At 37.1% G+C, this 144179-nt stretch overlaps 5 protein-coding genes across 10 annotated transcripts in view; all 5 read left to right on the top strand.

Moving 5' to 3' along the window:
- Positions 1–13947: 13947 nt before the first annotated feature.
- On the top strand, positions 13948–20179 carry wu:fc23c09. The gene is made up of 4 exons (NM_001423131.1): positions 13948–14115; positions 14377–14458; positions 14730–15609; positions 16209–20179. Exons 2-4 carry the CDS (start codon positions 14392–14394, stop codon positions 17296–17298), a joined length of 2037 nt encoding a protein of 678 aa, NP_001410060.1. The 5' UTR covers positions 13948–14115; positions 14377–14391; the 3' UTR covers positions 17299–20179.
- Positions 20180–58344: 38165 nt separating this feature from the next.
- On the top strand, positions 58345–96803 carry dcn (decorin). Of its 2 annotated transcripts, none has more exons than XM_087247538.1 (8): positions 58345–58442; positions 70911–71172; positions 78653–78765; positions 82065–82278; positions 84612–84725; positions 84817–84910; positions 88627–88765; positions 95056–96803. In XM_087247538.1, exons 2-8 carry the CDS (start codon positions 70926–70928, stop codon positions 95254–95256), a joined length of 1122 nt encoding a protein of 373 aa, XP_087103664.1. In that variant the 5' UTR covers positions 58345–58442; positions 70911–70925; the 3' UTR covers positions 95257–96803.
- A 14108-nt stretch (positions 96804–110911) lies between these two features.
- lum (lumican) lies at positions 110912–113792 on the top strand. Its single transcript, NM_001002059.1, is given in 3 exon segments — positions 110912–110947; positions 111746–112647; positions 112730–113792. Coding segments are annotated over 2 exon segments (1035 nt in total). The 5' UTR covers positions 110912–110947; positions 111746–111767; the 3' UTR covers positions 112885–113792.
- Positions 113793–120120: 6328 nt separating this feature from the next.
- kera (keratocan) lies at positions 120121–128024 on the top strand. Of its 2 annotated transcripts, none has more exons than NM_001025548.2 (3): positions 120121–120245; positions 125181–126055; positions 126284–126537. In NM_001025548.2, the coding sequence occupies exons 1-3, from the start codon at positions 120238–120240 to the stop codon at positions 126445–126447; spliced, it is 1047 nt and encodes a 348-aa protein (NP_001020719.1). In that variant the 5' UTR covers positions 120121–120237; the 3' UTR covers positions 126448–126537. The 2 variants fall into 2 exon arrangements, with proteins under 2 accessions (NP_001020719.1, XP_087103464.1); XM_087247338.1 differs by lacking the exon at positions 120121–120245 and adding an exon at positions 123366–123420 and having other exon boundaries at positions 126284–128024.
- A 3214-nt stretch (positions 128025–131238) lies between these two features.
- The window catches only part of epyc (epiphycan), a 14150-nt gene continuing 1209 nt past the window's right edge, over positions 131239–144179 (top strand). The window contains exons 1-9 of one of the 4 annotated variants that reach the window (NM_001017903.5): positions 131239–131440; positions 134916–135099; positions 139377–139533; positions 139786–140022; positions 140529–141356; positions 141712–141819; positions 142298–142456; positions 142901–143103; positions 144008–144103. In NM_001017903.5, the coding sequence (NP_001017903.3) occupies positions 134920–135099; positions 139377–139533; positions 139786–140022; positions 140529–141356; positions 141712–141819; positions 142298–142456; positions 142901–143103; positions 144008–144103 (1968 nt within the window). In that variant the 5' untranslated portion in view covers positions 131239–131440; positions 134916–134919. Of the gene's footprint in view, positions 131441–134912; positions 135100–139376; positions 139534–139785; positions 140023–140528; positions 141357–141711; positions 141820–142297; positions 142457–142900; positions 143104–144007; positions 144104–144179 lie in introns of all 4 variants that reach the window. The other 3 variants (NM_001442227.1, NM_001442226.1, NM_001348483.2) reach the window with 3 other exon arrangements.

The raw sequence follows: 144179 nt of genomic DNA, 5'->3' as shown, positions 1-144179 counted from the left end.
GCGTTAAGCCCAGATCTCAGCAGTAGACAAATCAGCAGTGTTTCTGCAAGTCTGTCTCATGTCTGTCCCCTAATGCGCTCATGGGTGGCCATTCACCCTCCTTCACTGGATAAGCACACAATTTGGGGGAGGAGAAGTATTTGGAATTTGGAGTAGGATTTGTTATATTGAACTTTGTACTTGCTAACTTTTTGATGACACTTAGGTTTTTGATATGATCAAGGTACGCTTTAAAAAAAACATGCGTAAATTAAGAGATTTCTGTATTTTGGGATTCATATTTCTCTTTTTTAAGCTTTTAGTTCGCAGTATGGGACATTGATCTTTTCTCTAACAACTTTTGATGTTGAAACGTTTGAAAAGTGACTTATTTATGTTTTAAGTCTTTCTTAACTTTACCTAACTTTTTAAGTTAAGTCTTTTGTTTTAAATTTCTGTCTTTCTTGTCTTTTTCATTTATTTAAAACCTGAAAAAAATAACAAATTTTATTCTGTTTTACCTGTTTTTAAACATTTTTATTCTTTTTTGTTTTCATTTTTTTTTAAACATGTCTCTTTTAATCCTGTTCATGTGAAGCACTGACTACATTTACATGGACACAAATCATTCGATTTTAATGTGATTAAGACAATACTCTGATTAAGAGTTAACCATGTAAACAGCCATTTTTTATTAATTTAATTAAGGTCATAATCGAACTAAAGAGAAATCGAGTCACATTATTGAAGTGCAGTACAGACATGTAAACACCTTAATCGAAATATTACCGTCATGTAGGACGTGTTTTGCAACAGGATAGTCCACACACACACACACACACACACACACACACACACACACACACACACACACACACACACACACACACACACACACACACACTCGGCTGTTTGACACTCTTTGCACCTACCCAGTCAGTGCAGACACCTGAAATCATGTTTTTACATCACAGTATAGTAGTACAGGGGTTCCCAAACTTTTCAGCCCGCGACCCCCAAGATAACAATGTCAGTGACTCGCGACCCCCATTTTTCAAGGTGGTTATACTGTAAATATATAAACTTTGTAGACACAACTATAGGCATGTATAACATAAGCACATTGACAACACATAAATGCAACAGTCTAATAACCATATATATTTTTTATATTCATTTATTAATTTATAATATAAAAAGTAAAGGCTGATGACTGATTTTTATTTATTTATAATAGATAATAATAATATAATAATAATTTTGTTTTATTTATTTGTATGTTGTTGTTTATTTAGCACAAATATTAACCTCTGTGGGTTTTGAGTAAAATATGGTCATTCAAATAATTCAATAAAACTTATTTGAGTTTTGGAGATCACCAAGCGACCCCTTGTCATTGTTACGCGACCCCCCAGGGTTGAGAACCACTGTAGTGGTATATAGTAGTATAACTCTGTATGGAATACTCTAGAAAATTCTCTTAATTTGCCATATATATCTGTGTTTGAGTAAACAGGTTTTTTTTGTTATCCTCTTTTAGATATTGTTTTTATTAGATAATAAAAAAATAGCACATTTCAGACATGTGTATATTCAGACAACACAATTCACCAGAAATCAATATTTGATTGGAATAAACTTATGTATATATATTTAAGAATATATTTATTTTTCTTCACTGTCCATTTCAAATTATATTGTACTGTCAACTTTTGTATAGTAATGCTAGTCACCATTTTAACACCAGGCATGCATTTAAAGTAATTTTTTGCTTCTTATTTAAAAACTAATGCAAACCAACTGTATGAATAGAGGAATGAAAATGTATTTTTGTGTATGATGGACCCTATAGGAAGAATAGCCACTACCTTAGTAGAGGCTAATGGGGATTCTGATAAATAAAATAAATATAAAAAATATATATTTTAAAATTTTTATTTGAAAAACTTAGAGAAAGGTGATATTTAAATGTAAAATATTGACTTTTAAAGGCTGTCTCTCTTAAATCAAATATGGAACATTTTAAAATTGCTAAGTTATAGTTTGCTGATAAAATGCTGGGACATTGATTTTGAAAAGTTTGAAAAAGTGACTTATTGACACTTATTTAAAGTGATATGTTGCCTAAGTTTGTGTTTTAAGTTAAGGTACAACAACCTGGTAATAAATCCAGTTGGTTTTCTGTTATTTTATAAACTTACTTCTTTACAACATTCCTTATACAGTATTCAAACTTCTAAAATGTCAGTAAAGTCACTTTGTTTATCTGCAAAGTTGAATTTTCAACATTAAAAGTCAGCGGAGTATAGATCAATGTCCCAAAATGCTAATCATAACCACAAATAAGCGCATGGAAACTGTTTATGAACTGATTTTTATTTTACATTTTTACAGTGAATAACTTTCAGCTATAGTTAAAATGTCAAGGCAGATGTTCAAGGACCTAATTTTTTGAATGTATTTAACTACTATTTACATATCAGTATCAGTAAATCTAAATACTTATATATCAGTAGACCTTATAAAAGACAGATATGTTTATTTGCAAAAAGCAGATACCCGCTTTCAGATATCACTTTTTTAGGGTGTGCATGGAACAGTGCAATTACCAGAAATATGATTGCAGAAATTGCATTTTTACATTATGGTATAGTAGCATAGAGTATATACCTTTAAGGAAAACTAATTGCAAACTCTAAAAAATTATCTTATTCACTGAATTTGCGATATAATTGTGTTCGGGTCATGTTTCAGACATGTTTACATTAATTTTTAGACAACAGAGTGGTCCAGTAATCAATAATTTATATATATATTACATGATATATATTATATATACTGTATATATATATCTTGCTCATTTTAAGTTACTTTAAAAAATCTTTATTTGAAGATTATTTGAAGAATTTGAAATAAATGTCTTTTAAATGCTGTCTCCCTTAAATCAAATATGGCATATTTTAAAATTACAGATAAAACTATCTGAATTTTAAATGTTTTATCTAAAATATTTATATTTCTAATCTGTTTTGGGTGCAGTTTTTGTATTCTTAGTCTCTTATTCTCGTATTCTCAGACTGCACGTGTTTGATTGATTGGAAAACGCAGCATTGATACAAGCGTCATGAAGCATATGGTGTTCTGCCTTCAGCTGAGGCTAAATACACACGTGCGCACACACACACACACACACGCTCTGTACATATGGTCATCTGAATATTCATGCTGCAGGTTTCAGCAGAACTTAAAATCTCAGTCTAACTTGACAGGGCTTTCAAGCAGCTCTCTGCAAATCGGTGCGTATCTCTCTGCCTTTGTATTTTGCATTATCTTCTGAAGATCGGCAGCTGTGTCTTGGTCTCTGGCGTCCCACATATGAGCACAGATCAATACAATGCCTATATGCATCCGTCTGTGTTCATGCTTTTAATAATCCTCTCAGATACAGAAAGCTCCATTATATAGATTGCTCTGTCTTTTACATCAGTCCCATTCTTCTATGGTAAAAGGGGAGTCAAGCGTGCCACTTCTCGTCATTGACACAAACTTACTCAGCTCTGACCTTAATGCTCGGCTGATTTGATTTGGGGTCAGATATATTTCTGTAGTCTATAGACAAATAATTCAGATGCTTTATTTTGCTGCTTCAGGAAATGTGAAGCTCAAAAGTCTCAAAAGCTCAAAAATTGATTGAATTTGTAAAAATAGATTTGCTTTTACACTATAAAAAACATTATGCCTTTTTTCATAAAAGAAAAGTAAACTAATGGCTGTTAAATTACAGAAATTTACAGTAAAATAACATGTTAAGTTACTGAAATTTACCGTAAAATAACGGCCATTACATTACAGAAATTTACTGTTAAATAACAGATGTTAAGTTACAGAAATTTACCAAAAAATAATGGCTGTTAAATTGCAGAAATTTACAGTAAAATAACAGAAGTTAAGTTACAGAAATTTACAGTAAAATATTAGATGTTAAGTTAGAGAAATTTACCATAAAATAACAGACGTTAAGTTACAGAAATTTACAGTAAAATAATAGATGTTAAGTTACAGAAATTTACCGTAAAGTAACGGCCATTACATTACAGAAATTTACAGTAGAATAACTGACGTTAAGTGACAGAAATTTACAGTAAAATAACAGACGTTAAGTTACAGAAATTTACAGTAGAATAACTGACGTTAAGTCACAGATATTTACAGTAAAATAATAGATGATAAGTTATAGAAATTTGCCGTAAAATACGGCTGTTAAATTACAGAAATTTACCGTAAAATAACAGACGTTAAGTTACTGAAATTTACCATAAAATAATGGCCGTTAAATTACAGAAATTTACAGTTAAATAATAGATGTTAAGTTACAGAAATTTATCGTAAAAAAAAAAGATAAGTTATAGAAATTTACTTAAAAATATCATTAATTTCTGTAAATGTCTGCAATTTAACGTCCGTTATATTTACGTTAACAGATTTTTTTGACAGTATAGATAAAGCCATTTTTATATTTTAATATAGGCTAAACTACTTCTCTGTGTGGTATGGCTATATAGAATGTGTACATATAGAATATAATATTGTCTATATGTGTAGTATTTACTGTGATCAATTACACTGTAAAAAATAAGTTGAGTTAACTTCAAATTTTAAAGCAACCAGATGCAAAGAAATTTTGAGTTTATTAAGCTTCAGTGGTTAAAGTTGGCTGGTTTAAGTCAAGTATATTTTACAGAATAATTTGGCACAACTTCAAACACTGAAGCTTAATAAACTCAGCCAGTTGCTTTAAAATTGTTAGTTACCTCAACTTTTTAGTTTTTTTACAGTAAGGCTCAAGTGAAGAAATTAAAATTCAAAGTCTCCTCAACTGTTTTTTTTTTTTTTTTTTTTTACTTTCATTGAACAAGCAGTTACAAGCAATCAGTAAAATCACTTTTATAAGTAAATTCAACTCAAAAATATTTTTTTCCAGCTCAAAAATATGTCCACCTAACTTAAAAATAATTTGATTGAGTTACCAATTTGTACGTTGGATCTTTTTACAGTGACAAACATAAAACAAAAACATGTATTATATAATCATATAAACAGAAACTCACAGAATTTAAGAATTTGTACAATATTCGATTAAATTCAAGTTTATTTGTATAGCATCTTTCACAATAGTTATTATTTCAAAGCAGCTTTACAAAAGGTGCACATTATTGTATTGCCATTAAAATCAGAAAGGTTAAGGGTATTAGTTACTATAACTGTATTAGTTACTAATAACTTTATTGAATTAACTAGCAACTATAGCTTTTCACAGTTAAAGTTATTATATATACGTTAACCTGCAGTTATACAGTAAATAGGTGAGGCCATTATGTACATATTCAATTAACTGTATTTTAAGTGTATATATTTATTGTATTTATATATAAATATATATATTTAAAACATTTTATATTTGTATAAATACTAGTATTTTAACAAAATCTTTGTGCTTATGTATTCAGTTATATCTAAACTTTACATTTTCGTCGCACAACTGAATACAAATATAGGAAGAATAAGCCAAGTATGAGTAAAGTCAGAACTGCACGTTTATTTTCAGATTCTGCATTCAGCTATATAAATAAGCTATGTGTTTGTGCCCAAGCTAAATTATACTTTGAGTTTATGATTTTATTGTTTTTAAAAATATAATGTTCAGTGACCCTGCAGTTGGTAGGACCAGCGTTATAAATGTCTCTTTCGTCAACAACATGACGCATGTATCTCATTTTCTCTGTCAACACATCTTGTATGTTTTTTCATTGCTCTCAGTGCTTTCCAAAGACTTTCAGTTCCTCTTCGCACATCGACTGATCCACATGTCCAATGAAAACATGAATAGGGCAGTAATATGCTGGGATATTCTAGACAAGGTTAAGACAACAGAGCAGGGGCCCCGTCGGAGGCCTCACTTCAGGCCTCATAGATCTCATGAAAGAAGGACGGATCTGTGAAAATATTTGGATGTTCTAGGCTAGCAAAGTGCCTGAAAGTGTACTTTTGTGTGTTTGTTAGTTGTGAACAAAATACAAAAATATCAAGTACTTGAGTAAAAGTGGATAGAATTACTAGATTTTTAAAGTATTCGATTGTTAAAATGAAAACATATTTATTAATGAATAATTATTTATTTACCAAGAAAACAAGTACAAACCTATTTTTATGTGCTTAGTAAAAGTGTATTTTAAGTAATGCAACACAATGCTTGGTCACACTTTATTTTTAATTTTTAGGTACAATTCTCGCTATTAAACGAATCATTAACTAAGGCTTTTTGCTCAAACTACTAGTTAGCTGCTTCTTAATAGTTAGTAAGGTAGTAGTTGGATGTAGGTATTGGGTATTATTAGAGAAGTAAATTAAGATCATACTTTATAAGTACTAATAAACCGTGTTGGGGAAAGTTACTTTTGAAAGTAATGCATTGCAATTTTGAGTTACTCCCCAAAAAAAGTAACTAATTGCATTACTTAGTTACTTTTTATAGAAAGTAATGCGTTTCAATACTTTTGAGTTACTTTTGAGTTACTTTTTAATACCTGGCTGATGCTTGATCTCTTTCAGAACTTGTTTTTTTTCCCTTTCTTTTTTAATAAAGGAGCTCTACAATTAACAATGCACCGTATAACCCTCATTTACCTTTAAAAAAAAACCAGAAGTAATATTTTAGGATAATGTTGTCTTAGAACTTTCTGACCCCAGAGCTATACGTTGCGCATATACAGATTATTGAAAGTTTAAAGCAATGTGTTTACTACTTTTGTACTATATGTCTAAAGTAAAACCACTGTCTATTGACACAATCCTCTTTTCTTTTTCTTTGATGCGTTCAAAATAATAGACACATTCTCTCATTGACTGCGTGATTCATTGTGACTACTTTAGTTTTAATTCAACAATTAATTTTTTTAAGCATATTAATTAAACTTAAAAGTAACTTGCTTAGATTTTCAAAAAAGTAACGTTAAATATTATTACCTAATTTTTAAAAGTAATGCGCTACTTTACTCATTACTAATATTATTACCTTACTTGTAATGCGTTAACCCCAACACTGCTAATAAACAATCAATACCTTAATAATAGGCAGATAATAAATCAGTATAGTGAATTGTTCGGTTTAGGGATAATTAAAAATTAATTAAAGATTGGAATTGGTACTTAAAGGGTTACCAAATGTTTCATTATCAAAATTTCATGCACTGATAACAATAATACATGATTATTCATTAAAAATCAAGTGTGAGAAAAACAAAATAGTCCATACAGCCTAGTATATAACAAAAATGCTCAAACACAAAATGTGCGCTGACAAATACAAACATATAATAGAAAAAAAGACTTAACATAAATTGCATGTTTAGTAGATATACATTTTTAAATCTACTTTTACTGTTGCTATACATAATCGGGTAAAATGCATGAGCATTAACGTGCGTTATTTTAATGAATATGCTTAGTTTTTTTTAAATAAACCTACACCATTAATGCAGTAATTCACAAATATGGACATGTCCACATTCAAGCCTTTTACACAGTAGGCTTAAACAGCTCAACCTTTAACACCAGATTTAGTTCACAAACAACTTACAGTCGTGACCTAAATATGATTTTTCATATACAATAATAAATCCCGGCACTCATAAAATAAATTTGACATTCGTAACTTACTATCAGTCAAAAGCATTGACTCTGGAATCTCCTTTTCGACTCGTTTGATTTTGAATCAGTTTGTGAATTGTTTACTAGAGAATCCATTTGATTCAGTGATTAATTGCAGACATTTTAAAAACACACTCAAGTACACTATAATGAAGTGAAATATACTTAGTTCCTGTCCACCACTGGCATTGGAGTCATTGTGCGGTCAGTGTCTGTTCATCCAGGAATAAGGAGATATTAAAGTGCTGCTTTAGATTTCTTGGTGATCGGCTCTGAGTTTTGAGAGTGAGCCAGAATTAGCGGTGAGCTGTGATTAAACATTTACACAGGCTTTTCTCTCAGAGACTTAAGCAGCAGACAGATTGTCCCGTTGTTAGAGGCATCAGATGCTCAGAGACCCGATAAGGTTTTATGTGCATATAAAGATAAGAGTTCATTCGCTTTACTGTATGAGCTTGACACAAACAAATTGATTGCTGTCTGTGACCTGTGACCTTTCAAGCCCGACCCCCAGCAGACAGACAGAGAGAAGGGCAGATGGGGGTTTGTTCGAGGGGAATGGGGGCAGCGGCGGTGTCCTATTCTCAGTCAATGTCATTGTGTTCTCCTTTTCTTTTCTGTTTCCAGTAGAAATATCTCTAGTTTCAGCAGAAAGTGTTGGTTTTTCTATTGAAAGTGATACCGTAGTTCAATTGGGCTGCACATGAAACCGGAAAGCACGTCCTTGGTGGTTGGATTACTCTATGAGAGACCCAGGTGTGTGTGAGTGTAAGGTCAATACCACTTAGCTTTGATATGCCCAAGGTGGACAGGATCCACAATGGAAATCAGGGGGCCTTTATGGGCTTTCCGACCACCGGTTTTGGCCATTCATCAATTTATGTTTAATAAGCAGCTGTGATATGTTTGTTCTGGGTGCTTTAGCACAAAAAACACACATCTCATTCATCCAGTTTAGTTTAACAACACTCAAAAAATTGATTCACTGGATTTACTTATTTTTTCAACATAGACTCATTATGAAAACGCAGCCCTATATACATTTCTGGAGAGTGCAAATTATGTATCCAGGGCTACGTATGGCTGCATTTCATCTTTAAAATGAACGCTATGGGGCGGTATGATGCCATTCCTTTTCTCGCTTACCAGCTGACCACTTGCTTTTGTATGGGTGGCTTTAACTCTGTTACTAGTTTGTCTGATAGCTCGTAACATACATTGACGGACTTGAGATGCAGAGAGGAGTTGACCACGACAACGAGGTTCAAGTCCGGTAAAGAATGGTTTCAGAAAGCTAGTAAGACAAAAACAAAAGCTAAAAAAAAAAAAAAAGTAAATAACATGGTGAGAATGTGGTAAAATCTGAAAGCGTGGTAAAAAATCAGGGGCCTTTTCTTTTTCTGGATTGCTTTTTAAAATACTAAGGTTGGGTTTAGGAAAGGGGGTGGGCAGGTCAATCTTTGCTTTTTTAAATGCTTTTGTTTTGGTTTAGAGAAGGGGGATCGGTTGGTTTGTCAGTCAGAAAATCAGTTGACAGCGGCCTCTGGTGGATTTACGTGCAAACAGCAGGCGCGAATTGCACTCGCGTTTGAGATCTGAAATTTGAGATCTGAAAAAGCGTACACAGCGGCCTCTGGTGGATTCGCGAAAACAAAAACTGCAGCAAAAAAATGTAGCATTTGCTGTCTCTAGAAATGTGTGTAATCAGAATGAGCCTGGGGGGAATTTTTTTAAAGTAAGTGGTTGAAAACAATTTATATGGGTGGACTTTAAACAAACAAATAAAATTTAGTAATGTTAACTCAATTTGTTTGTTTGAATTCAGCCCATATGAATAGTTTAAAACCAATTACCCTAAAAGAATTTAGTATATGCAATAATTCTTTGTTTTCAGTGAAGCACTGTATACATGAATGTCATTTTTTTTTGATGCAGTCGCAGGTTTTAGGGGTCATTCACACAGAATGCATATTTGTGTCTAAAAATGTAAGACTCCGCATTTAGTAATGTCAGGAATTGTATTTAGCATCTAGGTACCATTCCAACTTGCTACTGTAAACAGATGCTCACAAGGCTTGCCCCGCCTCTGAGTTCTTCTGATTGGTCCAAAAAACGTACCCTACCTGCCACATAACAAACAGAATTTTGATTCAAAGCTTTAAATCAGCCACTCTTCATAAATGTAGCTTGATGCATCTTCATGCTCACTAAAGCAGAACAGAATACCGTATGAAATGTAAAGTTTGAGTTAACCTTCAAGGTTCACATTTAATAGCAAGCTATCGTAGAAACCAGTGGTTTTGTTATCGAGTAGATTGATGGATCACTGTTTATGCCCTCACACACTCAAACACACATTGTTCTGTCCATTTGAACGCTTAAACATTTGCTTTAGTTTCAAATCTGCATTGCCAAATTAGAAATTCAACTATGAGGTTTCTGTTAACCGTCTTTGACCATCTCTGCTGGGTTTAAAGTACAGCCTGTCAGCTTTAATTTCAGGATATTTGCAGTCATAAACAACAAGCCGTGTTGAAATGACAGTCTTTTGAGCAGTTGTAATTGGACAGCTGGCCGTTCAGCTGTCTCCTGACCAGGTGTGTGTCATTACGGCATTAGCACATGCACAAAGGACAGCTCACAAAAGGTTTAATGCAAGTCAAGGTGTGCCATTCAGCCAACATCAAGTCAAGTGTTTGGGCTAGCACTGACACCATCTTGCATTCGAAGCTATTATAAGCTCATCTTATAATTGATTTTTTTCCAAAATGTTGATGCAGCTTTACCCAAACTGGTAGTCTGTTTGGGACAGGCTGTTCTAGTTATCCTGGTAGATAATCGTAAGACAAACACTGTCTTTTCTTTTCAGAGCTCTACTTCAGGAGCTGTTGACACTAAAGAAGGAACATTTTTCTGTGTCCTATTGTTTTCTATTTTTATGTGTGCTGCTGACGACTTCATAAACAGGTAGCTGGAAAAGTTTGCTGAAGATACAATCCACTTGTTCAGTATATACACTTCTGGCCTGAATTCTTATGTAGCACAACAGAATGGACCATCTGAGCGAACGATTGAAAGTTAAACTGTCCTTTAGCGTCCCCTAGTGGTTAATTGTGAGAGTTCAATTCATGTTTTTTTTTGGGTGTCAAAACAGCTTAACATAGAAGTTCTAGTCAATTGAAAGGGTGTCAGTCCAGTTTTTAGAGTTGAAGTTCAGTTTAGTTTAGTTCAGTTCAGTGTGGTCAAAGTCCAATCCCTGAAAAGCAAATCCATTGATTCGCAGCTCCACAAGTGCCAGACCAAGCAAGCCTGTGGTGAGAAATTAACATCATTAATGTCAGTATGTTGACTACAACTGTGTTGACTAAAAAATGGTTCACACTTTTTTTAATACAAAATTCACGGTATTAAAAACATTAAGAGTTTTAGCCTTACAAACTCCCAGATGCTTATTATTAATTGGGCTTATGTATTGGGTAGGATTATGGATGTAAAAAAGATCATAGTGTTAATAAACATTTCATATCTTAATAATAAGCAGATAAAAAAACAGTAGTAAATTGTATAAAGTGTTGCCAAAAATGTCGTTTTTAATGTATATAACTTACTAATCTAAATAAATGACAGCTCCCTGTACCACGTAGTTGTATTCACTGTAAAAAGCAATTAGTCGCCTTAATGTCTTTGTGGTTGATTTTAAATGAATAAGTCCAGAGACAGGCTTGGCTGCAAACATTTAACTCACTAAAGCAAATGGCAAGACGTACAGTAGGATGGATTTAAAACAGAGAAAGACATTTAGCCACAGACATTTTTATAGGGCAAAATACATTTTTCAGGGGGGCCACAAGAGGGTGCTAAGGTGACCCTGGAGAGAAAATGAAGAATCTGTATAGTGCAAAAACAATATTGATATATAAAATGTCAAAACCTTCCCAGTGTTGAGTTGCAGTTAGAAGGACATCCGCTGTGTAAAGCATATGAAGTTGGCGGTTCATTTCGCTGTGGCGACCCCTGATTAATAAAGGGACTAAGCCAAAGAGAAAATTAATGAATGAATATGTCAAACCCATTTTTAAAAACCTTTTTGTTTCATGATTTGCAGAAGATGCTCACTGAAATGTCATTCAGTGCTACAATAGTTTATCATATATAGAGCAAGAATTACTTGTTGACAAACTAGAAGACTTTAAGGATGCCAGTTCAACCCCAACATACTTAATTAACCGTTATTTTGAATCTTTATGCTTTGCCAATGGTCTTTTAAATAACAAATTTTTACTTGTCAGCAATGACTTGAAATATAACAGTATAAAAATGTTGTTATATTACAGATAGGCATGGGATAAAACCAGTATCAGGGTTTACCGCAGTTTGGAAAGTCAAGGTTTTTACACTTCCTACAATATATGTAGTTTTTTTTTTTTTTTTTTTTGCGTGTTTTTTTTTTTTTTTGCTACAATTTTATTTAGTTTTTTAGGACAGCAGTAAACACAATTAGTTTTTTTTGTAAACACAATAAGTGTCCAAAGTGACTTTAGCTGCGGTCACACTAGAGCTTGTGCTTGCAAATTTCTGTCGTACTGTGCCGCGAAAAATGGGTGGGGTTAAACAATATGATTAGACATTAATAAAAGTGAGCCATTGCTCCATATTTTAAATTCCGTATTTTAAATTATCTTCTATTGGTCATATGCAATCACCTGATGTGATTTCACAGGTAAGAATTCACCAAGCTTTCGAATGCAGTGAAATGCGAAACACGTGCTTGCGTTTCTGGTCTGCCGCATTCGCATGCCTATGAATGGAAATCGATGGAGTGAAAAGTGCAGTGTGATCGCAGCTTTGTAATAGAAGTAGTTTGACCTATTATTACTAGTTTAACTAACTATTAAGATGTCCAAAATTAGTTTGACAAATACCTGTATATTGTAATGTAGGTTAGTTGTTTATACTACTTTTTTTTTCTTGGCTAAAAACATGGTCTTACATTATTAGCGCTGCGTAAGCATCATCTATTTTACATACTGTAGATATAAAAATAAATTGAAACTATTGTGTGTTTTATGATATGCTGTAATAAATTTTAACATTTCTTATGATTTACCACATATATGTAGACATTACATGAAACATTAGGTCATGAAAATTGACTAAAAGTGTGTATGAACCCTGGATATTTATATCCAATGTTATCTTACCGTCGCAATCTTAAACCAGCCCATGCCTAGTACAGATTTTACATACAATAAATGATAGTAGAATCGCAGATAGTGGATTCAGTCAATATTTTGTCATTTGTTATTTTATTTTATTAATATCAAAATTGACACTATAATATATCCTCTATAGGTAAATACAGTAAGATTGAATTTGCAAATGCAGCGACAAAATAAACGTTTTTTTTAAGTACCATGTGTTAAAAACTTCAACTTAGGAAGCAAGCTTAAAATCAGACAATTCTGAAAATATTTGAATAAAAATAAACCGGTGATGTGCTGTGCTGGCCTGTAAAAACAATTTGTGTAAATCTGTCAGATGTTCTGGCACAGTTAACGGAAGGCCTGACGTACAGTGTATGACAAAGTTGCAAACGCATCGCGAAACTATCCAAAACTCTGCATTTTCCTGCCAGCTCACGCTCTCCTCTCCTGCTGTTTGGTGGTGACAGCAAGCATCTTATTTTAATCATCTTTTTTGTTTTCCCACACTCTGGATAAAGCTGCATCTGCTAAAGCTCTGCTGGGAGACACAGTAGGAGTCAGAATTAGACATCGGCTTGCTCAAATGCCTCAGAAAAGCGAAGAATCTCTGTAGACAAAGGTTTTGAATAATTTGTTTGTTTGGTTTAACATCTGTTACGATGAAATACCAAATAGAGGTTGAACAAAAGGTTTCTTTTTTACAGTTAAACTTTTACAGTTGAATTTCAGTCTAGAATATTTTGCTATGCCTCACCTCACACAGCTCTATGCACCTCACACAATCTTATCGAAAGGTCAAAGGTCACATAAGAAAATACTTGTCATTGTAGTGCAAGTGTACCCGTGTCTGTGAAATGAAGGCAAATAGTATCAATCCTGACCTTTGACCTTCCAATTTAGTATGTCTATCTTCATTCCTCTGAATTGATCCGCTAGATTGTTTTCGGATCTAGTGTGTAAGTGAGAAAATTCCCGTAATGATAAGCATCTTTGAAGAGAGCTATATAACTCACGAGTCATTTTCCTGAGTGTGTATGTGGAATTTGCATTAAGGAGACGGGAGAGTCTTTAAATGGGTCCATTAGTCCGTATGCGCATCTATTTGTTTGTGTTGAGTCAGTCATGCTGTGAAGACGGTGAAGCAGAAAGCCAGCATGTCTGCAGAGCAGAAGAACTTCTACATATGAAGGACGGATGCCACATACTCACCTTGAACACACTCCAGGTAAGCCGTGCCTGCTGGGCCGACCTCATTACAAAATCTTCAGGGTCTGGATTTATGCTCAAATGATCAGTTACAGCTTGTAAATGGAAGCTTTCTGGAAACTTTAATGTGGTTGCCTGCCATTTTTAAAATCGTAGGTGTTTACATTTTTTATTTCAGTCTCCTGGAGCTTGGTTGATGGCCACAGATTTTTTCTTATACTGCAGATGGTTTTATTCTAACTTTTCATTGTTAGTTAGATGATTGTTTTCTTCTCCTTAGCCTTTTTAGGTAAAAATGAAGCCCCTTGTGCTGCTGTTTTGGATTTTTGTTGTGACCGTACACACTTTTGTGCTTCAGCCAAGTAAGTACTCCTAAATTGAACTAATTTAAATACGTTTTAATCCATGTTTTAATGTTGAATATTCAGAATGTTTCAGTGATGCATGTCGGATTACAAAAAAACATGCAGTATTCTAAGGAAATATGACTGTAATCTGCTTATATCATGACTCTTATTTCTAAGGTATTACAGTATATTTGGCAAATGTCCCATAACAACTGAGCCAGTATTTATTTTAAAAATGTATTGTGTTTGTAAAGGTCCTAAAGATGAGTTACCTTTTATTCTGTAGGTGTAAATGTGACCGTTTTGCAGAATGCATCTGCAGAAGGTGACCTTTGGGGAAAGCAGAGACTTACTCGGGTAATGGAAGCTCTAAACGCTGAAGAAGAGAAAAGAAGTGAGGAAGAGGTCAAAATCCGTGGGGCAGAAAAAGAAACTAACAATAGTAATGAAGAACATGGTATGAAAGAAACAGAAATGGGACAAACAATGATACGCACAGAGGATGCAGAGGAAAAAGAGAACCAGCAAGGACAGAGTCCGGATGAACCTGACACATTGGATTTCACCCGGCCAACTCTGAAGCAATACAACACTCCTAGCATATCTATCACATCCCATCCAGTTCTGCTCACAGAATCAGCTACTCCACCTCCATCATTCTCCTCCACACCACAGAGACCAGCATCAGCTCCAGAGACCTTGTATGTCATCACCAATACAAACCTTTCATCTGAAACCACAGTTGAAACCCCAAAATTTCACACTCCAGATGCAATGGGAACCACATTACTAAATGAAAGCAGAACAAATGATGACCTTAAAGTGGAACTCCATGTGATGAACGTCTCTGAGCTCCACCTAAAGGAGGAAGTGAGTGTTGAAGTCACTGCATTGTCAGCGAGAGCGGGACCCACTGCAAAGGCCCTTCCCAGTACCTTTACGGACAAAGCAAAAAGCAAAGTGGCCAAACATAAAGACAATAAAACACTGAAAGGGAAGAAAAAAAAGGCTGTAAAGGGGAAGCCAAGGAAGACAACCAAAGTTTCGAAAAAAGCAAAGAAAGTTAAAAAGTTAAATCATGAGCAGAAACTGAAGCCAACAACTCCGTCGCATTTTCCTTATTTTGAAGATAACTACTGCCCATCAGAGTGTTCCTGCTATGGGAGGTATGTGTCAACTACATCTTAACCCAGGGGTGTCCTTTAGGGTTATTGTGTTTTATAGTTTAACAGTAATTAGACATGCTAAAACCTGCTCACTGAGATCTTCATACTCACTTGAAACCTACAGGCAGGTGTGATGGAGCGGTTTCGACCTCCAACCCTTATTAAACTTACTTGCCTGTTGTTGTTTTTATCACTCCTGAAGACATTAAAAGAATAGTTTACCCAAAAAATTTTATTTCCTCACACAAAGTGCCTTTAAACTTGATTTTTTTTCTTTTGTTGAACACAACGCATTATACATTGAAGAATCTTGGGAGTAAAACAGCCATCGAATTTCATAGTATGGTATGTTGTTCCTAATATAAATCACAGAAACTCAGACATGCTAGCAACTTTTGGACAATGAGCAAATTATGGCAATTTTTCATTTTTGGTTGAACTGTGCCAGATGAAATTAGCTTTTTTCGTGTCTACTGGATTATGGTTGCAGCTAAACTCTACAAAAAAGTGTTTTAGAATTGTCTTAACCAAGCATGAAATAACTGACCTTAACTTTTTACACTGTAATTTGTCCGTCAAATCAATCTCTTGTTTTACAGGGTTGTGCAGTGTTCTGACAAACACTTGGTCAAAATACCTTATGGAATTCCTTACAACTCCAGGTACATTCTCTTAATGAACAACAAAATTGATAGCATTCAGTTAAACTTGCTCTCCCAGTACGACTCCATGGAGTTCCTGGTGTTAAGGAACAACCGTTTAACAGATTCCGCAGTCAAGAAAGCATTTGAAGGGATTCAGCGTCTAAAGAGATTATATGTGGAGCGGAACCTTCTCCGAAGCATCCCCACAGACCTGCCTGCTACTCTTGAGGAGCTACGTCTGGACTGGAACCAGATAAGTGCAATGTCCAATGCAGCTTTTGAACGCTGTCCGAGTTTGCAAATTCTTAGCCTGAGCAACAACACCCTGTTGACTATCCCTCCAGGTGTGCTTCTTCCTTTGGGCAGCCTTCGGACCCTCACTCTGTCCTACAACCAGCTCGCCTCTGTTCCAATGCAGCTGCCCCTCAGTCTTCGAGAACTGTATCTCAGAGGCAATCGCATTCAACGTCTACAAGGTGACATGTTCTGGGGAGAGTCAGAGTTGCAGATTCTGGATTTAAGTTTGAACAGATTGACCGATAAAGGGCTTGGGAAGGCAGCACTATTGAATGCCACTGGCCTCGAGAGTTTGAATCTAGAAGGCAACTTACTGAAGCGAGTTCCTCGCCATCTACCCCACACCATAAAGACCCTCAACTTGGAAGGAAACTTCATCTTGAGCATTACCAAGGATGCCTTTGTTTCTATGCCTCAACTGGAGCATCTAGGTTTAGCAAGAAACAAAATCGCCAAAGTGGCTCTTGGTGCCTTCAGAGTTCTCCCACTTCTGCATCAGCTAGATATGAGTTACAATGCCTTAGAACAGGTACCACGGCAGCTCCCATTGTGGCTGCACTCTGCAACATTTATGCACAACAACATCCGTTCGATTCCTCGTGATGCATTCTGTTGGGGTCGAGACAATGTGTCCCCACTGAGCCGCTTGGTGAAGGTGCAACTGGAATATAACATGATAGATCTAGGTCATCTGGACACGCTGGCCTTCAGATGCCTCAGAGGCTTTCAAGTGGTGGAACTTTACTGAATGAATCAATTGGGAAGCCCTAGATAAAAGGGGCAGGCTATGGTTGGAGTTGGCATCTGCGACGATGATGAGTTTGACAAACTTACTTTCAATAGGATGAAAAGTCAGAAATTGCAGTTAGTGATAAACTATATAAACTGCAAAAATGCTCAGCTCTGTAGACGATAGTTTTGATGGGCATGAGGTGTCGTGCATTACTTGACACATATTGAGTACTTTTCTGATGCTGCTTCTCTGATTTGATCAAGTGTGTCTGCCTGCGGACTGCAAAACAGGGGCGTAAGATGAAGGGACGTAACCTGTAGTAAGTCAAAGGCGTAACTTGCAGTTGTCATATTGAACCATGTGAGATGTCACAATGAAATGTAGTTGGCAAGATGGCTTACCAGAAAATTTTTTTAAGAGTTTTCTCCAAATTTATCTACAACAAATTCTTTGATATATTATTATATTCATACGATTAGCAACTCCACCATGCAACTTTATTCGTTGACTTCTACTCGATGTCGCCCCCTGTGGTTGCAAATAACCTAAACATTCTTAAACATCGCTGATTTGCCATTGTTTTCACATGCTCAACAAAAATGACTGTGAGTGGCCGTAGAGGTCATCGGTTCACCGAACTTACCGCTGTTTACTGCATGTAACCACAGATACAGGGACATTGGAGCCTTTTAAAGCCACAATTCATCGTATATCGTAAATCAGCTTTTAAAGAAACCAGCTGATCGACGTGACCTTAAAACGCTTCAGTGTCCCTGTATCTGTGTTTAGGCTCAATTTGGTGAACCGATGACTTTTAAGGCCAATCACAGTCATTTCTGGTGAACAGGTGAACACAATGGCAAATCAGCGATGTTTAAGAATATGCTCCACAGCGCTTAAATGTTTGCGGGACATTTCAGTACCGATTGGTATCGAATTCCAGTATCATAACAACCCTAGTTAGGTAGAGACGTTAATAATTGTGACGGTTGGCTTTAGGTGTGGAGTAGGTGTAGACGTTAATAACTGATGTACAGCGCCATGTTGAGGACAACATACTTTTGACATGCCTCCATAACTTCAAGTTATGCCTCTAATGTACTAGAAGTTACGCCCCTAAGACACCTTCAAATTACGCCCCTATCTTGCAGTCCGCAGACAGACCCTACTCGATCTGATCAAATATAGCCAAAAACAGAATTTAAGTGTATGCGGCCTGGGTTATTTGTTGTGATGAAATTTGACTAGATGTTGAATAAGACTGAGATCAGAGTTGTTTTGTTTGGATGAATCCCAGTCCCACTTGTTTTTGAGATTGTGTATTGATTCAATGTGACACAACATGTCTTACATTAGAAAATAAATCACTCGCTTTTGTAACTTGGCAGTCATCTTATCTCTGTCTTCTCCAGCTAATGTTATATCAGTGGTTCTTCACTCCAAATATGTACTGTTTAAGATTCAACAGGGGACATACTTCACGTCGAGTTGATACGATATTTTCACTGTTTCTCATTATCTGTAGTGTTTTTCTAAAAATTGCTTGTTTTATTTTTCTTGGTAAGTGCTTGGCTGGGTTTGCTGATTGGCTGTGGTTATTTGTGCCAGATTTGAAGCGAAGAAAAGCGCATTATTCAGAATTTGGCCGAGATGATCTTGGCTGTTTCTTTCTCTCACACAAGGGACTTAACCAGTCCATCTATGCCATTGGCTGGAGTTCCAGTGTGGGTGTGTGTGTTTAGGAAAGAAATCTCCTGCAAATAAACATGTTTGGTTGAACATATTTGAGTACTTTAAGGTTATGCTTTTAGGATGAGTCCAAAATACAACCTTGCAAGACACTTGCACATGGTTGTATTCACCAATAGGTGGCAGAAGAGTATATTTTAACAAACCTTTGCATACATTTTAATATTTCTCCCTGGTTCAAGAATTACAAAGTTAATATGCTCCATTAGAAAAGTTGATCATCATTGATCATTGAACTCTCTTTATTCACATTATTGTGAGTTTTTAATGGCCGTTCTTAAAAAGATGTCTCAAATGTATATTTTCATTTCAAAGCATATGCGTGTTGCTGCTCTTGCATATGAACAAAGTTGACAGGGTCTTGCCAATCTCTTGCGGTCTTTAGTTTCAATTCAGTGAGACTGTTTAAGCAAACCATATGAGTGTGTGTAAGAGTTAGGGAATACAGGGAAGGAGAGGTGAAGAGGGGGGAAAGGGGTGACAAAGTGAGAGAGAAATGAGATGGAAAGAAAGCAAATCGCAGCTTCATGTGTAGGGTTGGTGAATTCCATCTGTCTAATAATGCAGGGAAGCTACGTGGCACTGGGAGACAGCTGGAGAGAGAGTAAGAGAGAGAGAGAGTCTGAGGAAAAGACGAGAGGAAGACTGAGGGGAAAAAAAGAGAGGACTTTAGTAAGGTGAAGGAGATTCTTCCAGAACATCCCTACAGTCCAGCAGGACCCTGACCCCTGATATTTATCTGTTTGAAAACTCTTTTTCTTATTACTTGTTGAGTTTATTTGATTTTAACCCAAGCAGATTTGTTTTTAATATTGGCAAATGGGAGAGACGGTGAGCTGGCACGCATATTTTCATAAGTTGTCTGTGCACATACACTAAGAATGGATAAATAGTATTGTGTTAAAGACGATACTTTATAATTATTTGATCTGAAATTTCTATAACAAAGGGACAAACTGTACACTATAAAAATGGAAATGAATAAGAATCTGTTTTGGGAGAATATGTTAGAAGAATACTATTTCAGTCATATAACTTCAAAATGTTACATTTCGCTGCATGTGTTTGGGGTATCTTTGTAATTAATTGTGAAATTTTCAATTTACTGTCCATTTAAAAATGTAATTAAATAAAAAAAATCTTAAAATGTTGTTCTATAACTAATGTTTTTTCAGCAATAATATTGCAAAACCAATGTGAAAGATATATATTAGTATTTAATAATTATATGACAGTATTTTTATTGACTCCTCGGTGGGGGGGGGGGGTTGATATCCAGAATGGGGAAGTCCCAGAGTAAAGTGAGAAAATATGATACACCGGTGTTTTTGGAAAAACTGTATCTGATCGGGCAGTTAAAAGATTTAACTTGGGCCATCTCCACACTGGTAGATCTGTCTCTTTGGGATAGCAGCGTAATTACAATAAGTGAGATCCGAGACATGACTCGACACAGATAATCTGTTGCGAGGGGGTAAAGTCCCTGGCGTCTGGCTAAGATCAATACCTTTTATTACGTTTGGCTTGCTAAAGTGATCTACTCTCGTGAGGGGGTAGAAATTAGTGGCCGTGCGATTTACTTCCAGAAGGAAGTTGAAATTGTGGGGCACGTAATTAGAGCTGTAAAGCTTAACTTATCGACTTAACGTGAACAAATTGAATCTGTTTGAGACGTCCAATAGATGAATACGTACCAAAAAAGTTCACAACGGGGGGTTGATCAGTAGAGTGGGTAGGTTCCTGAGTAAAATGACAAAATATGATACACCGGTGTTTTAGAATATGGGAAAACATGTCTTTATGCTGTTTTTATCTGTTTTTAAATTAATTTGGTTCTATTTTATTTATACTTTTCTCTTTTATTCCTGTATATGTAAAGCACTTTAAATTGCCACTGTGTATAAAATGTGCTATATAAATAAACTAGCCTTGACTCGACTCTTTTTAACTGACAAGTGTTAAAAATATGGAGATCTGAAACAAATAATTCTCAGTTTAGCAGATCAAGGTTGCACAATTTACCACTTCTCATTATATCAGCTTTGTTCACTTAAGAATCTATAACAGGGGTGTCCAAACTCGAATCTGGAGGGCCGTTGTCCTGCATATTTTAGTTTCAGACCCATTTAAACACCCCTGAACCAACTAATCAAGCTTTTTCTAGGTATACAAGAAATTTCCAGGGAGGTGTGTTGAAGGAAATTGGAGTTAAACTATGCAGGGCACCGGCCCTCCAGGACCGAGTTTGGACACCCCAAATATAACTTAAAAATAAAGTGTTATGAATTATTTTTTTAAGTAACAATTTTAACTATTACTAGTGTTAATTGCTTGCCTAAATGAAGACATTGGCAGTTTATTGCTACTTCTAAAGTACATAATCTGCATGATCTTATTCTACATCCATACCCAACACCTAACAGTTTATAACTAATAATAAGCAGCAAATGAAGAGTTTATTAAGGCAGAAGTCATAGTTAAAGTTTTTCTCAATTGCTAGTACACTAAAACCCATTGGCTGAACCAAGTTCTCTGCCTCATTTAGCTAATTGTGCAATCTGTTGTCAATACAGATAAAACAAAGCCATTGACATGGTAAAACACATTGTGCAGATTGACTTTTCAGCAAAACTGCAAACACGTTCTCATTCTCAAAACAAATTCTGCACTTCTGCCATCAAATTCTGTCATCCATACTGGTAAACACAAGTACCAACAATCAAATACAAATTGGGATAAGATGTCATTGATTTAATACAACCACTCAAAATTGATTTCACGTAAGAAAATAGAGCAAGGGTTCAGAAATTAGTTCAGAAATAGCAAGAAGTGTACCCAATTGTATGACCCAAACTTTTATTTACCCCTTGCTTTCTGTTTCTCCAGGTTGCCTTTTGGATGGTTAAAGTTTATAACTGAATCTAATAACTCACAATGCATGTACTACAGTAGGTGTGTGCAGTTGATCAGTCCTAAGCTAAAGGCATAAGAACAAACAAATTGCAGACATCTTCAACCCATAAACCGAACCCAGGATAGGTCACAGACTGTTACATTGCCTGAGGTTAGATAATTGCTTCATATTGATAAAAGAAGTAAACTTAGTGTGCAAAATCTGTGAGCATGCACTTGTAATGCTAATGCTAACATCTGTGATTTTATTAGGATTCAGTCTAGCCTGTGGCATTTAATGAACAGAAGGCCTGAACTTATTTACCAGTCAAGAATGTCTGCAAACACAAAGCCAGGAAATGAAACCCCACCCTGGAAATAGGAAGAGGAATAAATGGATAGATACAAAGCGCCTGTCCAGGTCAATAAACAGAAAACCAGGTCAACACTGGTCTACGGGACCTGAAAGTCATTTCAATGGTGAGTCTGGGATTCCTGAATGAATGAAATTGCTTAGTTTGAAATTATTTTTGGCTAAAACTTTAACACTTATTTGGTATTGCATATTGGTGACCTGCACATTTGTTTTTATTTGGTGAGACAATAAAGGCAACACAATGGTTATTTCATGCACTAATCTAGTTTTTAGATTTTGGCTTTCATAACATTTTATCCACAATAGTTCAAAGAAAACATCTAAAATAGACATTAAGTGTTAGTTTTAGTTTTTACTTTTATTACCCTTTAGTCATGTGTCAGTACATTTCAATTCAAATTCATAAGCTGTTTTCAAAAAATGATTTAAACAAAAATGTCCAGCTTTATTTTGCAATATTCCACCCATTTCTTCGAAACTATTATAAGTATTATTAATATTATTAATTATCATTGTTATAGTTATATTATTATTGTTATTATTATTACTGTTCATTCGTTTGTTTTGTTTCGTTCGTTCATTTTGTTTCGTTCGTTCATTATGTTTTATTAGTTTTGTTTTGTTCGTTTGTTTGTTCGTTTTGTTTTGCTTCATTTGGTTTAGTTTGTTTTGGTTTCGTTATGTTTCGTTCATTCATTAATTTTCCTGCAGCTTAGCCCTTATTTATTAGAGACTGCCACAGCAGAATGTACAGGCAACTATTCCAGTATAGGTTTTACACAGCGGATGACCTTCTAGCCACAACCTAGTACTGGAGAATTATTATTATTAAAGATGAAAAATTACACTTTGCTGGCATCTAATATGCTTCCTATGTATTTAAATAGGTTGATGCAGACACAATAATGGGATAACCTGTCTTTGAACAATATACGGTGCTATTTATTCCAAGGAATATGCCATTTATGTTATTGGTCACACTATAATATTTTGATGGTCCGTTTGTTGAATTTAATTTACATTGCATCTACATGCCAGCTAATTCACATTAGATTATAAGTAGACTGTTAGGTTGGGGTTAGGGTTAGTGCAAGTTCATATGTACTTGCAAAGTTTCTTATAGTCAGTTAAATGTCTGTTAAAGGAGCAGTATCAGCAGATATTAAGCAGACATATTATACACATATGTAAATATACATATAATGTCACATGCATATTTAAGCAAATTTCACAAAACAGTTGCCTTAATGTGACTAATCAACCAATTAATCATTAATAAACTTGGAAAAGTCGTGACATTATTATTAATCTTAATAATTAATCATATTTATAATTATAATAATAATAATTATTATTATCTTATAGATTTTTGCTTTATTTAAACTAATTATTATTATTATTATTATTATTATTATTATAAAGCCATTGTGCCTTATTTAAACGAATTATTGTTTTTTAAATAGCTATTGTGACTTATTTAAACTAATATTATTAATAATAATAATAATAATAATTATTATTATTATTATTATTATCATTATATAGTTTTTTTTGCCTTATTTAAGCTAATTATTATTATTATTATATAGCTATTGTACCTTATTAAATTTAATTATTATTATTATTATTATTATTATGTAGCTATTGTACCTTATTTAAACTAATTATTTTTTTATTATTATATAGCTATTGTGCTTATGTAAATTAATTATTAATATATAGCTATTGTGCCTTGTTTTAAGTAGCTTGGATAAAAAACAAATCTTACATTAATACATGTGACTATTAAATCATGTTTAGATGTATCTTGTATCTTTATACGACTGATCTGGATAAAACTCTTTACTGCTAATTCATATTTATTAATATCATTATTAATATAATACACATATTAATTCACGTTTAAACAGCTAAAGACAACTGTACCTTGATATCAAATGACGAAAACTAATCATGACGTTTTTAGAGACACCTGAGCTCTCCACATACGAGTCTCTGCTGTTACTGCAGCTGAAGTGAGGTGGCGCTTGAGTCAATGCAGACGAGAAGCAGAAACACGGGCAGAAAAGCAGGAGGTGGAGCGAACGAGAGAGTAATCGAGTCAAAGACAGAACCATGGGAGCCAGACGGACCTCTATACACTCACACCCACACTAATATATGGACACATGTATGCATTTACACTTATAGTTCTCAATCCCTCACACCATCACTCTTTCACCCTCTTCCCTCAGTTTCATTTAACCCTTATAGGGACAAACCAGCTAATACAAAGCCCTTCATTTACACACATGCAGACTCCACAAGAGGGCTGCTGTGTTATTGTTTTTCACTTCGGCTGATTCACTTCATTACCATATGCATGCAAATATATACATATGCATATAAAATGAAGGTTTTTCTGTCCCGGGAAGCTAGTAGTAAAGCCACTCCTTTCATTAGCACAGAGTCTATGAGTGTTTATATAAATCGTGATGCTATTGATTATTGCAGATTAATTAAAGATCATGTTTCACTGTCATGAATCTGTGATTATACCTAATCTATCCCTCTTGTCTATTTTCAGATTAAGGAAAAGCATGCAAGTAACTTTAGCTCCATGAAGTTAACAAGGTTATGGCCCATAACTGTAGACCTTTCAGGGTCGTAGGACTGCCGGTGGTAAAGCTGAAAGGTCAAAGGTCAGTATACTTATTTTACACCCTGCCTGTTTTTATCCCTAAATGTGATCTGCAAGGAGGGATTATGAGACCCCCTGAGCATTCAGGTGTCCTTTTTAGAGTCTTTATACGAATTCCATGTTTCTACAAAGCTTTATTATGTTGTTTTCGAAAGGATTGTGAAAAAGAAAAACTGAAAAAGTCCTTTTTGGTATCGAATTTGGTATTAAAAAAACTTTTTTTTCTTTCTGTTTTGCTGTAAAAAGGACTCAAGAGACTTTAAAATTGTTTAATGTTGGTAAGAATTGTTAAATATTAAACTCTCAAGTTTTATCCTAATTTACACCTAGTGTTAAGATTTGTTTTTGTCAATCTGATCAAGTGTCTGACCTTAAATACAGATGCAAATTGTCTAAAATGTGTTGAGCTGGTTCACTTTCAACCACTTCCAGAGGTAGAAGAAAACACACCTGATTGGTTTTCATCAGTGTAAATGCTCATATGTTTAGTGTTTGAAAAAAATTTGAAATAATTATTGATGAATATATGATGAACATGCTATGGGACACTTAAACAAGGTACTATTTTATTGTGTAGTACCAAAAAGCACAGATACATTCAGAAACGTAGGTGACATCTATTCATGTTTACTCGCTTGCCGTCTCTCTTGCTTATAATCCGCATAAATTGATTTTATTAATTAGAGAATATGTGTGCATCACTGTGAGCAATACTATAAAAACTGAGCACAAGTGGTCACATTAAAACCAGGTCTTGACTGACCACCTGTGATAAAACACTAAAAATATGTTGATAATCATTGGAAACAATGCCATAAGTCAAAAATACTGTCCATATAGAGGTAGGAGTGCAACAAAGCACATCTGAATTCAATTATCGCGACATATTCTGTCACAAAAGCTCATACAAACAAAACATGTCATGAAATAAACAAACAAAAAAAAGGTTAAAAGTCAACAAAAGAATTGTGAATGAGAATGTACCTTGTCTACTTATGATCCAATTGACCATAATACATCTTAATGTATATTTTTATCTTTATTTTGCACTAAAAGTCAAATAAAAAAAGCCCTGAAACTAGTTTTGTGTGGTACATTTATATCCATAATTAACCTGCAAAATGATGGTGCGTCTGAATCCGGGAATTAATAATTGAATTCATTGTTTCAATAATATAATATAATATAATATAATATAATATAATATAATATAATATAATATAATATAATATAATATAATATAATATAATATAATAATTTGTAAGAATTGTTAATTATTAAACTGTCAAGCTTTAGCCTCATTTGCACATAGTGTTAAGATTTGTTTTTGTCAAGCTGATCACAAGTGTCTGACCTTAAATACAGATGCAAATGGTCTAAAATGTGTTCAGCTGGTTCACTTTCAACCACTTTCAGAGGTAGAAGAAAACACACCATCAGCGTAAATAGGGTCATATGGTTAAATCAGCCTGATCTCACGAGGAAACGTAAGTATCTTTCGTTTTGTCAGTTTAGTGGCTAATTCGTATGAATTCATACAAGTTTTGTCGTACGAAAATGTACGATTTTAAAAAGGAGGAGTTGCACCCAACCCAACCCCTAACCCCAACCATCATTGGGTGATGAGCAAGTCATTCTAAATTGTATGAATTAGATACGAATACGAATTAGCCACTAAATCAAAAAGTTACGATTTGCCGTTAGATTGCGTTGGGTTAAATATGTTCGAACAGCAACAACAATTTTTTTTTTAATAAAATAGAAATGACTAAAAAAACTATGCTCTGGGACATGTTGTTAGAAAGTGCACTAAAACAAGGTACTATTGCATTGTGTTGTACCAAAAAAACGCCAATAAAATCAGTTATGTAGTTTCCATCTATTCATGTTCATTTACTTGCTGTTCCTCTTACTTATAATCCACCTGCTTCGAATGTTTTCACTCAATTAAATAGGCGAAATTAGCTGATAGATATATGCCAGTAGGGGCCTAGAAGGCTTGTAAGACTGTTATCATCTGTTCCCATGGTCAATCAGCTATACTAATGGAGAAGACTCCAAATCCAGATCTGTTTTAACATTTTTCTGATTGTTTAGGGTTGGGGTAAACGTTAATAAAATACAATTAATGGGAAATTTAATAAAGAATAATTTTTGTTAGCTTCCGCCCGCAGCCATGTATGGTCTTGTGTATCATGTGTATGGATGAACAGCCTTCTGAGCTTATTGTAGGTGCAGAAGGCCCCTACTGGCCCATATCTATCAGCTGATAACCACTGATAACACGCATTCAATCAAGTGATACTGAGCACGAGTGGTCAAATGTTAATAGTAATGAGCCTTGACTGACCACCTGTGATAAGAGACTGAATTAATGTTGGAAACGGGGTCAAAAGTGGAAAAATACTGTACATTTAGAAGTAGGAATGCAACAAGGTGCTTTTGAATCCAATTATAGCAACATATTCGGTCACAAACAGCTCATACAAACACTCCATAAGGAGTAAATAGTTGAAAGTGGACAAAAGAGATATGAACCGGAAGGGAATTACCTACTTGTGATACAATTGACCATAATGCATCTTAATGTACGTCAATTTTACACCAAAAGTCAAGTAAAAAAGCCCTGAAATCAGTTTTGTGTGATATAGTCATATGCAAACTCTGCCTGCTGCATCTAAATCTTGAAATTAATAATTTAATTATTTGTTTTTATAATGAATCTTTATATTTAGTGTGAATGTCACAGTTCCAGCGTTACACAATGGTTGATCCAGTGAATAACGGCCTAAAACATCATAGCGGGAGCTTAGCAATGCGCTAACAACCACTCTGCAGGTTTTAGCAGCCAATTAGCATAACCTTTACGTTGTGGCAGAGTTTTCCACAGGCAAGCACTACTCAGATTTTCTTCAGGAAATGTAAAAATCGACTTTTCCCTTCCCTCTCCTCCATTTTTTTCTCTATTTGATCCCTGACTGGACAAAAAATATGTTGTAGAACACAGTGTTTCCTCTTTGAGCAGACATTACCTAAGCACTCTAAAGCTGACACACATCCTCCCATTTTTGGTCTTTTTTTTTTTGCTTTTAATCTGTCTTGCGTTCATGTCAATGAGAACTGGGACAGTTGCTTCATTAGACGTGGTGGAAATGCTTATGAAAACACTTTTGCCGTTTGCCACTAGGAATAGAGCGTTCATGACGCAGCTCTTTTAAGGCCTGCAGACGCTCAGTAATGTGATCTCCAGCTGTGGCAGACCAGTTTGTAAACTTCATTGTGTTGCTTTCCTTCGCCGAGGTTTACCGCACGGCACATATAGAGATTTATATCTCTCCTTATAACTTTCGATTTGTGATGAAGCCAAGAAATCAGGGAGCTTATAAACACGCGGCGATGAGTTTGCAGCACTTTTTAATGGTTTGTTATGACCCCTAATGAAGTTTCAATTGCTGCCCAAGTGTCTGTTTGGGCAAGTCCGAGGCCTTCAGAGGAAAGCAGGATGTGTTTCAGAGGATAATTATTGTTTTAATGTGTTTCCTGCATCACATCCATGCAGCCTGAGGGCTCTTAGGTGATTGTCTGTGTGTGTAGACTCGTGTTATGCTTTGATAAACCATCTGGCATTTAAAGGTGATTTTTAGCAGACTCATCATTTTTCATTCAGCTCTCAAATCTCCCTGCGTGATCCATCTTGAGTCTTTGACTCTTCTCTTTTAAGTGCTCCTTTGTTTTATTAACGGTTTAGCAGTAGAGTCTACACTGCATTCTAAACACTGTAAAAATGCTGAGTTGCAGACAATTCCTTCATGCTGTCCAAACACAAGTTAAATTAAAGCTGCAAGCAGCGATGATAGGGACCTCGCACCCGGGCTCACCGCCGCCCGGTGGCCTCAGGATGACAGAGAACAGTGAACAACCTTAATTTAAGCCGATATATATAAAGAATCTGAGAAAATCACAGATTTACGCCGAACTTCCTCCTGTCAGCAGGTGGCGCTATAACTGTGACTCAAGATTTTTATGTAGATGCCTTCAGTAAAGGAATCTTATTAACCATGTAAATTTTCAGTCAGATTGAATATTGTTTGGCTAAGTTATAAGCCAAACTTCTGGTTGCCAGCAGGTGGCGCTATGACTGTGACTCAATATTATTTTGTAGATGTCTTCAGGAGAGGAATTTAATCAACCACGTGTAGTTTCATGCAGATCAGACATTGTGGGGTTAAGTTACAAGCCAAAATTCCTTTTGTCAGCAGGTGGCGCTATGACTGTCAATCAATATTGGCATGTAGATGTCTTCAGGAGTGGATTTTAATTAACTATGTGAAGTTTCAAGCTGTTCAGACACTGTCTGGCTGAGTTATAAGCCAAACTACCTGTTGCAAGCAGGTGGCGCTATGACTGTGACTCAATATTGGCATGTAGATGTCTTCAGGAGAGGAATTTAATAAACCATGTTAAGTTTCAGGCTGATTGGACATTGTATGGCTGAGTTATAAGCAAAACTACCTTCTGTCACTAGGTGGCGCTATGACTGACTCAATATTGTTGAGTGGATGTGTTCAGGAGAGGACTTTTATCAATCATGTGAAGTTTCAGGCAGATCAGACATTGTGTGGTTGAGTTATAAGGACTTTCTGTTCCATGGCGAAGCGTTGAGGTTTGTCATGCCGCCACGGACATGCCCCTTTGCAAAAACTCTAGATCTTCACAATATATCATCGATAGAGCTTTCAGATGACACCACTCAAATTTGGTGCTGATACGATAAAATTTGTGAGAGGAGTTCGTTACAGTGTAAAACATGTAATTTCCTGTGGCCAGCAGGTGGCGCTATAACTGTAACTGGATATCGGCATGTAAACGTGTTCAGGTCAGGACTCTTATCAAACGTGTGACTTTTGAGGCAGATCGGGTAATGCATGCCTGAGTTATACCGACTTCCTGTTTTGTGGCGAATCGTCAAAGTTTGCGAGGCCGCCACAGACACGCCCATCGACGAAAACTCTAAAGCTTCGCAATTTAACATCGCCAAGGCCTTTAGATGACAAAACCCAATTTTGGTGTTGATCGGATAAAATCCCTAGGAGGAGTTCGTTAAAATACAACGCCTGGAAATGGCAAAAACGCCACTTTTTCGCTGCAGGAAGTTAAAAATATCCGACTTCCTGTTGGGTTTGAGATATGGCTCCATGAGACTTTTTCGTATGTTTTGGTGTGTTTGAGGTGTGTGCCAATTTTCATGCATGTGCGTGATTCGTGGATCGGGGGCTCGTCAATTTAATTTTTCTAGGTGGCGCTGTCGAGTCATTTTGCCACGCCCACTTCCGAAGCCCATAACAAACGTAAATTTTCGCCACTTCTGAGGCGTGTGCAAAGTTTCGTGAGTTTTCGGGCATGTTTAGCCCCTCAAAACTGCGATTCATTCCGCGGAAGAAGTCGGAAGAATAATAATAATTAAAGCTGCAAGCAGCGATGATAGGGACCTCGCACCCGGGCTCACCGCCGCCCGTTGGCCTCAGGATGACAAGAGAACAGTGAACGATATTAATTTAAGCCGATTTATATAAAGAACCTGAGAAAATCACACATTCATGCCAAACTTTCTCTTGTCAGCATGTGGCGCTATGACTGTGACTCAAGATTTGCATGTAGATGCCTTCAGTAGAGGAATCTTATTAACCATGTTAATTTTCAGGCTGGTCAGACTTTGTGTGGCTGAGTTATAAGCCAAACTATCTTCTGCCAGCAGGTGGCGCTATGACTGTGACTCAATATTGGCATGTAGATGTCTTCAGGAGAGGATTTTAATCAACCATGTGAATTTTCAGGCTGGTCAGACTTTGTGTGGCTGAGTTATAAGCCAAACTATCTTCTGCCAGCAGGTGGCGCTATAACTGTGACTCAATATTGCAATGTAGATGTCTTCAGGAGAGGAATTTAATCAACCATGTGAAGTTTCAGGCAGATCAGAGATTGTGTGGCTGAGTTATAAGCCAAACTACCTTCTGCCAGCAGGTGGCGCTATGACAGACTCAATATTGTTATGTGGATGTGTTCAGGAGAGGAATATGATCAACCGTGTGAAGTTTCAGGCAGATCGGACATTGTGTGGTTGAGTTATAAGCCTTTCCTGTTCCATGGCGAAGCGTTGAGGTTTGTCATGCCGCCACGGACACGCCCCTCTACGAAAACTCTAGATTTTTACAATATATCATCGCTAGAGCTTTCAAATAACATCACTCAAATTTGGTGCTGATATAATAAAGTTTGCGGAAGGAGTATATTACATTGTAAAACATGTCATTTCCTGTGGCCAGCAGGTGGCGCTATAACTCTATCTGGATATCAGCATATAAACGTATTCAGGTCAGGACTGTTATCAAATGTGTGAATTTTGAGGCAGATCGGATAATGCATGCCTGAGTTATAACGACTTCCTGTTTTGTTGCGATTCGTCAAAGTTTGCAAGGCCGCCACGGACACACCCATCGATGAAAACTCTAAAGCTTCGCAATTTAACATCACCAAGGCTTTTAGATGACAAAACTAAATTTTGGTGTTGATCAGATAAAATCCCTAGGAGGAGTTCGTTAAAATACAACGCCTGGAAATGGCAAAAATGCCACTTTTTCGCCGCAGGAAGTTAAAAATAACCGACTTTCTGTTGGGTTTAAGATATGGCTCCAAGAGACTTTTTCGTATGTTTTGGCATGTTTGAGGTGTGTGCCAATTTTCGTGCATGTTCGTGATTCGTATATCGGGGGCTCGTCCGATTAATTTTTGTAGGTGGCGCTGTAGAGTCATTTTGCCACGCCCACTTCAATATTGTTATGAAGATGTGTTCAGGAGAGGACTTTTATCAACCTTGTGAAGTTTCAGGCAGATCACACATTGTGTGGTTGAGTTATAAGGACTTCCTGTTCCATGGCGAAGCGTTGAGGTTTGTCATGCCGCCACGGACACGCCCCTCTGTGAAAACTCTAGATCTTCACAATATATCATCGCTAGAGCTTTCAGATAACACCACTCCAATTTGGTGCTGATACGATAAAATTTGTGGGAGGAGTTTGTGACACTGTAAAACATGTCATTTCCTGTGGCCAGCAGGTGGCGCTAAAACTGTATCTGGATATCGGCATGTAAACTTGTTCAGGTCAGGACTCTTATCAAGCGTGTGCATTTTGAGGCAGATCGGATAATGCATGTCTGAGTTATAACGACTTCCTCTTTTGTGGTGAATCGTCAAAGTTTACGAGGCCGCCACGGACACGCCCATCGACGAAAACTCTAAAGCTTCGCAATTTAACATCGCCAAGGCCTTTAGATGACAAAACCCAATTTTGGTGTCGATCGGATAAAATCCCTAGGAGGAGTTCGTTAAGATACAACGCCTGGAAATGGCAAAAATGCCACTTTTTTGCAGCAGGAAGTTAAAAATATCCGACTTCCTGTTGGGTTTGAGATATGGCTCCAAGAGACTTTTTCGTATGTTTTGGCATGTTTGAGGTGTGTGCCAATTTTCGTGCATGTGCGTGATTCGTGGATCGGGGGCTCGTATGTTTAAATTTTCTAGGTGGCGCTGTCGAGTCATTTTGCCACACCCCTTTCAGAGACCCATAATAAACGTAAATTTTCGCCACTTCTGAGGCGTGTGCAAAGTTCCGTGAGTTTTCGGGCATGTTTAGCCCCTCAAAACCGCGATTCATTCCGCGGAAGAAGAAGAAGAAGAAGAAGAAGAATAATAAGAAACGGAGCAATTCCAATAGGGCCTTGCACCGTTCGGTGCTCGGTCCCTAATTAAAGCTGCAAGCAGCGATGATAGGGACCTCGCACCCGGGCTCACCGCCGCCCAGTGGCCTCAAGATGACAGAGAAGAGTGAACAACAATAATTTAAGCCAACATAAATAAAGAACCTGGGAAAATCACAGATTTATGCCAAACTTCCTCCTGTCAGCAGGTGGCGCTATAAATGTGACTCAAGATTGGCATGTAGATGTCTTCAGGAGAGGAATCTTATCAACCATGTGAATTTTCAGGCAGGTCAGACATTGTGTGGCTGAGTTATAAGGCAAACTTCCTTCTGCCAGCAGATGGCGCTATGCCAGACTTATTATTGTTATGCAGATGTGTTCAGGAGAGGACTTTTATCAACCATATGAAGTTTCAGGCAGATCGGACTTTGTGTGGTTGAGTTATAATGCAAACTACCATCTGCCAGCAGGTGGCGCTGTAACTGTGACTTAAGATTGGCATGTAGATGCCTTTAGTAATGGAATTTAATCAACCATGTGAAGTTTCAGGCAGATCAGACATTGTGTGGCTGAAATATAAGCCAAACTACCTTCTGCCAGCAGGTGGCGCAATGACTGACTCAATATTGTTATGTAGATGTGTTCAGGAGAAGACTTTTATCAACCATGTAAAGTTTCAGGCAGATCGGACATTGTGTGGCTGAGTTATAAGCCAAACTACCTGTTGCAAGCAGGTGGCGCTATGACTGTGACTCAATATTGGCATGTAGATGTCTTCAGGAGAGAAATTTAATGAACCATGTTAAGTTTCAGGCTGATTGGACATTGTGTGGCTGAGTTATAAGCAAAACTACCTTCTGTCACTAGGTGGCGCTATGACTGACTCAATATTGGCACGTATATGTGTTCAGGAGAGGACTTTTATCAACCCTTTGAAGTTTCAGGCAGATCAGACATTGTGTGGTTGAGTTATAAGGACTTCCTGTTCCATGGCGAAGCGTTGAGGTTTGTCATGCCGCCACGGACACGCCCCTCTGCAAAAACTCTAGATCTTCACAATATATCATCGCTAGAGCTTTCAGATGACACCACTCAAATTTGGTGCTGATACAATAAAATTTGTGAGAGGAGTTCGTTACAGTGTAAATCATGTCATTTCCTGTGGCCAGTAGGTGTCGCTATAACTATTTCTGGATATTGGCATGTAAACGTGTTCAGGTCAGGACTCTTATCAAACGTGTGAATTTTGAGGCAGATCGGATAATACATGCCTGAGTTATAGTGACTTCCTGTTTTGTGGCGAATCGTCAAAGTTTGCGAGGCCGCCACGGACACGCCCATCGACGAAAACTCTAAAGCTTCGCAATTTAACATCGCCAAGGCCTTTAGATGACAAAACCCAATCTTGGTGTCGATCCGATAAAATCCCTAGGAGGAGTTCGTTAAAATACAATGCCTGGAAATGGCAAAAACGCCACTTTTTCGCCGCAGGAAGTTAAAAATATCCGACTTCCTGTTGGGTTTGAGATATGGCTCCAAGAGACTTTTTCGTATGTTTTGGCATGTTTGAGGTGTGTGCCAATTTTCGTGCATGTGCGTGATTCGTGGATCGGGGGCTCGTCTGTTTAATTTTTCTAGGTGGCGCTGTCGAGTCATTTTGCCACGCCCACTTCCGAAGCCCATAACAAACGTAAATTTTCGCCACTTCTGAGGTGTGTGCAAAGTTTCGTGAGTTTTCGGGCATGTTTAGCCCCTCAAAACTGCGATTCATTCCGCGGAAGAAGTCGGAAGAATAATAATAATTAAAGCTGCAAGCAGCGATGATAGGGACCTCGCACCCGGGCTCACCCCCGCCCGTGGCCTCCGGATGACAAAGAACAGCGAACAATAATAACTTAAGCCGATATATAAAAAGAACCAGAGAAAATCACAGATTTATGCCTAACTTTCTCCAGTCAGCAGGTGGCGCTATGACTGTGTCTCAATATTGGCATGTAGATGTGTTCAGGAGAGGATTTTACTAAACCATGTGAAGTTTCAGGCTGATCAGACATTGTGGGGCTGAGTTGTAAGCCAAACTACCTTCTGCCAGCAGGCGGCGCTATGACAGACTTATTATTGGCATGTAAATGTGTTCAGGAGAGGAATTTAATCAACCATGTGAAGTTTCAAGCAGTTCAGACATTGTGTGGCTGAGTTATAAGCCAAACTTTCTGTTGCCAGCAGGTGGCGCTATGACAGACTCAATATTATTATGTACATGTGTTCAGGAGAGGATTTTAAACAACCATGTAAAGTTTCAGGCAGATCAGACATTGTGGGGCTAATTTGTAAGCCAAACTACTATCTGCCAGCAGGTGACGCTATGACAGACTCAATATTATTATGTAGATGTGTTCAGGAGAGGACTTTTATCAACCATGTGAAGTTTCAGGCAGGTCGGACATTGTGTGGTTGAGTTATAAGGACTTTCTGTTCCATGGCGAAGCGTTGAGGTTTGTCATGCCGCCACAGACACGCCCCTCGGTGAAAACTCTAGATCTTTACAATATATCATCGCTAGAGCTTTCAGATAACACCACCCCAGTTTTGGTGCTGATACGAAAAAATTTGTGGGAGGAGTTTGTTACTCCGTAAATCATGTAATTTCCTGTGGCCAGCAGGTGGCGCTATAACTGTATCTGGATATTGGCATGTAAACGTGTTCTGGTATGGACTCTTATTAAACATGTGAATTTTGAGGCAGATCGGATAATGCATGCCTGAGTTATAATGACTTCCGGTTTTGTGGCGAATCATCAAAGTTTGCGAGGCCGCCACAGACACGCCCATCGACAAAAACTCTAAAGCTTCGCAATTTAACATCGCCAAGGCCTTTTGATGACCAAACCCAATTTTGGTGTCGATCGGATAAAATCCCTAGGAGGAGTTCGTTAAGATACAACGCCTGGAAATGGCAAAAATGCCACTTATTTGCCGCAGGAAGTTAAAAATATCCGACTTCCTGTTGGGTTTGAGATATGGCTCCAAGAGACTTTTTTGTATGTTTTGGCATGTTTGAGGTGTGTGTCAATTTTCGTGCATGTGTGTGATTCGTAGATCAGGGGCTCGTCCGTTTAATTATTATAGGTGGCGCTGTCAAGTCATTTTGCCACGCCCACTTCAATATTGTTATGGGGATGTGTTCAGGAGAGGACTTTTATCAACTATGTTAAGTTTCAGGCAGATCGGACTTTGTGTGGTTGAGTTATAAGGACTTCCTGTTACATGGCGAACCGTTGAGGTTTGTCATGCCGCCATGGACACGCCCCTCTCCGAAAACTCTAGATCTTCACAATATATCATCGCTAGAGCTTTCAGATGACACCACCCAAATTTGGTGCTGATACGAAAAAATTTGTAGGAGGAGTTTGTTACGATGTAAAACATGTCATTTCCTGTGGCCAGTAGGTGGCGCTATAACTGTATCTGGATATCGGCATGTAAACGTGTTCAGGTCAGGACTCTTATCAAACGTGCGAATTTTGAGGCAGATCGGATAATGCATGCCTGAGTTATAACGACTTCCTGTTTTGTGGCGAATCATCAAAGTTTGCGAGGCCGCCATGGACACGCCCATCGACGAAAACTCTAAAGCTTCGCAATTTAACATCGCCAAGGCCTTTAGATGACAAAACCCAATTTTGGTGTTGATCGGATACAATCCCTAGGAGGAGTTCGTTAAAATATAACGCCTGGAAATGGCAAAAACGCCACTTTTTCGCCGCAGGAAGTTAAAAATATCCGACTTCCTGTTGGGTTTGAGATATGGCTCCAAGAGACTTTTTCGTATGTTTTGGCATGTTTGAGGTGTGTGCCGATTTTCTTGCATGTGCGTGATTCGTGGATCGGGGGCTTGTCCGGTTAATTTTTCTAGGTGGCGCTGTCGAGTCATTTTGCCACGCCCATTACCAAAACCCGTAACAAACGTAAATTTTCGCCACTTCTGAGGTGTGTGCAAAGTTTCGTGAGTTTTCGGGCATGGTAAGGCCCTCAAAATCGCGATTCATTCCGGAAAAGAATAATAATAATAAACGGAGCAATTCCAATAGGGCCTTGCACCGTTCGGTGCTCGGTCCCTAATTAAAGCTGCAAGCAGCGATGATAGGGACCTCGCACTCGGGCTCACCGCCGCCCGGTGGCCTCAGGATGACAGAGAACAGCGAACAGTAATAATTTAAGCCGATATAATAAAAAAATCTGAGAAAATAACAGATTTATGCCAAATTTCCTCCTGTCAGCAGGTGGCGCTATAACTGTGACTCACGATTGGCATGTAGATGTCTTCAGGAGAGGAAACTTATCAACCATGTGAAGTTTCAGGCAGATCGGACATTGTTTTGCTGAGTTATAAGCCAAACTGCCTTTTGTCAGCAGGTGGCGCTATGACAGACTCAATGTTGTTATGTAGATGTGTTCAGGAGAGGACTTTTATCAAACTTGTGAAGTTTCAGCCAGATCGGACTTTGTGTGGTTGAGTTATACTGCAAACTACCATCTGTCAGCAGGTGGCGCTATAACTGTGACTTAAGATTGGCATGTAGATGTCTTCCGGAGAGGAATCTTATCAACCATGTAAAATTTCAGGCACATGGGACATTGTGTGGCTGAGTTATAAGCCAAACTACCTTCTGCCAGCAGGTGGCGTTATGATTGACTCAATATTATTATGTAGATGTGTTTTGGAGAGGACTTTTATCAACCATGTGACATTTTAGGCAGATCTGACATTGTGTGGCCGAGTTACAAGCCAAACTACCTTCTGCCAGCAGGTGGCGCTATGACTGACTCAATATTGTTATGTGGATGTGTTCAGGAGAGGACTTTTATCAATCATGTGAAGTTTCAGGCAGATCAGACATTGTGTGGTTGAGTTATAAGAAATTCCTGTTCCATGGCGAAGCGTTGAGGTTTGTCATGCCACCACAGACACGCCCCTCTGCAAAAACTCTAGATCTTCACAATATATCATCGCTAGAGCTTTCAGATGACTTCACTCTATTTTGGTGCTGATACGGGAAAGTTTGTGGGAGGAGTTTGTTAGAGTGTCAAACATGTCATTTCCTGTGGCCAGCAGGTGGCGCTATAGCTGTAACTGGATATCGGCACGTAAACCTGATCAGGTCAGGACTGTTATTAAATGTGTGAATTTTGAGGCAGATCGAATATTGCATGCCAGAGTTATAAAGACTTCCTGTTTTGTGGCGAATCATCAAAGTTTGCGAGGCCGCCACGGACACGCCCATCGATGAAAACTCTAAAGCTTCGCAATCTAACATCACCAAGGCTTTAAGATGACAAAACCCAATTTTGGTGTTTATCAGATAAAATCCCTAGGAGGAGTTCGTTAAAATACAACGCCTGGAAATGGCAAAAGCGCCACTTTTTCGCCACAGGAAGTTAAAAATATCCGACTTCCTGTTGGGTTTGAGATATGGCTCCAAGAGACTTTTTCGTATGTTTTTCCATGTTTGAGGTGTGTGCCAATTTTTGTGCATGTGCGTGATTCGTAGATCGGGGGCTCGTCCATTTAATTTTTCTAGGTGGCGCTGTCGAGTCATTTTGCCACGCCCACTTCAATATTGTTATGTGGATGTGTTCAAGAGATGACGTTTATCAACCATGTGAAGTTTCAGGCAGATCGGACATTGTGTGGTTGAGTTATAAGGACTTCCTGTTCCATGGCGAAGCGTTGAGGTTTGTCATACCGCCACGGACACACCCCTCTGCGAAAACTCTAGATCTTCACAATATATCATCGCTAGAGCTTTCAGATAACACCACTCTATTTTGGTGTTGATACGATAAAATTTGTGGGAGGAGTTTATAATTCCGTAAATCATGTCATTTCCTGTGGCCAGCAGGTGGCGCTGTAACTGTATCTGGATATTGGCATGTAAACGTGTTCAGGTCAGGACGCTTATCAAGCGTATGAATTTTGAGGCAGATCGGATAATGCATGCCTGAGTTATAACGACTTCCTGTTTTGTGGCGAATCGTCAAAGTTTGCGAGGCCGCCACGGACACGCCCATCGATGAAAACTCTAAAGCTTCGCAATTTAACATCGCCAAGGCCTTTAGATATCAAAACCCAATTTTGGTGTCGATCGGATAAAATCCCTAGGAGGAGTTCGTTAAAGTACAACGCCTGGAAATGGCAAAAACGCCACTTTTTCGCTGCAGGAAGTAAAAAATATCCGACTTCCTGTTGGGTTTGAGATATGGCTCCAAGAGACTTTTTCGTATGTTTTGGTGTGTTTGAGGTGTGTGCCAATTTTCATGCATGTGCGTGATTCGTGGATCGGGGGCTCGTCCGTTTAATTTTTCTAGGTGGCGCTGTCGAGTCATTTTGCCACGCCCACTTCCGAAGCCCTTAACAAACGTAAATTTTCGCCACTTCTGAGGCGTGTGCAAAGTTGCGTGAGTTTTCGGGCATGTTTAGCCCCTCAAAACCGCGATTCATTCCGCGGAAGAAGAAGAAGAAGAAGAATAATAATAAACAGAGCAATTCCAATAGGGCCTACGCACCGTTTCGGTGCTCGGTCCCTAAAAATCTGTTAACTTCATTGTTTTTAACAAACTGAAGTGGACTGAACATTAAACAATTACATTGTCCCCCCAAAAAACCTTAAAAACCCTTCAACTCATTTTGAATAAGTAGTTTAAACAGAAAAGTTCCTTTTTTGAGTGAAGGACAATGTTGTTAAATATGCATTTTTATACATTATAAATATATAAATGAGCAATGTATTTCGGCACTGGGAGGCGTGCGTTGACGGCATAATCGTGTGTATAAAAACGAAAATCAAACATGAAGAGTCTCAAAACCTTTAGTAATAGGAACTATTTTTATCCACCATTCATTCACATCTGCAGCTGACGTCAGATCAGCAGAAACCGTTGCTACTTTACCAGCATCACTTTAGAGCTAGAATAATTCTCTAGCATAATGTCTAAAGTGATGACAAAACAGGTGATTTTGCTCACATTTTAAGATTATAAGGCTGAACAGCATGAAATGCCATCAGTCTACAGAGATACCTCCCAGTATTTATCTGTTGCAATCATGATATCACAATAATTATCCCTGAAAAAAGCAGCGCAATCACTACAAGATTGCTGTTGCTGTTCTTAGAGGAGTACAATGCAAGTATTAGTTAAGTATACAGTACATACAGCCAGGGGCGTTGCTAGACTTAAAGCTCTACTGGGGCACAGCTCCCCTCGAAAACATTATAATAAAAAGAATAAATAAATAAATAAACAAATAAAAAATATATGTATATAAATATAAATAAACTGTATTATTGGTATTATGCAATTATTATTCTAAATAAATAACAGAAATTATTCATAAATGTAACTGGAAAACAATCTAAAGAGAAAACTAGAGGGATGCTAAGATAATTTAAGAAATCTTTTGCATGAATATTAATTTTATTAGAATGAAATGCTCTAGACAATTCAATTGAACACAAAAAAAATATGTTTTTTAGAGTAATCTGTTGTTTGTTGTCTTAGACCTGACTCATGGCTGAAAATTTGGTTTATCAAGTCTAACCTCCCTGACTTCATCCTTCCTTTCTGCTTCATACAAAAAAATAAATAAAATAAAATTCTATCAGGAGCCATGCTTAGTATAAATAAGATCACTGTTACAGTATATTAAATAAACTTTGTTTTTGTTGACTTGAAAAACATGTGCTGACACCTCAGCATAAAAGAGTATTACACTGGTGCTTGAATGGTGCGGCTATTTTTCCGCTGTGCATGTTAACAACCGGGAGCAGAGCAGCACGTCAGCATCAAGCAGGAGCGATGTGTGCTACATGCGGGTATGTTTTTTTTTTTTCTGTGCGCATGCTCAGTTTGCTTTTTGAATAAACTACATTACTTTCATCAGTGTTGGTTCAGTTGCATATAGAGAATAACGACTTTATTCTGGGATTACCACTCTTAATAAATAAACTTGCATATAAAGTAAATCTAATCTTAAAGCATTTACTGGGGCACTGGCAATTTTTACTGGGGCACATGCTCCAGTAAATGGGGTCTAGCGACGCCCCTGCATACAGCACTGCAAAATCTTTTGAATAGTAAACGTGTTTTCAATCTCACTTTTTATGCATTGCTGAAATTCCTTGCTGAATTGATACATTGGTTTAATTATTTAAAAAATACTCATAAAATCTGGCTTGCATAGATGCTATGCGGTATGAAACTGTGCTTGAGCTCCTCTGTTGTGGACAGGAAGCCACATCTGTTTACTGTTATCACTCATTAGAATCATATAAACATGTGAACTCATGAAGCTGAAGTTTTTGTGAACACTGAAGTGTCTGTATTAAAACGTGAGCCAAACCTTGTGTTGATTGTTAACTCTCTTTGTGATGCTTTGAAAGCAGAAATTCAGAAAGTTAGTTTAATCACTAAATTATCAAATCCCCACAATGTAATAAAAATCATGAATTATTATGACATTTCAGTGAATTATGCGTAAATATTTGAGTGAAATCAAGAATATGATCAATTCTCTTTTGTAAAACAGGCACACTCTTCAGATGGAGAAATGAACAGAAGCAGATGTGTCGATATGAGATCAGTCAATGGAAACAGAGCCAAGCGGAGATGAGAAGAGAGCCAGAAGCACACTTAGGTAAGAAGGCACTTTTTACGCCAGACACACCGCTGGAGTCATAGTGGGTAAGGGCAGGGTTCACACAATAATCTGTCAAGATGTGTGTTACATGGCCAGCATAAAAATTTTTAATACTCTCACATACACTGATTGAAACTGATAAATGGTTATGTAACAGCGGAACAGAAACAGCAGTTCTCTGATCACCTTTGAGCACAGCCAAATGTAGCCTACTGTGATCCAAAGTGTCAAGAATACAGTACGTAAACGTGTACCCTTATGAAAATTAACCTTGCTTTTATTAAATTTCAAATCTTTTTTGTATTGATTAACAATTGTATAACAGTAAATAATAAAAATAATAAAAAAAAACAATAAATGATTTTACCGAAAATATGATTTTAGTTAGTGATTTTCTGTTTTGTCTAGCAATATATGGCTAATTTGTGGTTACGGCTACAAAAAAAGTTTCCGAGTCAGAACTAGCTAGAAAATGTTTCTTTGGAAGGACTGTAGGACTAAAAACATATTCCAGTAATTGTAATCCTTATAACAACTTACTTTACCCCCCCACCCCCCCATTGTAGTTATTTTAGATGTTGTGAATCTCGAAAATTGAGTAGTATTGCAGTTATGTTGCACAGATTTCTGGTTGTCGTCGATTGTTTGCCATTATCATGTTGCTAACCGGTTTATTGATTTTCCATGCTGAAAAATCCAGCTTAAACCAGCCTAGGCTGGTTGGCTGGTTTTAGCTGGTCGACCAGGCTGGTTTTAGAGGGGTTTTGGCCATATCCAGGCTGGTTTCCAGCCATTTCCAGCCTGGTCTTAGCTGGTCAGGCTGGGAGATGACCAGCTAAAACCAGCTTGACCAGCCTAGCCAGGCTGGGAGCCCAGCCAAAACCAGCTATGTCCAGCTTAAACCAGCTGGCCAAGCTGGTTTTAGCTGGTCATTTTCCAGCCTGACCAGCTAAGACCAGGCTGGAAATGGCTGGAAACCAGCCTGGAAATGGCCAAAACCCCTCTAAAACCAGCCTGGTTGACCAGCTAAAACCAGCCAACCAGCCTAGGCTGGTTTAAGCTGGATTTTTCAGCAGGGAGGAGATGTAAGTTAGCATATTGCTAAGCTAAAACCCAGTTGCCTACTCTAATAAAAAATATTATTATTTTTTTTTTATTAGAGGGTCCTTAGCATCATGATAAATGAAACTAACAATAAGTTTGAGAGGACTTTGACATTAAGCTAATAAGCTAATGTTGATAAACTAATAGCTACTCAATTTTTCACCTTCTCACCTGCCATTTTGTGTCAGCTTTTCACTTCAGAATGACTTTGAGTTGTATTGCAATCGTGTTGCACAGATATAATCTAATGGTTAACGTTGATTGTTTGCCATTAGCATGTTGCTAACAGATGAGTACGGTAATTGATTATTAGAGGTGTACATTAGCATATGGCTAAGCTAACAACCTAGTAGCCTATAGTAAAAATATTTATTCATATTTATTAGAGGGTCCCCAGCATCATGATAAATGAAACTAACAATAAGTTTAGCATTAAGCTAATAAGCTAATGGTGCTAAACTAATAGCTTCTCAACATTTTTTTTACTTTCTCACCTGCCATTTTGAGTTGGCTTTTCACTTCAGAATGACTTTATTTTAAATGAATTAACTAATTTGTCCAAAACAATCTTATCTAAATCTAAATAATCGTAGCTTTATTTACAATCTACAAAAATACGTTTTACAGTGTAGTCAAAAATGGATGCTGTTGATACTGTTTACTGGAATTCACTGAGGCTAATTTGCTAATTATTTGGTTCGAGGATTTTGAATCGGTAGTGATTTTTAATGATAGAAACTAAAATAAATCTAATTCCATAACCGTTTGATCTCTGCTTCCCATGCAGGTTCTCTCCTTCTTTCAGTCTCTCTCTCCCTTTCTCTCTCCCATATTTTTTTTCATTCAGTTTGAGTATGGCTAACTCATTCGCTGCAAAACGTTTTAGCGGTAGCAGTAAAGCAAGCCACAGGCACTTGATCTCAGTTATGAGAATGTGAATCCTTTTGCGCAGAATATATGCAAACTGTAGAGCAAACACACGTACGTCCAAGAGAAACAGACTGGGCTGCTATTATATTCTCTGGAGCATGATGGGAAGTCAGCACCACTGGGCACAATGGGGAGCCACGTGAGACGATTCACAGTGACATCAGGATTTCATTCATCCCAGACAGACTTCATTCACCCACAGCAGATTTATGGGTGACAGTAATGTGAAAGCAGCTACTTTTAGAGTTAAGTCGGTCCTATTCTTCACATACTGCGGTAAAAATGCCTTGTGACTGTAACAACATGATTATCAGTTAAATTTAATGTTGCTGTCATTGGAAGGTAAAGACACTGTAGGATTGTGATGCACCACAAAATTTGATGGACAAAGTTACATAAACACACATATGTGTACCATTCATCATCAAAATTCTTCAAAGCATCCTAACCATTGACAGTGACATTTAATATTGTGAGAAACAAATTCAAAAGAGTTAAAGTATGTTTCTAAAGTGGCAGCACAATACTGATATCCTTACAAAGGCATAACATGCAAGAACTCCATGGAAAATGTGGCTTGCAGTATATTTGGAAGTTACCATTTTGTTGAATGCTCAATACAATGTTGCTAACAAATTGTTTTTTACAATATACATAAAATGTGTATCACAACTTGACATGTTGCTAATCTAGCAGCATGACACTCTGATTTGGGTTATAGTGCTGAATATTACTCATAAACCTTGTCAATAGTTTGATGTTTATCATGCTGCTAAGCTAAATATTCTTTAAGTTTACTACACAAACAGTTGCTTCTTGTGTCATGAAACATGTGGCTAAATGTTTTCAAAAATACCACTTCAAAATATTTCAACATTAGCACGTTGAAGTATCTTCTCTTGTCATAAAAATATTACTCACAATTGATTTTAGAAATTGTTTTGCTGAATGTTTTTTTGCTTAATGCCAAATCTTTACTAACAGTTAGCTGCATCATGCATGAACTGCATATTATATGTGTATTACGGTCTTCTCTAGCTGTCCATTAGCATGTTTCTAAGTTACCAACATGGTAACAACTACACTACAACAACAACACAAAGGGTAGTTGATTGCCATGATAGGAAACTTGAATTGCAGCTATTGTGATTGTTTGAGCTATTATAATAAGCTATAGCCTAGATCTTTAAGTTATAATAAAATACAAACTAACCCATAATCTGTGTCTTCAGTTGGACGTTAGCATGTTGCTATGCTAATGATTCAATAATCAATGCATTTCACATACAGTAACTCATTTAAACATGTAACATGTCGCTCACAATTAATAACAATCTGCTACTCTATACACAAAATTCACATATAGCCCCTAATAAAAATGTGACTCATAATTGATTTGGAGTGCTTGACTTAGCATTTTGCTGAACATTCACTATGCTACTGCTAACAGCTACACTGTGCCTGGACTGCACATTAAATGTGTCTTGCAGTCAATTGTAGTAGCATGTTGCTAAGCTAACAACATTGTAACAACTACACTAGTTTGGGTAAAATGCTTAGCGCACAGAATAGTTCCCATGGCATCTTTGAAGAATTGACTTGCAGTCATTGTTTGAGCAATCATTAATAGCTATAGCCTATAAAGTTATAATAAAATATACATTAATTCAGCAGCTCTCAGCCATGAAAGCTATCCCCACAGAAAAAAAAACGACTATTAGGCTGGTTTTAGCTGATTGACCAGCCTGGTTGTAGAGGGGTTTTGGCCATTTGCAGGTTGGTTTCCAGCCATTTACAGCCTGGTCTTAGGTAGTCAGGCTGGGATATGACCAGTTATGTCCATCTTAAACCAGGCTGGTCAAGCTGGTTTTAGCTGATAATTTTCCAGCCTGACCAGCTAAGACCAGGCTTGAAATGGCTGGGAATCAGCCTAGAAATGGCCAAAACCCCTCTGAAACCAGGCTGGTCGACCAGCTAAAATCAGCCAACCAACTTAGGCTGGTTTAAACTGTTTTTTTTTCAGCAGGGATGACTCATATTCGATGTCTCTAGTTTGACATTAGCATGTTGCTAAGCTAATTGATTATTGCGTTTTAAATACAGCAACTCATTATGAAACATTTAGCTCAGAGATTTTGCTGAATGCTTGCTACCCGTTTGAGAACAGTCTGCTACTTTATACATGAAAACCCACATAGAAGCTTTTCATGTCATAATAATGAGACTCACAATTGATATCAAGAGTTTGACTTAGCAATTTGCTAAACGTTCACTTCACTTTTGCTAACAGTTAGCTACACTATGCACAAACTGCAAATGTTCATTAGCATGTTGCTGAGCTAACTGCATGGTAACATCTACACTAATATGGATAAAATGCATAGCACACAGAGTAGCTCCATGGCATCCTGGGAAACTTGACTTGTCATTTTGAGTGTTTGAGTCACAATAAATATTTATAGCTTATATCTTAAAGTTGTAATCAAAAGCTATTTCACCTTATTTGCCATCTTTGATTAACCTTTCCTTTCAGAATCGCTTCGTCCTCAAAAACATTTAATATTTGAAACATGTCTAAAAAGACCCAATCTACGTATCGACTTGCAAGATTTTCAAAGAAAACAGTATTCAAATATCGGAGTGTCTTTATAGTTTTATACGGAAGCTGGCATCCATAATGGTGAAAAACAAGTAGCCGTCTCTTTATATTCTCTCAAACGCAAACAAGGAGATAAAAACAGGCGCAGCGATGGCCAGGCGCCGAGGCCGGACATATACAAAGGAAGTGTTTCGTCTGATAGTCAGTGTTACCAGGCAGTCTGGGCGACGGTCACAGAGAAGGGCTGAAAGCTCCACATTGCTCCATTCAGACGAGAGTTGAAGAAAGATGGCTGACCTTCTATTCAGCCAAACTTTCCGTCAGTCTTTCGGCTGGATAACTATGGCATCCGACATGGTGGAGGGTGAAGAAATACTCCCATAATCTTGCTGGAGCTGTTTTTCTCTGTACAAGTCAGATATTGCTTGTTTGCTTGGCGAAGCTGCTAAGGTTAGATTCTTTGTGCTTCAAAGCGGCGTGATAAGGCAGACCAGAGAAGGATAAGAAAAAAAACTGAAAAGACGAGTGATTCAAGATGTCTGGGGGGTTTTGACCGTTTATTCAAACTTAAGACAGGAGAGCTGAGCCAAGGCCTCGATAAAATCAACAGGATCGCAGAGGTCTGGCAACAATAAGCCGATGGGAAGGTTCATTCGCGGCAGACACAAAGACAAAAAAGCAATAACATGATTTTTAAAGACAGTATTTGGAGAAACATAGTTACATAAAGGAAATATTTACTTGTGCTTTCTAGCGAATTGATTAACTTCGCTTCAAGCCAGAAGGAGCATCATGTTTTCTTCGCTTTTTCCGCACACATTTTCTTTCACTTTTTTTGGTGAGGGCTCAATCTTTTCCCCCTTCCACTGGCCCTTTCCTGACCAGCCAGACTCCAAATCTCCTCTGAATTTGTACATTCCTCTTGTATTGCCTAATACATTTTCTTGTCAGGGTGTGTGTGTAGGGTATTGTAGAATAGAGTGCGTGTATATTGGATGTTGTTTGGGGTGGGGGTGTGTTTTTGTGTCATTTGTGCGCATTCGTGGTGGAAGCATCTGTTTATGTTGTTATCGTTGACATTTTTCAGTGATGCGCTGCAGACGTTTGGCTCTCTGGGGTTTTTTAAAACTTCCATCGTTCAGCTGTGGAGGAGAAAAGGATGTTTTTACTGTAACTTGCGGATTCAAAATGTGAAACGATTAGATGGTGCTAATCAGTTAAATAAGTCCAAAAAATGTCACCATGGTATAAAATCATCGTTCAACGTTAATAATATAAAGATAATTGTAGTTTGTTTCACAAGAAAGTTTGGGTCTTTCTATCTCAAAGCTTCTTTATACAATGTTTACTTGCATTTTATGCAATTCATTTAAAAATGCTAGTGAAAAATGGATTTTAATCTTGTTTTCATCCTTAAAACAAGATGTATTTTCATGATAAGCAACATTATGTAAGATATTATCTTGTTTTCAGATAATATATCTCCTTAAGTGCTTTTTAGCCTGCTTTAATCATTAACCTCAACAACATTAGCTAGATTTATGTTAAAAAAAAAGCAAAATAATTTTCCAAAAAATGTGAGAACAATGATAATTCAAGAACTAATCTGTGAAAACAAGTCTTAATATCTTTTCAATTGAATTGGTCTTGTTTTTGGAATTTTTAGATATTTGTTCTGGGAAAAAAGACAAGAAATATTCTTTTTATTTTAATTCTACTGTTTGATTTTATTACTTTATTTTATCACTTTAATAATGTGCTTTTTTTTCGCACACACATACACACTACTGCAGACATTCCAAACTATGCTTTCAGCTTGACAGGACTGGTAAAGAGATCACATATTTTACAGTCTGTCTGGATTTTTCCATAGAAACTTTTTCTCACAAATGCAAACTCACACTTATGAGTTCTTCAGATAACATGTTGGAACCTATTAGTTTGGGTCTTTAGATATTTCTTGTACACTTAAAATATTTAGATGCAATGCTGGAAAATTTCCTCCAGCATTTTCTTCCGTGGGTCCTACTTTGGGCATCTTTTGCATCACTCTGCAATACTGGTTAATATTATTCACTATGCACACAACATACATTATATACATAAAACACTGGCTGCCTGGCATCAACAACATTGTAAATGATATATATTATTATGTATTTGTGTGTATACCTGATGCTGTTGTTAACTAATACCTAATATATCATGTTGTAGGGACCAAATGTCCCCTCAAGTATAGCAGAAGCAGTACATTTTAACCTAATGGGGCCTTTTTTGATTCCATGCATGAGGATGGTATTTTAAAAATGTAAAACTGCAGAATGTTTTCTGTGTTAAGGGTTTGGGGGATAAAATAATCAGTCTGTACAGTATAAATAACAAAGTTTAATTAAAAAGCATTATTATTATTATTATTATACTATTATTATACTATTATTATTATTATTATTATTAGTATTATTAGTATTATTTTATTATTATTATTATTATTATTATTATTATTATTATTATTATTATTATTATTATTATTATTATTATTAATAATAATAATAATAATAATAATAATAATAATAATAATAATAATAATAATATGCTTTTGCAATCATGCCTTCATGGCCACTTTTAATCCTAGAATCCAACTTGTATAACTGACCACAAATAAATTAGGTTAAATTACTTTACAGATCACTTTAGTTAATCCAGATGAGAAGGAAAATCATATAAAATAAAATAATTTAATGGAATAAAACCATAATTACATAAAATAAAAAAATAAACACTTTGGAATAAAATTAAAATAAATACTTTATGATAAAAGGTCTTTAAACAACCATGTAAAACCAAATGTCTATTCATAGAATGTTCTGGAACAGGAGGATGGAGGTTTATCACTGTGTATTGTGTTAATATTCATATACACCCTCCATTTAGAGTGATTGTTCGCTCTTTATCTCGTGGGGCTTCTGTCAAGCAATTTAGCATTTCATTAGCTTAGCTTGGCCAAATGAGGCCAGAAGCATTGTGAATGAGAATTATTTTGATCACTCCTGACAAGTGTAATGGTACGTTATTAAATCCATTTAAACATCTAAAATCCTATCAGTCCTTAAAAGAACCATTAGAGCCTTTACGAAGAACCATTTGTGCAAAATATAAAGTTCTATGAATGCTAAGGTTTTTCATGGAATCTTTGATGCTAATAAAGAACCTTTATTTTTGAGGGTTCCTTTGGTTTTTGGCGGGTTTGAGGCTCATTTTATGGCTGTGTTGGGCTCTGGTGGTCTTGAGACTGAGTTGCCAGCAGTAAAAGGTGTGTGATGGAAGCTATAAATCAAAACCAGACTAAACTGTTCTGATGCTGGATCAGCCAACCAGATGAAAAATCAGTCCAACTCTAACTCGACCACCAACATGCCAGACATTAAGAAATTAATTGCATATAATTGTAGTCTAATAACTGAGGATATGGTTTGGCAGTTGGCTAAATTGGCTTAAATAGCAAGGCGGTCTGTCATCTTTCACATCTCTTGAGTTTCAGAATAACAAATATACACTCACACAGATGCCAAGCAGATTACACACATCCTGAACACCCAGTCTTAGTATGGTTGTAAAAGCTTTGCTTATATATGCACAACTAGGTATGCTTGTCAAGTGTTTTTGCTGTACGTATAGGTGTAGATATAAAATCGGTGATGATCCAACTAATAATATCAACACAAATGTTAAAGAAAGTGTGTAGACAGGAGGTGAGAGGACATTCCTCACCGCCCACACTCTTACAGCTGTGTTTTCTCTTAAGGTCTTCATTTCAGATGTGTGTGTGGGTTTTTCTTCAGTCATTGTGGTTGGTGATACACGGATTAGATCAGAGCTGATTTTAACGGCAGCCTTCGTTAAAATCAGGCCTACTCAAAAACACAACCTTGTACAATGTAAAAAAATAATTTGACAAAAACAAAAACAGTTTTTATGTTATTTTTTTAATCAAGTTTTAATTAATGTTTTGAATGGTATACAATGTTTAACTTAATGTTTTTAATCAGTTTGAAGATTTGGGATGAGATTGAAGTTGAGATGACTAGAAAAGTTCAGTTGATTTAACTAAAAACAATGAAGGCAATTCAGAGATAATAATTTACAGTGTGGGAATTCACAGTTACAGCTATTTTACAAAATTTTGGCCAAATTGGTGGCTAATTTTATGCATTTGCAACATTTTGTGTGACCTTTATATGAGTAACCACCAATTTGCCAAGTAATTGTTATGCTTATAAGAGGGCGACACAACTTTTAGTTCTCCCCTCCCGCCCAAAATAATGCAAATTCATGTTCATATCAAAATCAGCTAAATCAAAATCAGCAAAAACGTTTGCTAGGAAAGTCTTCCTGTGTATCAAAATGTGTAGCGTCTTTATTCCTTGGCGTTTTTAAGGCCAAAAAAAGAGCTCCGTTTGGGAAAACTTAACTTAACAGTAATACAAAACACACACACGCACACACAGATGATATCATAAAATAGGATTATATTTATTTGTATATTTCTCATTGTTTTACTTGAATTACGTATCATTTGATTTATTCAAATAATATATATTTACATTTTTATTTTTATTTTAATCATAATAATTATTACTAGGGCTGTCCATGACTAAAGATTTATGTAACTGCCACTAGGGCTAAGCATGAGCCTTCAAATCTAATGAAAAATACGTTTTAGTTTTAATAAGATGCCAAAAAAAGCCTAGACATTAAATAAAACTGCTAAATAAAATACAGGCTAATGACACACACCAAAACATTACAAAAATATGGCCAGTTATAACTGACTGTCTCTATTGTCATTTCCTTTCGTTCTCATTTCTTTTTCACAATATAAGAATACAACACAAGTTTGCCTGTATGTTGTTGGGAAAAAGTGAGCTTCGTCTCTTATTCACAATTAAACCAGCCTTAAAGGAAATGGACTCCGATGGAGTAGATGTGGAAGGGGATGGATAGATAATGGGAAGGGATGGATGGTTTCACATTTTCCATTTATTAACAAGTGGATTTTTTAGATCCGCTTAAAGATGGTGCGTGTTTTTGCGCTGCTAAGCTGCAATGGACCCTTTTCACATTTCTGGGTTTCATAGTTGTCATAGTTGGCAATAATAACTTAGAGCGCAGTGAATGGGAGAATACAATAAAGATATTTTATACAATCATATTTGCTGAAATAATAAAAAAGAAAAAACACAAGAGTTATCAAGACTTTAAGAAAAATTTTATGAAAAAAATTCTGTAAGACTGATAATGGTAACCAGAAGAGAGAGATACATAAAATTTTCTGTCCTGCCCCATAGACGTTGCATTTACGCCTCAAACAGTAATTTCATATGTTTAAAAAAAAATCTAAATAATAAAATCTTTCAAGGATTTAAGATGCAGATGACTGTTGCATGCATCATAACAGTCTTGTGAAAAGGGTCCATAGTTTTTCCAACTGCCGACTTTTAAAACACGCAGAACGTAAATGCATGGTCAGCATTCGGCTACATACATATACACTTTGGTGGACATACGCACTTACTGTGCCACTTGTTGTGTATTTATTTCCTGCAACTGACTGACTAAGAAAAACTTGCTTGACCAAGCCAGTTCTGGTCAACTGTTGATTAGTCGACTATATGGGGCATAAAGTAAATAGATAGATAGATAGATAGATAGATAGATAGATAGATAGATAGATAGATAGATAGATAGATAGATAGATAGATAGATAGATAGATAGATGGATGGATGGATGGATGGATGGATGGATGGATGGATGGATGGATGGATGGATGGATGGATGGATGGATGGATGGATGGATGGATGGATGGAAGGATGGATGGATGGATGATAGAAAGAAATTAAGATGGATGGATGGATGGATGGATGGATGGATGGATGGATGGATAGATACTGTAGACAGATAGATGATTGATAGATAGATAAATAGACAGACAGACAGACAGACAGACAGATAGATAGATAGATAGATAGATAGATAGATAGATAGATAGATAGATAGATAGATAGATAGATAGATAGATAGATAGATAGATAGATAGATAGATAGATAGATAGATAGAAGTATGGATGGATGGATGGATGGATGGATGGATGGATGGATGGATGGATGGATGGATGGATGGATGATAGAAAGAAATTGAGATGGGATGGATGGATAGATAGATACTGTAGACAGACAGACAGATAGATAGATGATTAATAGATAGACAGACAGACAGACAGACAGACAGACAGACAGACAGACAGACAGATAGATAGATAGATAGATAGATAGATAGATAGATAGATAGATAGATAGATAGATGGATGGATGGATGGATGGATGGATGGATGGATGGATGGATGGATGGATGGATGGATGGATGGATGGATGGATGGATGGATGGATGATAGAAAGAAATTGAGATGGATGGATGGATAGATAGATACTGTAGACAGACAGATTGATAGATAGATAGATAGACAGACAGACAGACAGACAGACAGACAGACAGACAGAAAGACAGATAGACAGATAGACAGATAGATAGATAGATAGATAGATAGATAGATAGATAGATAGATAGATAGATAGATAGATAGATAGATAGATAGATAGATAGATTACAATAAGGAATTAAAATAACATACAAAAATCCTGTGTCACAAGTGCGGCTGAAGTATAAAACCTCGCCTTTCCACTGAGTGCTTTTAACTGGTTTATTTTGCTATAGTGGTTTATTAAATGATTGGAGTGTGTTTGGTGTGTCAGTGACTAACACTGATGGGAAACGGCTGGATCTGAGCAGATACGACCACACACACAAGCCGCACAAGATACTTGTAAATAATCTTTTGCGCCATTTTCATTGCAGTTCAACCCTCTTGTAAATATCTTTAACCTCACAAAGTGTAGCTTGTAGCTTGACGTCATCTTTTGTCTTTTTGTTTTTCTCCAGCTGTTCAGCGGTTGCAGAGGCAGAAGAGCTTTGGCGTTGGTTTGGCCTGCAGGACTTGATGATTCGAGCAGTCTCTGAAATCTCCGTATGTATGTATGCATGCCAAGCATAAGGCAGACAGAGCTGCTTCAGTCTTGCCACTTTTGACTTGAAGCAGTTCTGAGATTGAATCCAGATTGTTCACAGAAGTTGAGTCATTGGTCCGATTCCCCTTTTGCATTGTGTAACTAAACCGCTGAATGGCGTGAGATCTCTGAAACAATGATTCAAAGTCTGTCAGGTCAGGATGTCTACAGGAAATTTGAATGTGTGGTTTTCACATGTCTAATTTATGGCTCGCTGACATTAAATACCATTTGGGAAGATCACATCCTGCAGTGTGACATGCTAAATGGCACAATAAAAAAGGTGTAAATATATTATTTAAAAGTGTGGTTATAGTTTACAAAAAATCTCATTTGTTCATGTTAGTCTGACACGTTCACATGATGACAATTTTAACCAACAATGAGCGACATTTATGATATAGTAAAAAAAATACTCATTAATCATTCGTAACCATGTAAATATTAGAAAATATTGAATTGTACATAATTTTTGTTAGTTGGGAGTGCCTTATTTAATGTTAACAAAGGTCAATTTTAATTTAAAACATGAAAAATAATAATTAAAACATGTAAATATATTAACAGAAAGATAACCAAACAATTATTATTAATTAAATCATAAGTCCAAGGCACTTAAAAAAAAGTAAGTGAACAACCTAGGCACAGTAGTGTTGTTTTTAAAAAGGTTAATAAAGGCTTTTTAATAGTTTTGTTCACTTATTTTTGAATGCCTTGGACTTATGATCTATATCTAAAGAGTACCGACACATTAATTACCCCTGAAGCACATTTAGTTTGATCTTGGATTTGTGTATTATCAATCGTTTAAATTTCCATTGACTAACATTAATAATTACTGTTTGTTCATGAAAAATAATATATTTAACTAATAAATTACTACACATTATTGGTGTTACTAATATTATTCACAATTATATCATGCGTTTAGCTTTGTGAATCTCAATTATCAGATATGAAAGAGCAGTTCTGCTTCTATTATCATACATTTCTTAGTAATTTTCAAAATATTTGTTTATAAAGCATTCATTTATTCATTCATTGATTTTCTTTTCAGCTTAGTGCCTTTGTTAATCCGGGGTCACCACAGTGCAATGAACAGCTAACTCATCCAGCACATGTTTTACGCAGAGAATGCCATTCCATCTGCAACCCATCTCTGGGAAACATCCAAACACGCTCATTCACACTCATACACTACAGACAATTTAGCGTACCCAATTTACCTCTACCGCATGTCTTTGGACTGTGGGGGGAAACCCGAGCACCTGGAGGAAACCCACGCGAACGTGGGGAGAACATGCAAACTCCAGACAGAATTGCCAACCGACCCAGCCGAGGCTTAAACCAGCGGCCTTCTTGCTGTGAGGTGACAGCACTACCTACTGCGCCACCGCATCGCCACATTTTAATATAAATTAATATAATTTATCTGTGGGAATTGCGGTGGCACAGTGGGTAGCACAATCGCCATGCAGCAAGAAGGTCACTGGTTCAAGCATCAGCTGGGTCAGTTGGCATTTCTGTGTGGAGTTTGAGTTTGCGTGGGTTTCCTCCGGGTGCTCCAAGACATGTGCTATTGGTGAATTGGGTAAGCTAAATACTGTCAGTGGGCACCATCTTTCGGATGAGACGTTAAACTGAGGTCCTGACTCTCTGTGGTCATTAAAAATCCCATGGCACTTTTCATAAAGAGTAGGGGAGTACCCCTGATGTCCTGGTCAAACTTCCTCCATGCATCAGCCCTACTGATCATTGCTTCCCAATCATCCCCATCTACCGTATTGGCTATATTACTGTCTCTCCACTTCACCTATAGCTGGTGTGTGGTGTGCACTGGCGCCGTTGGCTTTTCCTGTGGCTGCCGTCACATCATCCAAGTGGATGGTGCACACTGGTGGTGGTGTGGAGAGACCCCTTCTCATGTTTGAGAAGTGATTTGGGTGTATAACCATACATGATATATGCGCTATATAAATACACATTACTTGCTTACTTTAACAGAAGAAGATTCTTCTAACACATTGTTTTAATAGATAATCGTTTTAGTAAATAATTACTAATATCTAATTTGTTTTATCTTAGCCATGATGGCAGTACATAATATTTTACTAGATATTTTTGCAGGATACTAGTATGAAGCTTAAAGTGGCGTTTAAAGGCTTAATAAGGTAAATTAGGCAAATTAGAGTAATTAGGCAAATCATTGTATAATGGTGATTTGTTCTGCAGACAATCGAACAAAATATTGCTTAAGAGGGTTAATAATATTTATCTTAAAATGTTTTTTTTTTTTTTTTTAAGTAAAAACTGCTTTATTCTAGCCAAAATTAGACAGATAAGAATTTCACCTGAGGAAAATATTAAAGGAAATACTATGAAAAATTCATTGCTATGTTAAACATCATTTGGGAAATATTTTAATAATTTTGACTTTAACTGTATATAACAAAAATCTTATTGGTAAAAGAAACAAATAAATTACAAGACCAGCGATAATGAAATGAAAGAGATTAAATTACCTATATGTTTTAAAGTCGACCAAAACAACCACTCAAAGGGCATCCAATCAATATTTGTGCGTTAACTTCCCATCAGTCGGTTGAAGGCCCCCAAAACTTGATTTTATATAAAAAAGAAAACAGAAAAATGACAAGACCAGCAATGATAAAATGCATCTAACCATTTTGAATGGAAGATAATACATTTCCCATATCATTTAAAGTCGACCTCGAACACGCCAAAGTGCATCCAGTCAAATTTGTGGCACAAATGCATGTGTCACTAGCTTGAAGGCACTTAAATTAAGAAAATGCATTATTATCATCCTGTGTGATGTGTCTTCATTCCTGGAAAACTGTGAACAAACCTGCTCAAGGTGAAAGAAAAAAAAAGCCAGACTGTGCTGGATACAGATTAATGTGATGAGCGAGAGGAAAAGAAGGACAGAATGTGAAGCGGGTGAAGGAGGGTGTGGGTCACACAAGAGTGTCTGAGTTTTATGTGGACATTTGGCCGTGGCCTGAGGTTTACTGGCCAGATCTTTTGACTCTGAGCTCAGTCCGGGGCAGATGTTGAACAGGTCATCATCTGCATCCTCTGCTGATCTCACTCGCCAGCTTTCCACCTGTCCTTACAGATGATACTCAGATCAAGGGTCACGGAGAGGAAATCTAAGTGCTTTTATACATTTTCAGTGTTGATAAACTGCAAAAGAATCTCGCTCAAACGCGTAGGCAACATCCATCAAAATGTCTTTTGCTGCTTGTTCAAACTACATATTTAAAATGAGTTCACACTCAATTATTTTTTTTTTTTGAGGACACCTTAATTGTTTTATGTTCAGTTCACTTACATTTGTAAAAAATATTTAGTTGACTTAATCGATTTGTGTTGTGGCAACATAAAGGAACTGTTTGGAACCCACCACTAGTCCCAACCTGTAAACCCTGAACACCCACAACCAAACCCCAGTCCCAACCCTTAAACAATAAACCCTTAGGGTTTTGGACTGGGGTTTGGGTGTGGGGTTAGGGGTTGGGATTGGGGTTTGTGTGTGGGAGTTTAGGGTGTGAGATTTAGGGGTCAGGAAACTTTAAGTTTGTTACTGGGAATGATTTGATTGTATATATAACATACACAATGTTATTGAATGTATTCAAGTAAAATTGGGTTCTGTTTATTTGCATAAAAGGTGATATGTGCATTAATAATATAACAACACATCTAAAATATAAGCATATATTAATTTTAATATATGAGATTATAATATAAGGTTAAGGCAGAGACATTTGTTTCTAATTACTTAAAATATATAAATATCGGTAAAATTATATTCCATTGTCATTCTACATTATGTAAAAATAATAACAACACACTTATTCTATTAAAACACATTTTATATATTACACATTTTTACTAAAGATTCATAATTTTACTTACAGAAAAAAAATGTCAAACCTACACATTAATAATGTACATGGAAACATTTGCACTATTACACTTTTAAAATTGCATTTTTAAACTTCAGATCTTGCCTAAATTGTTGACATTTGAGTGAGTTTTTCATTGATAATTGTCCATATTAATGAGGTAATAATTAAACACGATACTGAGAGTGATAAACTGATGCACTTGACAAATTCCCCTCCAACATTTGCTTATTCAGCTTTAAAAATCCTTTATTGTCATGGTTCAACGATATGTTATTTTTTCTTGAATTCTATCTTTGCGATTAAATTTTTCAAAGGCTTTTGAAAGCTTTTCAGATGGCCAGTAATGCAGGGCATCCAGCGGTGCGATAAAATCACTGTCAGTATGAACAAGGCTTAAGACACATCCTAATCCCAATCACCCCTGTCCAAATGTACAGCTTATCTTTCCTGTTTCCTGAAAGTGTGCCAGAAAATCCCAAAAGCTCGATCTGATTTAGGATGATTGAATCGTACCAGTCTTTCAATTTAGAGAGAAAGAGAGAGAAAGTCAATCAAATGTTGAAGAAGCGAAAGATAGAGAAGGAAAAAGAAAAACTGGGTCTTGATTTCAGTTACTAGCTGAACTCAAGCCAGATCCTCCCTCCCCATTCTGGGGACCTCCATTTGCACATTCAATGCTCTTCCATGCCTGTTAGTCAGTACAAATAAACAAGCCTAATACGGATTTGGAAGTGCTGTACGTGTGTGTGCGGTTGAGGTTACGGGTCACCAAAAAGTTTCTTGTTTCAAAGGAAACAAAAGTATGGTGGGTGGAAAGGAGGGGAATGTTTCCACCATGCAAAAAAAAAAGCAGCATGAAGTCCACCGAAAGAGTAAGCGAACGGGAGGGAGACGCTTTTGTTGTATCCAGAGTTCCCTATCTTTACCAGATGACACAGTATGGGAGCCGGCCAATGCCTGTATAGTCCCAGCCTCTCGTCTCCCTACTTTTTTCCCCCTCATTTTTCTTGTTCCAACTGCTTTTGGACCGCTCCAGACCGGGGGAAGTTCTTCTCCAATTGTCTCATTTGAAAAGGACGAAGAAATCAACCCCTCCCTCTCTCCTTTTCTTCCCTCCCTCCCTTCGTTCACTCGTCCTCTCTCTCTCCCTCTCTGTCCTTCTCTCCATCCCCTCCCCCCGTGACAGAGCACACCTGCCTGATCTTGGCTGCAGGCGTCCACACAGCGATCAGCCCTCGGCCTGCCCCGCTGCACATCGGCTCCAGCCCTCTCTGGACTTGCGGATCTTCGTCTGCCGCTCTACGTGCTCCTGAACGTGCAGGTAAGACCAGCTAATCAAGAGCTTTTTCTGAGTGATGAAAAGTAGAGATTTTGATTGAGAGAACAGACTGACCATCTCAGAGAGAAGTAGATGGCTTGCACTGATGAAATGTGGGTATCAACCCTCGGGAATCTGCGGTTTGGTGGTTTCTGCAGTTCATTAAAGCTTGGTGCAGAATTGAGGAATTTGCAATGGTTTGGCTGTTTGCTTGATGCTTTATATGAGGTTTTCTCAGAATTTTCCTCATTCTGTCTCATCCTAATTTAACTGCAAATGAAAGGATATATGAGTTTCTGCCTTTTTGTGCCTTGTTAATTGCTGGTGGGATATGGGTGCTTTGATTACTCATGCTTGCATTCTGATGAGAAAACCGTCAACTGTATTTCAAGCCAGGGAGGTGCATGTTCATGCAAATTGATTGCCTGTGTGATTTATTAATTGTTCAGTTTTAGAAGATAGGACATTCTGTGACTTTTTTCCAAACTGTGACAATTTTCCCTGCTCTTTAAAACCCCTTCTTTTGTGAAAAAGCCATTAACTTTTTCGAGTGCCCTTATTTTCTCTCCTCCGACTTTTCCATCCCTGCTTTTCTTCTTTTTGTGCACCACTTGGCATTTAGAAAGAGTTCATGTGAGGCCTGGAAACACTAGAGGGTTTCTAACAGTGCTCTCCTCGGATAGATCTGTCTGGGGAGACGTTTTGTCCTCTGGCCTCGCTCTGCATCTGCTTGCCTCCACTCGCTCAAAGTCGCATCCTAAACTCTTTATCCATGGCATGGAAGCCAAAGTGCCTTCAGCCATATCGGCTGAAGGATGAAAGTGCTCTGAAGGAGAAAATGGAGAGATGGAGAGAGTAAGAGTGTGGGACTGGTGTCTCATTAATCCTTTAATGATATAGCTTCCTTCCAATCATAGGCAAGTCTGACAAGGCACTTCCTGGTAATCCCACCACAAAATTCCCAGCTAACTCAAAACATTCATTGGAGAGAAGAGAGGAAGAGCTGAGGGATTCAATGCATTTAACAATCAACTTTTTAAATGTAGGATAATCTTGCTGCTTTTTGATAAAGCAATACTGACATTTATATATATTTTAATGCTATTTTGGGTGTCAGGAACAAGGCTCAGAGGTTGTGGTAGTAGTTTGGGTGTGGGGGTTTAGAGGTTGGAATTGGTGTTTAGTGTGGGACTTAGGGTATAAGGGTGGGGACTGGGGTTTGGTTGTGGGTGTTTAGGTTTTACAGGTTGGGACTGAGGATTGGTTGTGGCTGTTTATGTCTTGAGTTTAGGGTTTTTGACTGGGGTTTGGGTGTGGGAGTTTAAGGTGTGGGGTTCATAGGTTGGTATTGAGATTAGGATTGGTTGTGAGTGTTTAGGGTCTTGAGTGTGGGAGTTTAGGGTGTGGGGTTTGGGGTTTTGGACTGGGGTTTGGGTGTGGGAGTTCAGGGTGTGAGATGTAGTGGTTGGGGTTTTGGTATGGGAGTTTAGGGTTTAAGGGTTGGGACTTGGGTTTATTTGTGGGCATTTCGGTTTTACAAGTCGGGACTAGTGTTTAATTGTGGGTGTTTAGGATTTACAAGTTGGGACTGATTATTGGTTGTGGGTGTTTAGTGTCTTGAGTTTAGGGTTTTTGATGACTGAGGTTTGGGTGTGGGAGTTTAAGGTGTGGGGTACATAGGTTGGTATTGAGATTTGGGTGTGGGAGTTTGGGGTGTGAGGTTTAGGGATTGGGACTGAGGTTTGGGTATGGAAGTTTATGGTGTGGGGTTTAGGGGTTGGGATTGGGGTTTGGGTGTTTTGAGTTTCGAGTTTGATACTTTAATAGTGGAGATTTTTTTTGTTTGTTTTCTTGCTAGGGATTGGGGTTTGGTAGTTTAGGGTGCGAGGTTTAGGGTTTGGGTGGTTGAGGTTTGAGTTTGATATTAAGAGTTGGAATTGGGTTTTTGGCTTGAGATTGGGGTTCAGTTGTGGGAGTATAAGGCCTGGGCTTTAGAGTTTAGGACTGAGGTTTGGGTGTGAGAGTTTAGGATGTGAGGTTTAGGGATTTGATTGGGCTTTGGTTTTGGGAGTATAGGGACTGGGGTTTATGGTTTGGGACTGGGGCTTGGGTGTGGGAGTATAGGGGTTTTGATTGGGGTTTGGGTAAGGGAGTTTGTGGTTTGAGAGTCAGGTTAGTATTGATGTTTAAACTTACAGGGTTTGGAGTTTACATGAGGTTAGGATTGGGATTTAAGTGTTCAGGATTAAGGTTTAATGTTTTAGGTTTAATGGTTGGAATTTGCTATGTTTATTTCACATTGTTAGTCTTGAGGTGAACAATTTATCTGTGCAAGTTAATTAATTGAAAAATCTTTCTGCTTTTCTTAATCTTCAATCAAAATTGGACCATTTGCTTGTGCATTTGGAGAAGTGGTTCTTTGTTTGTGTCAGTTTGACAGCTTCTGCCACAGTATTCTTAACCACGGCCCTCTACAAGCGAATGAAATGCAAAAGGAAAACCCCGCCGCCTGCTCAATATTCTGTTTCAGTTGGACATACATGAACATCCTGAATAAAAATCTCTTCTGGTGCAGACTATAAAGTTTGGGGTTTACATGTTGGGTGTGGATTAAAAATTGGGATTGAGGTTCACAATTTATCATTTAAAGTTTAGAATCAGGCTTTTAGGGTTAGTGGTAAAAAAAAAAAAGTTCATATTTGTATGACTTACAACACTCATTAATTTTAAACAAAGTACACACAGTTTGACCCATGACAGGAAAATTTGCCCCTTTCTTCCGCCCTTCAAAGACAGCATCCTCAGGCCATGCAATAAGTATACATTAGAAGCCAAAGGTCTCTATTTGACTCCAACTGTGCAAAGTTAGAAAGAGAAAGTCATTAAATGGGGGTCTTGTTGTCCACTGCCTGTTGTCCATCTTAATTTGTCTTTAACTCTATGAAGAAAAGATACTGGGGCAGTTGCTTATGACAGATGGGGAGTTTATTTGAAAACGGAAGTGAGAGGATGAGCAAAAGAGTTTCTGTATGTTGAATGTGAGCGAGTGGAGTTGACCTAAATTAAGGCCATTGCAGTCATGGCCATGTGCTAACAAGTTTAAAAAGTTTCTCAAGTGCCAAAATAATCAGCTGGCTTTCAGCATATAATTGCTTATTAAACATACAAACAACTTTTTGTGGCTTTTGGGGTAGGTTCTATTGAAGCACACCGTTTTCTGTTGGCTTTAATGATGGTTTTGATCTGTGAAAGTCTAATTGTGCTCTGGCTGTTGCTTTGGAGTTTGGTTTAGTGGTCTGGAACCAGTATAACCACTGAGGGCAGAGTGGTCAAAACCCTTGTATGCTGGTGTAGTCCAGGAGTACAGTTTTGCTGAGCTGAATATTAAGTCCACATTTAGTATGATATCCTTTTGTGCTTTTCTTTTGATACATTACTCATTGGAATGATAAAATAATTACATTTCTGAAACATTTTCTCAGAGTTTGGGAAATTTGGGTATTTCAGCTTTCAGTAGAGGATTGCTTTCATAAATAAGAGGCCATTTCTGAGGCACAATGTTAAGATTGGCCGTTGTTTTGTAAGTTTTAAAATAAAGGGAGCACATATGTTTCAAATGTCCTGTAGCCTGTAAATACCTCTCTGTGAGTCATTGCTGAAAGGAGCAACAGGTCAACGAATGTGTGTATGCACGAAGAGAAAATAAAGTAGAGCTGTATTCCATTTTCCATAATCAACTTACACTATATTAATGAGTGCTAAAAACAGCATGTTATACAGTTTACAAGATACACTGCAAAGTGTTTGTAGTGCTCATTATTCAATATGGTTCATACGTATGTTTAACTTTTTAAAATGAAAACACACACAAGAAGTAAAATGGCATGATACATTGGATTTTTGGTTTTGCTTAAATGAGAAGTCTTGTTTTCTATTATGGATTTATGTGGTTGTTCTTTGTAAACAATGGAAGATGTTTTTTGGAAGTAACTGTGTCAAGATTTAAGCTTAAACTCTCTTATTTTTATATATATATGTTGAGAAAACAAGGCGTTTATAATTTGCTTCATTTTAAAAGTAAAAATAATCGTGATTTACCGATTGTTCACTCTAATGTCGTTCATAACATGACACATATGAACAAATATATTTTAGGCTTTTATTCACTATATATATATATATATATATATATATATATATATATATATATATATATATATATATATATATATATATATATATATATATATATATATTTACAGTATATTTATATATAATATTTTTAATTTGACCGTAAAACACACACAGAGCAATACAAAAAGCAACAACAACTATAAAGACAGAAAAGAAACAGCATACAAATGTATGTTTTACACATATTTCTAGGCCAGTGGGCACAGGCTATATGGTGATCTTGCAAACAATGACAGGGTCATACCTTTAAACTGTTATCCTTGGCATTTGACAGATAATTAAAAAAGGGTTTCCAGGTGTCTTTGAAACCAGCAATTCTAGCAGAAAAATTGTATCAAAGTCTCTCTGAATGTAAAGTGCTAGAGAATTCTGAGCCAGGATTTAAATAGTGCTTTATTTACAAATAATCTTTGATCAGCAAACAAGTTTTCAACCATGTCTGCTTCACACAACAGAATAAATGCCAATGTATCTTATTGAAGCTCGAACACTCCATTTGACATGCAAGATTAACCCTTATTGGTTCTTGTGTGTCCATTTCAAAGATATCTTCTGATCATTGTTTATATTTGAATAAAATACCAAATTAAATCTGTTCATCATATAAGCTGATTGTATTTCAGAGGACTTGGATTACCTGCTCAAATTATATGGATTTATTTTTTTTTACTTTATAAATATTTTAAAGCATTTTAAAGCTTTGGGTGATGAGATGACTTCGGTAATACAGATTGAAAGACTGAGATTTTTGAGGACTCATTCTATCGAAAAATTTTTCAGTGTTTGGGGTTTATTTCTAAACTATCTAGATGAGCAGCCACTCAAACTCTGATGATACTTCAGAGACTTAATTTACTTATTATACATATTTAATTATTTAATTTTACTTCTTTATTCTATTTTCTGTTGTCACTTGCTAAACTGTGATGTCATTGTTATTTGTTCATTGACTCATTGTATGGGATTTGTCCGAGACAGTGCCTAGTGTTGTGTGTGTTTGTGTATGTGTGTATATATGTATGTGTGTCTTTGTGGTTGTTCTTGAAAAATCCAATAAAATACAATTATTAAAAAAAGGACAGAAATCTTTCAGATTTTATTACAAATATTTTCATTAGTAAACAAATGAACACATTCCTTATAGGTTTGGAATGACATGATGGGGATCAAATTAAATGTTTATTAATAGGCTAAGACTAATAATCAAAGCCACTTTTCTTCTCGTGTAAATCTATGTTGATTTTGGAGTTTTTAAAAGTTTTTTACTTGTAAACAAGGTTTCTATTCACAGTATAGAATATTAAATGCCAATTCAGTTTGCATATAATGTCCACTTGCAAGTTATGTTGGGTGCATGTTTCTCTACTACTTAAAAAAAAGTTGCAACATCTGTGCTTGATCACATGACCTTAAATCCTACCACACTACCTCATAAATCACATGTAGTGTTTTGAATAAGTGGAACATTCCCAGACAAAAAGTGGTCTGAATAACGCAGCACAAAAGCATAAGTACTGAACAGACTAATGTCAAACTTCTTAAACATAACACACCTGTAGTGAGGCAGTTTTGACTATGAATATGCATACTCTATATATAAGTTATTTATGATAGCTGTGGGGTCAGTTTACACTGCATTTGTTGTTTAATATTGTAAGATCTATCTTGTTTTAAGTATGATTATAGATTTTGTTGTTTGAGGCAGAGAAAGTTGAAGTGTCAGCACTGCACTTTTTTTCTCTGCAGAGACTAATCAGACTTGCTGTGACAAACCCCAGAGCTCAAGATCCCGAAAGGCAAGAAGGTAGAGCAAAAAAAAAGGAGAAAGTGAGACTGAGAATGTGGAAGTTTCCCTTTCTTCTCTTGATTATTAAAAGCCCACTATTATAAGGCTGATTCTGGGTTCTGTGAAACACCTCAGTTGGATGAGTTTGTTGTCTGAGCCGCAGACAAAAAGAAGTCAAAGCTGAGGGTGTGTAACGTCCTGGCAGGAGCTGATAGTTGGACACAGAAGGACTGTGTCTGTGAAAAATCACTTCTCAAGTTGATTTAAGCTCAGTCCTGATAATGGTTGTCACTATGAGCCATCTGACACTGGTCCACTGGTTCTGCTGATAGGATACAGACTGAACATCCTTCCTGTTCAGTCAGATTTGAGCTGTTTTTCCTTTGATCCAAGTAGTGGACAAAGAAAATTTACAGCTGTAAAAAACATTTTAACAGTCATACAAAATATACATAGATCTGTGTTTAATTAAATTTAAAAAAGTATTATTAAGGCTTTAGCAATGTACAAAAATATAAAGGTTCTTAATCCAAACATGTAAAAGTAAAGAAAATACAAGAGGAAAATACAAATTAAGAAGAAAATACAGAAGAAAATACAAATAAAGAATATACAGTGTATATTAGTGGTGTAACGGATCAGAAATCTCACAGTTTAAATCACACTACTTTTTTTAAGTCACGGATTGGACCATTTTTTGGACCAGCAAAAAAGGGGGAGACAAATGTAAATTGCTTTCCATTTATACGAAAACATTACTGCAAAACAAGCAGAACTTAGAACCTGTAATTGTAATAAAAATCAAGAATGAACCAGCTGAAAAAAGCAAAATATTCAATGTGAAATATGATCTTTGCTACTGTACTATCTAACATCTTGTACAACATGATAATTTTTTTTTTAACTAAAGACTCAACAGTTTACACATAAAACTTCCTGTTTCATCATAAGTGGATCATTTTTTAAAATCCTATTCAGTGACATAATTTTGATGGTTGTTTGTCGCCACCTATTGTTTAAACAATGTAATTGCTACAACATTCACCAGCGTCAAGTTCCATTAAATGGTGATTTTAACCTTTACCATAAACATCAGTGTTTATATCTGAACTGTAGGCTGCTATCCCAGTGCCTCTGTGTTATTTAATTGTTTGTAACTAACTGGAAAAAGTATAAAAACTGAATCTCTCTCGATTAAACGCAGATTTGAATGCAGCACTTCGAAGGATTAATAAGCACATGTAAATCAATATCATGTATCTTTGAACTTCTCATTTCTCATGAATTGAGATTACTATTTTTTATGTTAAATTGTGCAGCTTTACACTGAATGCATTTAATGCAGGATAAACAAAAAATGACAGAAAACACTTTTAATTAATAACCTAAGAAAGCATTGAGGCCCACCACAATTTTTTTTTCCCTTTTACAGGGAAGCCAAAATGCTTTCATGCACATGATTTAAATGACGCGGGAGGCGATCTCTCTGCAATTATTATAAATGTTGGATTAACCTACAAGTTCAAAAAAGTTATTAATCTGCGGTTCATGTGTGTTCCAAACTGTGGGTTGTGATCCATACGGATTATGGATCAATCGTGATGTGTTACACCCCTAGTGTTCATATACATATGCTAACAATGTACACATAATTTTACAAACTACTCTAAAATACCCTCTATATATATTTATATATATACTTTTAAAATATATTCCTGTGTATCTATTTTTAAATTGTTTATATTAGACTAAGTATTAGAAATCACAAAAAATTGTGATTATGTAAACATAGATTACAACTATTGACACAAATATTGACTGCATAATGTGAAATTGAATGCAGCAAAAAAGATTTCTGAAGTATTTCATACTGAATGCAAAACATTGCAACACAATGTATGATGTCAGTATGATACAGTTTAACATTTAATATAACAGTGTCGTAAAACATGTACTGTATGCATGCTAAAACCACACTTTACGTACTGTAAAAATACTGTCAAGTTACATTGCATTGTAACATTGTATATTTATTTAGGTGTTTGTCACATGAAGTAAAACAAAAACACTTATTATTATCTTGCACTGTAAAATATTTGACTTAGTATATACTTTCACAGTAAGGTACTGTATGTAAGTTCACAGTTAATTACTGTGAGGTACTTCATAATAACAATATTTCTGTATTTTTTTTCTAAATATCAAAACAAAAGTGCCTGTACTAGCATAAACGTTAATGTGTATTAATTTCTATGTTGAATAAAATATTAATAGTGTTTCCTATAACTAACGTGCCTAAGATATAGCCATTTTTACAATAATTTGCTCTAATCATGATGATTAATTTCACAATAAAATTCTGAATGCGTAAAATTTTACAGTTAAATCCTGTAAAGTGACACTAATGTAATTTACTGTGGAAAAATTACAGTATAACATGTCGTAAAATTCATGTCGGGAATTTATTACAGTGTGCAGGTGCTTCTACAGTATTCGCCAAAAGACATTTTGAAATTGGAGAATGTAAAAATTTGGACCCAGCCTGCATTTTCCCAACAAAGCCATGACACCATCAATCTGTCTAGTCTGTTTGCCTGCCTCCTATAGCAGCCTGTGGTTTGTTGACAGGACGCAACTCAAATGCAGCAACAGCTTCCCATGATCCCCCGGCAAACAGAATGGGTCATGATGACAGCCTGTAAAGCACAGAGGGCTTTTCATCCTGTTGACCAAATCCTAAGGCTCAAAACATGTAGTCTGGCTTCATTCCTGGTGGGAATACATATCGTTGAAAGAGTTTATGCGGCTCAACTAGAGCATAGCACAGGGCCGCGGGTTCAATTCCCAGAGACACATAAGCATAAAACAACCCCGAATGTGCTATAAATCCACCAAATGCTTAAATGTGAAAGGGCAAAGTGATTCTGCTGTGTGTTTGCTCAAAGCGTCTCTGGGTCAAAGGTAATTAAAGGTGTCTGAGTGGATGGATGTTGAGTGTATCCAGGCCCAAAACCGTAGCATTAAATTAAATAGCAAGGCCAGTAAGTTGTTGCTTTGAAATGCCATCGAAGAAAACTACAATTTCTCATTGTTTTTGTTGAGACATGGATACCCGGTCGAGCTGAGGAAACCTCAGAAAATTGCTTCAACATGCTCTCCTGCGATGCGGATCAACAGGAATCTGAGGTTGTAGGTCATCTTGTGTGAGCTGCGGGAGACAAATTCTGCTTTTTGCATTTGCATTCGTTTTCGATTATCCTGCCTGTTTATGGTTTCTCAATGCAACGTGTCACCGAATTCATCGTATATAAGTCTGCACTGAGCTGAAATTTATGTATCGCTGTCTTCCACTGCTTGAAGAATTGAGAAAAGCTCTTTTGCAGAAGGTTGTCAAGGTCAGTTCTTGGGTTTCCAGAGTTTAACAACAGAGGCGCAGCGGCTATTCGGCGTCCGAGTGACGTGGCCGCCCGGAGGATTTGAACTACTGTAATTATGCCGTATGTTGATTACATGGACCTGAGATGACCCTGAAATGTCGAACTGAGCTCTGGGAGTCACTGTACCTACTTTACAATTTCCTCATCATTCAGCGACGTCCAGACATATGTTTATCTGCGGGCTCATGGACAGCTTTGTGCACTCTTTCTGAGAAAGCAGACAAGTTTTATTTTTCCCTGACTGAAGGCATGAATGAGTTTGGAGTTTAACACCAGGTCAGCTATGAAGAGTTTTTAAAGATAGAGTGTGCAGGGTCTTCAAACTGGGACTTCCAGGGGGCTACATGGTATGTTTGACGCCCAATTTTTCTGTTATACTCTGAGCAAAGTTGTTGTTCGTTCTTCTTTAAGGGTGACAAAAAAGGAAATACCTCAGTTAATTACTCAGCATACTGGGGGCTCTATTTTAACGATCTAGCTCTAGGAACAATTAAGTCTAAAGCGCATGGCGCAAAAGCATTAAGGGCGTCTCCGAATCCACTTTTGCTATATTAAGGATGGGAAAATAAGGTTTATGCCGTGGCGCATGGTCTAACAAGGTTATGCTTATTCTCTTAATGAGTTTGTGTGTTGTGAGGGTGTGTTAAACCACTTAGTCTCATCTCACATTCCCTTTAAGAGTCAGTTTCGCCGCGCAATGGAATGTTTGCTATTTACATGGCGGACTTTGTAAGTGGAAAAACTGAACGCTTCACTTGTGACAAAACAGTTAAACAGACCATATGCAGCGCAAGGATAAAGAACAAGCCTTCTCCATTCGGCCTCTATACTTTCTCTTTACTTGTTTACTTTCGTGGATAAGGAAATGGTGTTGTACGCGCTCCACTGAAGTCATCTATTAGCCTACATTTTTAATTTTGTTTGTTAAGCACAAAGATTTGTTTCAAGACTATTTCTAAATTCAGTTCTAAATTCCAACATACTAATAAATGAACAGTAATAACAAAATGTGGTTAAAACACATCCAAACACACGTCCTATTTTTATGCCATATATGCTGATGCATCCTGTATGTCTCCAAAACCCGACTGGTGGACAAATCTAAATTTGTTTTTATTAAAACAAAAATAAATATAATAAATAATACCACTAATAATAATAACAACATTATAATAAAAATGACAAATTAATAAACTAAAAATTAAATGAAGGCTTGAAGGCAGTGATTTTTATATTTATGTATCAAACAATAATTTTTGTAACACTTTAATCCTTAATTGTTTTATATATGTTAAGATATTTGTGTATTGCTGTACATCCTATGTGTATTAAGGAATTGAACCTGCATAGGCGCATAATTAACGAGCTCTGCGCTGGACTTTAGAGCAGCTTTTGGTCAATGGCGTGCTCTATTCCTTTTCTCAAAATAGCAACCGCCAACAATGCGCCTTAACACACCTCCTTTTTTAGACCAGAACACCAATGAGTCCACAAAGTGGCACAAATGGAAATGCTATTTAAACAATGTGGTGCAAAACGTGAAAATTAGAGTTGCGGTAGTCTGAAAATAGCAACAAATCGCGACAAACACGTCTAATCTTACTGTGCCGGGTATATAATAGGGCCCTGGGAGTAAACAACCACCCAAATTTGATGACTAAATACAGTTGAAGTCAAAATTATTAGCCTCTCTCTGAATTTTTATTCTTTTTTAAATATTTCCCAAATTATGTTTACCAGAGCAAGGAAATTTTCACAGGGTGTCTGATAATATTTTTTTCTCCAGGAGAAAGTCTTATTTGTTTTATTTCAGCTGGAATAAAAGCAGTTTTTAATTTTTTCAAACCCATTTTAAAGTCAAAATTATTATCCCCTTTAAGCTAAATATTTTAAAAAAATTATTAAATTAAAAATTATTCTGACTTCAACTGTGTGTGCTGTTCATATTCCTTTCAATAACAAAATACATATAAAACTTTTTAAAAAGCCTCAAAGCCACACATATGTAATAAATCATTACCATCGACATTTAGGTTTGAAGGTGTTTACCAATTTCCGCTTAGTTTACCAAAGTCCGCTTAGTATGCTGTTTCTAAGTTCATGAGTGACTTCATTTTGGACTGTTTTTTTTTTTTTTTATATGACATCATATTGTGTGTTAGCAATGTCTTAATGTGATTTAATTGCCGTATTGTTCCTGAGATTAATGCCACCATTTATGCCAATTTGAATTCATCTTCAACTTTATGACATTTACTCAGACTTTTGGCTGATGTAATGCATTCTAAATCTTTAAACATTTGAACTAGCGTATTGTATGCCATTGTATGAAGTGTATGTGCTGTATGACTGCATTATATATAGCAAGAAAAATGAACACTGCAATATAAAAAGCTTCTTCAGGTGATTTGAATAGCTCTATTTGAAAATGATTAGTTTTTTTAGATTGACTGGGGTATTTTTTTAAAGGGCAGTGCTTTTATATAAAATATAATAAATTACAGGTATAGAGATATACAGTAGAACAAAGATGCAACTAAACCGTAGTTTGTTTTTCTGAAGAATTTACCAGTATTCAGGTACAAAGAGTAATATAATCAAAGTAAAAACTGCATTGTCTTCTGATATTTAATGTTAACTTGTCTTAAAAACATAAAAAAAATTATTAACTTAAACTTTGCAATTGATCTACAAATCAAATGTGTTGTCAACTGTCACATCTACTATGATCCCTGCTCGACATAGCGCATCCTACTGTTGTGGTGTTGATGCTGAAACTCTAATGAAAAGTCCTTTGCAAGGATCATATTTTGAAGTTTACTATTAGTCTAAGACCCTAAAAAGCAGTAGCCGCAAGAGACCTCTAAAATCTAATACACATAGCTGTGACCCCTGACCTCTTCCTAGTTATCACTGACATCTCTAAGTCACATTCACTCTCTCTACATCTGCCGATTGACTTTTGACCTCTAACCATCACAGTTCCTGAGACGCCGCCCAGCATATCATTCCTCACCTTTAACCCCTTCTCTTCTCCATTTTGCCCCCAGGCCTTCGTCAGCAACATGAAATCGGCCTGTCTCTCCCTGCTTTTGGTGTCTGTATGCTGGGCTCTGCCCTTCCGTCAGTCCGGCTTTATGGACTTTGTAATGGAGGATGAACCGGCTTCAGGAGATGGTCCAGGTCCAGAATTGCCTACCACTCGTAAACCACACGTTGAAAGACTTCCTATGATGCCAGAAGGACCTGAAGTACCTTTCTGCCCCTTCCGATGCCAGTGCCATCTGCGGGTGGCCCAGTGTTCTGACCTAGGTAACCATTTTATTTACTCGAGACTGCTTGGAGATATGAGACTAGAATCATTATAGTTTTTAGGCAACATTGCAAAATGATAAGTGACAATAGCAAACTTGATGACTTCAATCAACAGACCACCCAAAATCTATTCCATTTTTCTGATACCTTATAAAGTGTTCATAACTAGATACTAACTAGCAGTGCCTTAGCAACACCCTAACAACCACCCAGAACAACTTAGCAAAAATGTAGTAACCATCTTATAATATATCCAACATAGACTCTTTCTGAAAACGTAGACCTAAATACGTTTTTGCAGACCACAAATTATGTAGGCAGAGGTGCGTATGGCTGCATTTTATTTTAAAAATGAACGCTACGGGGTGGTATGAAGTCGTTCCTTTTCACAATTACCAGCTGACCGCTTACCTCCATATGGGCGGCTTTGTGGTACGTCGGCAAACTTAAGATGCAGAAAGGAGTTAACCACGACGAGGGGTTTGAGTCTGGTCAAGAATGGTTCGAGAAAGCAGGTAAGACAAAAACAGAATCCATAAAATAAACAAGTAAATAACAGAGTTAGAATGTGGTAAAACGTAGTAAAAATCGGACAGTTCTATTCTTTTCCTGAATTGCTTTTGAAAATTGTTGGTTGGGTTTAGGGAAGTGGGTGGGCGGGTCAACCAATACAATTGGTTGGGTTTAGGGAAGGAGGAGGGTGGGTCAGTCAATTGGTCAGTCAGTCAGTCAGTCGACAGCGGCCACTAGTGGATTTACATGAGAACAGCAGGTTCGAATGGTACTCGTAAGACAAACTTGAAATCTGAAAAAGCGTACACAGCAGCCTCTGGTTGATAAAGCGGAAGGTTTTCAGAATGAGCCTAGGTTGAATTGATCTGATGGTCCATTCATTTCTTTTTCTTTTGACCTGCAAAACCTACAAACTTCAAACTGTGTAGCAATGCCCCAGCAGCCACACAGAATGCTAAAGAATGCCCTTGCAACATCCTAGCAAACACAGAGATCACTCAGTCACCTGCCTAGCAATTATCCAAAACACTGTTGCATAGATCTAGCAAATAGTCTAGAGTAACTTAGAAGGAAAACATCTATAATAAGTATGCATATTATTAATGCCTTGGCTACACATTAGCAACTGACTTAAGTTTAAAAAAAACCTTGCAAAGCCCTGTCAAGCATCTGTTAGCCTTTCTGATGGTCCCTCTGCCTGTGTCTAGACCACGGATGTCAAACTCAATTCCTGGAGGGCCGCAGCCCTGCACAGTTTAGTTCCAACCTTAGTTATACAAACCTGATCAAACGAATTGAACCAGCAACCTTCTTGCTGTTAGGTGATCGTGCTACCCACTGTGCCACCGTGATGCCCAACTCTTAATATTTCTTAAAATATAAAAAAAAAATTCCTTTTCAAGGCAACATCCGAGTTTAAGTTCAATACAGTTTACTTAATAGTCATGCTAGTTATATTTCTTTCTTTGTTTTCCTTCGATGGGAGTTTGGTCCTATGCCTGATGTCAGTTTTGTCATGACATCAACCGTCAAAGGCCAAGCAGCCTTTATGTTTGATCTGCCCATTGTTGAGTCACCACCGAATTACTAATGTCACTGCTTCAAAACCACTTTAAATGTTTTCATATGCTGTTAACTGCACTCACTTCCGTAGACGACTAGGCACTAACCTCCAGACGGCTGCCTTATTTTCCTAATTGAATCCCCAGGCATGTGTGAGTGTGTATGTTAATACTTATGAAAGTCAGGTCTCCTGTTTTATTAGGTTACTTCCAAACATTACCACTTCTCTTCCTGTAAAACTGCCCTCTGTCACTAGTGATTTAATAAAAACAAAAACACAGACACAGAGTCAGCAAACCCTTCAGATTGTTTCGATAATAAAGTTTAATTTTCTTCATGATTAAATCTTTTTTTATTACTTCTAAAAAATAAACTCAAAAGATTTTAGCATTCAATCCTTCTAGAAATATGTACATTTGTTTATGTTCTATAGGTATAAAATATATAAACAGTACATAACAATATTTTCACGGCATCATTTGGGAGAAGTCAAATAAAACCATACAGCAACATGAACATTTGGAATACCACAGATTTTGATTAAGGGTGTGTTGTTCACACTTGGCAGGATTGGTTAGTTTAAAATGGGTCTCTGTCCGCTTCCATATGCTTTCTGGTACAATTTGAATGAAATATGAACACAACACAGACTAAAAACTTCAAATAAATCATAAACAAGACATGATGTCACAAAATATGACCCTTAAGGAGACCAAAAGTCATTAAAAGTCACAAAGTGTGGACAAATTGAATCATTTTCTTCTTATTATAGTCCTGACCAAATAAACCAAGGGAAGAGTCTACAAATCCTAAGTTGGAGGAACATTTTAAAGATGTGTTAAATGGGTATCATGATCATTTCCCTAACCCCAGGCCATCCATGACTTTCTTGCTTTAGCTGTAGCGGTAATTTAGGTTTAGAGGAAACAGTTTTTACTCTATTAAATGTATGTGGAAAAAGGGCTCAATGTCGGCCATTTTACTATTCCATAATTTATTTAGTAGTCTAATTAAGACGACATTAAAGTATTTTCCTCAAATTGATCTGAGAATTCAGAAAGAAAACAAAAATGATATACATTGTCTAAAAGCAAATCTCTAAAAGATGATGTACCTGTACATTTAAAACAATTATTCACCCCTTGGCTATCAAATATGGCTAACACTTTAGAATAATGATTCATTAGTTAATGTATTTACTAACATTAAGTATGAATAATCTTTTGAAGCATTTATTAATCATAGTTCAACATTAACTAATGCACTATTCAAATCCAAAGTTGTGCTATTTAACTTAAAGGGTCATGAAACCCCTTTTTTTGGTTCAAGTCTACCTTTGAATTTAAAAAAAAAAGCTTTGTAATGGGCGTGAAGTGCTGCGAGCAGAGGGAGGAGTGGACATGGCCAGCAAAGCAGGGGAAAAAGGGGAGCAAACAACTGTTGTAAGATGGCTCACAAAATGAGACACAAACCGTTAGGAGACCCATTATTTTTTAGTTAGGTAAAATGCAACAAAAAAATACCAAGTAATTTAATGTCTTGCTATATTCATATTCTATTCTAATATATTTCAACCATTACCGAGACCGATAATCTGGAGGATTTTAAACATGTGGCGAACACAGCAGCAAGGATATAGGCAATGTGTCTGAATGGTAACAAACTCAACTGATAAAAGACAAATTCCGGCATTCTCCAATTCTCGTACAGCTCTTTTGACAAAAAAGCTTGCTGCAAACCAACAGCTTTGCTTTATCGGGCCTGACAAAATCACTTGGAAAAACATGCAACAAACCTTGTGAATCATTGAAACAAACCCTGCTGTATAGACACGGTCTCACAGAGGCACTGGGTCTCACAGCTTGGCAGGTCGGCCTTGCTTTTAGAAAGCACGTGCTCTCATGAATAATTGAGAAGCAGGGTCTTCTCGTTGAATAAGTAAACTCAGCTATGAATAATAATGAGAAACTAACACATCATCACTCCACTAGCAGATTTGCGCTACGTCACCGATTTTGATCTTACCCCAAAAATTATTTTAAACCCGGAAGATGAAATTAGCTTACAACAGCTCAAAATTATCCAGTTTTCCCCACAATTAAAGCTGAAGTGCTAACATTGTCTTAACTGATGCTCAACACACACAAATTTGATAAAACAAAAATAAAAATGTCCCCCAGGGTGTCTTGAACCTTTAAATAAAATTAACAATGATAAATAAATATCATAATAGTTCAATAATTGCTTGTTCATGTTAGTAAATACATTATTTACAGGAATATTATTTTAAAGTGCTTCCCAAAAATGTATATGTTTTTTTTTTTTTTTCAACTGAAGCAAATTTGTAGTTTTAGAATAAATTTTTCTGGATTTTTCCATCTAATGCAGACAAACAGGGCTCAACGTAGATCTTTTTTAAATTTTCAAAATCCATACTTATGCAACTTCAACAAAAATAGTCTTGACCAAGCAAAACAAGAACAGCAGTGCTCAGTTAGAGCCAGTTCCATTCTTTCACAACATTAACACTCGACACTCAAGGAAAAATAAGAAGCCCAAGTAGCTTAGGTCTACTGTTCTCATTTGCTCCACAGGTCTTTTGGCATGAAACAAACCTGGAAAAGAATAGAGGGGGAAAGGTGTGCCGGCGCGCCTGTTCTTCATCTAACTTCACCTCTTTTCAGAGGAATATGTGACCCAGTTAATGCAGCTGTGGGGAAAACCACTTGGAAATAGTGCCAGAAACAAAGAACAACTAACGGCAAAAATGAATTTGTCTGTCTAGGAAAGATTAATTAAGAGATTGATAGTGTTTTTACTTGCTTTCCACATTTAAGCAGTATTTTCTCAGTATTTTTTGTCTGGTAGAAGTGGGATAATTGAAAAAAAAATAATAATTGTTTGAGTGTCTACCAGGAATCTCATTGAAACTGACTAGCAATACAGTTCAAACCTCCCTGAACAAATACAATGACTGTGCACTTTTCTTACTGTATTTAAAAAGTACATATATTTACTACCTATTACTGAGTATACAAATGTTGAAATGTATTAGGCTATATCACATAAAATGTTCAGTGTTTGAACTTTCAGTAATGAAATTTAAACAACAATAAACTGAACTGAACTAAACTGAACTCTGAAATCTGATCTTTACTAGAACTATGTTCTGCTTTGACACAATCTACATTGTTAAAACGCTATTTAAATAAACATGAATTGAATTGAAATTTAGATTTAATATAGAAAAACATGAAATATGTTAGCAGTTTTAAAATGTTAGTAGCATGCTAAAATATGTTGACAATATGCTAACAATGCATTAAAACATCCAGTGTGCTAAAACATTCTAACAATGCACTAGAAGATGTTAGCAACTTCCTAAAACATGTTTAAGTATGTTACTTTCTGTTCAAAATGTGTTTAATCAGTGACTATAAGATGAATCAATCGCCCAAAGCCTCAAACTGTAATGTAAATATAAAACGTAGACTCAGCTATGTTATACTGTTAGAACATGTATTTAATATCTAATTGAGGGCCAAATCTGCAGCATTTAGGAAAATGTTGGCAAAGTGCAAGCATGCTAATAATGTATCTTAATATGCTAGGGATGTGCTAAATGTTAGCAACCTGCTTAATTGTGCTTTATATACCAGCAATGTGCTAAAACTGAACTAAAACAGGCTAGAAATGTACTAACAACGTACTAGAACATGTTAGCAACTTGCTACATGTTTAAGCACAAGTACGTTACTTAAAAATATATAACAAATTGTATTTAATGAGTGAGTAGTGTCATCATGTATAGTCCATGATGAAAACAAAGAGTAGTTCCAGCCACAGTGCTTCTCTTCAGAAAACATTTTATTACTAAACACTAAAGAAAATTACAAAAAAAAACATTAGCAATGGGCTACAGCATGCTAGTAATGTAACTAATTAAACATGCCAAATAATGCTACTAGCAATGTGATAAATGTATTAAAAACATACTAGCACTCTTGTATGTATTGTGGACTAAACAGCGTCTCGTGTTTTAATTCCTCACCTATAAAATTAGTAGTTAAAAAGGAATGGATTTAGCATCCGCGAGTCACAGGTTTTACGCTATTTGCTGCTCTTGTTTTCAAATCACTTGCTGATTTTAGTGGCTAAATATTATTTAACCACAGAGGACTATTTGTTTTTGAATAGTTTAATGTGTTTGTTCCATCAGGGTTGCCAGTGAGCTTAACATTTGTTTCACTTTCCAGCTTGTTTACTAAGATTGGGCAGTTTTTATTGTGTTATTACGGCTTTTTTTGGATTACATACTGATAAAATATTCCATAATAAAACACTTTGACCTACATCGATTGGCTGAGATGTGTAGCCACTACAAAATTAGACTAAACAAAGCTGAAGGATCATTTGTGAGGCATCTCGGCAGCAGTGATATTTCCAATTGTGATCTCTGTGTCCTTTGTCCTGTGGCTATATAATTAACATGGACATATTCCTAAACTGTTTATACACATCTGCTGATGAGGAAACTCACCGCTAAACAAAACCAAGCGATGTTTGTGTGTGGCTCTGCCTAAAAAGCTTTTAGATTTGTTGGAGCAGATTTATGTATGTGTATGTGTGTGTACATGCTATTTTTTCTTACATTAAAGAAAACACTGTGGTATACAGTGGCCCCAAAAAGCTTTTTGACACACAAACATGGACAAAAAGTATATATTTTATCATTTAATGATGTCAGTTTCCTGTTTTGTTTCAAACAAAGTGTTTATGCTCTTAAATTATTTTTATGGCACTTGGCTTGATGTTTTTGTTATATAATGCCAAGGCATTGGTAAATGTGAAGGCATGGCTTAAAAACAATTTTGCCGTCACTATATTTTCAGTCCATGTAACCTGGTCTGTAACGCATTAATCAAAGGTTACGTCATACTGTCGTCTGATGTTGGCAAAATCAAATTCCCCTTGTGTGGAAATCTTATGTCAGCTTTTGCATTTGACAGCATTGCGCAGCTTTTATAGTCCTTCCAAGAAAAACAGAGACTTTTTGGCATAGGAGTCTTTGATCAACTCAATGAACCTTCAGTTTAGAAACGCTAAAATGTATCTGGACCCTTACTAACTTAATTTAATTTAATTTAATTTAATTTAATTTAATTTAATTTAATTTAATTTAATTTAATTTAATTTAATTTAATTTAATTTAATTTAATTTAATTTAATTTTCCCTTATTTTAGGTGTTTTTATTCATTGAACAATAATCAATCACTAAATTTACTGTTAAAGATTTAGTTTTTTTTATAGTATTTAATATATAATTAATAAATATAATAGTAATTAAAGTGCTAAATGAGTCATGCATTTTCAATAGTTCATTTTGATTATATTATATTATATTATATTATTATATTATATTATATTATATTATATTATATTATATTATATTATATTATATTATATTATATTATATTATATTATATTATATTATATTATATTGATTTAATTACTTATAATTAGATATTATCTAGAACTACAATTATTTCCATTCCTGGTCTTAAATTATTATTGAAATGCTTCTTATGTTGCACATGTAGAATAGTAGCTCATAAACACTTCTATAAATGGTTTCATCTATACAATGATGGCTGGAGCTCACATTCTTTCTGCCGTTTAAATGTTTTCCAGGAATGTCGCGGCTCCATTTACTGCGAGAATTTATACTCTTGAAGGATTCTTGTGTTAGTATCCGAGTGTGTTGTGTTAGTGTTGGATCCATACGTCTACAGCTGACATGATGTCAAAGTAGACTCTAGCCACAGAAGCCCAGATCAGCTCATATCCCATTTCAACAATGCCATTTTTTCTCTCACTAAATTGCATTTCTCTGTCTTTAAGGTCTGAAGACTGTTCCAGAAAAAATTCCACTTGATACCACTCTCCTGGACCTGCAGAACAACAAGATCACGGAGATTAAAGAAAACGACTTCAAAGGCCTGAAGGGTCTCCAAGTGAGTTTTTCAATCACTCTCTCCTTTCCTTGTTCTCTTTTCTTTTAACTGCATTTTCTCTAATTGAATCGTGGAAGCAGTGGCATTTCTCTGTCTGCTTTTAAACCTCACTGGCTTCTTTATTAGTAGAGCCCAGCTAGTACCAGATTGGACCCACTTTTACCTTCAAAACTACCTTAATTCTTCAAGGCAATAGATTCAACATCGTCCATATTGACACAATCTCAGATTTAAATGTACAAAACTGTAACTAGTCCTGTCACTGCCTTTACAGGGTCCATACTGGTATCTTAAATATATATATATATATATTAGTATCTAAAGGTTACAAATTTGTGCCTAAAAAGTACAAAGATGTACATTTTTAAAAGATTAAAAGATCCCACCCTAGTGACTGCTTTGTATTTTTATTTATATTATATTATGTGATCTACCACATCTCAAAGGTGCTCTAACATCCCAAAGAAATCTAGAGTGTGCAGACTATTTGTTAAAGCTGTGGCCAAAATTTGTTCAAGAAATTACGTGAATTGTGAGATATTCAAAATGCATTAACAGCAGATGACGCTGTTTGTTTTACAAACAGACGTATTCTGCTCATCTCCAATTCCGTAAGTCTAAAATAATCATTCATAAAATTAGGAAAGTTTAAAGTGAATTACAAGACATTAACCTTGTGACATAAAAGCCAACTTAAGGCCCAGTCAGATCACACGATTTTTATTGTCTGTTACGAAAGTCACTATTTCAGTTTATGTAATTTTTTTTCTGATAAAATCTTGACCTGTTGTGGGTAACAAATGTGCCAGACTACGCACGCCTTTACGATCAGTCACCCTGTGACATTTACGACGAGCGTTATTTCCCAAAGTGTTGCTAAAACAATATTTCTTATCTCAATTTAATTTTTTTCTTATTTCAATCTCATTAAACACTAATGCTTGCAGATAACTAATAACTACGATATTTAAGGGCATTTGTTAAGACTTGGATAGGGTCAAACTTATGATTTCTTTTAAAAATAAATGTATGTTTTTCTGCCAGAGTTGTTTATTAAACAATCCCTCGCCTGAACTTGCTGCGAGTGAGATGGAGAAAATGAAAGCACATCAGCAGCAGCAAGGAAAAATCTAATGCTCAAGACATAATCTTTAAAATAATGACATAGTAAAAAAAATGCAAATATATAACTAGGGTTTGTGATACAACAATCACAAAGAAGCATTCGTTAAATCCTTATTTTTTACAGAGCGTAACAAATCATTCACCTGTATAGTTAAGTAGTGGAGTGGAGCACAAACCAAAATATAATTTGTATATTTTTCTTGGAAAGTAATATTTTTTTTAAACAAATTTCATTTACTGTAATTTTTATCTTACTTTTAAAGTATCTTTGTTCAGTTATCTATAAACAAGAATATAGAATAACATTTGAGGTGAAGCACTACAAAACAAGTCCGCTATATGCCCCAAAACAAATAAAATAATAATCTAGCCTAAAAAAAATTTAAGTGAAATATTCAGTTTCAGAGAAGCCTATATTAAACAGTTTTCACTATTCATGACAATTTTAAATAAGCAGGAAAAGCTTTTGCAAGAGATTCGCAGCACTGAACATGTTCCCAGATTACCTCGGAAGAACAAAGTCTGTTGGAAGGATGAGAGAACTCAGAAACTTGTTGTAAGAATGAAGATGTCTGCCAGTCTGTCAGATAAAATTGATTAAAACACCTTAATATTTTAGTTAAAGGTAAAAAGGTTGTTAAAGTTTGCATGACCAATGATTAATCCACCCATGACTCACCCGTAAGTAAATTAGGCATGTGCTGTTAAAAACTAAACTCGTATTTGTTTATATGTAATCCACTGTGGTCATAAAGGATGGACATGGACAGCAACAATAATCAAGCAGACTAGTTTTAAAATGATGCTCAATTGGTACTTATGGTACTAATTGGTTCCCAAAGTGTACCAATGAAACCTCCCTCACACCTTTAAACCAGCTTTATTGATCACAGATTTTAGGCAGGATTTATCTATTCTTTTTTATGTTTACAACAATTTATGTCCCCATCATCTCAATGCTGCAGCAGAAATTCAGATTCATCAGATCGTTTCCTTTTCCCAATCCCCAATTATACAATTTTTGTGAGAATTTTGGCTTATGTTTTTCGTAAGACTGGTGTGCTCTTCTGCTGCTGTAGCTCATCTGCTTCAAGGTTTACAACAGTAGTTGTAAATTGGTTGGTTGTTTGAGTTGCTGTTGTATTACTGAGCCAGTTTGGTTATTTTCCACTGACCTCTAGTCATTTTAAGTTATATTTTTCAAACATCCTAGATAAACCCAGATGGTTGTATGTGAAAATCAACAAGTCTTTTTGTTTCCATTCTGATGCTTGGTTTTAACTTCAGCAGATCTTCATGAACATGCCTATATGCATTGAGTTGCTGTCATATGATTGGCTGACAAGAAGTTACATTGATTAATTGAACAGATTTACCCAGTAAATTTTTAAGATCAATTGGCTGCTTGCTTTTGTTAACTGGAAGTGAAGGGGAGATATTTTTGCATGACCTTGAAACCAACGTAGAGAATGTGAAGTCCAAATTTCCAAATTAAAACCATCCGTGAGCCTCATTTCGCATAAATTGAAATTCTAAACTAAAAGCAATTATTTTCCCAAAAAACAAATGCTTGAGCAACACTCCAGAGAAAACACTCGAAACGTTGTTGGCCTGCCAAATGTGGAATTGGGTGCTACAACCACAGCAGTCTTTGAAGGCAAATATCGGCTCCAATTTTTCACAAACATGGCAGAAATTCTCAGGAGATCTTCATATACACTTCACAAAATGTCACTTCAGGGAAACTCATGATCCAGAATGCGAACTTCACCTTGCTTCCAATCCAGAAAACAGTGTAAGAAATGTGTCACTCCCAACTGCACAAGTGTAATGATTCATTTTTGGAGCAGATTCAGAGTTCAGTGTCCTGAACTTCAATAATATACAGCCTCCCGTCGAGGGCCCTTTGTGTTTCTCGCTTTCCAAGCTCAACATCCACAAGGCGCCTGGATCCATTAGGCGCCAATGAGAAATGAATGCAAGTAGTACAGAAAGTGAGAAAACGCTGCCAAAATGCTATGCGAGCCGTCGCTATTTAATTATCCTAGTGAAAATAAATGAAGATTTTATTAGTTGGAATGTACTATAGATTACGGTGACTGAACGTTTGGTTGCTTAAAGCTGAAACTGCATGCATTGCAACACTAATAACTAATATAATGTGCTCTTTTTAGACGCTCATCTTGGTCAACAATAAGATCACTATCATTCATGCGAAGGCGTTTTCTTCTCTGATCAATCTGGAGAGACTTTACCTGTCTAAGAACCTCCTGAAGGAAGTTCCTGCAAACATCCCGAAAAGCCTGCAGGAGCTGCGCATTCATGAGAACCAGATTAACAAGATCAAGAAGTCTTCTTTCGCTGGCATGGCCAATGTCATCGTCATGGGTAGGAGATTTTGTCTATGATAACTAGAAATCTGTCAAGTAACTTGTTTGAATTGCCACATTTTAGGGTTGCTGCTTTGTTACTTGGTTGTTATCTTGATTTGCAAAAGTTATACTTATAGGTTATGGGGTAATCAGTATCTAAAACTAAAATCATGTTTTGACCATTGTTTTATTCAATTTAGTTTTATTGCAAATTTGTGTAAATGTACATACTTTCAGTTTATTTATTATTTTAAGTACTTCATTTAATTTTGCATGATCAAAAACAATATAAAACATTATTAAAAAACAATAACTTTGTTAGGTGTGTAAATTATATTTTAAAAATAATACTTTTTATCATTATGTAGATCAGGGATGCCCAAACTTTTTTCGTATGAAGGGCCAAAAACCAAATATCATTGAGAGCCGTGGGCCGGAGATAAATATGGCAAACTATTTTACATTAAGTTGCTGTTGGTAATTTCTTAATTTATTTCATAATATTTAAAAATAAATAGTAAACATCACTTTGAATCGTATTAACTAATGCAGTATAACTTTTTAACAATAACTTAATGCATTAAAAACATTTATAACACAGTGATGAATCAGTAAGTCAGTATCCGACCGTATGTACATTTTAAACTTAACTAACGCATTTAAATTGAAACATTCAATTTCAGTTCGCTTTTTAGTAGCTTAACAATAAAACCATCAAATAAAAGGTTAGACTAAATTTGAAATGACAATACCTAAACTATCCCCATCATTCTCTTCCCAGATGGGATGGTGGGCCAAATCAAAGGTTACCATGGGCTAACATCACTGATATATAGGTTCATTTTGGGATTATTTGTATTACTTTTTTTGTTGGGTGATGATTATATTATATATTTGTTTAAGTTTATTTAATTGTGTATACTATATTGTATTTTATTTAGTTGTAGAGTTTTGTATATACTTATGTATTTTTCTTTTTAATTAATTCTGTTCTGCACTTAAAACCACATTTATAAGTAACAACAAGTGGTGGAAAGAGTACTGAAAGTTTTGATAAAAAAAAAAAAGTACCACTGCTTGCCTAAAAATGTAGTGCGAGTAAAAGTATTTGTTGTAAATATTACTCAAAGTATGAGTAAAAAGTAGCCCTTTAAAAGTACTCAAGAGTAGTGAGTATTATGCTGTAAAAAGCTGATGCATTTACCTCTAATTTATGGATTTGTGTAAACGTAACATTCTTTAGTGCATGTTGTGCAGGCACACAACATCATAAGGTGTTAATATTAGGTTTGATTTAGGTCGTACCACCAGGTGACCAAAATTCAATGTCTATCCAGTGTCTAAGGACAATGTTATTTTGACGTCCAAGTCAAATGACGATGATATTTGGTTGATTTTAGGTTGTGTTAAAAAGTGACCAAAATCTAGCATCGTGCCAACATCTTAAACCATCGTCATATTGATGTCAAATACTGACATTTATATGTCAGGTATGGCAACCAAAATCCAAAATCTAATAGACGTCATACTGGTAACATCCACACAACATCAAGCTGTAACATCATTAGACATTAACATTTGGTTAATTTTAGGTTGGACATTGGACTTTGACATTAGCCTGACGTTGGGTTCTGACATAAAACAAACAAAATATCCCAATGACATTGGGGTACAACGTCAATCTGACGTCATCTTGACGTCTTGTGCCTGCTGTGTGTTTAAGCCCAGTTCGGTCACCATACAGTCAACATCCACCATCTTCTCATCACACGCTTCTAAACAGGCTCTGGGTCAATGCGTGTAAAGATTTTGGACATACTTTCAAACTGTTTGCTGCTATTATAAAGCGCCCATGTCTTGAGGTTGATCCTTATGATGTGATTTATCTTCTATGTGCGATTTGATTGGACAGGAATCACAGGACTTACTTTTCTAATTCCCATAGATAAGAAAAATGGTGCAGGTTGAAGGAAAGTGGTGCAGTGAAAGTAACAAGACTGCACTAAAAATGTACTTAAGTGAAAGTAAAAGTACACAATTTTAAAACTATTTAGTGAAATACAATTTCTGAGAAAAACTACTCAATTACAGTAGTTTGAGTATTCGTAATTTTTTACTTTACACCACTTATAACAACTGATTTTTTTTTATTAAAACATACATTTTTTAATATAACAAACATCTTTATTTTTTTATTGTAGATTTGTATATGCATGTGTATATTGCATCTGTATGTACCTTCCTGTTAATTTAATTTTATTAATGATCAAATCAGTAAAGTGACAATATTGCAAATGTACATATGGCAAAATGTAAACAGTGCACATTTGGACTGTGTCCCTCTTCCAGAGCTGGGCTCGAACCCTCTGAGTAGCTCCGGAGTCGATAATGGGGCTTTTGCTGATCTGAAGAGGGTCTCTTACATCCGAATCGCCGACACCAACCTCACCTCTATTCCCAAAGGTACTGAATCACCTCTAAAGTGAAGACTAACGAACATCCCTTTCACCTCAATGCATCAATACAGCGCATTAATCTGTGTCAAAATGCCCAGGTCTGCCCAGCTCGCTATTCGAACTTCACCTGGATGGAAACAAGATCACCAAAGTGACCGCAGACAGTCTGAAGGGCCTGAAGAACCTGTCCAAGTAGATACATATTTATCTTCATACTGTCAAAAAATAAACAAATCATTTGTGTAAGGGGTTAGCACTGTCACCTCACAGTAAGAAGGGCACTGGTTTGAGTCCCGGCTGGACCCAGCATTTCTGTGTGGAGTTTGCATGCTCTCCCCGTGTTTGTGCAGGTTTCCTCCGGGTGTTCCGGTTTCCCACACAGTCCAAAGACATGCGCTATAGGATTGGATAAACTAAATTGGCCGCAGTGTATGAGTGTGAATATGTGTGTGTATAGGTGTTTCCCGGTACTGGGTTGCATCTGGAAGGGCATCTGCTGGGTAAAACATGTGCTGGATAAGTTGACGCTTCATTCCACTGTGATGACCCCTGATAAATAAGGGACAAAGCTGTAGAAAAATAAATGAATTAAACAGTATTCTCACACTTCTTGTTAATGTCAGACATATAGATTTAAGGCCTGGAAAGTACCTTAAAACAAACATAGGTCCTTGAAAGTGCTTGAATTATATTTAAAATGAAATTTGTTTATGCTGTTATTTCAGCAATTGTACGCGCTGTTGTAGAAAACAGAACAAATTAATTGATAAATCCTTAGTTTAAAAATCTTACATTTAAATTTTGTACAAAAACTACAACATATACTGCACATTTAGTTAATATCTTGGTAACACTTTACAATAAGGTTCATTAGTTAATGCATTTACTAACATGAACTAATCATGAACAACACATGTACAGCATTTATCAATCATAATTGAACATTTACTAATGCGTCATTAACATCCAAACTCATGCTTGTTAACATTAGTTAATGCACCGTGAGTTAACATGAACTAACAATGAGCAACTGTATTTTCATTAACTAATGTTAACTAACATGAACAAATACTGTAGTAAATGTATTGTTTCATTGTTTGTTCATGTTAGTTAATGCATTAAGTAACATTAACTAATGAACCTTATTGTAAAGTGTGACCAATATTTTATCAAGAAACCACATTTGAGTATTACCAGTATTGAATTAGCTGACATTTTAAAATAAATAATAAGTATAGGTGAAATAACAGTAAGGAGTTTCATGGCGCTACAAATGCTGGGGGAATTAAGAAATGTGCTTTATTTTAAATTAATCGAAGTCCTTAAATCTGCTGTTCATAAAAGATTATTATTAAAATAATATTAAAATGTTAAACTTGTTAAAATTGCTGTTTTGCTAAATGGAACCAAAGACCAAAATTTATTTTTGAATCAATGAGATTAAATCACTTTCTGAATTACTCTTGTAAACAAATTAATCCTAAAGGTAATGAGTTCAACTAGAATATTCTGTTAACTAATGCAGTTTAAACTTTTTGTTTTTATATGTACACATGGACTGGGCAAGTAAAACAAGACTAGCAAGAGCACAGTTGTCATATTAAGTCAAAAAAAAAACTGTAATTAGGGTTTTTAATCAGGCATGAATATTAATCTCCATAGTGATGACCTCAAAAGTCAACATATTAATTAAAACTCTTCTGAATCTCTAAAAACACATGAAGATTAAACTTTAACAGGTATTCCAAGTCTATTTACGTAAAACACTTAGAATTAAACTGTCTATACATAGATATTTTTCCTCTATATATATTTTTCCTCTATTATATAGTTATATCAACACAAGTTATTCATGTAGTCCCAACAGAAAATAATCAAGTTCACCTATTGTTTTAACTTGATTAAATGTTAATGTATACTGCTCTATATATATATAATGCTCAATAATACCAAAATCAAATCTAAATTACAGCATATAGTTTAATTGATCCCACGTTAAATTAGATTGTCTTTTAATTTCAGATTTGTTTTTCAGTTTTCCAGTGCTACATGTATCTAAAAACATTAGAAATGTGACCGTTTTTATTGTAGCTTACTTCGTTGTAGAGATTTGTATGTACTTATGTATATACTCAAGACTAAATTAATAAATAACAACTGATTTTTTTATTAAAACATACATTGTCTAATATACTAAATATTCTTTATTGTGGTTTTGTATGTGAATTAGATTGCAGCCACCTTCCTGTTATTTTAATTTCATTTTAATAATGATCAAATAAGTTATATAGCAATATTGCCTTATTATATAGCAAGTTATATAGCAATATTGCCCTGTTCACTTAAATCTTTAAGGATTAAATTTACTATCTATATATTTTTCCACTGGAATAATTAATACACTAGTTTTGTCAACAAAAATTATTAATTTAGTCCCTACACAAAACAATTAATTTAGCTTAAATATTTAACTTGGTTAAATGTTAATGTATACTGCTTAATATATATATATATATATATATATATATATATATATATATATATATATATATATATATATATATATATATATATATATATATATATATATATATATAATGCTCAATAATAACAAAATTAAAGAGAACACTTGGAGATAAATTGTGTTGTTTCATGGTTATAGAAGTGGCTTGACAGAAACTGTGATCAATATCTGAAAATCTGACTCAGGAGGGAAAGAGTGCAGTGCAGGGGAAACAATAGTTCAGAATTCATTAGTTTTGTTGTGAATTTGCATGAGAATGGTTTGGTTGGAGGTGACTGTTGGCTCAATTGTACACCATGACATCAGCGCAAGGATCAGTTTGCTTTGGATCGCACTGAGAAACTAGAACATTCATATTACACACATTTTCCACCATACATGCAGAAACTGAAACACAGCCGAGATGTTATAAAACAGTATTGACTCAAATAGAGACTGCTTCATGGGAAAAATGGAGAATTGTTGGGATGTCGGGCTCACAATCCTGATCATGTTTAATAGGAATTTTTTTGTACTTTTTCGTTTTTTCGTACACTGTAAAACCCAACAGTCAACTTTATCAAATGAAATAACTCAAAATGTACTGAAAGTTCATTCTAGTCATTTGAAAAGAGTTTTGAACTCAGTGTTGAAGTTAATGGGTTAATTAAATACCTCATCACATTAACTTAAATGGAGTAAGTTCACAGTTCTCATATAGATTAGTTTTTTTTTTTTTTTTTTTACTCAAATGGCTTATAGCAATCGGTCTCCTCAAACGGTTTGAGTTGCCTTAACTTATTGGGTTTTACAGTACTCAGTTGGTTTGGGTTCTCTTCATTTATTAAGTTTTACTGTGCTCAAAATGCTCCGTTTACTCATGGATTAAGTTTACAGCACTTATTAGAATTATTTCTTTTAACTTAAAGGGTTTTACAATGTATTGATTTTTATTTTCAGTTTCCTTGTATCAGTTTTTCAAAGTTTTGCAGTTGTAAGCTTATGCAGTTTTTTTTATTGTTTTTTTTTTAAAATATTTTAGGGCAACATTAACATAAATCTTTTATTTAAAAAATGAATACTTTTATTCATCAAAGTTACAATAAATTAATTTGTTAAATACAAGCAAGTATATTGTTTCAAAAAAACATTTCATTTGACTTTCACCACATTTTAAAAATTCAATACAAATATTTGTAAAAATATTTCACAAAATTATTGTTTTGTTTTATTTTCAGTTAAAGGGGCACGTTTTTTTTTTCTTTTTAGTTAAATGTATTTAACTAATTTGTAACCATTTTATTATTATTTTTGTTTGTATACTAGTGGTTTGCTATTTACTTCAGTTAATGATTATTTTTTTTCAGTTTTGCTAAATGATATTAAAACCTGTATGTGTTTGTAGGCTTGGTCTGAGCCACAATGAGATCAGCGTGGTGGAGAACGGCTCTCTGGCCAACGTGCCTCACCTGAGGGAACTTCACCTGGAAAATAACGCACTCACTGCTGTCCCAGCTGGCCTAGCAGACCACAAATACATTCAGGTGACAGACCTCACACAAGATAACAGACTATTTACACATACAGTACACAGTGCAGATCACAGTTAGACAGTGTTGATTTTTAGTGTTCTTTCATCTCATTTTTTTTTTTTTTTTACCATATTTCAGAATAAATGTTATCCATGAGCTGTGTTGGGTGTAACTGCTTAAAATATAACAAAAGGGATTACTTGTCATTTTTAGGTAATTTTATTACAATGAATTACTTATAAGTTACTTGCTTTAAATACTGTATGTAATTTCAACAGTTCTATATAAATTGAATTCAGAGAAGCAGAGTAATATTTATTTTGCAGAATGTATTGGTCACACTTTATTTTGATGGTCCGTTTGTTGAAATTAAGTTACATTGCGTCAACATGCCAACTAATTCTCATTAGATTATAAGTAGACTGTTGGGTTGGGGTTAGGGTTAGTGTAAGTTGACATGTACTTGTAAGTTTCTTATAGTCAGTTAAATGTCTGTTGAAGGAGCAGAATCAGCAGACAGTCTACTAATACTCAAATGGACCATCAAAATAAAGTGTTACCAATATATTTATTTTAAAATCAAAGCTGACATTTATCAAGACTGTAACGCCGGGGAGTGACACCACAACAGAAGGTAGGATCCAATATGCAGGTTTATTCTTTAGTCAGGCAAGCAGTGGTCAATACAGGAATGAACAGGTATGTTTGGGCAAATCCAGAGTCGAAGTCAATAAACAGGCAATAGGTCGTAAGGCAGGCGGCTAAACAGGATGACAAGGATAAACAGGGCTAAGAACCAAAACACGGGAAAACAAGACCAGGATAACGCGTTGTAATGTCACCAAACAGTAAACAAGACTCGGCAATGTGAATGAGTGTGTGTGCTGCTTAAATACTGTGTGTAATCAGTCTCTGTAACAGGTTTCAGCTGGTGATGTAATCAGGAAGATGAGTGACCAGGCGTGCGTGATTGGGAGAAGTGCATGTATGAAAATGTAGTCCTGGGGAATGCGGAAGTGAAGTGAATGATGATAGAGGAAACCAGCGATCTCCAGTGAATGATCGCTGGTTATCGTAACATAGCCCCCCCTCTAAAGAGCGGCTTCCAGACGATCCAAATACAGTTCAGGTGGGAGGTGGAGCGGAGGCGGAACAGGGGGAGGGATGGAGGGCCAGGACCATGCAGCGGGGGCAGGACTGGAGCATGGAGCTGCGGAGGGCCTGGAGCGTGGAGCTGCGGAGGGCCTGGAGCGTGGAGCTGCGGAGGGCCCGGAGCGTGGAGCTGCGGAGGGCCCGGAGCGTGGAGCTGCGGAGGGCCCGGAGCGTGGAGCTGCGGAGGGCCCGGAGCGTGGAGCTGCGGAGGGCCCGGAGCGTGGAGCTGCGGAGGACCCGGAGCGTGGAGCTGCGGAGGACCCGGAGCGTGGAGCTGCGGAGGACCCGGAGCGTGGAGCTGCGGAGGGCCTGGAGCGTGGAACTGCGGAGGGCCTGGAGCGTGGAACTGCGGAGGGCCTGGAGCGTGGAACTGCAGTGGCCCTGGATCATGAGGCTGCGACCGTTGAGGAAGCTTAGGAGGCGGTGGCCGTTCAGGGAGTTCAGGCGGCGGCGGCCGTTCAGGGAGTTCAGGCGGCGGCGGCCGTTCAGGGAGTTCAGGCGGCGGCGGCCGTTCAGGGAGTTCAGGCGGCGGCGGCCGTTCAGGGAGTTCAGGAGGCGGCGGCCGTTCAGGGAGTTCAGGAGGCGGCGGCCGTTCAGGGAGTTCAGGAGGCGGCGGCCGTTCAGGGAGTTCAGGAGGCGGCGGCCGTTCAGGGAGTTCAGGAGGCGGCGGCCGTTCAGGGAGTTCAGGAGGCGGCGGCCGTTCAGGGAGTTCAGGAGGCGGCGGCCGTTCAGGGAGTTCAGGAGGCGGCGGCCGTTCAGGGAGTTCAGGCGGCGGCGGCCGTTCAGGGAGTTCAGGAGGCGGCGGCCGTTCAGGGAGTTCAGGAGGCGGCGGCCGTTCAGGGAGTTCAGGAGGCGGCGGCCGTTCAGGGAGTTCAGGAGGCGGCGGCCGTTCAGGGAGTTCAGGAGGCGGTGGCCGTTCAGGGAGTTCAGGCGGCGGCGGCCGTTCAGGGAGTTCAGGCGGCGGCGGCCGTTCAGGGAGTTCAGGCGGCGGCGGCCGTTCAGGGAGTTCAGGCGGCGGCGGCCGTTCAGGGAGTTCAGGAGGCGGCGGCCGTTCAGGGAGTTCAGGAGGCGGCGGCCGTTCAGGGAGTTCAGGAGGCGGCGGCCGTTCAGGGAGTTCAGGAGGCGGCGGCCGTTCAGGGAGTTCAGGAGGCGGCGGCCGTTCAGGGAGTTCAGGAGGCGGCGGCCGTTCAGGGAGTTCAGGAGGCGGCGGCCGTTCAGGGAGTTCAGGAGGCGGCGGCCGTTCAGGAAGCTCAGGAGGCGGCGGCCGTTCAGGAAGCTCAGGAGGCGGCGGCCGTTCAGGGAGCTCAGGAGGCGGCGGCCATTCAGGGAGCTCAGGCGGCGGCGGCCATTCAGCGAGCTCAGGCGGCGGCGGCCATTCAGCGAGCTCAGGCGGCGGCGGCCATTCAGCGAGCTCAGGCGGCGGCGGCCATTCAGCGAGCTCAGGCGGCGGCGGCCATTCAGCGAGCTCAGGCGGCGGCGGCCATTCAGCGAGCTCAGGCGGCGGCGGCCATTCAGCGAGCTCAGGAGGCGGCGGCCATTCTGGAGGTTCAGGTGGCGGTGGCTCTGGCAGCTCTGGCGGCAGCGGCACTGGCAGTTCTGGAGGATCTGGCAGCTTTGGTAGCTCTGGAGGGTCTGGCAGCACTGGAGGGTCTGGCAGCTCTGGAGGGTCTGGCAGCTCTGGAGGGTCTGGCAGCTCTGGAGGGTCTGGCAGCTCTGGAGGGTCTGGCAGCTCTGGAGGGTCTGGCAGCTCTGGAGGGTCTGGCAGCTCTGGAGGGTCTGGCAGCTCTGGAGGGTCTGGCAGCTCTGGAGGGTCTGGCAGCTCTGGAGGGTCTGGCAGCTCTGGAGGGTCTGGCAGCTCTGGAGGGTCTGGCAGCTCTGGAGGGTCTGGCAGCTCTGGAGGGTCTGGCAGCCCTGGAGGGTCTGGCAGCTCTGGAGGGTCTGGCAGCTCTGGAGGGTCTGGCAGCTCTGGAGGGTCTGGCAGCTCTGGAGGGTCTGGCAGCTCTGGCGGGTCTGGCAGCTCTGGAGGTGGCGGTGGCAGCTCTGGAGGTGGCGGTGGCAGCTCTGGTAGTAACAGCTCTGGTGGTGGCATCAGCTCTGGCAACTCAGGTGGTGGTGGCCATTCTGGGGGCTCAGTTGATGGCATTTTAGGAACTAGAACAGGAACAAGGACAGGAACGGACTCGGAACTAGAAGCCATCTTGTGAGCTGGTGGCAGATTGGCGCTTACCACATTGTGAGTTGGAGGGCTGGAGGCAGTCATCTTGTGAGCTGGAGGACTGGAGTCGGCCATCTTGTGAGCTGGAGGACTGGAGTCGGCCATCTTGTGAGCTGGAGGACTGGAGTCGGCCATCTTGTGAGCTGGAGGACTGGAGTCGGCCATCTTGTGAGCTGGAGGACTGGAGTCGGCCATCTTGTGAGCTGGAGGACTGGAGTCGGCCATCTTGTGAGCTGGAGGACTGGAGTCGGCCATCTTGTGAGCTGGAGGACTGGAGTCGGCCATCTTGTGAGCTGGAGGACTGGAGTCGGCCATCTTGTGAGCTGGAGGACTGGAGTCGGCCATCTTGTGTGCTGGAGGACTGGAGTCTGCCATCTTGTGAGCTGGAGGACTGGAGTCGGCCATCTTGTGAGCTGGAGCAGCCATCTTGCAAGCTGGAAGACTGGAGGTGGCCATCTTGCAAGCTGGAGGACTAGAGGCGGCCATCTTGTGAGCTGGAGCAGCCATCTTGTAAGCTGGAGGACTAGATGCGGCCATTTTCTGAGCTGGGTGTGTGGTGGTGGAATGAGCAGCAAGCCCCGTTGCCATCGGGTCTTGCTGTCCTTTGCCCCCCCCCAAAAAATATTTAGGGGTGTCCTCCACCTCGCCTACGGTGAAGGGGGACCCACTTATTTGCAATGCCAAGTCTACGTAATGCCTTATTGTCCAGTGGGGCTCATGTAGTGGCATACATGAATAAAGGGGCTCAGCTAGACCACCACGAAAAAATATCATCAGGCATAAATCATCCAAAGATGTTAAATGGGCTACCTGGATGAAGTCCTCCACGTATTCCTCTATAGACCGGGCTTCCTGACGCAGACACATGATCTTGATACCCGCTGAATCCATTGTGTGGCCGAGTCTTCTGTAACACCGGGGAGTGACACCACAACAGAAGGTAGGATCCAATATGCAGGTTTATTCTTTAGTCAGGCAAGCAGTGGTCAATACAGGAATGAACAGGTATGTTTGGGCAAATCCAGAGTCGAAGTCAATAAACAGGCAATAGGTCGTAAGGCAGGCGGCTAAACAGGATGACAAGGATAAACAGGGCTAAGAACCAAAACACGGGAAAACAAGACCAGGATAACGCGTTGTAATGTCACCAAACAGTAAACAAGACTCGGCAATGTGAATGAGTGTGTGTGCTGCTTAAATACTGTGTGTAATCAGTCTCTGTAACAGGTTTCAGCTGGTGATGTAATCAGGAAGATGAGTGACCAGGCGTGCGTGATTGGGAGAAGTGCATGTATGAAAATGTAGTCCTGGGGAATGCGGAAGTGAAGTGAATGATGATAGAGGAAACCAGCGATCTCCAGTGAATGATCGCTGGTTATCGTAACAAAGACAATGGCATTTTCTGAAGAAAAAAAAATTGAGAAATTAGTCTATGACAATTAATTATATATAAATTCAGAGTACTGTAAATTCAAATTATTTTGTTATTTAGACATTTTCCATTTTTTCAATTAACTTGGTTTTAATTGTCCGACAATTGCTCAAGCTTAAAAACAATGAAATACTTCAGAAATGTATGTCAATATAAAGTATGTATAAAATATTGTGTCATTAGTTTGAAGCATTTTGTGTTTTGATACGTGCAGTTTAAGTCAGAACTATTAGCCCCCTAAATTATTAGCCACCCTGTATGTTTTTCCCCAATATCTGTTTAATTGAAAGATTTTTTCAACACATTTCTAATCATAATAGTTTTAATAACTCATCTCTAATAACTGATTTATTTTATCTTTGCCATGATGACAGTAAATAATATTTGACTAGATGTTTTTCAAGACACTTCTATACAGCTTAAAGTGACATTTAAAGGCTTAACTAGGTTAACTAGGTTAGCGGGTTAGGGTAATTAGGCAAGTTATTGTATAACAATGTTTTGTTCTGTAGACTATTTAAAAAAATATAGCTTAAAGGGGCTCATAATATTGACCTTAAAATGATTTTTTTTATTAAATAAAACAAATAAGACTTTCTCCTGAAGAAAAATATTATCAGACATACTGTGAAAATGTCCTTGCTCTGGTAAACATCATATGGGAAATATTAAAAATAAATAAATGAATAAAAATTCAAAGGGGTTTAATAATTCTGACTTCAACTGTATGTGGTCAAACATATAAGTGTTACAAAATAGAAACACTAAACAAAACATTCTAGAAAAGGGAGTCAAAATGTAAAAAATCAAGTGTTTAAATTCTATACATTGAGATTTATTTGGATGTTTATTATTTTGTGACGAATTACTTACCGATTAGCAAAGATACTTTTAAGACAAAGTAATTAGAAAAGTAATTTAAATAGAATTTTAATGATATAATTAGTAATTAATTACTTTAAGTAAATTACACTACACTGCCCATTAAATATGCTTAAAAGCTGGCCTTTTGCTTCTGTTAGTATGATTTGGATTAGGACAAAGCCGTGACCTCATCCGCTTGTGAAGTCGTGACGTAATCGTGACGAATGGAATACTGTTTCCGGGTCCAAGCCACTACTTATTTGAATTTAAGGGAAATATTCGTTTATGACCACATTTTAGTCAAATCACACATTAAAATGAATTTAAATCAAATAATAGCGTACTCTGAGCTTGCTGTATCACAAATACCAACATTTTATCAATTTATAGAAAATGTATCACTTTCTGACCATCTGATATTAGGCATGGATTTAAAGATTGCGATCATGATTTTTTGAAAGTATTACATCACTTTGTAAACGTTTATTATTACCATTTGAGTCTCCCCATACAGTTTGAAATAGCGCTTGTACCCAGTAGCCGCTTCGCATGACATCACATTTAACAAGTGGACTCTATAGATTGTTGTTTTATTTTGATCTCAAAGTTTTGAAGTTATCATCATGCTCTCAATTCCAGGTGATCTACCTTCACTCCAACAAGATCGCTGCTGTGGGAACAGAAGACTTCTGCCCACCAGGCTATAATACAAAGAAGGCCATGTATTCAGGCATTAGCCTGTTCAGTAATCCAGTGCCCTATTGGGAGGTGCAGCCAATCACCTTCCGCTGTGTCTTCGACCGCTCGGCCATTCAGCTCGGCAACTACAGGAAGAAGTAGAGCGTCCGATCAGACGACTCAGTCACTGTTTTCATCCCGCCCCTTCCTCTCTGACAAAACCCTTTCAAGCACACAATTTAGTCCGAATCTCATATCTGAGTACCATTCAAAACATAGCTAACATACAAACAAATGTTTTGCTGATGTTCCTATTAAGTTGTGAAAACGTTATGCTCTCCGAATATCTAGTTTTAAAAATGTTTTTTCAGATCAACCCGCAATGAAAATCTTCAAAGTCTTCATTCACTCATCCTTATGTTTCTAAGAAATGTACCTGTTCAGAACACAGATGAAGATATTTTGAATGAATTTGAGAGATTTTGATGTTTTATGAACTAATAACATTTTCAAATATGTTGTTTTTATAACCTTAAAGGAACATTACCAAAACATTTCATGTTACACTCTTAAAAATAAAGGATCTTTATTGGCGTTGATGATTCCATGGAACTTTTTTATCCAACAAAAGTTGTTTGCCATGAAAAGTAGTCCTTTTTGTTTGTACATTACCTAAATCAAGTGGTTCTTTAAGGAACTTTTGACTGAAAAACCTCTTTAAGAATCCAAAATATCCTCTTTTTGGATCTTCCATCTTTATTTTTAAGAGTGAAACCAGGAGTAGCAACATTACTATTTTCAACATGCAGTTTACTAGACAGAAATCACCTGATATTTCAAATGACCAAATCATATCAGTATTGAACTGAACATACAAACGGTGTTGCTAAAATTGCAGGAGAGAGCAGAATATGTATGATTTTATTTGAAGTTTGCAACAAAAAAAGGAAAGAAAGTAAAACCGTGACCACTTAGAATATCCAATAGCGCACATCATCATCATCGCCCGGACGAAATGTAGAATTTTTGGAGGGTTGTTTTGAACCTTCTGGACAGAAGCCATGTTGTTGATGATCTCCGCCTGCCTGTGGAGCGGGCAGCAAGGGTTACCACACGTCAGCCATTAACAAGAGCTTGTATGCTAGAATGTACGCAGTTATTGCTTTTCGTTTAGCTCTAGTTCGGATTGTGCTGTTGAAAATCCTTCTGAAATGGGAGAAAACAGGAAGCCTCTTTGTTCTCGGTTCTTTTCTTGTTTGGTGGCATTTGTGTTCACGATCTCATCTGCTCTGCCCGTAGAATAAACTTGTTGTCATTTCCACGAAAGTGATTCCCCCAACATATACGCATGCTTTTCCTTGATGAATGTGGTGTGTGATGTGCGATTGTGTGTGTGTTTCTGTGTTTGTTGATCGTCTGTGTTTCAGTCTGGAAGGACCGGGAGGGAGACGGTGGACATGGACACCTCTTGCTTTCATGAGAGTCGCGAATGTCTCTTGTATAGACGCTGTATATAAACGCTGTATAAAAGAACCCTATCAATGCTTTCAAGCACAAGCACTTACAGTAGTTTGGACTTTAATATATCAGCAATAAAGGTAATCCCTTTCTCTCTCTCTCTTCCTCTCTTTCTCTGTCGAATGAGGGCTCCGACACAGGTGTCTTGAACAAAATAAACAGTCAAATCTCTCACCGTGCTTTCTGGAAAACTGTCACTGGGTGGTTTATTCTGGCACATGCTTGCTTTTCTGGTAAATGCAATTGAATGCTACTTGAATGCAACACACAGGACAAACTTTCTGGGATGGATGCTAGAGTCGCAGAAGACCTTGAGGAGCTGAGGTAAAAATGTCACGTTTAAGTGCTAGCTCTGGTTTCTGTTTCTCAACAACACTGTTTCAGTTTGTACTTTTTTACATCAGTTATTCCAGTACTGTCATACTAAACTAAAACTAAAATAAACCGTTTTTAAGTTACCATTATCTGACAAAAACAACAAGCATGTATATAAATAATAAGTGAGTATTTCCTCATCTTTATATAGTTTTGACTTGATGTACAGTGCATCCGGGAAGTATTCAAGCTCTATCAGGTTGGATGGGAAGCGACGATACAGTCATTTTCAGATCTCTCCAGGGATGTTCAATAGGATCTAGGTCTGGGCTCTGGCTGGGCCACTCAAGGACATTCACCGAGTTGTTGTGAAGCTACTCTATTGATATTTTGGGGGTGTGCTTTGGGTCATTGTCCTGCTGGAAGATAAACCGTCACTCCAGTCTGAGGTCAAGAGCACTCTGAAGCAGGTTTTCATTCAGGATGTCTCTGTACATTGCTGCATTCATCTTTCCTTCTATCCTGACTATTCTTCCAGTTCCTGCTGCTGAAAAACATCCCCACAGCATGATGCTGCCACCACCATGCATCACTGTAGGGATGGTATTAGCCTGGTGATGAGCTGTGCCTTTTATTCTCTAAACGTAATGCCTGGCATTCACTCAAAGAGTTCAATTTTAGTCTCAATTTAGTCGATTTTAGTCTCATCAGACCAGAGAAGTTTGTTTCTTAAGGTCTGAGAGTCCTTTAGATGCCTTTTGGCATAATCACTTGCCACTCTACCATACAGGCCTGATTGGTGGCTTGCTTCACAAATGGTTGTCCTTCTGTAAGGTTCTCCTCTCTCAACAGAAGAACCCTGGAGCTCAGACAGAGTGACCATCTAGTTATTGATCACCTCCCTGACTAAGTTCCTTCTCCCCCGATCACTCAGCTTAGATGGCTTGCCAGCTCTAGGAAGAGTCCTGGTGGTTCCAACATCCTCCTCTTATGCATGATGGTGGCCACTTTCTCATTGGAGCTTTCAGATCAGCAGAAACGTTTCTGTAACCTTCCCCAGCCTTTTGCATCGAGACAATCCTGACTCAAAGGTCTACAGACAATTCCTTTGTCTTCATGCTTGGTTTATGCTTTGACATGCACTTTGACATGCAATGAGACTTTATATAGGCAGGTGTATGCTTTTTTCAAATCATGTCCAATCAACTGAATTTACCACAGGTCAACTTCAATTAAGCTGCTGAAACATCTCAAGAATGATCAGTGGGAACATAATGTACCTGAGCTCAATTTAGAGCTTCATAGCAAGGCTGTGGGTACTTCTGTACAAGTGATTTTATATGTTTTTTATTTTTAATAAATTTGCAACAATTTCAGAAAGTCTTTTTAATGAATAAATAACTAAATTTACTCCATTTTGGAATAAGGCAGTAACATAAAAAATGTGGAAAAAGTGAAGCGCTATGAATATTTTCTGGATGCGCTGTACTTAACTAAAATTGTACAAAAGCATATTAATAAATAAAATTTAAGTAATAAAATTTAAATAGACCATTAAAACTTGATAATGATTATTGATAAAACTTGAAAACATGATAATAATACCAAAAAAAAAAAAAAAAAAAAAAACCAAATGCACAACTTCAATACTATTATTACTGGCAATTTTTGGCTACCATACCAAATACAACGTTAACAAATCAATCAAAATTATATAGAATGAAACTGATGTCATAATTTATATTTCTTGTTTTAAAATGAATAAATAAACATATACAACTGTTCTGTCTCATTCTTGAATCTGATTGGCTTATAGCTGTGTCTGTTGAAGGAGCAGTATCAACAGATATTAGGCAGACAGTCTACTAATACTCAAATGGACCATCAAAATAAAGTGTTACCCTAATTTCAAAGCGAAACACTTTAAAACACTCATATTTTGGGAATCAACAGATCATTTCAAAGCCTTTATGTAGCCTTTTATTGTGTCTAATACAAAGATATTAGGTTATAGTTTATTTCTGTAAGCCATAACTCATTAAATTGAATTAAAAACACCAGTGTGTTCTCATTTACTTTAATTCATCTCAACTTTATAGTCTGAGCTATTGTTTTTACTTTGTCTGATACAGAATTAGCACTTTTTAAACAATGATATTGGACATTGTGTGGTATTTCACCATGTGGTTTCTGGGTCGACTGTAAACAGACTTTCTAAAAATTTTTAAAAAGAGTGAGGAGTCTCTAAACACAGGGATTAGCTGTTAGGATGTTAGTTAATAGTAGCCTTTGTGAAGATGAAAACATATATATATATATAATTTCCTGATTGGATGATGACATAAGACTGGATAAGTCTATAGTAAATATATAGTTATGAAATCAGACGCCTCAACAGACAGAACAGAAAATATCATAAGTTAAGGTCAGTTTTAGCTTGGCTTAATATTGTTGATAAAAATGACAATGAAATAACCGCTCAAAAATAATTACTCAAAGTCTAAAATCTTTCAAAATGTACAGGCATGTTTTGTTTTGTGGAACTACTATGTAATAATATATACTAATATACACCTTTAAGGTAATCAAATGCACCATTAAGGGGAAATTAGGTTAAAGTAGGTCTTTTGAAAGCAGTGAAAGTTTTTGTATTACAGTGTAGCTTTTTTGTATATAGTGTATTGATAATATAAACTTTTAAACCAATATGTTGAGATCCCGCGCATTCAGTACGGGTGTTGTAAATGCATTAAAACACACACAGGTGTGTCATTATTTATTCCGCAGATTCAGAATGTCTCCAAGAGGTTTTTCTCTCGTTTCTTTCTGGTGCCTCCTTGTGGAGGATTTGTGCCGCACTGTTTTGTTTCAACGTTGCACTGTCAATCGATCTTAAGTTCTTACACCCCTCCTACAGAACACTCTCACACACACTTCTCTCACTCTCTCTCCGTTTCTGTGTGTTTTGTGTATGTGAGAGAGATAGAGAGAATACGGTGTATGGTTGTGAATGTGTGTGAGAGGCTTTTAAACGTCTTTAATTTACTCAAAAGGCACAGTACATTTTTTATAACAGCTTCTTTCACACACCATTTAAATTAAAAATTCAAGTAAATTTCCAGTGAGTCAATCAGATTTTTCATCCTAATCCTTAATTTAATTAATGCAATAAAAATGTCAAAACCTCTGTTTTTTCCCTTCAATAGCTTCAATTTTGCAAGTGTTCCAAATTGAGAGAGAGAGTTTTTCACTTTAACATTCTCTTCATTTACAATTGTTTTTAAAACATTAATTTTAAAAAATCAGAAAAGGAAAGAGGAAAATAAATGCATATTTGAGCTGATTAATCCACAATCATTCACCAATCATCAAATCATCAAACAGGTCCATAAATAAAAAGACTGGGCGTATAAAAGAAGAAAGAGAGGGTTATTTCTCGCAGGTGCAGAGGAGAATGTCCTAACTAATTTAACGGCAGTTATTTTCTGGTAAATTTCTGTATTTTAACGGCAGTTATTCTATGGTAAATTTATGTAACTTAAAATCTGTTATTTTACGGTAAATTTCTGTAATTTAATGGCAGTTATTTTCTGGTAAATTTCTGTATTTTAACGGCAGTTATTCTATGGTAAATTTCTGTAATTTAACGTCTGTTATTTTATGGTAAATTTATGTAATTTAATGGCGGTTCTTCTATGGTAAATTTCTTTCAGCCTGATCTCACGAGGAAGCTTAAGTATTTTACGTCAGTTTAGTGGCTAACTCTCAAGAATTCGTAGGAGTTCAGTTGTACGAAAAAAAAAGGAGGCGTGGCACCCAACCCCACCCTTAACCCCAACCGTCATTGGGTGATGAGCAAATCATACAAAATTGTAACAATTAGATCGTACAAATTCATATGAATTAGCCACTAAATCAAAAAGTTATGAATAGCCATGAGAATGTTTTGATTTCTGTAGTTTATTGTTAGTTATTTTATGGTAAATTTCTTTAATTTAACAGTTGTTTTTTTACAGTAAATTTCTGTAATTTAACAGCTGTTATTCTACGATAAATTTCTGTAATTTAAGGTCCGTTATTTTACGGCAAATTTCTGTAATTTAACAGCCGTTATTTAGAGTAAATTTCAGTAATTTAACAGCTGTTATTCTACAGTAAATTTCTGTAATTTAACGTCTGATATTTTACGATAAATTTCTGTAATTTAATGGCTTTTATTCTACAGTAAATTTTTGTAATTTAAAGGGCATTATTGTATGGTAAATATTTCATTTAACGTCTGTTATTCTATGGTAAATTTCTGTAATTTAACGGCTGTTATTTTACAGTTTTTTTCTGGCACCCCAGCCGCCGGAAAAAATAAACGTAAATTTTTTTTCTGTATAACTAAAAACTTTAATAAATATTATGGGCATCCTATAATACTACATTAAACACAACGTTAAATGATGAGTTTAATTAAACTGTTACAGTGAATGATGATGGAGCATGACTTGAACCATGTGGTGTTACATCATGAAAGAAGTGACATCAATCACTGAATGAAGAGGTTTATCCATCAGTATTAGACACTTTGTGTGTGTGTGTGTGTGTGTGTGTGTGTGTGTGTGTGCGCGCGCGCGCGCGCGCGCGTGTGTGTGTGTGTGAGTGTATTTGTGTGTGTGTGTGTGTGTGTGTGTGTGTGTGTGTGTGTGTGTGTGTGTGTGTGTGTGTGTGTGTGTGCGTGTGTGTGTGTGTGTGTGTCTCACATGTCTCCTTAGCATGAGTGTTTGATTTGTGTCATCTTAACCTGCTCACCGGTGTTGTATTAAGTGGATGTCTTTCAGTCTGAGCTTATCGTAGTAGCACATGTACTGCCGTGTGTGTGCGTGTTTGCCAGTGTGAGACTGTTTGTGGCAGTACTGAGGCCTCAGGATCACACAACACTTGACTATTTGTGTCCAAACCGCATCTGAAGGCCTTCAGCTCATTAAGAGGAGACTAATAGGGGGGATTTTATTTGGCCAAACTGTTTTAAACTGCAGCATTTAGACATTTCACTGTCACTAATTACTGTTTAATACCCCCAAACACCAACGTAAAGCTGAAAACATGCATTTGTTGTTTGTGATTTTTAATTATATTAATAATTAATTTATTACTATATTATTATTATTATTATTATTATTATTATTATTATACTGACTGTTTCAGGATTGATCAATGTATCGTATTAATTTTTTTTAATGTTTCAGATTAATGTAAATAGGTTTAAAATGTAAATAAATGTTCAAATGTGTTACTTTTATACACTAACACACATTTAAAAACTAACAAAATATTATGTACAACACTTTGATACACCTTGGGTATTTTTAAAGTGTTTTATAAATAAATAAAGTTTAAAGTCAAGTTATAACATTGTAAATACATTAATAGGGTATGTGCATATACCCAAAAAATGCTACCTTATTTTTATTAACCAACCAAGATTATTAATAATGACAATGTATTGCCATTTAAGAGGGTATTGCCAAAGTGGTCACATTTTACAGTAAGGTTATATTAGTTCATGGTATTTAATGTATTTACTAACATGAATTAATAATGAACAATATTTTTACAGAATTAATTGATCATAGATGCATGATTAAAATCCAAATATGCATAAAAAGTCCTGGTTGTCTTAAATTTTTAAGACGAGTCGTATTAACCTTATGAGTTCATATAGTAAACTCATGTTCAACTGAGCTTGAGTAACTTATAAAATTAAGTTGTAACATGCGTAAATTTAGTTTAATAAGTTACAATGAACTAAAAACATATGCTGTCAGAATATCATTGTGGTTAATGCGCTGTGAGCTAACAAGAACCAACACTGAATGACTTTATTTTATTTACCTAATGTTAACAAAGATGAATACTGTATTAAATGTATTGCACAGTGTTTATTAACATTAGTAAATACTTTAACATTAACTAATAAAACCTTATTGTAAATTTTAATAAATAAATCATTATAATCTTGGTGATTAATATTCAAGGTCAGATAATGAACTAGATAATGAATATAATAATAATAATAATATTATAGTTACAGCATCATTTCAAATAAAAAGTGGTTATTTAGTGGCTTAACATCAAGAACTGTTAATAAATCTTTTAACTATGAAGCTGTTTGACTAGCATTCAGCGCTGGTTAACCAATGTTTTTGAGCTCATGGTTTGACTGTAAACAGTTTTGCAGTGTTTTCTTTAGTCAGCTCTCTCTCCATTTGTAAAACTGATGTGAACTTTGTGGTTAAATCAGTGCTGTGCTGACAAAGACGTGCATTGTAATGGAAACAATATGAGAAACTGCTCAGATGTAATTACACGAGCGTCATGACTCAGCATCTGCCTGGAAACAAAATCACTTTTATTCAGGGAAATGTGTTGGATAGTATGACTGAAGACACCTGACAGCATTCGGTTTTGCTGGTAAAAGACTTTTTAAGTGTCAGATCAGGTAAAAATAAGCAACTTTATGCAACTTTTTCTTAATTGACTGGAGTTGAGGGCTCTGAATACTTCGTAATCGTGATCACAATGGTAACTTAAAGAAACCTAACCTAAAGAATCTAGCATTAAATTCTGAAATGTCTCCCTGTTAATCTTGTGCAAAAACACACAGAATAACATTTCAATACAGTACTTATTTAAGCCTATACAGTCTGAAACAAAGCATGCTGGGAACTAGAAACTGGGTTCTACTCAGTGAGTTAAAAGTTTGCAATAATAGACTAAACTTTTGAGTTCATGTATCTTATTTATATTAAGTGAAATACATTTTTTCACTGTCAGAGTGATTTAAACTTGTTTAATTTAGTTTTACTGTTCAGGTTTACAGTGAGTGTGGATTTCACTCAATGTTTGGGACATTTGGAATCCCTCATCATCACTATTACAAATAAAAGCTGCACAATATACTATAAACATTTTTATTTGTAGAAATGTGTTGCTAAAAAATTAGTAAAAGTCAAAGCTGTACCTTTCAACATCGAGCACTGTGCACCTGAAAAAATAGCGGCCCAATGATCAAAGATGAAAGTGGATTTTTAAAATAATGTAAATCCATCCTGAGTTTTCTATGACACAATTGGTAAAAGAAATCAGTTATATTTACATGACGTAATACCCAGGAAATTTGAAATGCTATGGAGAAGAACAGAAAATTCAGCTTTAGTTTTGTTAGGTTCATAAAATGTGGTTTAATGTACTCCATTGGATTATATGTCTACAAAGAAAAAGCTTTGTCTGTCTCGGAAGCATCTAGCCAGGAAAATAAAAAAGGCTGGAAATTGCAAAACCTGTCTAGAAGTGTCTGGCGCTGTGAGAAACCAAGACGCAGGACTTTCCTGTCAATGTTTTTTAAAGGCAGAGTGAATAATTGGCATTAATGTCACTTTCTGTCACTGTACACTGGTGTAGGTGAGATGAAAACAGGAAATGATTCTGAACGGTCCTTGCGGAGACACGTGTGCCAGTAAACAGACCATTTCCAGTGATCTTCAGGACGCGGAGCTTTTTATTTTCTAACAGGAAAGACAGAACACAGCTGCAGAACAGAGTACTGTATTATTCAAAACACTTTACCTCAGTGCTCAAGCTGAATTGGCATTAGACAGGCTTGAGGACACACGGGCTTCATGGTCAAATACAAACATCAACAGTAAAACCACCAGCTATTGACTCCTGTTACTTCTAGGAACTGCTTTATTAAAAAAAGGTTACTAAAGGTTACATTAAAAAAGGAAACAAAATAAAACCTCTATATCCAATCTTTTCTCATGGCAATTCATAACTTTTATTTTTTTGTGGTTGATTTGTATGCATTCATATAATTTGTACAATTTAGTATGATTTGCTCATCCCCCAATGGCGGTTGTGTTTAGGAGTGAGGTTTTGCTGCTGCGCCTCCTTTTAGAAATCTGTTTTTCATACGACTGCACTTGTGAATTTGTACAAATTAGACACTAAACCAGGGGTCACCAACCTTTATGAAACTGAGAGCTACTTCTTGGGTACCGATTAATGTGGAGGGCTACCAGTTTGATAAACACTTCTCAAATAACAAATTTGCTCAATTTACTTTTACTTATACTTTATGTTTTTGGTAATAATTAATGATATTCATCCATGTGAAGACACTGATCATGTTAATGATTCTCACAAAAGTTATCAACAGTGATTTAACAGGGTAGGAAATACCCTGTATTTAATGTATCAATGTGCAACACTTTATTTTTATATTTCTCAGCAAATATTTACATTTTTAAATGATTACTTCTATATTAGATGAAGCTTACTGGTTAGTGGCGCTATGGTGAGCTATTTTTTAGAACAGGCCTGTGGGCAACACATGTGATCCTCGCGGGCTACCCCTGCACTAAACTGACAAAACATAATATAGTTATATTTCCTTGTGAGATCATGCTGACCTATCTGATGTTCAAGAATTCTACAATTTAATCTTAATTTAACCACACTGTGTTGAATTAAGACTACAACCTTAAAGGGTTAGTTCGACCAGAAATGAAACTTCTGTCGATGATTGCTCAACCTCATGCTGTTCCTCTGACACCTTTGTTTATCTTCAGAATACAAATGCTTTATGCCTTCAGTGGTTCAATCCCAGCTACGGCAATACTTTTGTGTGCGCACAAAACAAAAAATAATGACTTTCTTTAAGAGATTCTTCTCAGTGTCAGTATAGGGTGCATATTCATGGGCATTGAGAACAACCTTCCTGAGGGCTGTGTCTTGTGTTTTTAGAAGCAAAGATGTATTCTGTGCCCTCTTCCTCTGTTTGAAACAAAACACAGGTGCATGTGAGGTAGTTATACACATAAAGCCCTAAAATCATGTGATAAATATTATCAAAGTGTAAGAAAATGTTAAATTGTGAATGTAATAAATTCCATTACACAGATTCACGTTCATTTTCCCATTGGAATACACTACTGTTTCCATTGCTTTTCAGTGTAAACATGCTCCTGACTTACACTTACATCTTTTGACGTGCTGTGCACATGAGGGTTGCAATTTTTTGACGTTGTGTCATGGGCGTTGCTAGGCCCATTTTAGGGGGAGGGGAGGGGGGGCTGTAGCCCCCTATATTTCTACTCAGCCCCCTAAAACTTTTGTAATTAGCTCATAAACTGTAAACTAAATTATCACCTCAGTCCCCTTTAAATTTGATATGAAAACGACGGCAGAATTCAGCTCCTCCCCATCTTTTGTTTTTCACTTGATCAGAAAACCACAGCCATGGACAGCTAGAGAACAAGGTGTGTGTTTATTGATAAATTGTTATAATATCTGCTTATTTGCAGTTGTTTGATATGAAATAACCTTGTATCATCTAGCCTCCTGGATTTTAGACGCGAAGATGCATTTGGTGTGAATGAGACCTCACACAGAACGTGTTTTTCCATTCCAAAGCACCACTTTTCCATTGTTTTTAATGTAAATATTAGACTGACGGATGTGTGACCAGCCCGATTTCACGAGGAAACCTAACTATTTTAAGTTTTGTCAATTTGGTGGCTAATTTGTACAAATTCACATGTCATTGGCTGATGAGCAAATCGTACCAAAATGTTTGAACGAAATTATATAAATACATACGAATTAGCAACTACATCAAAAAGTTGGCGTGAATTGTCGTGAAATTGTCGTGAGATAGTCTTAGTGTGACCATTATTCTCTTGTCTTTTTAAGCAATGCGCACGAGCAATACGCTTTTATTATTAATATTAAAGAGCCCATATTATACATGAAAAAGGGTCATATTTTGGTTATATGGGTCTCCAACAACATACTGATATGCATGCAAGGTCAAAAAACACTTTCATGGTCTTATAATATGCATTTATTTTTACCCAATTATCACAGCGACTCCCATAATCGTTCAGCGATTCATTTGTTCCCAAACCCCTCCTTAGTGCGAAGCTAATCTGCGCTGATTGGACCGATGACAGCCTGTTGCGATTGGTCGACAGCATTCAGCGCTAGACAAATGCCCAGCGCGGTTTGTCAAGCCCCCGGCGGACAGGCCCGTGCAACAACCCCGTGATCGTCATAACCCCCCGCACGGGAAGTATGAACGGCACTTGTCAGTGAAAATGAAACCTATAGCGTGCACATCATTTACTGAGCTTGATTTCCGTGACCGAGCTTTTCTCTCTTCTAAGCTGTAACTTAGATCATTTCTATTTGCAATTATTGCTGTGGCACCTCTTGCGTGAAGTGTTATAGCCCACTGTAAGCGTGTAGACTGCTGAATCAATTATTTCCCCTCACACTTCCAATAATATCCAGCTAAGCACAGCGTCTTCTTGACTCGTCTTCTTGTCTTTGCTGCTGTGCTAGTGGGCGGGGCGCAAGTTTTAATTTTCCCGGGTTTGCGCCCATATCAACTATGTTTCGTAGTCACGTCACGCTGAAACGGCTAAAGACTCGTTATGAAAATGATTCATTCTAACCACTATGAATCAACTCTTTTTTTTAGATGACTCAGTAGTTTTAAAAACTGTCCACTTTCAGATTTAAGCCTTAGCTGGATATTTCCCTTCACTTAGATCTGTGTTACACACTAAATGGATGCTCATTTTCGAAAACCCACAATAGGGGCTCTTTAAAATATAAATTAAATAATACAAAATGTAACCCTTTGTAATTTTACTCAAAACGAGAAAAAAGTATGATGAGATAACAGTGACTGGGTTGAATTTGCCGTTGCATTCCAGTGTGTTGTACTTGATATGCCACTGTGCTCCTGCAGATGTTGTGGTTTACATAGTCTTAGAGCTAATACAAATCAGTCATACCTGCATTAGGTTGAGCAGCGCAGGTTTGTCCTTACCTGCCGCATAACTGCAAAACATACATGATGTCCAGACATGAGCTCAACAGCTTGTGTTTGCCCTGCAGGCCTCACTCAGTGCAGGATGACCTGCAGGAATCGTGACAGACGAGGAATGATAAGATTGATTGAGAGCAGTTGAAAGGACCACCAGTGGTGTCTGATCCGTGGTCCAGCAGTTACTGCACATGCTATAACATGCAGTGGTGCTCGAGCATGTAACTAGTGTATGAAACTTACTCTTAGTCACTGTTTCCCATTTGATTTTATTTAAATATATATGTATTTAATTTTTTCAGACTTTTGAATTTATCTACATGACTAATTTGTTTTAATTTAATATCATATTTTAATAATTTGTTTTATTTGACTTTCAGTAAAATAACTACAGACATCAGTTTGCAAACTTATTGATATTGGGATTTACAGTAGGGGAAATAAGTATTGAACAGATCACTATTTATCTCAGAAAACATATTTCTAAAGGTGCTGTTGAATTGAAATTTTCACCAGATGTTGGTAAAGAAAACAAATTTAATTACTGTAGTTTACAAATTAAGTTGTGTAATAAAATGAAATGACACATGAAGGGAAAAAGAATTGAACACATGAAGAAAGGGCGGTGTAGAAAGGCAGCAAAAGCCCAGACAGCAGCTGAAATCTCTCAGAGGTTATTCAGAAACACTCTGCCATTGTTGTTACACATTACTATTTTTTTTGATTTTTTGTTTTGTTTTATTTTTATGTATGTATTGTTTGAGTTTTTACCAAAACCTGGTTCAATTCCATGTCAACAGCTACTTTAGAAATATTATTCGAGCGTGATGTGGCAGCAATTCTCTTCGTGTTGGATACTCTATTATATATTGTGGATATGTGTTTGTTTATTTATAAATGACATAATTATCTTTGTTTTATTTTATTATTTTGATATTTTGTATCATTTTATTTATTTATTTGCTATTTTTTGTGCACTTTGCACTGGACATTTTTATCATTACCTTTGTAAAAAAAATTCCACCATTTTTTACACTTCCGGGAAAGGTCATCGTTTATTAAACTGTTTATTTTTGGTGTTTTTGTCAGGCATCCTACACCTCGTAGTAAACCCATTCGGGGAAAACTACACAAATTATAACAACAGCACTCGTGACATCCGGCCCTCTCACAAGTCTGTGGAGAGGGGAATATTTATGTGTAATTAATTTTCCCCATTGTGTGTGTGTGTATATATATATATATATATATATATATATATATATATATATATATATATATATATATATATATATATATATATATATATGTATTTTTATTTATTTTATTATTTTTATTTATTTTATTATTTTTTTTATTAGTGTGCTTTATATTCCATTAATTCGACAGACCAGAGTTAAATAATCCTTGTATGCCATTGTGATCACATCTACAGTTCAGATTTTGTATTTCAATAAATTTGTCAGGCTTTTGTCCTCAGACTGTGAATGTATGCAGGACCAGGTTCTTACAAATCTCATCAAGCCTTTTGTTGACATTTGATTATATTTTTGAATGTTGTATTTTGTGAAATCATTTGGCATAGTTATGTCTGTAATCAAAGTCCCTTTGAGGCAAGTCACTTTACTCAACGGCCATTTTTAAAACACCTCTCGGGCAGAGAATTTAATGTTTCCCTCTGAATGGGAAAACATTAAATTCTCCAAAACTGCTTGCCAAGCTTACCACTGAATTCCATATTAGGTATCACCAATAAAGTTAAACAACAACTGTGTCTTTAGTTTCATTTCTAAACATCCAAATCACACAAAATCGGCAGAAACTCTCGTCTGGTCTGAGCACCTCCCCCGGAGTATTGTCTGTCTATAGCAATCGAAGATTGGCTTATGTACAAGTAGGCGGAGCTTTATTCACCATATTGACCATTACACTTCACTATTTTGCCTGGAACTACTTTAGCTGTGCATTTATCTGAAAAATGTCTGCACACTTTATAATGTTCACCCACCATTCAGAATCAAGCATTCAAAACCCTGCAATATTTTTTTATCCTACTCCAAAGTTTATCAGTTTAATTATCTTTAATGGCCAAGTAATTGTCAATGACCAGACAGGATTGATTAGTTTAGATTATAATCCTTATTTTATATCTTCCTAATTCTTTACAGCTTTTACAGTAGTGGCCCAAGAAATGCACAACCTAGGCTCTGATACACATAAGGCTTACAGAACCAATCTATCATCTGGCTCTCTGGCTTTGCTGCATTCCTAAGACTCCGCATGTGCTATTAAAGATAAACTGACCTGCAATCAGCCTTGTCTTTCCTGGATCCCTCATGAGTTGTGGCCCACCTCAATGTGCTGTGAGCTTCCCATCACAGAGGACCATGACCACAGCCAGACAGAAGCCGTCTGGAGTTTATGGGGCTTAAGATTAAAAGATGGCACACTGCTTGATGATATACAATCTACCAGCTGTTAACGATTGGATACACTCTCCGTTCAGATGCCGAAGGTAGACAACACGGTTATGTAAGGCTGGTTTGGCCCAATACCCTTTTATTTGGTCAGTTTTTCCAAGTCCCGGTTGTCTAATAGCAGGCAGATGCCATTGCAACCAGCCAATTTATTTTATTTTCCAAATAGTTTGAAAATAGTTTCATTATCCTTTGTTTTGCTAGGATTATTACTTTTACGGTTGAGGTGTTTGTAGGCTTATTTGTGTCTCACATAATAGGTGAACTGTTTTGTGGGATTGTTTGGAATGGATGACATGGAAATGGAAAAGTTTGTGTGTGTGTGTGTGTGTGTGGCAGCAGGTATATATATTTTGCAAAACCTCCCCAGTGAGTCTTTGCTCCCTTCTGCATCCCACGAAGGACTACATGTCCCAAGCTGCATTGCTACTACTCACCATTGTTAAGATCCATATGTGCCACAACTGCTGACATCTACATACTAGAACCGCCTGACTTCTGTTTTCAATCTTGGGCGACTAAGGTCTGGCTTGAGTGTCTCTCTCTCTCTCTTTCCCTCTCTCTCTCTATCTCTTTCTCTCCACTCTCTCCCTCCCTTACTCTTTCTCTCCAGAGTCCTCGGGCCGCACACAACTGTACCTGAAGAGAGAGAAGCAGGAAGGTAAGGATATTTAGCATCTGCTGTTATGCATTGAATGTTCATGCTAGCTTTTGCTTTCTCTGGATGAGATTATCAGAAATCTGCTTGGCAGATTTTGGGGGAGGACTAAAGAAACATTATGATCATATTGCGGAAATTCAGCGTGATGTTTGGGAAGCTTGGAGTTCTATCTAAGCTGTTTGTGGTCAAATATAAAGGCTGTCATTTAGAATTAAATCAAATGATTTATAGGTTTTTTTAAATGCATGAAATTGTACAATGGAACAATCAATGCAATTTTTTGCAGGAAGAAAGAAAGATAAAGCAGTGCATGCATTTGACTAGTGATTTTGCATCAATGGATTGCTATAAAGAAAACCTGGGTTGCGAGATTCCATGCTTGACACCTGCTGCAAATTATTCTATGCCGTCATAAATTATTAATGGATTACCCAACTTCATAAATGTCTTTCTTTTCCAATTCCATCTTAATAATTAATCAGCATGTCATGCACAAAAAAGGGAACTCTAAAGTAAAGTCAATGTAACTTGAGATGAACTTGGATCCGAACACCAGCAATGTGGGTCTAATTTGTGAAGGGAGGAATGTCTGTCTGGGCCTATTGCATTCTTGAGAATGAAGTCATCAATTTCCATTAGAAGAGTGTCTCTGGTTTTTGTTTATGTCTGAGGTTCACCGTAGAAAGTTCTGTTATTCTTACACATTTTAGTTTTTTTTTAATGTAATATTGCTCCTTATTTAACCACTTCTCCCTTTCTTTCCTGTTCTCTTCTCCTCTCTACTGATCTCTTGTCTAGGTTTAATTTAAGTTGTGCAGCCATGTTTGCTCTGGGATCCATTCTGTTGGCTGGACTTCTAAGTCTGAGTTTAGCTCAGTATGATTACTATGATGAGTACTACATACCCTCCGCACCACTGGAGGGCGTTTCATCACCTTCTTGTGCCCAGGAGTGCGAATGTCCCATCAACTTTCCCACTGCCATGTACTGCAATGAGCGCAACTTGAAGTTCATCCCCATCGTGCCGACCGGAATCAAATACCTCTACTTACAGAACAACTTCATTGAGGAGATCAAGGCTGGAGTGTTTGACAATGCCACCGACCTTCGCTGGCTCGTCCTCGACAACAACAACATCACCAGTGACAAGATCCAGGCTGGTACTATCGATAAACTAGGAAGCTTGGAGAAGCTCCTCTTCAGTCATAACAAGCTGACTAAACCCCCTGGTTCTCTTTCGAAGTCTCTGGATGAGTTGAAGCTGATCGGTAACAAGTTAACCTCATTCCCTGCTAACACTTTGGCTGGGATGGAAAACCTGACAACCGTCCACTTGTCCAAGAACAAACTTACCACCGAGAGCCTCACAGGAGCCTTCAAGGGCCTCAAGTCCCTCATTCTGCTGGACGTGAGCGAGAACAAGCTCAAGAAACTTCCCTCGGGAGTTCCAGCTTCGCTTTTAATGCTCTACGCTGACAATAATGACATCGACAGCATCCCTAACGGCTACCTGGCAAAGCTGCCACTCCTACAGTACCTGCGCATCTCCCACAACAAACTTGTGGATTCAGGAGTCCCTGCAGGAGTGTTCAACGTGTCCTCTCTTCTTGAGCTTGACCTGTCTTTCAACAAGCTGAAGACCATCCCGGAGATCAACGAATCACTAGAACACCTCTACCTGCAAGTCAATGAGATAAACAGTAAGTTTTTTTAGTCTCCATCTGGTTAAGCGAATCAGATTTTGCATTGATTTTGACTCCATTTTGCTTTCTGTTTCTTTAGAGTTTGAGCTGACGAATATCTGCAGATTTAGCTCACCGGTCAACTACTCTAGACTGAGGACCCTGCGCTTGGATGGAAACAACATCACACACAGCAGTATGCCAGATGACACAGCTAACTGCCTACGCCAGGCCTCAGAGATCATCTTTGAATAGAGCTAAATCTCGCCAGTAGCTCATCAAACAAAATAAGGCTTTAATTCTTATTAAACCAGGGCTGCCCAAAACTTTTCCTGGAGGTCCAGTGTCCTGTAGATTTTAGCTGCTGAACGAGCTAATGAAGACCTTCAGACTCACTAACAACTTCTCAGCATATGTGATGGAGCTAAAATCTGCAAGACCTTGGCCCTTCTGCAGCTAAATTGAACATCTAAACCTGTTTCCAGAGGCCGTTATCCTGCAGAGTTTAGCTCCTGAACATGCTGATGAATGTCTTCAGACTCACTTGAACCTTCTTAGAAATTGTGTTGTAGCTAAAATTTGCAGGACTTTGGCTCTTCAGGAGCAGGATTGGATGACTAAACCTGTTCCCAGATGGCCACTATCTTGTAGAGTTTAGCTCGTGGAAACTAATGAAGGTCTTCAGACTCTTTATAACTTCTTAGTGCGTCGGAGCTAAAACCTGCAGGACTTTGCTCTCTATTAGACACTCTGGATGTCTTTATTCGGGATTCTGGCTACCACATTCGGTCACTTGCACATTGTTGACAATATTTGCTGTTTAAAAAGTTTGTATGAAAAACGGGCAGCAATAGTCTGAAAATCTTGAAAATCTGGCACATAAAAGATTAGTCTTGTATTATAATGTATGAAAAGTGGAAATATTTCAGTCTAAAGAGAGACACAAAATGCTGTGCACTCTATAATGAGTTGCACTACATGTCATCTATTTTTTTTTTTGCATGTTAAAATCTTTAATCACTTGAAACTGTAATCATATTATTAATAAGCCTGCCAGTAAGGATATTCGACTGTTTTCTACAACCTATGGATATGAACTAAATGCACAGCAGTGCATTTTAATTTACAAATTAAAAAATAAACATTGTACATTGAGTGAATTCTATCTAATCTCAAAGGGGGTTTATTTAAATGAGAAACTGCAGTGGCAAAATTTATTAATTGCAAACTAGTAGCGGCTTGCATTTCTGAACTCTGCCAACGATTATTCCATATTCTACTGTATCTGCATGCAGCTCATCTTAATTTTGTAACAGTAATTCCTTTCAGTTCTATGGTACACAGCAATGACTTTTTGATGTATTCATTACACTATTTCACATCATCACAATGTTAGTCAAATTATTGAACCACGAGATTCCCATAACTTTGGCAGACTGTTATATAAAAGTTGTAAGATCCCTGATTTTTTTTTTTTTCAAGACAACATCAAAGCAGTTTGTTCATCTTAAATTGAATAAAACACATTTTTTTTTTACCTATGTGGGAGATACTGAAGATGTCAATCCTTAAAATTAGATCAGATCTAGTATTATAACACACAGTGCCATTTAATTTATCAAGTAATCAGTCATGCTTTACTTTGTTTTAATTGTTATCAACTGATTTGTCAAACCAAAATTAGGCTTGCACATCATAGTGCAGTCAAGCTACTCTAAGTTTGATTGCTTTGATCTTAATTTATGATCTTCTAGCATGACTTGATGTGGATTTCCATTTCTTTACTCTGTTAGTTCTGGTATGGATCTGTCCTCCTTCCTTCTCCTTTTTGGCCTCTCACTCTGATTCCTGGTTGCCAATTTAGTTCTGTTTAAAGCAGAGCCATGATGACAGAACTGCTTCCTGTAGGAAACGTGTTCACTTGATGTCTGAAGAAAAGGTTGTGGATAAAAAAACGATAATGAAAAGGTCATTGTATTGAAGAACTAGGGTGTTATATCTGCTGGCAGCACTTTATAAGAATTATTTGACTTCATGTTACTTTAAAAGGTAAGACCAAATCAAATCATTCAATAAAAACGTTAGGCTTTAGTAATAGTTTCATGTCAAATCTTTATACATGTCCATAAAACCCAAACTGCGATAAAATTGTAGACTTAAAGGATTAGTTCAACCCAAAAATTAAAGCTCTGTTATTAAATTTTCGCTATCATGTTCTTACAATTTCCTTAAAACACATTCATTTTCATGTTAAGACATTAAAAGAGTTTTGATGAAATCTGACAGCCCTCTTATCTTCCATAGACAGCAGCGTTTTTAAGAGTAACTGTAATGATATGAAGCTTCAAGAACACTGTGCCAAAAGACGTGTAAATACATATATCTGCTCTCCCACGTTAGATCATCTACGTGCACATTTAAAAAGGGAAGTATGACATATTGCTATTATTGCCCGTAGATAACACATAGCCTAATATAATGATCTGTGATGCATTCCTACGATTCTAACACTTCTCAATTCATAGTTCTACAACATTGTGATTACACTTTTAGCCTCATGACATAGAAAAATATCCAAATCTCCAAAGGTCATACGGGTTCACCTACTGTGCATGCTTATAAATAAAGACCATTGATCTTCCAAGAATATCCTTTAACATCCAAAGTACATTTACCTGCACTTCCCACTGAAGGTTCTTTAGGGAAAAAAAGATTATTAAAAGTCATTTGTGCTAACAAACTAATGGTTCATGAAAAGCTATTTAAGTGATAGTTTACTCAAGAGTAAATTAAAAAGTAATAATATTTTCATTTTTGTGTAAACTGTTTCTTCTTTACGTAATCAAACCCCATTTTTTGTTAGTTTCTTTATGGCATTGCTACAAAAGTTTTTTTTTGTTTTTTTTTTTGTCATTTTTGTTTTTAAGAGAGCTAAATGTCTGACGTTCCTCTTGTTTCAATGACCACCTTTGCATATTGTGTAGCTGGGATGTTCATATCTTCTCACAGTGCCAGTGTTTGAGTTAGCTGTAAACATTCATTCCCTTTCTTGGCCCGGGACATACCTTGAATGAATCATAAAATATCCCCAACAGTTGGTCCATTCTTTCCTTTTACTTCTTCCAACCATCTGCTTCCATCTGTCTCTCCGTCCCAAACCACACCTTTATGACAGGCACTTCAAACGTTGCATTTAACATAACTACAGATTTGAGCACGCGTCTGAGCTAGCACTAAAAATGAGTGTTTTATTTAAAACGGTAGAATTTGCAGGCAGACAACCTAGCATTCCAGAGAAATGAAGCGTTTTGGGTGACCATCTGATAGTTAAACAGCGAGGCATTGTGGGAGTTCTTTTGTCCATGTGTTGGAAACAGATGATGGATGGGCAGTTCTGGCTTTATAGCAGCCTGAAAATATAAGATCGCCACAAGCTGATCGTGCACTTTCTTTTCCCAGAGGTTGATGATGAAACATAGTTTTCTGACTTTTCACCATACACATTGTCCCATACATTAGAAGGAAATAGTTTTTAAGAAAAAGAAATGTAGAAAAAGACCCTGGTTCAGTCCATTAGTTGTTCATTGGAGACTGATCTTTGCAGAAGTCTGACATACATCACCAGAGTGAAATATGTCTTTCTTCAGGAAGACTTATTATTGGCAAGGTCAATAACACATTCGTGTTTTTACTACAGCACTGAAAAGACACTTAAATTTTGATCTTGCCATGTCATGGTTGTTTTTTTTCAGTGTGCTTGTCAGCTATGCAATTGTGGTCTTGCTAAAAAAAACCACAGCCTGTTATTCAGCAACACTGAAAAGACTTTGTGTGGGAAAGAGACCACTGTGGTGTTTCTTAGCTTGTTCTTCTACAGCTGATCTCTTGAGAGAAAAGACAAAAGAGTTTCCTGCTGTTGTTTAGAGCCCAACTGCCTTCTTGCACTATCATGGTATGTGAGGACATAGGCAATATAAATAAATAAATAAAATTGCAAAGTAAACAGATACCATAAAGGGATGATTAAAATTAATTCGCTACATGTCATATTGTCAGTAATGTATGCATTTGTTTTGGGTTGAAATGCATTTCTAGGTCCAAATAAATATCACCCAACCTTCTAAATGCATTTTAGATGCATTTTAAAGTGTTTTATTAATTATTAATTAATTAATAATTACATTTTAAGTATTATTCATCATATATTTATTTAAAAAGAGTTAGGTATGAAGTTATGGCACATACCTCTAAACATTTGGTCCATTTAAACCAGGGGTGCCCAAACTTGGTCCTGGAGGATCAGTGTCCTGCAAATTTTAGTTCCTACCCGAATCAGACACACCTGGGCTGGAAAATCAAGCTCTTACTAGGCTTTCTAGAAACATCCTTGCAGGTGTGTTGAAGCAAGTTGGAGCTAAAATCTGCAGGATACCGGTCCTCCAGGACCAAGTTTGGACACCCCTTATTTAAACCAAGCTTTGCTTTAAATGCGAGAAAATTGTGGGGGTTTACCTTACATTTGACAGAAAGATGCTGTAAGATTTGCCAACATATGATTAATAACTGATCGAGGACAGAACCAAATCTGTACTTCAAATAACCAATTAGCTGCATTATATCTGTAAAGTAGGGATGGCAAGTCTGACTTATCTTCAACTGGTTCATGGGACAGTTTGTTTCAAGAGGTAAGCAAGATTCTGTTTAAGTGCATTTCCCAAAAGCATTGTAAGCTTTATTAGTTTGTTGGTGCCAGTGGTTTCTACAATTTTCTACAATTTTCTTTTCTTAGAATGGTTTTGGGATATAAATCCTTGGCCTGATATGCACTTGGTATAAATGAGTTTTAAATGGAATATAACAAGCTCACTTTGTGTCCAATCTTATATTAATCCTAAGTGTGTGCAACAATGTGAGGAACAATTTTGTAGCCCAGTAGCAAACTCACTTTGTAATTAATTCCAAGAGCATATGATCATACTGTTGTGATTGCAATCCTGTTCCTAGAGATCTACCTTCCTGCAGAGTTCAGCTGCAACTCTGATCAAACACACCTGTGTTTATTTACCAAGTGCTCCTTCAGATCCTACTTGGTTTAGTTGTGTTTGATCAGAGTTGGAGCTGAACTTAGCTGGAAGGTAGATCTCTAGGAACAGGATTGAGGATCCCTGCTTTAGAGCATTTAGTGCATCACTGATCAGCTGCTGAACTCAAATTAGCTCTTGCAAGGGCTATAACTGAGCGAGAGAGAGAGAGAGAGAGAGAGAAACACGAGTGTGGCGCTTGTCAAAGATCAAAACCAACAGTCTTTTCAGTGATGTAATATTTAGGCCCAATCCCAGTTCTACCCCTTAGCCCTTCCCCTGTCCCGATTCTCTTTATCTTGAAGGCATGGGGCTTAAGGGAAGAGCTAGATAGCCCTTGAAACTAAGATTTTTCAGGAACATAAACAAAACCAGAGTGTATAAACATTTCCCAGAATACACTACCTACTGCAACAGTATGGTTGCACAAGAAAGTCAGGAGATGCACAAACTAGTTTTTTTTTTTTTTTTTTTGTCATTATTACAAATGTTTACAACAAACAAGCATACATTTTAATACATTCATAACCAATTTCATGTTTTACCGTCATGCTTTAAAAAAAAAAAAAAAAAAGCTGTAATTTTTGCTATCTATGATTCCCAATAATGTCTCCTGTATATCAGTCCCACAACATATTGTCACTTGACACTGGAATACCCTGTCAGAAATATCTAGTGGCTGGGAATGAGCTTTTTACAGTGTCTGCTATAATGTTAATGTTGTTTTTGTGTTTACATGGATGAATAAGGCCAGGGTGTAAGTGCACAGCACAGTTACGAGCATATTGCCATGTTATATCGTTATGATAACATGATAAATGCATTCAGTGAATTCTTGAAGATAAATGCCCATAAATAACACAACTGGAATAACTACAGCAGTCGATCTCATATGAAGCAAGAGATCATGATGACATTTGATGATGTGTACAGGTGTTGCAGTGGTGTTCCGTTTCTTAGGGGTAAATTTTGAAGCCCTTCCCCTTCACACTCTGTTTCAAGGGGCCAAGGGAAAAGGCTAGGGGTACAAAAATAGAATCGGGATTGGGCCTTACTTGGGTTGCAGCTAGTTAGTTGGCTTGTTTACTCTATATTGAAGTATTTACAATTTACATTTGGATAGGGTTAAATTAACTATGACTAAAGATGATCAGATTTCCCTCACATCCAACAGCAGTCTTTTTGGGACTCATTCTTACCCAAGCACTGCAGTGGGTTTATGGAGCATTCTTGAGCTTGCATTGGTCATGCACAAGCATTTTTTCCAAGGGGAAGTCTCCTATAAGAACTTAAGCTCTTAGTTACGTAAGATAGACCCCAGAGTTTTTTTTAAAAAAAGTCAACTTTAGTTGCATTTTTTGGTGAACTATCTCTTTAATATCAAGTAGATGCAGTGTCTCAAATCAGTCCATTTTGTGACTGAAATATTCATATTGGTTTTCTGAACCAGTTGAACCAATTCATATAAAATGTCTGACTCCAAAAAGCAATGTATTCATGCTATTAACATTGCTAGTGTAACGGGGCAAAACATTGCTCATTTTTCAACATGGCCTAGCATCTGGAAATCTGAAAAAGGATGAACACTTTGGTTGTACAAATAAGAAGAGAATTGAGTACATGAGAAGAGAAATCATGAGTCCTCTTATATTACTTACAAAAACGTCCATTGAATAGGAAAGGGATTTGCTTCTTTCCCAAATATAGAGGGACTTTAATCAGTGTCACAAACTTAATATATCCCACTTCCCTTTTCTATTTTTTAAAATGTCCACAACGGATTCCAGATGTTCAAACAGATGTTGCCTGGTTCCTATGCACTGCCCTTTCATTTAATCTGAAGCTATGACGAACTCGAAGATTGAGCAAGATCTTCTAGCATACGATAATAGTGCTGGATTAACCCACACACATCTTTCCACCTTTCACCAGTTTTTGCATTCCTGCTTAATTCCACCTTTCACGGGTTGGGACGAGTCTCCATCAGTGCAAATTGACAGCTAAACGATGTGCATGGCTCCAGGGTCACCTAGTTTACCGGGGTGTAAAAGATCCCCCCAAGTCAGATGGAGATGAGATATGTTCATTGAGAAGAAAGAGTTAAAAGTCTCAAAGCCACCTGCAACTGCTTGCAGGGTATCATATTTGCCAGGGACCCCACCTCTCTATAGACCCTCAGTGCACAAAGAATTAGAAAAAAGTACTGTGCTAGTAATAAGTACCCAGTGCACTCTTGCAGAAACACAACTCAACGCATATCTGTCAAACATTCCCACACCCCCTTTCCCAAAGCTCACCAGCTGATGTCAAAGGTTTGGCCTTGGGGAAGTCGCACTACCAACAATGGTAATCTAATAAGGCTGTGTCTTCTGATGCTTGTCGGGGCCAGAAAGAAAGTAGGAGATTCTGCAGATTGAACTCAAGCTGGGGAAGAGAACAGGCGGATCGAGAGACGACAACCCCAAAACACCCCAATACTCCATACTCCGTCTCCACCTCCACAAACCAAATCAGCTCTGTGACTGAGATGAGCAGGTAATGTTTTCATTCTTTTGCTCTTTATGTGGTGGTAGTGCAATAAATGTGAAAGGTGTAAGGGGCTCTCATGGGTTTTCAGTTCTGTAGTATTGAGATATCAAATTCGTAGTCTTAGAGAGAGTTTAAAATTTACCTTGTTTAACTTACCTAGTTTTTTTTTGTTTGTTTTTTTGGTTAAATACTATTTGGTTCTAAAATACTATGGCATGACCATTTATCATCCCAATGCCATGGTACTGGTATGATGTTTTTTGAGGAAAGTCACCGATTTCTTCTTTTCAGTTGACAGGTACTTTCAACATGTAAAGAATAATTTCACTTCTAAGTTGTTTCTTTTTGCAAAGCTCACATTAATGTGTGCTGTTTATTTCTTTTCTATCTAAGAAAGCACCAGTGCAGCATTTTGTTGTATGCTAAAATAATTAGACAAAGCTGATTTCATTTCAGTTTCCTGTTCAGATCAGGTTTTTTGAATTATGTGGGTGTGAAAGACTGAAATTGGACTGAACGCTAGCCATTGAGCTAGAGCCAAATGTTAGACCTATGAGTAATTAACTTAACTGCCTGCAATACAATGCCCCAAACAGGAAATTAAATCTCTTCAAAAGCATATGGTTTGGTTTAGGTGGAGGATAAATGTCATGCAGCTGTCTTGACAATGTTGGCATTTCTCAGTTATTATTATGATTATTATTGTTTTACATGTTTGATGGATTTTATGCTTGTTCCATTTAAATTTGACGATCAATTTCTATTTCTTTTGAATGTTTTTGTCAGTGTTAACCAAAGATAATGACAACACTTTATTTTGATGGTCCATTAAAGTATTAGTAGACTGTCTGCTTAATATCTGTTGATACAGGTCCTTCAACAGAAATTTAACTGACTTTAAGAAACTTCGCAGGTGCATGTCAACTTACACTAACCCTAACCCAACAGTCTAATTATAATCTAATAAGAATTAGTTGGCATGTAGATGCAATGTAGCTTAAATTCAACAAACAGATCATCCAAATAAAGTGTGACCAAAATAACTGTTAAAAAAGGCTTTGCGTTCAGGTATGGCTTAATAGTCTCAGATTTTAATAGTTATAATGTTAATGTGTCATGAAAGTACTGTCAAACATTTGACAGAGTTAGCATTAGCACTTAGCAGAAAACTGTTTGCACTGCTCTAATCAAAAGACTGTGATTATTTATTCCCTGCTGCTCAATATAAATCAAAACATTACAGAAAGACTAAAAGTTACAGCTTGGAAAAGTGGTGTTGATTTATACTTCTGCGTCGAATGCATGCATATACTTTGGCGCAGCCTTTGCGTGGTCGCATCCCCCTAGACATGGCTGACGCCGACACCTCTCAAAAAACGTAACTACACATCGCAACCACTTGTAGCGCAAGCTCTGTGATTGGTCAGTTTCGTAACGGTGATGAGCGTGGGTGGTGCTGAGAGCTGTGAGCCTGATGGATCAATTGTTTACAAGTGTTAAGTCACGTGAAGAAACTCCAGATGGAAACTTTTGTTTTATGTTCACCTTGACTAAAGTTGTTGCACGTCCGCCAGTTCCCGCCTCTGAATGAGGAGTTTTAGATACAAGTAGTGTTCAGAAATAACAAAACAGCCATAAAGAAACTGGACACAGAGGAACAAAAAACCTACTACCAGCTAATGTTTCAGAAGTGTCAAACAGCATGCCGGAAGTATAAATGCATGACTACGCGCAAGGCAGGTGCCGTGGGTCATGCCAATCACTCGACACAGAAGCATAAATCAGCCTTAAACCAAAATGTTTGGCAGCTACTAATTGTTGATTCAGAACTCAGAAGACTGAGTGATTCGCAAATCCAGTCTAAAATCTATAAGCTGTGTCTAGTCTAACAGGTGCAGACATTAAAATAGCTGACATCTGCTACAATGTGGGGCTTACTAGTCATTTAGGTTTAGTCGTGTAGTGTGATCTAGATGAACTGCATAGCAAGTCTTTGACATTTCACTGTTGTAATTATGCAATGGATGTTTGTCAATTTAATTGTATTGAGAACAGATCAAAGACACAGAGTATTTTAATAGACTTAAAGCTTCCTCAGCTAGATACTAATTGCTACCCTGACAGTGACCTCTTGTCATGTCCTGCATTTTGCAACCTAACGCTCTTAGCTGCAGATTTAATGTTGTGCACCTTGACACAGACGTCTTATGTGTTTAGAGCTCTTTTAAGTTCCTGTGAATAATTGGATTAGGTTGGTGTTTTAATTCTTTGCCCTTTAGACCACAGGTTCTAAGATAGAACAGCACCATCATTGACACGAGATACTACTGGATTACAAATTATCCTAGACTTTGACGGGAGAAGCCTATTATACAATTATTACAATGACACGGTAAGGTGTTGTTGTCGTCAGTGGAATTGGGAACAAATAATAGCAAAATGAGATTATTTCTGATTTGCATTGGAAGCATATGCTAAATTAAAACAGTTAACCAATCAAACTGGGAGTCCTTACGAAGTAAGTGAGGATGCTGAAAATTATAGTGGAACAAAAGCTAGAGCAGTGAGTGCAATCTTACAGTAATTTGTAATGTTTTGATTTAGTAGTAGCTAATTAGTATTCCTTTGTACATCTCATTTGAATATTTTAGTATGGTTTGTTTATCCCCCAATGAGAGGCACGTCTGCCAACGTTTTCAAACAAATGAAATTGTACGAATTAGCCACTTTTCTGACAATATGAAAAATAATTACATTTCCTTGTGAGATTTAGATGAGAACTCTGGTCCTGGAAGGCCACTATCCAATAGATATGGATGGATAAATCCAACAGACATTTGTTTACTTGAAAGACAGAAGACAGGTGTTGTTATGAGAGGTGATGAATAAAAGGATGTAGGATCCAGCAGGGTATATAGGCCCGTATTAACCTAATTAGAACTGGGCCAAGGCTCATGTCTTCTTTTGACCAACACAGCGGTTTAAGAACTGTCAGACCTCAAGGATTATGACTCTTGATCTCAAGAGGCTATGATTGGCTAAGGTTGTATCCAGTTTGTCTGTCTATGATGGAATCATGGGATACCATTGACACTACAAATAGGGGCAGGAGAGGCAGAGTAGCTCAGATCGAAACACCCCAAAGCAAGAGATACAGTAGAAGAGACGTAAAAAGATAACGGTAAGTCTTTAGAATTTGTGATTATGTGCATTAGAAAATGTTGGCAAGTGTGTAGTGTCAGTTTTGCGAATGCCAGCAAAAAAGCCACTGATCTCCAGATCTGTGGCTCTAGATCTTTGATCTAAAACTCTATGCACGAGAGTTCTTTTAGGGTACTCAAGATGTCGGCTGTTGTTTAATGTCCACACAATGTGTTTGAATTTGAGAGACTTTTACAGGTGATGCTCTACTTAAGCCAATGTCTTGGTATCCAGTACTAGACAACAACTCAGGTTTACTGCACGAAAGCTGTCCATTTAAAACAATCTCCAGAAATCCCCTTGGAGCCCAGAACAATGTATTTAAAGTACTAGCAGATAAGATGATTTTTTTTTGTCGATTTCTTCTGGACAACTTTAAGCCAAATAATATATGGCTATGTCAGCAAAAAAAACTTTGTAATAGCATAATAACTTGTTGGACATCAATATGTAATGAAATCTCCACTAAAATTCTTTCAAAAGGGTCCTAGTTTGTAGTGTGTTGATATTGCAAAATGAAAACTAAGGGTTTAAAAAAACGCTGATAATTTTACATTTACATTTACATTTAGTCATTTAGCAGACGCTTTTATCCAAAGCGACTTACAAATGAGGACAAGGAAGCAATTTACACAACTAAGAGCAACAATGAATAAGTGCTATAGGCAAGTTTCAGGTCTGTAAAGTCTAAGAAGGGAAGTATTAGTAGTATTAGTATTTTTTTTTTTTTTTGGGTACAGTTAGTGTGATATTCAGAGAGGCAATTGCAAATTAGGAAGTGAAGTGGAGACTAAATAGTTGAGTTTTTAGTCGTTTCTTGAAAGTAGCGAGTGACTCTGCTATTCTGATGCAGTTAGGGAGTTTATTCCACCAACTGGGCAGATTAAGCGTGAGCGTTCGCGAAAGTGATTTCTTCCCTCTTTGGGATGGAACCATGAGGCGACGTTCATTCACAGAACGCAAGTTTCTGGAGGGCACATAGATCTGCAGAAGTGAGAGCAGATAAGGAGGAGCAAGGCCAGAAGTCACTTTGTAGGCAAACATCAGAGCTTTGAATTTGATGCGAGCAGCAACTGGCAGCCAGTGCAAACGGACTAGCAGCGGAGTGACATGTGCTCGTTTAGGTTCATTGAAGACCACTCGTGCTGCTGCGTTCTGGAGCAGTTGAAGAGGCTTGATAGAGTTAGCTGGAAGCCCAGCTAGTAGAGAGTTGCAGTAATCCAGTTTGGAGAGAACAAGAGCTTGAACAAGGAGTTGAGCTGCATGTTTAGATAAGAATTTTTTAAACCTTATTGTATTCAGAACTAGTCAGTCACTGTCATATATGAACTCTTATGTTTGTTTAAAATGTAACTGCCTTGTGAATGGAAAGAGTAGTACTATGGCATAGTTGAGTCAATTAAGATTGACCTGGCAGCATATTCTGAATTTAAGAGGATTACCACTTAAAAGACGGAGACACGGGGAATCTTAACTAGAGGATGTTCTTAATTTTTAGTCACTGAGGTCATCTTCTTAGAGACAACTGGAGGTTATATAAGGTAGATGCTATTTTTAGTATGGGCGATAGTAACCTATGTTCAAGGCCCTGAGATCAAGCATTTTATTTTTTGGGTGGGGGTGATTTAGTGACGTCTGCAGTGAGTACAAATATAAAGTGTTTCGTTTAATGTCTAAAAGTTTTATTAATATTGTTAACATCTCATTTTGTTTTTCTGCTCTGTTTCTATGATTCTTTAGGTTAAACCTAACTATGGAGGTACTCTTGGTAGCATTTGTGGCCGTGTTTTTGACCAGCCAAGTCCACTCTGATGAAATTCCATATGAGCACCTGATGTCTCAACTCCAGGCATGTCCTAAAGAGTGCAACTGCCCTCCCAACTTCCCTAATGCGGTTTACTGTGACAACAAGGGGCTGAAAAGTATACCTGTCATCCCCCCCTACACTTGGTACCTGTACCTTCAAAACAACCTAATTGATGTTCTCTCAGCCAATGCTCTGCGCAACGCCACACAGCTAAAGTGGATAAACCTCAACCGCAACAAAATCACAACTGAAGGCCTGGAAGTAGATGCTCTTAGAGCAATGTCCAACCTTGTTCATCTCTACATGGAAGACAACTTGCTGTCTTCTATTCCATCTCCTCTGCCAGCCAAATTAGAGCAGTTAAGGCTGTCCCGAAATAAAATCTCGAAGATCCCACCCGGTGTCTTCTCTGGAATGGGTCATCTTACCCTGCTGGATTTGCAAAGCAACAAGTTACAAGATGATGCAGTCACAGAGGTCAGTCTAAAAGGCCTCAATAACTTGATCCAGATCAATTTAGCAAAGAATCAGCTAAACAGTATGCCTCTTGGCCTACCACCCACAACTACACAAATCTTTTTGGACGGCAACAACATTGAGAAGATTCCAGCTGAGTACTTCAAGGGTCTTCCTAAAGTCGCGTCTCTCAGGCTCAACCGCAATAAGCTAGCTAATGGGGGTATCCCAAAAAATGTGTTTAACCTTTCCAGCATCCTGGATCTACAACTTTCTCACAACCAACTCACAGAGGTGCCTGTTATCTCCTCTGGACTGGAGCACCTGCATCTAGACCACAATAAGATCAAGAGTAAGTACTTTACCAGAGTTCTAAACTTACATTCATTCATTCATTTCCTATTTTTTGGCTTAGTCCCTTTATAAATCAAGGGTCAGCAATGCGGAATAAACCACCTTTTAAACTTTCTTTCATATAAATATATATATTGACTGACCAGGCAGCTGCTTTAGACATTGTATACAACTATTTTATGCTAGTATTTCAAGTAAGATATATATTTTTTGATCATGTTCATAGGCGTGAATAGCTCTGACATCTGTCCACCTGGTGTGCTCGATGATCACCTGGAGGAGAAGAGTCCACGTCTCCGCTACCTTCGTCTCGATGGTAATGAGATCCAACCCCCTATTCCACGAGAGCTGATGACATGTTTCCGTCTCCTCAGGGCTGTTGTCATATAAAGGTGCAACACCATCAAGATAATCCATTTCATCAATCAGAACTGACAATTTTAGTAAACTGAAACACTTGAAAAGGATCTGAAAAAAAAACTTAAAATAAATACTGTACACTGCTGAAAAGACCACTAGAATGGATTCTGGTTACTTCTTATCTCATGTTAATTGAGCAGGTGACTAGCAAGACCTTTCTGGTAGAGCTTTTGACAAAGAATGAATTAAGTCCATGAATAAGAAGCTTATAAAAAATTCCGATGGATACCTACATACAAAATACAACTAAGAGTGTGGTATCCTGGCCTTTTCAGCAGAGTAAAGATCCATAAGACTGATTTATATGTGCATTTGTAGATGGTTTCTCATGGCTGTATTGTAAAACCATTGTGCCTTCCTTAATTTCATACATAGACTAGCTGGAAACATCATTACATGTTAAATGTTCTTACAATGGAAGAGAGATCTAAACAACAGTTGTACCCTATAAATTACTTAATCTTGGTAGGAGCAGGATTAACCAGAAATATTTTCACGGTCCACCCTATTCTGAGATGTTTTAAGCAGGAGAGTAATAAGAAGGGTATAAATGGAGGTCGGAGCCTGCTCCAAGTGGGTGGGCCTTCGAGCTCCAAGTGGGTTGTACAAACTTGGAGCTTTAATTTATTTAACGTCTTTTACATGACTCAGAGTCCAATATTGTGCAATGTGCTTTATGAATGTCTACATCTACCCTAACACTAAATCCAATCTCACAGTAACCTGTTGTGTTTTATTAACGTCTACACCTACCCCAACCCCAAACCCCATATCACAGTAACCTGATGTGTTTTAATAATATCTGCAACACCTAAACCACCTAAACCCAACCTACTTGTATTTTAAGTCCCTCCGACTTGGAGGTCACCCAACCTACTTGCAGTGTAATCCCTCCCACTTGGAGGTCTCTGGGCTGCAGCGATACCTACTTGAGAGTTGTGGTCTAATTATAGAGCCAAATTTCCTGGAATTGAACTTAGTACATAGTGGTGGTTTACTGGATTTCACTAAAAGCATAGTAAGTCTCAATGACAAAACGTACCAAAATAAGTTTAAAGTTAGATAAATGGTAGCAATTGCAATTGTTTACATCAATTGTAAGTAATGAAATGTACTGGCATGTATACTTTTTTAAACAATGTTTACCTCTACTTTTTGTACATCTTCGCAACTTTGTAAAAACAATATTTCAATATTCAATGAAAATTTTGTTTGAAATACTTATTCTATAATTTCAGCACCTCAAATTTTATCATTAATTTTGAAAATTGCAGCATTTTCAAACCAGATGACATACTGTACTGTGACAGAGTTTTAATGTATATAATAGTTTAAATTTTGCAGTTGACAATTGACTGGTTTTAAGATGCATTTTCTCTATATAAAAATAATGTAAACATTCTTTTTCAGCGCACAAATGTGACAATTTTTTTTCATGTTTTTATTAATTACTGAAATTAACATCAAAAACTGTGAGAACCATTAGAAAAATGTAATATGATATACATTTTTGTTCAATGTTTCTGATTAAACTGGTTTCAGTGGTCCATCATTGTCATTGATTAATATTTCATTTGTGTGTATGTGTGTGTGTGTGTGTAATAATAATAATAATAATAATAATAATTTAGTTATTGAAAAGTCTAATTGCTTGACAACAAGGCAAGAGTCAAGTCAAGAGTACTCGGTCTGGCAACCTTGTTTTAAAGAAATCTATAATCCACAATAATAGCTTGTCTACAATAATGAAAACAACTAGCACTACGTTGAAGCTTTTGCTAAACTTACAGTTCCAATAAAATAAATAAACAACTCCCATCTAGTAAGGTATTTAAGGAAGATTTTCAGGTGAAATGCAACTTCTAATGAGAATGTTGTTGGTGGGAACTACTGCACCAGCACATCTTTATAATCGCAAAGAGCTTTGCGGTTGTAAAATATTCACTACAAAACAATGTATTACAGAAGACTCTGGAACACTTTCTTTAAAATATTTACACACATCTGACAGAAGGGGAAAAATCAACAGGGAGTGCACAGTACCTGGGTATCACTTGAAACAATGACTGCATTTATACAAGGTCTTTCGCATATATTTTTGGTTGCATCTGATACATTGACTTTAAACACAGTCTGTGTTACATGAAATCTTCCACCACACAGTACAGGCCTGTGCAGCTTAAATTGATCGTGCAAGCAAATGGATTTGCTTGGCACTGTTCAGAGGATTTGCAAGGACGTCAGTGCATGCTTCTTGGTTCAGCTAAGCACCTTTTTGGTGCATGTGGTGTCTTTTACCGCTTGTATATCTTAAATATTCTTTAATATCTTTGCATTTTATATACTCTACAGTCACTTGGAAACTTGCTTTTGAGCATGATGACATGGTCAAGGAGATCAATTTCAAACTGAGCATAAGAATAGCGAAGAGAGATGATTGAAGTGACACTAAACATGGAATGGTTGTTGGTGCTGAAAGGGATGGTCTGAATATTTCAAAAATTTAATTTCAACACACAAACATATCTAGGCTTGACAGAGAATGATTCAAAAAATGGCGAAATACTTTACTGATTGTAAGGGTCAGAGTAGAATGGCCAAGGCGTTTTGAGCTGATCAAGAGGCTACAATTATGGCCCATTTCCACTAAGTGGTACGGTTCGATACGCTTTTATGGTTGTTTCCACTGTCAATAAGTATCAAAAAGCATACCATATCGTAACACTTTTTGGGTACCCCTTAAAAAGGTCACCTAGCACAACAAAAGGGTACCAAAACGTGAAGCAAGATGCGCAGCTGAACGCTGTTTGTTTACAGAGATACATCAATAGTTCGTGCACAAGCCAAGAAAATGAAAACAAAGGAAGCTCCAATTTTAAATACACAGCCAAGACATTACACCGTAATAATATATACATATAATAACAAGCCATGGTCAACCCAAGCTTAAACAAACCTTGTCGTCATCTTGATGAACAGCCACAAGAAGAAGAGCAGAATCTACTGTCGTTGTTTACATGGCCGTCTAAAGCGTGAGAGGTTTCACTTTCTCGAGAGAGTTCACGTCTGTGTTTATATTTGAAATAACAAACCTCTAAACTGATAATAAAAAGTGCGCGTGATTATTGAAGTGCTTCTGACATTTGATCCTTTCAGAAATGGACAAACGCAAAAGTGAAGTGCGTAAAAACAAAGGAGAAGCCGGAAAAAACGGGAGCAAATGATTGTTTCAGCAACCTAAAACATAAACAAACTGCCTTTTTTAATTATGATCACCTTTTGGACTATTATGAACTCGGAATTACAGAATTACTTTCTAACAAGGGGTTACATGTGCTGGTAAAGATTCAAGATGCAGATGAGAGGTTTGCACTGACTGTGGGCTATATGTTGCATGTTGTTTTTGAACCCAAATAAGGACTAAATGTATGTTGTGTGTAGTTTTTACTATAACTTTAAAGGTCTATATGTGTTCATATATGTTGCATTTATTTATTTTATATAATGGCAGACACAATGTAGGCTATTTCGCATGATTGGTCTGCAGTTATAATCAAATCATGTTTATAGAAAGGTTAGTAATGAACATTTATACACAAGTATTTATGTGTATAAAGCATCTGTTTTGTGAGAAGTGCTACTCATACTTTGACATTTCCTCGAGCGAGAATGACGTTGAATGAAACGTTCTGTCATACACCACGCCAATGGTACCCTTTTGGCAGTGGAAAGGCAAGCCTGATAAAGATGACCCATACCGACCCATATAGCACCGTACTGTACCACTCGGTGGAAATGGGTCACTCCTCAAACTGCAGAAGAGCATGTATGAACACTCAACACAATAAACTTAGATGCAAATTAGGTACAGCAACAAAAGACCCTTGCTCTTACTAACTAAAAACAATAGGACAATTTAAACAAGTTGTCTAGTCTAATGAGTCTTGATTTCTGCTGCCACATTCAGATTCAGTTCACCTTGCTGAATCTATTAGGGAAGTTCTGAAGGGAATGAGGATCCAACATGGCGCCTAGCAAGATGTAGGCTACCTGATATGTTTCATTCGCAAGGTAATTAAAGATGGCAGAATAAGCAAATAAATCCCATGTTTGCTAACCTATAAATGCCACACATAATCAAACTTAATAAGACTTAAACATAACGCAACATGTGCTATATTTGAATTACCTGACAGTCCTAGTTCTAAACAGAGCAATGCTGGATTCTTTTTTCATGGGACTCAGCAGAAATATGACTACTGGGTCATAGAGGAAGGGAATTAGTGTAAAAAAGAGATTCGAAGCTTGTAAAAACATCCCATCTGAAGTTGAAACAGGTACTTGTTTGGGTTAGCAGGTTTTTGCAGCATCTGTTCAGAGCAGAGTTTTAAAATCGAGTCCTGGTGCAGAACAGAATGGGGCCCTTTTTCACTTTCTCTATGTTGTACCAATACAGGAGCCTCACAGAGGGCCCATTGTGCACCGAGGCCCTGCAGATGCCTACATGAAAGCAGAGCATGCCTCATGCTCACCTCAGGAAAAGGAAGACAAATATCTCCTACTTAGAACTGAATAACTTATGTGTCTCTTCAGGAAACAAAAAGGAGCGATGGTTGTAAGGGATTAAAGGATTTTCGCAGCTGGGGGTCTGTCAGCATGCAAATTGTGTGTCTGTTCAGTGTGTGTGTGTGTGATGCAGTGTGGTATGGGGTGGGCGCTGCTGTAGATGTGACCAAAACTCAATTTCTCCCTTTTCTCGGTCTCACTTCTTACCTTCACATTCACGGGCAGGTAGGGTTGCACGGGTCTGGGAGTGTGTGCACACATACACGTCACACACTCATAAGCATCCACACACAGATACACACTCACCGTGAGTGACCCATTGCCATTGGCCAGGCCCACCAGCCCTCTGCCTGTCCGATCTGAAGAACAGGACCATTTGGGAAAGGAGGAGAAAGAGGTAAGGGTTCTACTGTATGTTCTTCTAAATGCTAGTGCTGTGCTTAGGAACAGAGACCGGACCCAAGGGCTTCCCCTTCTTGGCTTCAGTGGTACTGGACACTGAAGCTAAGCTAAAATGATTCTCACTTACTGTACTCAGGCTTTTGATTGATGATAATTTTTGCCTTCTACATGACTGCATTTATGATATAATATAGATATGCACTGCCTGATCATGATGAATCTCCTTGTAATTGTAAAAATAATGCACGTTTAATAAGGTAAAGTCATTCACCTGATTGATTCTACTGAGGGCAATGGATTTTCCATTTTGTCATGTGGATTTCTGGCTTTAATTATATACAATGCTTCTATTCTCCATAATCTTCATGACTATATTTCTGCTTATAATGTTGGAACTGAAGTGATTTACAACAGTTTTAAGTGGGATAACATGTGACCTGTGCTGTAATGATGCCAATTTAAGTATTCTCATTATACCGGTCACTTGCCATTTGATGTTTTAATGGGGAGATGGTTCTGCTTCTGCTAGTTGATTCTGTAATGGCTTACTGTTTACAATTCAAAAGTATATATTGAGAAAATGTGATAGAAGAGCTGTAAATTGCTACTGAATACTGTGTTCAGTGAAAGTCAGTGTTTTCAGAGTTAAATGATTCCTTCAGTTTTTAAGCTAAAATAAAAATCCCCAGTGGGTTGCCAAATGGATAATATGTCTCTAGAACACTTGTGTATTTTTGTATTTTGACATATTGGAAGCAAATAAGCCATGAAGGCAATATTGGCAGCATCCCTAGAGTAGAAGAAATTTTAAAATCAATGAGCATGTGGAATGCTGTTGGGTAGAGCCAAAAACAACATTGGTATAGTCAGTTCTCACATACACATACACACACAGGGTCTACACACTGCAAACAGTGTGTAAAAGCAGAGCTCTGTGTGCAGCATAGTCCCTCTTTCAGTATTTCCCTGCTCGAGCTGTCAGACACTGGTACACTGAAGTTTCACTGGGACTCCTATACGTGATTGCAAATCTATATCATTACTATATAATCTCAATTCATGATGTGTTGATTGGCTGTCAGAAGTCCATAGGGGGTTGAAATATGTCTAAAAACAAAGTGTTTTCTAGAGTGCAGCTTTGCCCCAAAAATAGCCTTTCGCCGAAAGTGGATGTGTGTGTGTTGGTGTATGAAAGAGAGATAGAGAGAGATCGTAACTCACTGCCATGTTGTCCACAAACCTCGGTGGAATTTCGAACTTGAGTGTGGAGACAGACACTCATAAAGGGGCTCTGTCAGAGTCCTCCCTCTCTCAGCTAGTTCTCTCCGTCTCACCCTGAGGACCAGAACTTGGTTTGTCCATCAAGCGCACCCTTCACTTCCTCCACTCCAGCTGGTCATTGCTGTCCTCTCAGCCTCTTATCATTCCTTACCATGAGAAATGATACTAAGCAATTCGGGTTAGAATAAGATCAAATAGATTTACGATATTAACATGGATTTGTAATAGATAAAATTGTAATTTACCCAGCAATGGCCCTAATTAGGTAGAAGAACCGTCTTGGATCTCCAAAATACCTTTCAGTGAATGGTTCCATTTTTAATGTTTAATAAGCTGAAGCCTTAAGACTTGAAAGATTTCATAAATGTTACAGGTTCTTCTTGGAACCATTATAAAATAATGTGAAAAATTAGAACTTTTTTATTTACAGTGTCTGCTACAACATCCCTGCTGGCACACGACGTCATCATGACGTCATATTGATGTTGTACCTCAGCGTACCCCAACATTGTGGGGACATTGGATTTTGTTTGGAAATGAAAATCAGGTTGACCTCAGAACCCAACGTCCAACCTACATCTTGACGTTGTGTGCATGTCACCACTATGACATCTATCAGATGTTCGATTTTGGTCACTTTCCAACCCAACCTAAAATCAACTGAATATCAACACAATATGATTTCGTTATTGGACGTCAAAATAACGTTGTCCTTAGATGCTGGCTAGACATTGAATTTTGGTCACCTGGACCTCAATCTAACCCAATATTACCGTCTTATGATGTTGTGTAGCTGCTGGGACGCTATATATGTAATTATTATGTTTTTTATGACTACCAGTTTTAGTTTTTATGCTGGTAACTAAACCACACATCATGTATATATATCTATACTTAATATATATATATATATATATATATATATATATATATATATATATATATATATATATATATATATATATATATATATATAACTTAATATATTAAGTTTAATATATATATATATATATATATATATATATATATATATATATATATATATATATATATATATATATATATATATATACTTACATATAACTTATAACTTACATTTAAATTTTTTGGGGTAAAAATTTTTTTTGCTGCAATTTTTGCTGAAGCAAAAAAGCAGCCAAGCAACATCGTTCTACAATATTGTCCAACAAAAAGTTGCCCTGTGTATCATCCACAATGACAAAAAATAGATTGATTGTATCAAAAAGGCATTTAGATCAAGCAATGACAAGAAATATTATAGGTCGCTCCACACAACATAATAACACTAAAATAAAACAAAAGTTATGAGCCCAATTTAAAAATGTAAGGAGTAAAAGTAAAAATTTGTCAGAAAAAAATGTGCAGTAAAGAAAAATCTAATAAAAAACATTAAAGAAGTATTTGTTATATGCCATTTTTGGTTTTATTGTGGAGGTTGAAACTTTTACAATAAAAATAACTGACATCTGACATATTCAAGAATCTTGACGTGCGAACTAAATCAGTGGTGTAAAGTTTCCATTAAATAATGACGCCTTGAAGTGATGCTAAAGGAAGCGAGGATACATCATTTCACTTCATTCAAATACTCTGTCCTCGCTCCTTTTCCTTGCATCCTTCCCTCGAATCCTGTAGAGGTGGAGCTTAAACAAGAGGAAAGGAAGTGAGGATGCAGAAATCAGAATTGAGAAGCACCCACTGAGTGGATTCAAGATGGCCGATGGATTAGGTAGGGGGTTCTTGGATCTTGCGATTGAGTTTAAGACTTTACAGGGTTTTATTTCACTATTACAACCAGTATCCATCCTGTTAATGATTACAGAGTTTATCAATATTAAAAAATTTTTTTTCTCTAAAAAAACAAAACAAAATGTCTTTGTCCATTTAGGCTACAAGACCACTGAGAAGTTAAATGTAAAGAAGATAATACAAAACTGTCTTGATTATGAAGAAGCGTAGCAAGTGCATGTACAACCTATAAGGTTGTAAAACCATGTGATTAGATTTAATGTGGACTGTCCAGCCAGCTGCTCGCCGAAAATCATTCCTTTCAAAACACTTAGTATAATAATGGTTCATCACTGGCAACATGGTTTCCATAAAGAACAATTATCATCTATCATTTAGATTTCACAAAATGGTAATTCTTCTGATTCTGTGTCTAGCAGGAAGATGGTATCGCTGAGGTTGATGTGGGTACTCCTGGTCCTGTGTGTGGCAGCAGCCTCTCCCCCGAGATACGTCCGACAAACAGAACTACACAATTACGATGACAACAACGATGTGGATTTAGACCAAAATGTTGATGGCGACAATGCCTACGAGGACTATTATGATGGAAATGAATCAGAGGTGAGAGATTTTTTATTCTGATTCATAATTCGGAAAGTTTGAATAAAATGTATTGATTTATTAGTATGGATAGTCATATGTCAAACATAAATTTGGAGGTAATACTTTTTTTGCAGCTTGGGCGGCATTTACTCATCATTGTTTTCAACAAAAATGTTTCATGCATTCATTTACATGACAATTCATTTCTGTCTGACAAAAGTCTTTCCAAGTCCTATCCAAGTTTTAGGGGCAACGAATAATAACTTGACTTCTGGTTGATCATTTGGTATCAGAAGTGGCTAATATAAAAGGCAAAGGCCTCTAGATTGCGCTTAATTTACCCAAATAAAATGTCTTGATGCCTCAGGCTATTGATGTTGCCATTCGCTCTGCAGATCTCTTTAATGCCTCGAACTTAATGTAACCCCAAATTCATGATTTTTCCTTCAACAAACTGGACTGATATCTGTAAGAAGCTTGGGTCCATGTGGATTCCAATAGGTCTTCTGCAGTTATTGTGATGATTGGGATGCAGTTGAACAAATGATTCATCTGAAAAATCTACCGTCTGCCATTTTTCCAAATGATTTAGAAGTCAAGTTGTTATTTGTTGCTCTTACAACTGGGATCGGAGACGAGGCTTTTGTCAGGTTGTGTATATAAAATAATCATCGATACATCTGTTGCATGCATAATACATTGTTTTTAGCAATTCTCGCAGATATCTGTGAACAGATATCATTTTGTATATATAATATCATGGGATTTGCATTACATAAGCTGCCTCATTTTAAACTAGCAAATTTCCATTACAAACTATGTCCCATTTTAAGTGATTGAATTAGGTCTTATTTATTTCTGGGCCCTGGTTACTGCACCCTCTCTTTGCATATTCATTAGTTTCCTCCAGCCGGTTGAGATGGCTAATGCTCAAGCATTGGACTGAGTTCTAATTGTAATGCAGGAATGTATTGCAGCAGTTTTGCTTTAGGGTGTTTGACAACTTTTCATTTGCTCCGCTGATCCAAATGTTCCTGGGGATAATCATATTCAGCCATGTCAGCCTTTGGTTTATGATTTTCATTAGAAACTGGTTTTAACCCAGCTGCTGTGCTTCAGGGTCGGTCACTGAGGGCATGCGAGCCTGTATTTACTCATCCTCCCATTTGAGACCAGTTATCGGCTCTGCATACTAATGTTAGTACCTTTTCAGTCAAGTGTACCTTCATGAAAAACAATCTATTTAGTTTATAGTCTTATTTACGATAGCACATGAGTACCAATAATCAAAGTTAAACGACATTGTTTAATTTACATTTTGCACGAAGCTTGTACATGAAGAAGAATGTCATAGAGAATCTAAAATGAAATACAGAAATGCAGTGATGTTTACATATGAGTACCAATAATCATGTTGAAATGTAATCAGCAATACATTTCTGTATTTCAATTTCCATTCTCCATGACATTCTTCTCCATGTGCAAACGTTAGAGCAAAATAAATTTACTGTACAGTTTTAAAATGTAAATTACATATACTAGTTTTAAGCCTTTATGAGTTGCAAAATTGTATTGGAAATGGAACATAAGTTGAAATTATAACAAAATGATCATACAAATGTTACATTTCCTAATGGCATTTAGACTCCTGCTTAGGAAAGGTGGCATTGCATTTCCATCATTACACCATTTGCTGTTTGTAGCAAAAGGTCATGTGCATATAGCCAAAGGTTTAGCAAAATGGCATGTTAAATGTAATTGCATTGACACTCACATTTAAGATCTTTTAGAAATCCATTTGAAAATGCATTCGCATGATGACCATGATGATTTTGTAAATGCCTGGTATTAAAATACAACTTTTGCCTATCTTTGCATGCTTTATTAAATTAAATATTGTACATTTCTGCCCAGAAAATACACTGCCCAGCACTTTAAGGTTACCTAGACCAATGTTAAGCTACAGGTGTAAACAACTTTATTCAGTAACATCCCTGCAAAACAGTTAGACAGTAACCAGTTCATCATCTTCAGAATGGCAAAAAAAAGGACAAGAACTATGTTTGACTGGCACAATCCAAGATGGATTTTTCAAAGATTCAAACTAAAGCCAAGAAACTTAACTTGATCCTGATGTGACTGTTATGTAGTTAAACTCTCAACTGAAAACAGATTTTTGAGTTACAACACATTTTCCTTGTGTAAAAGGCTTCATTTTCATCTCTTCAGGATATTGTTGATGCTACATAAATTGTGGGAATGTTTGTGGATCCTTGCCTTTTGGAGTGACTTATTATGATTCCGAAATGTAGTATTGTATTTTATTTGCTGCTACAACTTTTTTATGTCAATTAGCTGGTGAAAGTTAGCATGCATAAACGAGCACATCTTAATACTTTGTTTAGATCTAGGAGTAAGTTTGGAGTAACTTTTTGTGCAATTAGTTGTGAATATCCAACGCAATCTTATGGCAATTCGTGACTTTTTGATTTAGTGGCTAATTCGTATGAAATCATACAATCTAATTCGAACAATTTAGTACGATTTGCTCATCCCCCAATGACGGTTGGGGTTAGGGGTGGGGTTAGTTGCCACGTCTACTTTTTAAAAACGTACATTTTCATATGACTGAACTTGTATGAATTCGTAGGTATTAGCCAATAAACTGACAAAACGTAAAATACTTACGTTTCCTTGTGAGATCGGACTGGAATATCTGATGCTAGCCTTTCTTTTTTTCCACATATAATGTATGTAAAGTGGTATTTTATTAGTATACAGTAGATGCTGTGTGAATCTTGTTTTCTAAAGGTCAAGTGAACACATCTAAATGTTCCAGAGGATTGTGAAAAAGCATAAAGCTGTACAATGTATAGTCATTACTATTTAGAACTATGCCATATAGAGGTTTACGCTTCCCTTTCTCTCTGTTGAACCATCTATTTCATTCTCAGATTTAGAAAAAAAATCTAATTTTCTTTGTAGGCTTCTTCATTTTGAACCTAATGACCCCTTAGTGAGTTTTGAGTAACAGAACAAACAAACTGCTGGATTGCTAAAATGTATTCAGTGGAATGAGAAGAAATACTTTTAAAAATGACACAACATACAATATTTCTTCATAAAATTATATTTTATGTACTCTTATTCTGACTTTGTGACTAAAACACAAATGCTTAGAGGCATGTGAGTCAAAAGCTGTTGTTAAAAATAGGTTTTTACGCATCGCAGTATCTTTATTGACGCTCTAGCTCTGTTGATTGATGCACACCTTGTTAATATCTTTTATTCATCTTTTTAGAGTTTAGCATGTTTAGAACTGTTACTGTATTAAAAGTGGGGGTATTCTAAGTAAGCCCTATCAAAGTCTCCCTCTTTTTCAGACTCTAACCATGAGTAGCTTTTGGCTGTTGAGAGAATTATTAATGCAATGCATTTTAACAGTTACAGATTTAAAGCTACTTTACAGTTAGTTTTGGTTCAAGTTGACCACACTTTACACAAATGAGACCTCTCATTTGAAAGATTATGTGCAGAAATATGGATTTTACCTGCTACCATGAATGTCTTTGTTCCACAAGGACCATTTCAAGAGTATAGCTGCTGCTTGCAGATGAAACTGTGAATGGTTTTACAGCTCCCCACTCTGGACTGTTGGGGAATCGAATACTAAAGAAAGCTGTCAACATTGATCAACATCACAACATATTGAGAGTACTTTTAAATGAATTAGATTTTTCTTCAAATCAGCACATCAATATGGTCTGAATTTGTCTCGCCTTTTAAGAATTAGCAATTGTAAGAAAGCAGGCTGCTTTGGAAGATTGGATTGAATAGGCCTGAAACCCTGTGAACAGCTTATTATCCTTTCAAAAGAACATCCTAAGTCACACTCTTACTAAACATCCAAATGTGTTAATGTTTCCACAAGACCCTTATACTTTCGTAAGGTAGAAATGTATGGATAATTTATACTTAAGGTGTAAATAAACTGGTGATAAAAACCTGAGGTGTGAATCAGTTCAGGGTAGCTAAAGAGTGTTACTCAAGTTTCCTTTAAAAAAAACAAACAAACAAAAAAATCCCCAAGATCTTGTTTTGCTGGTCTAGTTTGTTTTTAATGAAGAGTAAAGCTCCACAAGGATGTGATCCTTCAAGAGTATAACTTGAGATGTTGTCTAAAATCAACACTGTCAGCAATGTATTTTAATGATGGGTAGGCTGAGAAAGTCTTGCTGTCATTTGTAAAGTCTGAAAATATAAGCATGGTGTATTGACCTAAATTCATCTTGCAGATAGAGATTACCCGCGTTGATCCATTTGAGGGCATTGAGTCATCACATAGTGCCTCATTGGAAGAGAAAGAAGAGGAGGAATTACCTATAAAGCCTCAGCTTATTCCACCAAGCTCTGGGGCATCAGGGACTCTGATGGGCCCTAGTGCTCAGGGAGGTCTGTACCATGCATGGACAAACACACACACTGCTATTTGTCATTACTTGCCTGCCAACCATTTCATCGTGCTGTTGTTCCATTTAACTGGCAATTTGATTGGTTAAATGAGTTTAATAATCTTTTAACTTTTGCTTTTTATGTGCATCAAATCCAGTTCATCACCCAGTGTTTGCTGAACCAGTCCATGTGGTTCTAAGTGTAATTCTAATTCTGATAACTGTTCTAACACCTAACCTTGTCTTGAACAAGAGGAGGAGCTTCGTCTGATACCCACTGACATCCTTCAGATATCTGGTGACTTGAGCTCTGGAGACGCTGTGCCCTCTGGAGACTTACAAGATGAGAAAGCCTCCAGTTCTGGAGAGCCTTTGGGCTTGGGATATTCTGGGGCCTCTGGTGGCATATCGGGTTCTGTGGACTCAGAGGATCTTAGTTCTGGAGTCTCTGGTCTTTCTGGTTCAGGCATAATACTTATCTCAGGTGAAGGTCAGTACTCAGGAATTTGGTTTGCCTGACCAACTTAATATCAGACGAAATGTAAAAAATTTGTACTTTAAGGGGTACAACAACTTGATCTTAAGGTGTCTACCTCTAACATTTTTGAGCACATTTGAGGTATTGCCTTGCTGATATGATGCTTTACCCCTATAGGTACAATTTTGTTAATTTTATTTTTCTGAAAGTGTAGATTAATTGGAGTCTTGATTACTTCAGCGTATTTCTTTTTTTCTGTGGATGAAGCTGTGCCAAGTATGTGTAACATGTTAGACGTTAGTGAGAAGAGATTTCCTGGAGATTTTTAGGCAACTAGGGTTGATCTGTTATTCTCAATCATTTGCTTGTATTGGTTTAATATCTTGATTAAAAAATGGTTAACGAGTCATCATTTTCGGCATTGCTGATTATAAGCATTACTGAGCATTAATTTAATAGCATTACTGATGTTGATTAGACTAATTTCTTTCTTGCTACACTACCTTGTCTCTCACAAGAGGAGGAGCTCCATCCGATACCTGAATTTGGTCCACATGAGGCCTCTGGGGATTCTGGGGAGTCTGGAATCTTTGGGATATCTGGAGCATCTGGGTTACCTGAGGGGTCAGGAGAGCCTGAAGTCTCAGGGGCATCTGGAGAGCCTGTGAGCTCTGGGGTACCTGAGGTATCAGGAGTGTCTGAGGCATCAGGAATACCTGATGAGTCAGGAGAGTCTGGAGCCTCTGGGGTGCCTGAGGGGTCAGCAGAACCTGGGATCTCTGGGGTACCTGAGGTGTCAGGAGAGTCTGGGGTACCAGAAGTTTCAGGAGAGACCTCTGGGGTACCTGAGATGCCAGCAGAATCTGGGTCCTCTGAGGAGCCTGAGGTATCTGGAGAATCAGGGACCTCTGGGGTACCTGAGGTATCCGGAGAATCTGGGACCTCTGGGGTACCTGAGGAATCTGGGATCTCTGGGGTACCTGAGGTATCTGGAGAATCTGGAACCTCTGCGGTACCTGAGGTATATGGAGAATCTGGAACCTCTGGGGTACCTGAAGTATCTGGAGAATCTGAGACCACTGGGGTACCTGAGATATCTGGGGAATCTGGGATTTCAGAGGTGCCTGATGTGTCTGGACAGCCAGAGACCTCAGAGGCACATGAAATGACTGTAAAGCCTGAGATCTTTGAGGTGCCTGAGGAATCTAGAAAGCCTGGACCCTTTGACATATTTGAAGAGTCTGGGGTACATGAGGAGTCAGGAGAGTCTGGGAGCCCAGAAGAGACTGAGGTGACTGAGGCCCCAGATTTCACCACTACAGTGTTAATTCCTGACTTAGATGAAGGTTAGTATCATGATTTCAATACATCACTTTACAGCTTCTAGGTCTAGGTATGTTAAGGGGTGATTTCTATAGATCAGGAATGGATTTGGAGACCAGATTAAAATACGATTACATTCACTATTGAAGCTATTGTTGCACCAGTCAGCTCAAATAATCTGATATTATTGTTCTTAGAAACCTATATACTTCATTTAATGGGCCGATTTTAGATAAATGTGTTCACTTGCTTTATAACAACAATAATGCATTATAACATACCATTATCAAAATTAACCACTGTCTGTCGTGTTCCATTGTTAATATGTCCATGTGCTAACCTGTCTCCTAACACCTTAATATTGTTGTGTTTAACAAGAGGAGGAGATACTCCTAACCACCCCAACCACTCCCCTGGAGGGGACTGGGGGTGATATAGGGTCAGGCATACCTGATATTGACACAGATATTTACCCAGATATAACAGGTCAGTATTTTGCTTGTATTTAATCATTATTAGCGTAACTGAAATTGATTGTTTTCATAACTGCATAATGTATGTATTTTTTTTTAGCTTTCCCATACTGATATATTCAGTGTGTTACCTGATAGAAAATATGTTGTTTAAAAGTTATACTTAATGTAATACGTAAAATTTCTGGGGTTTCAGTCCTGCTAGTGGAAGGCCACCAACCTAGAGTTTAGCTTTAACACATTTGTCTGGAAGTTTCTGACCATGAGGATCTTGATTGGTTCATGTGTTTAGTTAGATATAGAACTAAAGGTGGCCTATCAGGAGCTGGACATACTTTAAGAAGCACATGTTCATGTGCTCCAAAAGTGCAAAAAATGTTTGCTTTGTATATCCTAATAGGCAACGTCTGCATATGCATAAGTCCAGTTTTGGTGTTTTAATATGTATTTTTGTTTGTTTTCTTAATGCCACTGGCTGGTTTGGTGGTAAGGTATGTCTGTCTGTGTGCTGTGTACCTGTCTGGTTGGATCTGTGTACTGTGATGACCTCAAGTTGGACCGTGTTCCTCCCCTCTCCAAAGATACCACTCACTTTTATTCCCGCTACAATAAAATTTCCAGAATCAGCAAGTCTGACTTCGCCAACCTGAGTATGTGTATTAAAGGGGAAACCAAAAAGCACTTTCTTATCACATTTCAGTCTAAGTCAATCATCACTAACAAAACACAAACAAACACACATACAATACATCAGATTTTCAAGTAAGATTGCATGTCATGTTGATTGAACGCATACAGTTCATTTAGATTGCAGTCCTTAGAAAAAACAGCCTGATCTGATATATAGCAAAGGGGGGACCAAGTTCATTCATGGAGAGCCACTGTCCTGCAAAGTTTCGACCTCACCTGTCAGCCGCTTTCTAGTAGCCATAAGACCTTGACAGGCTTGTTCAGGTTTGTACGATTATTGCTGGAATGCAGGACTTTGGCTCCACAGAGCTGAAACTGGCCACCCCTGCTTTAGTAACATGTGATGCTATCATCTTTATGTGTTTGTTTTCTGAATGGTCTTTTTGTCCTTTGTTATCACAAAGATAAATTAAAAAAGATCGACCTGACTAGCAACGGGATTTCCAGGATTGATGATGATGCTTTCTTTGGCCTTCCTTCCCTGGAGGAGTTGATATTACGAGAGAACAATATTAGACAGCTTCCAGCTTTGCCACCATCCATGACCCTTATTGACGTCTGTCACAACCATCTGGGCAGCACTGGCATCCAGAGAGAAGCTTTCAAGGTGAGAGGCCTGATAGAAAAAAATTGCATTAGGGACATTTGCTGCTCAGTTTTACTTGTAAACAATGTCCTTTTATCCTGTCATAACCCACTGTTGGTCAAGTAGACATGAAGGAACAACTTATGATCGTAGTTCACCCTAAAATTTAATCACTTTATTTACTCACTTTCAAGTGGTTTCAAACCTTGAGAGATTGTTTGAAACCTTGTGAGATTATTTATTCTGTTGAACATAAGATATTTAGAAGATAGCTGAATATCTTGAAGGTTTGGAACAAGTGAACTATCCTTTTAAAATAGACAAAAAACACCCACATAGCAAATTTCTCTGGCCCACAAAATCAGCTTTTGCTTGGCCCACATACCACAGTGAATTACGGTACATGACTGGACCAGATCTGGCTTACAGACAAGGGCCAAAAATGGACCATATCTGGGCCATGTCCTGGACCAGATATGTTGGTGTGTTGCGACTGCAATGAAATTGATAACCCCATGAAGCAATGCCCTTTAGGTGAGCTATGGGCATGCTTTTTCTCGAAGTGACCTGATTGATAAAAATTTTTTTTTATTTGAAAATAATGATTTTTTTATTAAATGTGGGTCAAGATAGGCCAAACTTCATGGCTCACCTATCAACTATTAACATCTGGCCCAAGTATTGTGTGCCACCTTAAGATGGTGCCACCTCTACTAAACCAGGGCAATGTTTGGCCCACATGCTGTATGTCAGTGCCAGACGAATGCCTGCTGTGCCAGATTTATGTCAAATCTGGGCCGGAATTCTTTGCTACCTGGACGGACAGCAGGAAAAGCATGAATCCTTATGTAACTGATGCTATTAATTCAACCTAGATGTTGAACTTACCAAATGTTGCTTATCTACTTACTTTTACTGTTTTCAGGACATGCCAGGGCTACTTTACCTTTACTTGACGGACAACAACATAGACCACATCCCAGTTCCTCTGCCTGAGAGTCTGCGCTCACTTCACCTACAGGTACCTGTACTCCCACCTCAAGGGCGCCACCTTGTGGACATCTAAAGCACTCGTCACCTAACAGAAACGTCATTCA

This window comes from Danio rerio, chromosome 4 (genome assembly GCF_052040795.2).
Source record: "Danio rerio strain M-AB ecotype USA chromosome 4, GRCz13ab, whole genome shotgun sequence".
Classification (NCBI taxonomy): domain Eukaryota; kingdom Metazoa; phylum Chordata; class Actinopteri; order Cypriniformes; family Danionidae; genus Danio; species Danio rerio.
The sequence above is the reverse complement of the archived record's forward strand: the minus strand, read 5'-3'. Positions and strand labels throughout refer to the sequence as shown.

Coding starts and splice junctions, on each gene's coding strand:
- wu:fc23c09 (NM_001423131.1), top strand. CDS start 14,392: ATGAAGCCCCTTGTGCTGCTGTTTTGGATTTTTGTTGTGACCGTACAC. Junction 14,459..14,729: donor CACTTTTGTGCTTCAGCCAA/GTAAGTACTCCT, acceptor TTTATTCTGTAG/GTGTAAATGTGACCGTTTTG. Junction 15,610..16,208: donor GAGTGTTCCTGCTATGGGAG/GTATGTGTCAAC, acceptor CTTGTTTTACAG/GGTTGTGCAGTGTTCTGACA.
- kera (NM_001025548.2), top strand. Junction 126,056..126,283: donor AGACCACAATAAGATCAAGA/GTAAGTACTTTA, acceptor TCATGTTCATAG/GCGTGAATAGCTCTGACATC.
- dcn (XM_087247538.1), top strand. CDS start 70,926: ATGAAATCGGCCTGTCTCTCCCTGCTTTTGGTGTCTGTATGCTGGGCT. Junction 84,911..88,626: donor GGCCTGAAGAACCTGTCCAA/GTAGATACATAT, acceptor ATGTGTTTGTAG/GCTTGGTCTGAGCCACAATG. Junction 88,766..95,055: donor CAGACCACAAATACATTCAG/GTGACAGACCTC, acceptor TCTCAATTCCAG/GTGATCTACCTTCACTCCAA.